The sequence below is a fragment of the Argentina anserina genome, chromosome 1, assembly GCF_933775445.1.
Source record: "Argentina anserina chromosome 1, drPotAnse1.1, whole genome shotgun sequence".
Lineage (NCBI taxonomy): Eukaryota > Viridiplantae > Streptophyta > Magnoliopsida > Rosales > Rosaceae > Argentina > Argentina anserina.
In genome coordinates this window covers 19,126,670-19,270,848 of record NC_065872.1, presented here as the reverse complement: position 1 = coordinate 19,270,848, position 144,179 = coordinate 19,126,670, and the positions used below count along the sequence as shown (strand labels likewise).

At 36.7% G+C, this 144,179-nt stretch overlaps 6 protein-coding genes, 1 long non-coding RNA gene, 1 other non-coding gene and 1 pseudogene across 14 annotated transcripts; 6 read left to right on the top strand and 3 right to left on the bottom strand.

The window, feature by feature from the left end:
- Positions 1-24,659: 24,659 nt before the first annotated feature.
- On the bottom strand, positions 24,660-26,206 carry LOC126786719 (protein ALTERED XYLOGLUCAN 9). Its single transcript, XM_050512637.1, has one exon. The coding sequence runs from the start codon at positions 26,141-26,143 to the stop codon at positions 25,064-25,066; it is 1,080 nt and encodes a 359-aa protein (XP_050368594.1). The 5' UTR covers positions 26,144-26,206; the 3' UTR covers positions 24,660-25,063.
- A 16,584-nt stretch (positions 26,207-42,790) lies between these two features.
- LOC126805336 (small nucleolar RNA R71) lies at positions 42,791-42,897 on the top strand. Its single transcript, XR_007674008.1, has one exon. It is a non-coding gene; the product is annotated as a small nucleolar RNA R71 (small nucleolar RNA).
- Positions 42,898-56,504: 13,607 nt separating this feature from the next.
- Positions 56,505-60,071, top strand: LOC126786594 (NAC domain-containing protein 54). Its single transcript, XM_050512454.1, has 6 exons — positions 56,505-56,661; positions 57,420-57,703; positions 57,834-58,193; positions 58,349-58,822; positions 59,009-59,090; positions 59,250-60,071. Exons 1-6 carry the CDS (start codon positions 56,505-56,507, stop codon positions 59,978-59,980), a joined length of 2,088 nt encoding a protein of 695 aa, XP_050368411.1. The 3' UTR covers positions 59,981-60,071.
- A 3,357-nt stretch (positions 60,072-63,428) lies between these two features.
- On the top strand, positions 63,429-67,151 carry LOC126786852 (uncharacterized). 4 transcript variants are annotated; one of them, XR_007671229.1, is made up of 6 exons: positions 63,429-63,913; positions 64,079-64,204; positions 64,892-65,069; positions 65,253-65,312; positions 65,384-65,497; positions 66,013-67,151. It is a non-coding gene; the product is annotated as an uncharacterized LOC126786852 (long non-coding RNA). The 4 variants fall into 4 exon arrangements; XR_007671230.1 differs by having other exon boundaries at positions 65,241-65,312; XR_007671228.1 differs by having other exon boundaries at positions 64,892-65,312; positions 66,013-66,573; positions 66,926-67,151.
- Positions 67,152-71,074: 3,923 nt separating this feature from the next.
- On the top strand, positions 71,075-71,527 carry LOC126797232 (uncharacterized oxidoreductase At4g09670-like; annotated as a pseudogene).
- A 17,657-nt stretch (positions 71,528-89,184) lies between these two features.
- LOC126791054 (uncharacterized) lies at positions 89,185-93,223 on the top strand. The gene is made up of 11 exons (XM_050517455.1): positions 89,185-89,674; positions 90,034-90,136; positions 90,233-90,246; positions 91,063-91,281; positions 91,546-91,617; positions 91,721-91,807; positions 91,899-91,937; positions 92,196-92,300; positions 92,412-92,577; positions 92,702-92,811; positions 92,897-93,223. The coding sequence occupies exons 1-11, from the start codon at positions 89,450-89,452 to the stop codon at positions 92,981-92,983; spliced, it is 1,227 nt and encodes a 408-aa protein (XP_050373412.1). The 5' UTR covers positions 89,185-89,449; the 3' UTR covers positions 92,984-93,223.
- A 49-nt stretch (positions 93,224-93,272) lies between these two features.
- LOC126785478 (ALA-interacting subunit 5-like) lies at positions 93,273-99,537 on the bottom strand. 4 transcript variants are annotated; one of them, XM_050511181.1, is made up of 9 exons: positions 99,290-99,415; positions 98,930-99,241; positions 95,978-96,036; positions 95,808-95,882; positions 95,581-95,700; positions 95,387-95,457; positions 94,196-94,490; positions 93,770-94,059; positions 93,273-93,554 (listed from the first exon to the last, which is right to left on the bottom strand). In XM_050511181.1, exons 2-9 carry the CDS (start codon positions 99,168-99,170, stop codon positions 93,488-93,490), a joined length of 1,218 nt encoding a protein of 405 aa, XP_050367138.1. In that variant the 5' UTR covers positions 99,171-99,241; positions 99,290-99,415; the 3' UTR covers positions 93,273-93,487. The 4 variants fall into 4 exon arrangements, with proteins under 4 accessions (XP_050367138.1, XP_050367147.1, XP_050367157.1 ...); XM_050511190.1 differs by having other exon boundaries at positions 98,930-99,238; positions 99,290-99,404; XM_050511200.1 differs by having other exon boundaries at positions 93,274-93,554; positions 98,930-99,036; positions 99,113-99,537.
- LOC126785468 (transcription termination factor MTERF4, chloroplastic) lies at positions 99,535-101,244 on the bottom strand. The gene has a single exon (XM_050511171.1). It carries the CDS (start codon positions 101,071-101,073, stop codon positions 99,535-99,537), a length of 1,539 nt encoding a protein of 512 aa, XP_050367128.1. The 5' UTR covers positions 101,074-101,244.
- Positions 101,245-125,352: 24,108 nt separating this feature from the next.
- On the top strand, positions 125,353-129,270 carry LOC126803465 (cyclic nucleotide-gated ion channel 1-like). The gene is made up of 7 exons (XM_050531273.1): positions 125,353-125,390; positions 125,769-126,192; positions 126,350-126,547; positions 127,318-127,634; positions 127,947-128,061; positions 128,315-128,587; positions 128,701-129,270. The coding sequence occupies exons 1-7, from the start codon at positions 125,353-125,355 to the stop codon at positions 129,268-129,270; spliced, it is 1,935 nt and encodes a 644-aa protein (XP_050387230.1).
- The last annotated feature ends 14,909 nt before the right edge of the window (positions 129,271-144,179 follow it).

Genomic DNA, 144,179 nt, shown 5'->3' with positions numbered 1-144,179 from the left:
TACATATACTCATATTTTGGATAAATATAAGTAAAAACAAATGAAACAAAGAAATTGTAAAAATCCTAGAAATATAATTTTATGGAGGAATTGAAAATGTGATTTCATCCCCATATTTCATAACCCTCTTAAGGCTGAATCGTGAAATGTTTGATGCACACGTATATGCACTAACATCATATTATGCTTCTTATATTCATTGTGATTACGTATGTAAAACTAATAATTCAAAGCTCATCAATCTCTTAAAGAAATCTGGATTGAGATCATCTTATGCAAAGAACATGTATTGTTACTATGTTCAAGGATTGAATCAAACGGAAATTATGTGAATTAATTCAACCAACTTGCAGATACTTTAAATAATTTATGATGTTGGTTGATGTGTCGACACGCTGGTCACGTGTCATTACACCATTCACTACTAAAACTAATGTTATTTATGCTAGTTACAAACCCACTTGGTCACACGGAAAATGACTAAAGTACTAGTCTTGATATTGGTAAATGGTAATACGCACCAATTTTTCCGTTTAGGGTAACGTAATTTTTGCATAAACAACTTATTACTCACTAGTCTTGGCTATCAAACTAATCATTGTCAAAGAAATTATAATCGATAACATCGAAGGATCGAAATACTTGAGCTCGCCAGGATTTACACGGATCTAGAATCCTTGAGCTCAACTAGATTACCCTACATGCCAAATTGCGACGCCACATCGCATAATGGTGAAGCCAACTAATGTGAATACATGTTGCAACTTTGACAAGTGATCTTTTTTTCCGCTAGATATGTGGAATATAACTTTGATGAGACATTCTTCCGGTCGTTAGGGGGAGATAAGAACAAAGAATGCTCAAGTGGAATGACAAGAATTGTCGTGCTTTGTCCCCACTATGTCTCATCTTGATCCCCACTAATGCACAAAGTGATGAGATCACAGATATTAGCTGCAAATAAGCTTGTAAGGTTCAATGTCCTAAGAAGAGGACATGACGCCACCCAAAAGGACTTGGGCATTACGTGCCACCATAGATGGTGGCATGTTGGCACTATAAAGTGGCATACATGGTGTCATAGGCCGTGGCTCTCCAAGGAAGAAGGGGAGACCACCTTATGTTTGATATATACTTGATTAAAAGAAGAAAGCGAGTTTGGCACAATTGGATCCATTGATCCATAATCTCAAATCCGCCTCATGAGAATTCTTGGATTTTGGTTATCACTGGGTGACGCCTCAGATATTAGAACAAATCCTTGAATATATAGAGATCTCTACCAAATAAAAATCACATTAGGATGTAGGATATTGAGTCTTCATATCGAACCATACTTCGTTGAGAAATAGCAACGTAGTAATTTTGGCTCAATGGAAAGAAGCGATCCAGCATAAACTAAAGTTCACTAACAAAGAGATAGGTATTTGGGTAGGTGAAGCCGACACCGCAAGTGTAAACCCTATCATATATCTTTGTTAGGATGCGTTTGAGAATTAACAATATAAACTCACCTGATGGCGCAAGGTCTCTCAGTAAACGCACTGGAATCGACTACGAGAAAATATTCATTTGTAATGGACCACAATGAGATATTCTCGTAATGGATGTCATTGCACTCCACTACCTTATCAGTTTGGTAGTTTCCGAAAAACTGATAAATGCAGCTTATGAACATTGTAACAAGATATCTCTATGTGGGATCGAAATTAATAGATATACATGAAAGTCATAGAATATACTTTATCCACCGAAGAAATGGTTCTAGATCACGTAGCGTTACAAAAGGAATTGAAACGTTCATGAAGTAAAATACTTGATTATGAATAGGGATCAGATGTGCTATGTCATTGCGTAATCAATATGGATTTTCATAGTCTTTTGATGAACTAAAAAGATGTCGCCATTACAAATCCTAAGTCGAGAATGAAAAAGATCATTGGGAAGACACAGTCTCAAAATAGATCTTGAGGACTGTAATATTGATGATTAAACCATCAATTGGCTTTTTAGCACTCTAAAGGTTAAAAGTGAGGCTTCCATAGCTCTCATGATCAGTCGAAGTCTTTAAAGATAGATCCGTTTTTCGTCTAATTAAAAGATGACGAATAAGTGTTGGGAAATGAAATTACCTATACAAGTGCAAAGACGCATTATTGCACTTAACACAATATACTTAACTCGACCTCTCATTCGCTGTATAGCTTAGCGCCCACGCAACAACAATACCTAAAGGCTTAGGTTTATAGTCCCTATAAAGAAAAGATAAAATGACATAATGAGAATGAATTCTATTCACGTTGTTACACATTTGGCGTAAAGAAATACGTACCAAATAAGATGCATCATTAAATATGCAAAAGTTATCAAAACTCACATGATTAATGTAAAGATCAGGGGGAGGTGCAGACGTCAAGGGGAGTCTAGCACATATATGTTAATCTTAAATGTAATAGGTGTGTTGTGCTCTTTTCTCCTTCGACCAATGTTTTATTTTCTCCCATTGGGTTTTGTTACTTGACAAGGTTTTTAATGAGGCAACACCTTATGCACCATAATATCTTTAACCTCGGCACAAGGGGCAGTGTTGAAGGAAAAACACCATTAGTGTGCCTTCGTTAAAGTAAATAAAGGAATAAGTTAATGACGTTTATGGTCAACGGATGTAACGGATCAATCACCATTATGTAGCCTTAATTGATATTGTAATTACCATTTATTTCTATTGTAATCTTGACCCCTATATAAAGGGGATTATCAATGAGATGAGTAGATCATTCCATTTTTCCTACAATATTTGGGCCTTTGTTGCAACTTTTCAGGTCACATATGTTAATTAGGTGTTGAAATTGTAAGATAGACATCTGGTTGCCTCTGCTTAGACATATGGTAGACATATGAAGTATAAAACTAAATCCTCATTAAATGATGGTTAAGGATTTAGTTTCTGTTAATCGTAGCTCAATAACTCGCAGCTCACCTTTCTTGTTTTTCCTTAAGTTAATTGTGGCTTGTATAGGGTGTTTAGGATTTAGGGTTCATCTTCGATTTTTGGAGATTTTCTGTTTTATGTTAATTAGTTCGCTCTTTATTTAGGGTTTGAGCGTATTCCTTGCAGCATTGGGATCTTTGATGTGGCTTCTGAAAACACGCCTAAGACACTAACAGCACGTTTGTTATCCTGGATTAGCTGGGATTAGACTATAGAGTGAAAGATGTTAGTCCGAAACCCTTGTTTGAGGAAACATGGGATTAGTTTTAATGAGATTAGCTAATCCGCACATTTCTAATTTTCGGGATTATGGAGAGGTGCCGAATTCGGACGGACTCTCTAACACATGGAGAAGCTTCTCTCTTTATGTTGTACTCGTCTTCTCTCTCAACCCTGCCACAAACCCACTTCCCAACTCGCCCTTTTGACTCGTCCCAGATTGAGCTTCTACATGACCGAGTCTCAGTCACGTGAACCAGAGGTTTTCATAGTAGCGAAGGTACTAACTTTTGTTGATAACTATAGATTCTGAGTTTCAATCATAAGCTTAGAAATCAACTTGAATTTGTTGGGTTATGATATTTAAGGTTTTCAGCTAAATCATTGTAATCTGTTTGGTTTTGATGAAGAGATTGAATCTGATTTCAATGAGTTGTATGGGAGTGATGAGAAGGCTGCTGATTTGAATAAGGCGGCAATGGATAAGTTGATGAAGGAAATGCCAATCACGAAGAGAGAAAATTGGTGATGGAGTAAGTGAGGGGGGCAAGCAAAGCTTGAATATCATCTACCTTTACAAATTACAACTTATGCGGTTCAGGATCCAATAGATTAAATTTCCGAATTAGCAAAATTATGTAACATTAGGTGTGTTGTATTTGCCATTTTTCTGATTGATAAGCTGTTTACAACTTTACTATATCAACATCAGCCGCCAGGTACTGCTGCATATTGCTTGTATTTGCATCAATGGGGGAGACAAAAGAATTATTGGAGGATAACTGGAAGGGAAGAAGGTGAAGTCAGATTTGAAAATTTTAGGGAAGTTTCTGCTCTATAAACAGGTACAAAACAAGCTATCCTCCTTTGGAATAAAGCGCTATTATCTCGCTGGTGGACTCCTTTGATATCGTCTTCTAGACATTTGCCTATTTCAACTTTCAAGAATGTGAGAAGGTTATTCCATTATAAGTCAATTGTTATAGGATTAATGCAAATCAAGATGTAAGATTGCTTATATGAACATGTGTTATTAATGAAATATTATGTATTATTGTATAAGACTTGTTATAATTTAAAAAATATTTTACTAACAAAACTTATTTAGTCTGGTGGTTGGTCAAACATGAGATTTGACTATTCCGCTAATTTTGTTCGTTAGTCCGAGACTACATCAAACATGGGTAAAAAATTATTGTATCATAATCCGAGTTAACACAGTCCGGGAATAAGTAGACTTAATCCGGAATTAAACAGTTCAGGGTAACAAACGTGTCATAATTCCTATAATATACATATGTGCTGGGATCGTAGCAACCATGCCATCTATCACAAGGTCTGCTACTTAACTTTACTAAATTCTACTATCATTTTACCAGAGAAAGAAAGAGAAAAACCTGATTAACTGGTTAGACATGTTTAAAATGCGTCGATCCTTACGCAGTAATCTTTCTCTTCTTCCCAACATCATGTTCTTAGCTTGTTTCCCTTCACTTTCTGATCAGTAGGGCTGGTCCTGGTTGTACTTGCCACATATAAGAAATACAGTGGCCCTATTTAATATTTCTCCTTTCCGGTCTAACATAGTGATTTTTTGTGTAGCTATCTAACACGTGGCCTAGGGTAGCATTTGTCACTACCTGAATTTTTTTTATGATAAAAATTCAAATTTGAAACGTAACTACTTAAAATAAATTTAAATAATTACATTTAAATCTTGTACAAAACCTGATCTACAAGGTAATGCAACAGTTACAAAGAACTGGATACAAGACAACGCTCAGAATACAATCGTTCTACCCCTGTAACTACTTTCCTAAACTCTCTCACTGCAACCATGAAGATCATCACCTACAGATATAACCCTACTATGGATTGATACACCAGGTTGTAAACAAACAAACCTGATAAGCTTAAAAGCTCGTATGAGTTAATAAACTCAAGAAACACATGCTTATAATTTTTCAATATAATCCACAACATTTAAAATGCATGATAAAGAACTAGTGTTTCCTGCATAAAAGTATAGTTCAAAAAATCACAGAAATGTGCACAAAATGAAGGAACAAGAAAACAAACAACTCAATCTGGAACTATATATAAAACCTTCATTTGGAAACTAAGATAATAACTCACACTCTGTTTTCTTTTAAAACACAATATCTCTACCTATAAACTTGATTGAAAGTGATAGTTATTCCACACAAACAAAAACAGGATCACATAAAAGGAGAGTGAACTGACTTGAAAGAATAATTGAAGCAAGTAAAGTGGTGAGAGAGTGGGAAGCTGTACATTTAGATTTTTTATTTATTTTTTCAGTAGAAATCCATTCACTGAAATAGCTTCCATATCTTATCGTACCAAATAAATCCTAGTGAGAATCCATGTCAGTAACTAAATCTTTGATACCAATGAACATACGACATTCATAAACACAAGCATCGGAGCCTGAGTTGAAGTTAAGGTAGTGTTAACACCTTCCCCTCTGCAAGGAGATTCCCGGCGGAATTTCCCCTTATTTCGATCGCCGGACTTGTCAGGGCCAGTCCAGTAGGGTCAGGTTCTCGTCTGACGGGTCGAACCACCATGCCTCAAGCGGAGGCACCTTCTCAAGCACCACCCAGGGAAGCTCACCGAAATGCAAGAAGCCTCATGTGCTGACATTCTCACCCACATCGAGAAAAAGGAAAGACTCTCCTCCCATAAAGTCAACCAAATACCTCCCAAATAAGATAACATCTTTCAAAGTTCTTCGCCTTCAAGCTTAAATTCTCATGTGGTAACTAACTTAAGTTTCGGAGAGTTAAAGACCGGTGCACCGTTGACCCTTGACTTTAACTACATTTTTGCGCAGGTTAATCGGACTAAGGGGACCAACTATAAGCTGCGTGGATTCGGACCTACCCCGGATTTATCCCGCAACAGGTAGCGAGAGAAACAAGAATCCAAGAGCGTAAAGCCTACCTTTGTCCATTAACAGAAAAAGCTTCTGACAAAAATAGATTCCCAATCAGGATTCCTTTTAGGAACCATAGAAATTCTGCTATGATCGAACATACCACAATCATGAACACAACATTAGAGCTTCGGTTGAAGTATCTGTAAATACTACCCGGCCTATTGTTTAAACGAGATTAACAGTTCAAATACACACACACTGAAGAAGGAAGCGAGCTGAGTGTTAAAGCACTTTCCTAGTTGAAGTAGGAAAGCATTACACCAATCCTTTCATCAAGAGCTTCCATGCTAAGAAGGTAATTATGAACATGGAAGAAGTATGACAAAGAATACAAAGACAACAAAGCTTAGTGACCAGCAGCATCAGCAGCGTAATTAGATTCAGGAGAAATTGAATACTGCTGCAATCAACTCCTGTGAGTCACTTCCAAAGATACATAAAACTTTGAAAATTTAACTGACAGGGCAGTTGAACTCCATCAACACCAGAATAAGCGTCTACCTTGCAAAGTTAGTCATCATTGAACTAGGCTTCTACCTCAAATGCGAATCAGCTTCATTTTCACCAACATTTCAGCCTACATAACAAGTAAACTATGTTGTGGAAATTAGTTTTAGAATTTTAAAAAAGCAAACAATTCTATATTTCCTGATAATGAATGTGCTTGGATTTTGAATTTAAATTAAAAGTCAAACTATGGCAGCATGATGATAGAAAAAGGCCCTTCTGGATATATTTAAATATATTAATGACTGATGAAAGCAGGTAGCAGAAACAATGTACGAGTGTACGAGTATGCATTATGCACTTACCTAAAATTCAACAAAAGAAATTTGCAGCTCCCCAAGAAGCATGTGTTAGAACTTAGTGTGGGATAGAATCTCACATTGAAGAAGAGCTACTTGCTTGGTTGTTTATAAACAAACACCCATGTGAGCAAGAGAATGAGTGTAATAGCCTAGAGTGGGCTTAATGGGCTTTCTATTGGATTTCTAATAGAAAATGATATATATTTCAATATATATTTATATAAAGCCATAGATGGGCTCTGGAAAATTAAATCTGATTATTGAATTAATAATTTTATTAATTTTTATTATTTTCGGATAAAACCAAAAGTAATAACTGTTACCAACAGTTACAACCTTTTGAACAGTTTTACTTGTTCGAATTTGACTTTATATAAAGACGACACTGTGTCGTTTTCCATCGGAAATTCATCTCTTCTTCTTCCTCCCCAAATCGATTTCTCTGAAACACAAAGTAAATTCGCCATGGACAAGTTCTGGTGCAAGAACTTGTACCAGATAGTTGTATCCTCAAGATAGACATCTGAAACTGCAACACAAGTGGGGACGAATTTCTGTCTTAGGTCACTGCAAAGTAGGTCTCTATCTGAATCAAGTTAGTGTTTTTCAATCTCGATTTCATTGTTGTTATTGTTATTATTGGTTTTGATTCAATTATACTGTTATATATATTTTGTTTGTAATCGTGATTTTGGTTGGTCTTAACAGGATGTCCGCAGAACCTCCATAATTTTTTTGTAATACTTTACTAACCATTGCATCTAAATCATATCAGTTCCTGCCAAAGCAGGAACAGATGGAAGAAAAATTAAAAGAATCGAGCGGAAATTATCAATGATATTACTATAAGGGGGGACCTTGTCAAGATTCAAAGAAGAAGCTGCTGCATATCCATTCTTTTGTGTCTGATAACATCTGGAATTGATGTGTAGCTGCATTCTCTAGCATTATACGTATCCACTGGATGTTGAGAACCTGCTACCCTTCAACTGAATGCTCTTCCTCGGTTCCTCCTTGGATGTTTTAGGATTGAATGTATGCAGAGTAGATTCAGAGGCTACAGCCTCCAATAGGTTCTATACAACCACAACTCATTTAAAATGTAAAGGTCGTCAGGATACATATCATGCACAATTGCACATTATTAAATCTAAAGAGGAATAGAAGAACTTGTTTGTACAATCATCACCAAAGTAGTTCATTACTCACCAGATAAAAGAAATCAAGCTGCAATAAATTTGAAAGTGTGGTGAAGACCAATCCACTGATAGGCCAAAAATCATAATAATAGTTGGAGGTTGTTAAAGGAAAAACACAATTAGTGTGCCTTCGTTAATGCAAATAAAGAAATAAGTTAATGACGTTTATGGTCAACGGATGTAACGGATCAATCACCATTATGTAGCTTTAATTGTCATTGTAATTACCATTTATTTCTATTGTAATCTTGACCCCCATGTGAAGGGGATTATCAATGAGATGAGGAGATCATTCCATTTTCCTTACAACACGTTATCAGCACGTTTGCTTTGGATTTGAATTTTAGCCAAAGAAAATAACACGAAAACCTAGATTGAAACCATAGCTTCTGCCGAAAAGAATTTTTGTAGAAGAAGACGAAGAAGGCAAAAAGCACCCAGATTTCTTATCAGGGCACCCACATTCTTCTTTGTTCTCACCGTCGGCACCCTTCCATCGCCGCTCCCCTCCATCGTCGCCTCGAATTCGACCCAAGAACATAAAGAAATATGTTTATCTCATTCTGGTATAATTGACAAGGTAATTTAAATTATTACATGAATCATATTTTCTATTCACTTAATTTACATGGAAATTATGATTAAATGGGACCTAATCATTTAATTTACTATTTAACTATTTACTACTCTATGTGGTGAATTAGTAAATTAGTATTCGTGATATGATTAAATGTGACCTAATCATATAATTCTAATTATTTTGTATGTAACGTATCACTTGCACTACGACGATTAATGCGAGAAATGTGATGCGTGAAAAGCAACCACAGTTACAGGCAGTTATTTGGTAAATTTACAAATCTGACGACGTTTGACTCAGATCTGCGGTTACAGACCTCGACCCGGCGACTTTTAAATCGGATTCTTCGACCCGACCCGACCCATGAAAAAAAAGGTTTTTACCTCTGGTTATTAAAAAAAATTAATTACCTCTTATGGTAGACATTTAAAGGTAATTATTTTATTACTTTTACCGCTGAGTGAATCATATTTACTATTCATTGTTACTGATCTCAATTTAATAACTACTGTGTAAATGGTAAATGTGCAATCCACTTTACTTTTTATATTTTATTTATTACCTTTATTGAATAAGGTAAATTAAAATCAAATGTAATTTCATTACATATGATTAAAGTGACTAATCATATAAGTGTTGTTGTTTTTTGCATGTGATTTATTTAAAACCATGTGACGAGCAACATGAAATCATGAGATCAATAATCGCTTAAATATGCAGTTTATTTGGCAAACTGACAAGTAAGATCTAAATTAGTATTGTCGGTTTTATTGCATTTCATTCATATAAATGAAATTATATATGTTATATGAGCAAAGTACTCTCTAAATATTATTCATGTTATATGCTATGCTTTTTATAAAAATTTAATTACTTAGCATGTCATTAAATCGTGATGCTATGATTTAAATTTTTAATCATTATATATTTATACATGGTCATTGTCAAGTATCATGAATACGATAATTGCCTAAGTTTTGTCAATTACTTAACCATGTTAAATGATATTCTCTATTTGTTGCATATGCTATGTTTATATAATTTTTATAAATATGTTATTTAGCATATGATATGAGCATTGTAATGATAACAAAATTTCATGATAATTTTACAATTCAAAAACAAAGAGAGGACAAACATATTCTTGTGATAAAGTATTTTCATGAAGCATCGAAAAATACGACCATTTCAATTCTTGGTCTTGCAATCCGATTTGTATTTATTGGAAATTAATTAAATTGTTTATCTTTACTGTGATAAAGCAACTTCATACAGCTCCAAAGTGGCGATAATGTATTTTGGTATGCTTAATTTTCGTGTAAGTCTATTTAGAATTTTAGACTGCGAAATTATTAAGTCTCGTACTCTATTTACAGTTGGTTGAACCAACACAACATATTTTTGACTCTAAAGAATTTGAGTACCGACCTACCCTACAAACCAACCAAGGCTCAACCATGATCAAATTATGCAAACATGTTTTCCTACACGTAACTTGGAAGCATATTTAAAATCTTGTATGATAAATAAATGTCTCTCAAGACAAAGAAATGTTTTTCGGAAAAAAAAAGAGAAAAAATTCTCAAAACAAACTCTAGATAATAATGAAGAAATAACCCTAAAGCAAAGGGCAAATATTATGAACGTGTAGGTTCATACAAACCGATCCATGACAATTGATAACAATGTACCGTTTAAAAAATGCATAGGGGATATGATATGAGCAATGTAATGCCCTCTTACAAAAAGAGTATAGAATAATGAGAGTATGACAATTTGAAAAAAAAATATTCAATATCAAACTACGAGGAGAAAGCTCTTTAATTTTAAGAGCGATACAAATCTATGTCAATTCAAATTGTTTTAGACTTCGATTACAGTTTATCACTGATATTTCAAGATATACTTATAATGGCTATTATATATGCCTAAAATTTTGGTATTGAAGTACCTTTGGATTGGATAAGACCTTGATGCAATCGTTGATATACAACCAAAGTTATGAATTTTTCTCAATGAATTGAGAATATTCGAATATTAATCGAGATATACACGGTTCGATTTTAGGTTTCGATTTTTAATATTTGACTTTGCGAAGTAACGCATAAAGTAAAGTAACTTCACAAAATATTAGTATGACATGAATAACTGAATGCAAAAAAATACATCATGCGATCCACACAGTAGTAGTACCGAAGAATAGTCGTACTATATCCGTAGATATAAATAATAATATTAATAATGATCGCTAATTATAAATTCTTCGGAATTTATAATGTACATACCTTATGGAATGGAAATATCGTTTTACGATACTATCAATTACTCTAAAGCATTTGAGTTAATATTCCATTTTTAACTATATATCTCATTGGCATCTTATGTAACAAGAGCTAACAAAAAAGAATCAGACCTTTAAATGTTTGGAGTATTTATGTCAACGACTATTCCATTTGAAAATAATAAGTGAGATTAAAATTTACTTCTTTTGCATTATCTCTAATGACTGCGGATGTAACCGAGTATTAGAGAAGTTCATATGTTCATTTAGCAAGTATATATGAAACTGCTTAATAAATCCAACAACGTCAAAAGAAATTGACCTTCAGGATTTTGGCATATTTGGGCTTTGACACGATTTACTAGGATACCCAGGTCGTGCTATATGTGTCTGTATATGAAAGGAGTTACACCAGGACACTCATATTTTTTTTTGGATAAAATAGAAATAAGAATTAAGGAAAAAAACTACTGTCAAAATCCTTAAATTTATTTTTATGGAGGAATTGAAGATGTAATTTCATCCCCAGATTCCGTCGCTCCCCTAAGAATCCTTAAATTTATTTTTATGAAGGAATTGAAGATGTAATTTCATCCCCAGATTTCGTCGCTCCCCTAAGACGGAACAGTGATATTTTTTTATGCATAGGTATATGCACTAACACCATATTATGCTTCTTCTATCCATTGTGATTAGGTATGTAAAGCTCATCATTCAAATCTTATCAATTTCTTAAAGAAATTTGGATTGAGATCATTCTATGCAAAAGACATGTATTCTCACTGTGTTCAAGGATTGAATCCAACGACAATTATGTAGATTAATCCAACCAACTTGCGAACACTTTAAAATAAATTATGGTTTTGGTTGATGTGTCGACACGCTGGTCACGTGTCATCACACCATTCACTACTAAAAGTAATGTTACTTATGCTAGTTACAAACCCACTTGGTCTCATGGAAAATGACTAAAGTACAAGTCTTGATATTGGTAAATGGTAATGCGCACCAATCTTTCCGTTTAGGGCAATGTAATTTTTGCATAAACAACTTATTACTCACTAGTTCTTGGCTATCACCTTAATCATTGTCAAAGGAATTACAATCGATAACATCGAAGGATCGAAATACTTGAGCTCGCCAGGATTGACACGGATCTAGAATCCTTGAGCTCAACTAGATTAACCTACGTGCCAAATTACGACGTCACATCGCATAATGGTGAAGCCAACTAATGTGAATAAATGTTCTTACTAGAGACGAGCATCCAGATAGTCCGCTATATTACAACTTTGACAAGCGATCTCTTTTTCCACTAGATATGTATCACTTTGATAAGACAGTCTTCCCGTCGTTAGGGGGAGATAAGAACAAAGAATGTTCAAGTGGAACGACATGAATTGTCGTGATTTGTCCCCACTGTGTCTCGTCTTGATCCCCACTATTGCACACCTGATGAGATCACAGATATTAGCTGCAAATAGGCTTGCAAAGTTCAAGGTCCTAAGAAGAGGACATGACGCCACCCAAAAGGAATTGAGCATTGTGTTGCCACCATAGACAGTGGCATGTTGGCACCATAAAGTGGCATAAATAGTGTCATAGGTCGTGGCTCTCCAAGGAAGAGGGAGAGACCACCTTATGTTCGATATATACTCGATTAAAGGAAGAAAGCGAGTTTGGCACAATTGGATCCATTGATCCATAATCTCAAATCCGCCTCATAAGAATTCCTGAATTTTGGTTATCACTCGGGGACGCCTCAGATGTTAGAACAAATCCTTGAATATATAGAGATCTCTACCAAATAAAAACCACATGAGGATGTAGGATATTTAGTCTTCATATCGAACCATACTTCGTTGAGAAATAACAACGTAGTAATTTTGGCCCAATGGAAAGAAACAATCCAGCATGACTAAAGTTCACTAACAAAGAGATAAGTATTTGGGCAGGTGAAGCCGACACCACAAGTGTAAACCCTGTCATATATCTTTGTTAGGATGTGTATGAGAATTAAAAGTATAAACTCACCTTATGGCGCAAGGTCTCTCACAAACGCACTGGAATCGACTACGAGGAAATATTTTTTTGTAATGGACCATAAAGAGATATTCTCGTAATGGAAGTTATTGGACTCCACTACCTTATCAGTTTGGTAGTTTCCAAAAAACTGACAAATGCAGCTTATGAATGGTGAAATCTCTATGTGGATCGAAATTAATAGATATACATGAAAGTCATAGAACAGACTTTATCCATCCAAGAAATGGTTCTAGATCACGTAGCGTTACAAAAGAAATTGAAACGTTCACGAAGTAAAATACTTGATTATGAATAGGGATCAGATGTGTTATGTCATTGCGTATTCAATATGGATTTGCAGAGTCTTTTGATGAACTAAAAAGATGTCACCATTACAAATCCTAAGTCGAGAATGAAAAAGATCATTGGGAAGACACAATCTCAAAATGGATTTTGATGACTGTAATATTGATGATTAAACCATAAATCGGCTTTTAAGCACTCTAAAGGTTAAAAGTGAGGCTTACATAGCTCCCATGATCAGTCAAAGTCTTTAAAGATAGAATTGTTTTCGTCTAATTGAAAGATGACGAATAAGTGTTGGGAAATGAAATTCCATATACAAGTGCAAGGACACATTATTGCACTTAACACAATATACTTGACTCGACCTCTCATTCGCTGTATAGCTTAGCGCCCACGCAACAACAATACCTAAAGGCTTAGGTTTATAGTCCCTATAAAGAAAAGAGAAAATGACATGATGAGAATGAATATTATCCACGTCGTTGCATTTTTGGCGTAAAGAAATACGTACCAAATAAAACACATAATTAAATATGCAAAAGTTGTCAAATCTCCCATGATTAATGTAAAGATCAGGGGGAGGTGCAAACATTAGGGGGAGTCTAGCACATATATGTTAATCTTAAATGTAATAGGTGCGTTGTGCTCTTTTCTCCTTCGACCAAGGTTTTATTTTCTCCCATTGGGTTTTGTTACTTAGCAAGGTTTTTAATGAGGCAACATCTTATGCACCATTATATTTTTAAAACTCGGCACAAGGGGGAGTGTTGAAGGAAAAACATAATTAGTGTGCCTTCGTTCATGCAAATAAAGGAATAAGTTCATGACGTTTATGGTCAACAGATGTAACAGATCAATCACCATTATGTAGCTTTAATTGTCATTGTAATTACCATTTATTTCTATTGTAATCTTGACCCCTATGTAAAGGGGATTATCATTGAGATGAGGATATCATTCCATTTTCCCTACAACAGAGGCATCTATTTTGTTTTTTTTATCAGAAACAATTCTATTAACTAAGAATGTAAGATTTAATCGGGCTCGTCAACGGGCCTTAGTACATTTAAATAAGTGACAGGCCGGGTCGGGCAGGGTATTTTCACAAATATGAAGATCCAAGTCCGCCCACCTAAAACGGGCATTGCGGGCTTTTACGGGACTGGCATTGCGGGCTTGTATTAGAAAAAAAAACATAATACTCTAATTTAAAGGTTTGAAACAATAAAAGAATTGTTATAAAACATTCTAAAAAAATGTCACAAATAAATTCTAGTTTCGAAATATTGTCAATCGACACCAATATATGTAATCGATATATATATTTAGGAACCCTGTAAAAATTTCATCCGTTTTGAATTTGGTTTGACCGTCTGTACCAATGGTCAACAAAAAAAAAAGGCGTTTTGATATAATAAAACCTCATTGACTGGGGTTTTGCCAAATGGGTTTCGTTGTTGCGACCACGCACGATAGGTAACAAAAATTAGGTGATTTTTCAAATATGTAAACAGTTGTCCGCATTCGCATCTTGGTAATGTTTCCCCCCTTAGGGTATATCAGTGTTGTTTTTAGTTTACATGAAATTCCGACAGTCAAACGAGATCGAAATTGAATGAAATTTTAAAATGATTACTAAATATATATACCGATAACATCGAATTGTATCGATCGATTTCGAAAAGTTTTTTTCATATAGTCGCTTTATAATGCGATAGTTTTATTCTAAACCTAATATAAAGGTTATGATACATTAGTGGACACTTAAACGATCGCCAACTCCAATTCGAAAATATGGTCGATTGACACCACCAGATGTGATCGGTATATATATTTAGGGACCCCATAAAAATTTCGTCCGTTTTGGACATAGTTTGACCGTTCGTACCAACGGTCAACTAAAAAATAGGCGTTTTGACATATTGAAACCTCATTGACTAGGGCTTTGCCAAATGATTTTCTTCAATGCGATCACGCACTATAAGTTACAAAAATTAGGTGATTTCAGATATGCAAATGACTTTCGGCGTTCGCATATTTGTAATAAGTCATCGCTTAGGGCATATTAGTGGTGTTTTCAATTTACCGAAATTTCCGACGGTTAAATAAGGTCTGAATTGGATGCAATTTTTACAGGAGCACTAAATATATGTACTGATTATATCGGTTGGGGTCGATCAATTCCGAGAAGTTTCCTTCATATAGTCGCTTCATAATGTGATAGTTTTATTATAAACCTAATATAAATGTTATGATACATTAGTAGACACTTCGGCAATTGATAATTCCAGTTCGAAATATGATCGATCGAGACTAGCAGATGTGATCAGTATATATACTTAGGGAACCCGTAAAAATTTCGTCCGTTTTAAACATTGTTTGACCGTCCATACCTACAATCAACAAAAAAAAGGCGTTTTGACATATTAAAATCTTCATTGACCGGGACTTTGCCAAATGGGTTTCCTTGGTGCGACTGCACACAATCGGTGACAAACATTAGGTGTTTCAGATATGCAAACGGCTTCGCTGTTCGCATTATGATATGGGTCTTCCTTCATGACATATTAGTGTTGTTTTCTGTTTACCGGAAATTTCGACGGTCAGACGAGGTCCGAATTGGATGAAATTTTTACAGGGTCATTAAATATATATAACAATCATATCGGCTGGTGTCGATTGATCCCGAGAATTTTCCTTCATATAGTTACTTTATAATGCAATAGTTTTATTCTAAACCTAATAAAATATGTATGTAATATTTTATTATTTAACAGGCTTTTACGGGCCGGGCCTTGCGGGATTTTGGCGGGCCGGGTCGGGTTTCACATCTCTAATCTAAGCCCAGCCCGCTACCCACGGAAGCGGGTTTGGTGGGCTTCCTCGTGGGTCGGGCCGGGTAAAAACCCATCGGGCTTGCGGGCCTTTGCAGACTTTTCGGATCCGTGGGTTAAATAATGAGGCTTTTGAACAAGCTTAAAAAAAAAAAAACAAAGACTGAACAATACATAGATTAATGGTAATTAATAGTCTGTTTAAGAGAACCACCAATACAGAGAAAAATCTATAGGGGAGCCTCTCAAAAATTTCCACATAACAAAGTCCACAAAGATGTCAAAAATAAAAACTCCACTCATTTATGTTAAAATATTATATGCTACCTTTCCATCAGACATAAGATCGGTATTTCAGTAACCACCAAAAATGCACATAGTGACAATACCAAGGATTGATGATAACATTACGAGTACGTATACTAACCACTAAACGGAATATTTCATGAGGGAGAGTTCCTTTCTCCCACAAATTGTGTGTTTACTAACGATGCAGGGGATGAAAGCAGTGTGGGCCCCACAGGGTATTCATTCCTCCCTAACCCTCAATTAAATTTTTATCCCAAACTGTCCTTATATTTTTTTTGATAATCCTAAAATGCCCATGGATATATAACTTGTTTAGATGACACTCATGACAGTAAAATGTATGGATATTTTGGTAATTTAGTTTATTTTGGTTCTCATTCCTACATGTTGGTAAATACATCAATGAGAATCAATCTCATTAACAACTCATCATCTCTTCCATTCCTCCTCTCTCTCATTCCTCTCTCTCTCTCTCTCTCTCTCTCTCTCTCTCTCTCTCTCTCTCTCTCTCTCTCTCTCTCTCTCTCACATTACGGTTTAGTAAACGAGCACTACAAGAAATAACTCTACGTGAACCTCTCAAAATCTAGGAGAGTAGGAGGTAAAAGGGAAAGTCCTAAACATATAGGAAAATTATTCAATGCACCAAAGTGCAAGTGGACCATAATAATCTATTGGAGATGCTCTTAACGAAGTATACAAATAGCCGTAAAAGATTCTCCGGTAAAAATTTGTCAATGAGTAACAAGCTTTTACAAAAGCGAACGGTATATCGCTATATCTTCTAGACCAAAAATAAATGCTATATACGTTACAACATTCGTACCAATTTAGCATGTATATTCCTCATAATGGTATAACAATTGTCAGTTTGTCACACAAACCCGTTAAAACCTTGCTAAAGTAAAACCAGAAATATTCCCACAATAATTAAGCACTGAAATGGAATGAATTTTGATCTAAAATTTCCGATCACCTATAATTTAGATTCGCATATTTAAAAAGTCAAACTTAAATCTTGAACTATTCCCCCAGTCTTTACGTATATGGCAAAATTTTAAATTGTTACCATACATAAATCGTAAACATAATCTTTTAATTCGTGTGCAATATTATATTTGTTCATGAATTCTATTAATAACCTTCAGTTTTTGTAACCTTTACTTATATATGTGCTTCACAATTTTACAGTATAAAAAGGCATGTAGATTCGACTTTCTCCACACACAAAAATTTTTGTATCATATTTCATAGCGTATTTCTTGAGTATAGACATGACTAATTCACGAGCAGTATCATTGGTGTTCTTTGTGCTCCTCATCTTGTGCACCGGTTCGTTTGTATAGAATTTCTTATTTTCATATGTGCCACATACGTAGCTTTTCTTTAAATTCGATTATTAATTTGTTTCTTAAGTGTTATACACAGACATATCGAGCAATCAAAAGTTTTTAACATAGTTATCGCAAAACTTTGCGGTGGCTTGATGTTTGGGAGTGTACAATGTCCATGAAATTAGATTTTTTATCTTTCCAATATAAAGAAAAATAAATAAATAGATTCTATATATAGGAAAGTATAATAGTAGTTTTTTGTACACGGCTATGTTTTTTTTTTTTTTGTATTTCACTTCTTTGGTTAAATATTAATACTTGGTTCATATTTTGTGATCCAGATTTGAAGGTGTCAACAGCTGATTCAAAATGTTGCAGAAATTTTCCTGATCTTGGTAAATGTGTACCGGGTTCAGATGACAAACCAGGCGGCAAATGTTACAAGTTTTGTGTTGATGATGGTACTTGTAAAGGGTCTCTTTGCAAGCTAATGGGCAATCATCACGAGTGTCATTGTATGTGTTGATTGACATTTTGGCAGTCATATTTTACCGGTTTCATTTTTTTTCGTTAAATTTTTATCTATTGTAACCAAATATCTATCTATCTGCAATTCTACTTCGAATATCAATAACATGTCAATAAATGACAACAAATTTTCTCTATTGATTCAAAGAACTGTTTCCTGCTTATATTCCAATGGGATTGAATACATAAGTTACTCTACAAGCCTTCCATCAAAATTAGATTTCCTTGTACAGATTTCTGATTTATCTGCCTGAAAGTTTGAATACAGAAATGCTTTTTTGCCCGAAACGGATCCTACTTTTATTTAGGAAAATTAGGCAGCGTGTGCCGTGTGGAATGCCCGAGAGCGGTGAATTAGTACCATCCACTTAAGGCATAATCCTCTCTTATATCGAATAGACATATGTTAATATGATTAATATCTCATTATTAAAAAGTAGGCAGAATTGGTTTCGTTCTCATATTTATGTGCTACATGTTTACGAATCGTTTTTTTCATTCATGGCCAAGTTGACACTCATATGTATTGGATTTACAAAAACACAAGACATACCTATCCGTCCCAACAGTGCTGTTTGGTATATGGCTACATAATCAAAAACAATTCCCATACTGGCTCATATTATAACACCGATACGTCTGTCAGATTCCCAACTCTCAACAATATCTCTCTTCCTGATTAGGCTTCGAGCACTGTAGTATAACTTGGCACCGAGGGGGAGAAACACCCTTGACCTCGAGCACAATCAGAAACATTACATTGATCCTCAAAGAGAACATAATGTCTCATCTAACCATAATGAAAAACAGTCTTTAGCAAGGTGAGCAAGTCTATTGGCTACACCATTTGCTTCTCGGGAGCGCATTGTAACTTGAAAGAAGGAAAAGCAGTGACATACTGTTGGGAAATAAGATGCCTATGCAGCAAACACAAACACAGAAACTATAAACCAGCAAAATCAGAACAGCTAGGAGAAATGTAAAGCAACAAAGAGCACCAGAAATTTTATGTGGAAACCCTTCAATGTGAAGATAAAACCACAGGACGATCTCCCAAAAACTTCCACTATAAAATGGGATTACAATCTCCAACCTGTTTTAAAGTCCAACTCAGTTTATAATTCCTATTAATTAGATGTCTAGCATGAGGAGGGAACTCCAACACATACTGCCAGTAGTCCTCAAGAATCCTGCCTTAATTGTCTGGGATACAACTATTGCTATATCACAAACTTGGACGGCAAAAGGAAATGTTACAAGGAAAGAAAAAGAAAAAAAAGACAGATTAACACAATCATGTTATCTTAATTCCTAAGAGAGTTGTTAGTTGTGATTTCTTGTTTCTTAGCTCTTGAGAACTCTTAGTAGGGGTCAGCAGATTCAGTCTTGAAACCGGAGATTGAAATTCTGAGACTCCGTGTATGGTGTGAAACTAGTCATTTTGCATCTATATTCTGCAGATGTGAATGAATCCTTCTGGAGTAAAAGTAAAGATGATAACATAGTGAACATAAATACAAACCTCTTCTTCTGGTATTTTGACTAGCCCTCATCTTGTTCAACCCATCTGCAAACGACTACCTGGTACGTGAGAATGCTCACATGCCTTGTTATCGTGGTTGGAAAATTTCAACATAAAAATTAAAAAAATGGAAACTGTCACTAACCTCAGTTGGCAAGTAATGAGTGAGAAATCCTTTCCTTCCCATCTCTTGATGAAACAACAACAAACCAAACATACGAGTAATTTGTACAGTTGGCAATAACATTTTGTACAGTGCAAATAATCCCAAATATGATAATTTGTACATTTGCCTACCCAGGACAAACCGGAGTTTGCCAGCTCCGACGATTTGCGAGTCACCTACCACTTTCGATACCGATATAAGTAGGCCCTCGCTGGCCAAGACCTCACCGGAAAGTCACATCTCCTGTATCAAGAAGTTGCTACCTTAGCATAGCAAGTTTTCTAATAGTCAAGAACCTTCAACAACCTTTTCACCTTGTCATGGCTCTCCTAGACTGACATTCATATTTCATCACTAGACTTTTCCACTCAATCATACAACATAAGAGGGAAGAAAAACAGCCAACCATCCTCTAACAACCATCAAAGAGTTCGGTAAAAACTCCGCAGCAACATAATACATTACGTAAGTAAACTAAGAAAAGAAACTCAGAGCTTTAATGAGATTCACTAAGCAATGCTTTTAGCATGATAAAAAGAGCAGCTTCATAGACTGGCATTCCATCCACTGCATGTCAGCACATCTCACCCCACAATTCCAAATTAAGGATTCAATATCCAACATTAAAAAGGGACCATGGACTTGCTCACAGAAATACTCTTTCAAAAGCTCCACCTAGGAACCCATCAAGGCATCAGTTCTCTTCACCATTTTCTCCTCCAAATTCAGCGTTGAGTTTATCGAAGTGAACACTCCCATCTAGAACTGATACAGCGGAGGTCTGTCCAGCAATGAACCTGTTGCTACTTCTTCATGCTCAGATAATCAGACCAAAGAAGCAGCATGACAACTTAGTGATTGCAATGAAGCACCATAATCCGATGTATTAGTGACATGTATCATGTGCCATGCATAGATCAGAGCACATGACCAACACATCTAGGAAGTTTCGATTTCGATTGAAACCCCCATCCACTAAACATCTCACCCAAAATTTCAACAGAGATTGGTCAGAGCCATATTGAGACAAGGAAAAAAGGTTCAAGCAAGAACTTAGAAACACTGAGGAGAAGGGTTGGTTCAAGAAACACTGAAAGAGAAGATATTGTGAAGTAATCATAATGAATAAAATTTAGTAATATTCATCTGGTGTTGTACAGATAAATCCTTAGAGAAATTAAAGAAATAACCTCGAACAACATAGCCTTACTATCTCATGATAGCTTACACTGTTGGAATGAGTTCAAGAAATGCTTAATTCTTAATCCTTCATCACTATTATTTCACAAGTTTCAGACCAGAACTAATGGGAATGTTAGGCAAAAGAAAAGGAAAGTTATTATGACAAGAGCTATTCATCAGATCAAGTGTTCTGTAAATGATCCATTACCCAGAAGTTTTAGATATTACACAACAGGTAGTGTAATATACGTTATTCTAATTATGTTTGTCTTATATGACTTTAGATGAGATAACACAATCATAATGGGGTAGAGTGAAAGCAAATTGATTGAGAAAGAAATAATTATTAATTTATTATACACATCTTTCTAAGAAGTTGCCTACTACTGAGGGAGAGAAGAAAATCACTGCACCAAACAAGATGAAGGTTTCACAACAAAAACTCTTAATGCCCTAATCTTCTCTTGATTTCAGTACATTTAATAAAAATAAAAGTGCACTCAGAATGCATCAATTCAAAGCAAATAATTTGTACTACTTTCAAAAGCATCGTACGTCATCCCAAAACAATGGAAATGAAAAGGATATCAATAAAGTATTAACGTCAATAAATCTACCATCTGATAGTAATTGAATTGTAATCGGGTTTTCCAACTAAATAATACATATTTAATCAGAAGGTAAGCAATTGATGTCAAATACACCCACCCAGCTCAGTTAGCCAGAGAATCATCTGCCAAAATCATCAGTGCTGCTTCACAAAGTAATTTGTCAAATACAATTATTCTGGAAAAAAAAAGCCAACAATTCTAACTGCCGTATGGTTATGACCCACAAAAGGGTATATAGAATAATATCATACATAATAGGTTGTCAAATATTAAGATATACTGATAAAAAAGAATGTATTTCAAAGAGAACCTAGCAACTAACAAATTGTCAGAAAATACTGGCATTTGATTTAATGTCACAATAACAGCTATATGTGTGAGAATACAGAATAGCAGCTAGTCACAATTTCAGAGTAAGGTAACAAGTTTAGGCAGCTACTAGATTACACTCATAACGCTAAGTGAAATTTTGCCAACTTGCAGTCTTTGGTTTTGTACAATAACACCAAGGTTCTAAAAAACGCTAGGCGTTAATCGGGCGGACAGCTAAAAACCAGCGCCCAGAGGATTAATCGGGGATTAATCGGCCCAAATCAAGGCGGCCAAGGATCTCCGAGCGCCTAGGCGCCGCCTAGGCGGTCCTAGGCGGGGATTTTTAGAACATTGAATAACACTAATGTTTTCACTTCATCAAAAACCTGTCTACAATGCAGCAAGAACTGCATCAGTGAAAGGGGCAAAAGAAATGTAAGTAGACCCCAAAAATTGAGTTGACTTAACCATTCAGACTTGCTGCAGACTCATCCACCAAAGAACTTAATAGCTGCTGACCCTTACAGAATAATAAAGCCTATTTTGTAACCAAAGTACCGAACCAAGCCTAAGAATCAGGATTTGGATTGCTTAGATGGAGGTGCTGTTTTTTTTTTTCATTAAACTTTGCAAGTTTGCATAAAACATTGTCTTGCAAAACTAAATTAAAGCTTTGGGAGCTTGCCTTGTTTCCATGACTGAGCTTGCTAATGCTTGGTACATCTCAATGGCATATAAACAAACACATAAACATGTGCAATTCATTCTGTAAATGGACCACCCTGAGGCTTAAAATAGAATTAACTGAATTAAGTTATCAAGCACAGGCTCTAGATTACTAAGCAAATTAGTATCACATCAGACTCACATGCAAATTTAATAACTAACATCAATCCCTAAACATTTACTTTGTAAGTTCTGATGACCTGACTATAATACAACTAAAAAGCTTTCTCATTAATCATTATAACCAGAATTTGATTCATTTTAAATTCTTTGATTCTGAAATGATACCCCTTTTATATCTAACATTTCACTAGACTCTTGCTTTGGAAAGGCTTCTTCTGTTCCATTAAAATGGACCTAATTATGACTACAAGCCTTCTCACAATAACAAGAAACTAAAATCCTAAAAGCTCTAACAAGCCATCAACATCAGAGAAGCTCCTTGCATTGTTTTAATTAGATGCATGATAAGAACAAAGCTTAAATAACAAAAACATTATTCGGAAGAAAAACCCTGTCCGTTTTCCAACAGAAAAATGTTCTGTGTTTACTTTAACTACAGGTAGATAGTTGACCAGTCTAACAAGACTTGCTTCCAAAATCTAACCAAAGCATGTTTGGCGCTAAAGAAGAAAGCCATTAAAACCCAAACTGTAGAAGTGATTTAGACACCAAAATTTATCCTTTCCTCACCACTGACATACTAAGGGTGGCGGATGCAGCTCATAGTGCAGTCAATGAAACAAAATGATTCTACCATTACTGATATTCCTTCTACTATTACTATTATCTTGAAAGCTATCCCAATGCTTCTGGTTAGAATATGTACAACATAGTATCATGGATGTTGATTAATGCATGAAAGGGTTGAACATACTGAAAAGAAAACAAAAAGAAAACACGCAGAATCTTTTGCACTTTTTCTCTTTTGTAAATGCATCCATGAACAATCCAATTTAACGTAGATTGATTATCTTAGATCACAAATCAACGTTCCTTAGAGATTACTGTTTGCATTTGCAACACCTATGGAAGCCATTTTCTACTCATTTAATCAAATCTTTTATACCATGACATCAGAGGGGAAAATATTTGTTATATGCAGATGCAGTTGGTACAAATATATCTCTCTCATATCATGTTATACAAAGACTAGGCTAAATGACAATAACATGGCTTACATATGCAGGTGGTACCGAGGGCAGAGAATAAGCAACCCTACGACCCTTGTGTTGCTTATTTCATCGATAAAAAAAACTACAAGAGTAAAATTAGCAGAATGAATAAAATTTGGCAACTGCATCAGACAAACAGTTCGCTAGTGGAATTTTTATATAAACAGATATCATGTTGCAAAAAGGGTCTGGCCAACTGCTTACGGAGAATTCCATATTTCAAAAAGTTTCCATAGTTAAGGCACTATGTGGCAGCTGATGGCAAGAGTATTAAGTGAGTGAACATAGTGCACTCATGAGACTATAGCTACTCAGCAGGAACCGATGATCTGTATCAAAGTAACCAGAATTTTCAGTTTTTCATATTTTATTTTATTTTTTACTTTGAAAAAGAACCTAGGGACTCTTCTTTGGAGTTACAATGACCTTACGTTTTATACTCTGGAGTCTTTGATACCAATATCGGACTTCCACAAATTTTCCCATAAATAAAACATTGAAGAGTATTAGCTACGAGTCCTAGCCACCCATAAAGAAAGACTGAAAAGTGAAAACAGAGCCAAATAGAGATTCAACAGCAAAGAGTGAAAGAGAAAGCAAGGATTCCTTTCCTATTCGGGTAAATTGTATTCTGAATTGTTTCACATCAAATTACATCAACATTCAATGTGAACTGTCTTCTGAGTATGCAGTGTAGGATACAAGTGGTTGCAAGTATATTCAATATTCAATGAAATGTAAGCGAGATACACATGAATTTCAACAACAGTTCCTATATCACAGAAATTCTATTCTAACACAATCCCCATGCCAGCAACCAAAAGACGCAAAACTTTTCTACTCAATGACACAAGATAAAAGAGAAGAAGCAAAAAGCCAACCAACCTCTCACAATAATCGAAGAGTTCCATACAATTTTTTCCACCTCCAATCGCGCAGCAGCAGGACACAATGCATGAGTAAGGACAACTCATAAACACAGCAAGACAACTCAAAGCTTCTGATGTGATTCGATAAGCAATGCATTGAGCATGATATGAAGCGCGGCCTCATAAACCGGCCTATCATAGTGCATACCATCCGCCGTACACCTCACCCCACAGTTCCAGCTCAACGACTCAACATCCAGCAGTAAAAACGGCCCATTGCGCACAAGACTACTCTCTCGAAGCTGCTCCTCATACGCGGCCCTCAACGCGTCAGTCATCCTCTCCCTCTTCTCCTCCGAATTCAGCATCGAATTTATCAACGTAGGCATCCCGATCCAGAACAGATGCGGCGGCGGCCTCGCCAGCACCGATCCTGTCGCTGCTTCATCGTGCTCGAACGACGAGACCAGAGAAGCAGCACGGCCCCTCAATACACGCAATGAAGCTCCATAATCGGATGCGTTAGTGAAATGCAGCATGTGCCAGAGGCCAGAGGCCACAATCAACACATCAGGATAGTTTCGATTTCGATTAAAACCTTCAAGCAGTCTAGTCAAATTGAGAGCATAAGGAGCCCAGAAGAAGTCTAACCTCATCCCAATCTCATCCGCCACAATCTGATAATCGCTGTGCCGCTTGAACAAGTCGCTCCGAATCTTCTCCATCCTCTCCGGCTCCAAAACCAGGTCCAGCAGCGCCACCGCCACCAGCCTCGCCTGGGAGTCGCCGGCGACGACGATCCAGGATCCGTTGAGCAAATCGGCGGCGTCGGACCGGCCGAGCTTCTGGAATCCGCAGGCGGAGACGGCGGCGGCGGAGGCGTCCCAGGCCCAGGACTTGTGGTAATAGAGGGACGTAGTGTTGTCGTCGACGTCGGGAGTGACGTCCCAGACGACGTCGTGGAGGTGGGAGAGGCAGGAGTCGCGGCGGCTTTGGAAGACGACGACGGAGGAGACGGTGTTGACGAAGTCGGTGACGGAAGGGAAGTAAGGGGTGAGGTGGACGCCGATGGCGAGAGTGATGAAGAGGGCGCCGCTGAAGAAGAGCATCTTGTTGCGGCTGAGATGATAACCTGCCATGCCCATCGGAACTAGAACCACCACGCAAGCCGCCACCGCTCCCAATCCAACAGCTCCGATCATCTCATTTTTTCGTTGCTTTTGGTTTTTGTGTCTGTTAAATATCCGGTGACTCAAATTTGACAAGTAAACAAATGAGGAAAGGGACGCCACACCCCTTCCAAAACATATATATATATATATATATTGAGTTTTCATACTTAAAAATTAAAAATATTATTTTTCATTCGTGGTTCTATATATTTTCACTGTCAAGGAATTGTTCTCGTACTGATTTTGGAGGTTAGTTTATGGTCTTTGGCATAGATATTGCTAGAACTTTAGGTTTCTAAAATTGTAGTATTTTTGCATATTTCGATTTTAATGTGGTTCATGAGGGTGTAATGTATTTGTATTGTTTCCTACTCATGATCAATAAAAACTTTACGTCTTTTATTAAAAAAAATCTTTTTTATCGTTCGTTTTGAATAAAGTACTAGTTACTCATTATGTTTTACCCTCTTTAAAAATTTAATTATGGTGCTTTCAATTTATAAAGCACATTAGCTTGAGGAGTGCTCAATCTCACACAAATTTAGGGTTAACTAAGTTAACTCAAATTATAGATTATCGTTAATGTCTCTAACTTATTTAAAAAAGAAGTTTCTGAAGGGGCTTTTGGGTAACCTATTAAATTTGAAACCATACCGGGTTTATATGTCTCCGAACATTGCAATCTTAGTTTTCCTCATCATTTACTGCAACGACTCTCAATTTTAATTTAATATTCTAATTTTTTTTAATTAATACATTGTTTTGATAATATTAATAAGAACCCATTTTCATAGATCTTAGAAAGTTTCCTCATTTGTTTGATGTTTCTGGCCCAGCAATCACAAGTGGATCCTACGAATTCCTTAAGTTCATAGCAATTAAGTATTGATTATCACCAATTAGAGATGTTTGAGCCTAATTTAAGATAAGGTTAAATTCCGAAGCAAGCCCATTAAGACAATACTTGCGGCCCAAAATACATATGATTCATTTTAGGTAGATTGTAGACCTTTTTTAAAATCAAAGCAACAAGCAAGTCGTCCAATGATGGACACTTGAAATAAGCTGGAGCACTTGTATCATACAACAAAAAAAGTTCCAACATACCCAATATCTCTAATTTTAAAAGAATCAACTCGTTATTTTTAGTTAGTCTCTCCAACAAAGGACACTGTCATACAGATACGTACCCAAGAGTCGGCACTCTCTTTAAGAAACTCGATACATCCCTTTAAGACATGACACTTTTTAAGTACAACTTAGTATAATCGACCCGGATGACCCAGTGATAACTCAACAACTCACACTGTCTCTAGGAGCATCAAAGTGATCAGACATGCCAAAGTCAACATTGCCAATTTCTATATTTATTTTTTCATTTTGTTGTGTTCATAGTCTCTTTTATGCAAACATCACAGTCATTAGCTCTTTCTACTATGAGAAATTTCACTTCACACATGCCTCTCAATATCGTATAAATAAGCATATTTGTATATATGCTTGCAAAAAGAAGTTAAGACACATTGTCAATTAAGAACCTACCTACAATGAGATGATTGTGCAATTCATCGAATGAGTATGATTGTGTATTTAACCAGTCACACAAATCTGACAAACCTACAATGTGTGTGTCGCCTAGTTCTAGAATAACAATCATCCAATGAGTATGAATGTTTTTCTTTTATCACTTTTTAGTTTTGGTCATGGTAAAACAAGTGCTATACCCTAACTCAATCTCCGGTGGGTCACTCTCTAAATCTTTATATCTTATGAGAACATAGAGTTTTCATTCAAGGGAGGAGTGTAACCCTTGTATACGCATGTTCTAAATAACATTGTTTGAACGGAGTAAAAATGTTTTTTTACGGAATGTTTCCTCTGGATTACAGGTTTCCATATGATTTGTGTAATAAGATTTGTTGAACATCGGTTAGTTGGGCAGCTTGCTCCGATTTGACACTCCTCACTATTTCATGGTAGTTGATGACAATAACAAATGCACTATTAGCCTTTATGGATTGTGAGTGTCGTCTCAGGTGGTATTCTTGAACCTGATATTAGGGCCTCTAGTCCATAAATTAGTGAGTGACTGGTCTAGTTTTACTCTTTTCAGCTTGATCGAGTTGAAAACTTGTACAGTTTTGTCATTACTTGTTTTTCAGGTCTCACGTGTCTGGATTTGTAATTCAGTTTGACCTTATTAATGAAATATTCATTTCTCTTGAAAAAAAACATGAAGTATCAATCAGTCACATAAAAGATTATATACTTTTTCTATTTTTCCCTAAAAAATCAACCAAAGTACAAAACCAAGACGTTTTGCAATGAAGCAAATATGAACCATTACTATATCATGCATATATATATATAATATGGTATGTTGGATGGGATGATTAAATAATGGGGCGTATATCATGCATATATTGTGCAAGCTGGAAACGCGATAGGGGAGAAGACATCTAAGGGAAGTGTTGAGGGTGGGGTGGCAGTAAATTGGTGGTCAAGACTCGGCGCGATGGAGGGGGTGATGCGGCTGCAAGGGATAGGGCTAAGACAAGAAAAATGAATCTCTTTCTCATTTTCACTTCAAGCAAGAGATGGAGTCGCGCATAGTGAAATGGAAGGCTGGGTATGTTTAAAAACTAATAGCGACTAGAGAGTGAGTATGAAAAATGACATGAAAGCTGGGGTCGTGTAAACAAACGACAACATAATCCATATCGTTTCTATTCTTATAAAGTTTAAATAACAAAATATTGGTCACTCTTTATATTTTTAGGGTCTCGATAGTTTAGTTCTTCAGTTTTCAATTTCAATCGATTACTCCTTAAACCAAATGGTCACTTCTGTCTCCTTCCATCCAAATTGGATGTCAACTATCTCTTAACTTCCTCAAATGCCCTTTATTATTTAATTAATCGTATTTTTTCATCTGTTCTTTCTCTTCTTCAAAATCCCTTCTTTATTAAGCTTCTTCGTTCTCTAGTAATTAGTTGTGGATAGATGGTATAATTTGATTTCGTCATGACTAATAATTAATGTTATTTGATTAGCAGTAGGTATAAAATTAAAATTGTAATTTTTTTCCAATTACAATCAATTAAATATAATTAAAATTCTTGTATTAAAGATTGACAATCATATACCCAAATCCTATTTTTGGTTATCCTGAGAAGAGGCTCACGAATTAACTTTTTTTTTTCTAGTTTCATAAAAGAGAGAGACTATATATATATATATATATATATATATATATATATCTCAATGACCTTTGAGGAAGTTAAGAGATAGTTGATATCCAATTTGGATGGAAGGAGACAAAAAGGACCATTTGGTTGAGATTTAAGACTTTAAGGAGTGATCGATTGAAACTAAAAGTTGAAAGACTAAACTGTCGAGACCCGAAAAATATAAGGAGTGAGCAGTATTTTGTTACTAAAGAACAACTCTCATCTTTTGAGACTTTAAATTGAGACTTTTAAACAACTCTCATCTCTCAAGAGCTTTGCCTATGTCATCTTTTGCTTTGCCCTCGACTGATCATCACAACTCAGTTTCTCAAGTTTCAGCTCATGTGAATTACTGATTTTTGTTTGAAATTTGATCCATTCTAAAAATTTGGGTAGAATTCAAGACACTTACGACATGAACATGATTAAGAATAGATTTCGTTACCTTTGTTCTTATGTTATTGTTTGGTGATTGCTTATGTGTTGGTTGGTTGATCACATGTATATATTAGTTTAGGATTTATTTTTATGTTCTTGATCCGATCCTATATCAAATCTTTAAACTCTTATGAATTCGTTGTTAAATGTTTGTGATTCTTTACCCTGGTTGGATCCCCGATTTGTGAACGATACCCTCTTTCTTTATACTACTAACGATGCTTACAGGGTTAATATTGATCTCGAGTAATCGAACCGATTACCCCCCACTAGAATGTGGCATGCCTTCCCATACACCAATCTGAATGGTGACATCCCAATAAGCGTCTTGTACGCAGTCATATAGGCCCATAATGCATCATCCAACCGATCACTCCAATCATTCCTTTTGGGACCTACAGTTTTCTCTAGAATTCCCTTGATATCTCTGTTGGACACTTTTGCCATGCCATTTGTCTGAGGGTGGTAAGGTGTCGAAACTTGGTGGGTCACTCCATACTTCTTGAGCAATCCCTCAATTGTCCGGTTGCAGAAATGAGAACCTCCATCACTTATCAAAACACATGGTACTCCAAACCTGCACAAAATGTTAGTTCTCAAGAAACTTGCAACCACTTTCGAATCATTAGTCCTGGTGGCCTTTGCTTCCACCCACTTTGACACATAATCAACATCCAAAAAGATATATAAGAAACTCCTAGATGAAGAAAATAGACCCATGAAATCAATGCCCCACACATCAAAAATTTTGACAATTATGATAGGGGAAAAGGACATTTGATCTCGCTTACCAATATTACAAGTTCATTGACACTTATCACAAGAAACACAAAACAAGTATGCATCTTTGAAAATAGTAGGCCAATAAAATCCACATTCCAACACCTTCAATGCTGTTCTACGAGGCCCAAAATGACCTCCACATGCATCATTATGATAGAAGTTAAGAATTATCGTATGCTCATTCTTTGGGACACATCTCCTAATGACTTGATCACTACATTGTTTCCATAAATACAGTTCATCTCACATATAGTATCTAGCCATTTTCTTCAATTTAGCTTTATTAACATGCGAAAGTGCACTAGAAAAGGTCCTAGTAGCTATATAATTTACAACATCTGCATATCAAGGCACACTTACCTCCATCCCAAAGAGTTGCTCATCTGGAAAAGTCTCACATAATGGCTCTCTTTCCTCATCTCGCACGATCCTACTCAAATGATCAGCCATCACATTCTCACTTCCCTTCTTATCTCGAATCTCAAGGTCAAATTCTTGAATCAACAGTATCCACCGGATAAGCCTGGGCTTAGCATCTTTTTTAGTCATCAAATATCTTAAGGCTTCATGGTCAGAATACACAATAACTTTAAAATGCAAAAGATATGATCGGAATTTTTCTAAAACAACAATTACAGCCAAAAGCTCATTTTCCGTAGTCGAATAATTCATCAGGGCCTTATTAAGAGTCCTAGACACATAATAGATCACTACGGGCTTCTTTTCTCTTCTTTGGCCCAACACTGCCCCAACTGCATAGTCCGAAGCATCACACATCAATTCGAAGAGTAGGTTCCAATCCGGAGGACAAATGATGGGTGCACTAGTCAACAACTCTTTCAACTTCACAAACGCTTTCTCACATGCATCATCCCATATGAACGACACATCCTTCTGCAATAGGGTACACATAGATCTCGCTACCATGGAAGAATCCTTGATGAATCTCCTATAAAATCTTATATGACCAAGGAAAGAACGAACCTCTCTCACAGTTGTGGGAGAGGGTAAGTGATGCACAATATCAACCTTAGCCTTGTCTACCTCAATACCCTTAGGAGATACAATATGTCCCAAAACTATCCCTTGATTCACCATGAAATGGTATTTTTCTCAATTAAGCATAAGGTTAGTTTCTACACACATCTTCAATATTAACTCTAAGTTCTCTAAACATGTATAAAAGTCACCCCACTCTTCTTAGGCACAACTTGCATTTGTGAAATCCACCGACTGTCCGAGATAGGATAGATCACTCCACAATCAAGCAGCTTGATCACCTCATCTTTTATAATTTTCATCATTGGTGGGTGCAATCTCCTCTGAGCATCACGTGTTGGCTTGGCGCCATCCTCCAAAAGTATCCTATGAACACAAGTAGTAGGGCTGATTCCCTTGATATCCGCCAAACTCCATCCAATAGTGGTCTCGTTCCTCTTAAGCACATCAATTAATCTTGCTTCTTGCTGCTTACTCAGTGGTGATGACACAACAACTGGTAAAGTATCATCCTTTCCAAGGTACACATACTTCAAATGATCTGGAAGCTCTTTCAACTCTAACTTTGGGGCATGTACCACAGATGGTAACAATTTATTAGTGGAAATGGGAATTGACAAGAAAGAGCGATACCTTTTGTACGGTTGAGCCTCAAGCTCACTAACAATCTCGAAAATCTTGGGCTCAATATTAGCCCACTCCTCTCTTGGGACACGGTCCCCATGCTTGTCAAATCCGGCCCCTTGCTCCATAGCTAATTGTTATGCTTCCAACGTCTCTGATATAACATGTGCAATAGAATCAACAACATCCACAGAAAAGCACGAGTTAAGGTTAGAAACTGGGTACTTCATTACCTCAAAAATGTTGAAGCTTATAACATCTCCATTGAATTCCATTGTCAAACTCCCATTTGCAATATCGATGCATGTCCTAGCAATCCTCATGAACGGTCTCCCCAAAAGCAGTGGAGTTGTCTCCAAGGATGATACCTCCATGTCTAGCACATAAAAATCTGCATGAAAAATCAAGTGACTGACCTGCCTTGTAGCATGATATTTAGGTTGTTGGATTTATGACTTATGCTATGAACATGTTTATCTTTTCTATGTGATTTTCAGAATTGCATGATTGGGGGTTAAGTAGGTGACATGCTTAATGAATTCAATATGCGTGGCTTTGAAGTTGCATGGTAGGATAAATATGTTAGATTTTGATTAAGACCGCTTGGAATGGATCGAATGTGTTAAGTGTCTATGTGTTTAGGTTACTGCTTAGGACCCTAATTGCATGATCCAACCTTAGTTATTCATGATAGTGTCTCGGCATGACTCTTAAAGGAGAACTAGAACTTGTTTTCGTTAGCTTTGTATGATTTGTTTTGGTGATTGTTTATGTGTTGGTTGGTTGATCACATGTATATATTAGTTTAGGTTTTATCTGCTGTTTTTATGTCTTAATCTAATCCTATATATCAAACTCTGTTATATCTTTATGAATTCGTGTTAATTGATGCGAACCTATATCAAACCTTAAACTCTTTATGAATTCGTTGTTAAATGTTTGTGATTCTAAGCCCTGGATGGATTCCCGGTTTGTGAACGATATCCTCTTGCTTTATACTACTAATGATGCTTACAGGGTTAAATATTGATGTCGAGTAATCGAGCAATCATCAAATGGCGCCGTTGCCGGGGATCCATAAGAGATGGATCCCAAATCTTTTAATGTCGAATTCATTGGTTATATTGTACATTTGTATATTCTTATCTTATTTTCTTGTAACATATAGTAAATATATCTTAGGTTGTTGTTTTGATGCTTGATTGAATGATTGTTGTAGGTTGTAAATCAAAAGGAATAGGTAAAGTCCCTTTTGTTAATATTAGCTTTAACCCTTCATGCTAGCTCTCGAGTTTGCATGAGGTCGAGGGCGGCTTTTATTAACACTTGGAGATTTGTCTAACACTCAAATTTGTTTCTAGCTGAGTAAGGGGCACGCTATTTCATTACCCTGGTGCATGGGACCAAAATTGGATCTCAGAGAACTATTGACTGACATACATCTCGGTGATGGAGTCGATAGAGGGCTTGCCCTCCGTAGTTCAACAAATGAGTCCTACCATGTTCACTATCTCTGAATTAGCTATCCGGCCTTCTGAAACAACGATTCAGACTTGTGTCTAGACATCTATACTTAGGCCGCACGTCCACCTTGGTTTACAACTTAGAATCAATCGATCATTTAATCGTTTGAATGACTTAGGAATGTAGAAGTATGTAATTGATTGAAAGACTTTTGTAAAAACTTTTTGAATGAAACCTTGTATGTTTCTTGTATGATTTTTGTATTCTTTCATGCGATGAAGAGTGGGAGAGTTCGACACTCTCGTTCCACCACGAAGAAGGCCGTGCCTTCCAATGCCAAGGATGCCGTGTCCTTGTCCCAAATTGATCATGATGTGCATGACAAAGGTAAGTTTTCTAACTCATGTGGTTTAGTTTCAACTAATGTTCTTGCTTGTGTACATTCCCCAATAGGTTGAAGCTACCACCGATGCTTAACGGATCCATGGAGTAAATTAAGTGATGACAAGATCAATTCCTAGTTGGATCAGGAGGGGAGTGGCCATGACACTCCTAGTCGAGCAAGGAAGGCGTGCGTGTGTCATCAAGAAGGAGATTTCCATCCGGATTGGAATTTCCAAAGTAGAGAGAGATGGATTCCTAGTTGAGTTAGGAGAAGGAAGTTGTTGTAAGAAGAAGTCAAGGCTATAGACTCTAAACTTAAGCCAATGAAGGAGCCATCAACGAGTGTTTGCATTTTCTTATCCCTTATCTCTTTCTAATTTTCATTGCTTATCATATTGTACATTGAGGGCAATGTAAGTTTTAAGTGTGGGGTGAGGTATACATCATTCGTTGAATTCTATTGTTTGATGTTTATGTGTTTTCAATTTTGTTGCTTTGATTTCCGATTTTTAGTTTGAAATTTTCGATTTTTCAGTTGTTTTGTTAAGTTGTTTTGGTTTTGAGTCCTAGGTATGCCTTTAACTGTCTAGGATGAGTTGATCTTTGAATTTATGGTTGATAGATGATCATGATATTGAATTGAACTTAATTGTTATTTGATGGTTAATCGATGTGTAGATTTTGTACGAACATGTAGTAGATGAGGATTTTGAAACTTAGGTACAGAATGAGCATGTTCTTTACTTGTTTGAATTCATGTAACCTAAGTGAGATTCGAGCCATATACTTGTGCCTTTCTTTGGAGAGTTTATTCTATCGTTGCTTGGCTTTATAACCTCATTACATCTATTTTGATCAATTCATATGCCATAGAATTGCAATGAACTATAGAATGCTAGAACTTACTTTGTGAAACTTTCGAAGCTTTATGTCATAACATACTCTGATTTTGAAAATGATTGTTGGATCTTTTTAGGATTTCCACCACTTTAAGCCAGAAAGTCGTATCCCTATTTTGAGCCCTGCTTGGAACACGTTAGTGTTAACCCCTTTGAGCCTACGTTAAGCCTTTTCTTTCATTACCAACATGTTATATCCTTGCTTAGTATAGTTATATCTCTACCTTGTCTTGAGGCTTGGCAGAGCCGACTCTTGGATATTAATATGGAGTGATGATTTGATTCAAGTGTGGGGTTATGCTATTGTATGTATGTTATGCCGTGAAAAGAGAATGAAAATAAAGAAAAATGTATTGATGCCGTGAGAAAAGAAAAGAAGAGATTCATGATGCACGGTTAAGAAAAGAAAAAGTTGAATGAAGAATGATGATCACGGCATACATATTGTATATGTGAATTTGGAGTTGTGATGTATTTGTTGAAGGCTCAATGATGTTATATTTTAGCCTTTGTTCGTTTTCACAATGTTTAAAGTGAAGAATGGGTCCAACATGATGAAAATTGGCCCTTGTTTTATGGAGTATGGCGACATAAGGTGGATGTTTTGCTCTGCTAAGTCTTGAGGATGACCTTTGTGATTCCTTTACCTTGAAAAATGATATTCATGCCGAGCCTAACCTATCCCTTTTCAAATATTTGATGAATGCTCGATTACTCGACAACAATATTTATCCCTGAACACATCATTAGTAGCATAAAGCAAGAGGGTATCGTTCACAAACCGGGGATCCAACCAGGGCTTAGGATCAAACTAGGAGTAGCTAGGCCGGCCTCCTCTTCTCTTTCTTCAACTCGGATATAATTTCCTTGTTCAACTAGGAATGCAACTAGGCAACTCTTCCTCCTTTCCAAATATGATTTGTCTTTCCTGAAAATAAATCGTCGATTAAAGAATAGGAAAGAATGAAAATAGGAAAGTAGAATCATAGTCGAGTAAGGAATCCTAGCTCAACAAGGAGTTCTAACACTTAGCACAATTTCATCATCAATTCATTTAAATTCGAAGTAGCTCTACTTAGCACATACATATGACAATTATGTACCTAAAACAACTAAATAAGAAATAACAAAACATAAGAATAGGGCATATAAACATTAAGAACGTCACACTTTGTGCTCCTATCAACAACCCCACACTTAGACTTTGCTAGTCCCTTAGCAAACACTAAAAAGGGAAATCAAAACATAAAACAAAATCAAAGCAACTATAACTAACGACACAACATTCTAATCCCTTCAACATTTTGTCTTAGAGATCTTCAAACTCATAGCATCAAGAATAACACTCAATCGAAATAGATAAGATGAATTCAATGGTTAATAAACATGAAATTTCGTTTAACAAGTAAGACATGGCAGAAACAAAGGTGAAATTAAGCTCGACATGTTCAAAACAAGTTCAAATTCAACTCACAAAGGATATGCACTCCAAATCTTTTCTCTCAAGAACACGGCATATGCTTAAAAGCTTTTCACACACAAGAGTTATAAACATAGTGAAATCGAAAACCTCATGAAAGATACCAATCATATGCACAAATGAACCCAAACCATATGCTTACTCATGAAACAAACTCCACAAATCAAGAGCTACTCATTTTAAGAATCATGCGGATCTTTAGAAAAGGGATAGGTTAGGCTCGGCATGAATATATTTTCGAAGTAAAGGAATCACAAGGGTCATCCTCAAGACTTAGCAGAGCAAAACATCCACCTTATGTCGCCATACTCCATAAAAGAAGGGCCAAATATCATCATGTTGGACCCATCCTTCACTTTAAACATTGTGAAAACGAACAAAGGCTAAAGTATAGCATTATTGAGCCTTCAACAAATACATCACAACTCCAAATTCACCAAAAACAGCATGTATGCCGAGATCATCATTCTTCATTCATCTTTTTCTTAACCGTGCATCATGAATCCTTTATTTTCTTTTCTCACGGCATCAATACATTTTTCTTTATTTTCATTCTCTTTTCACGGCATAACATACAATAGCATAACCCCACACTTGAATCAAATCATCACTCCATATTAACTCCAAGAATCGGCTCTGCCAAGCCTCAAGACAAGGTAGAGATATAACTATACTAAGCAAGGATATAACATGTTGGTAATGAAAGAAAAGGCTTAACGTAGGCTCAAAGGAGTTAACACTAAGGTGTCCCAAGCAGGGCTCAAATAGGGATATACGGCTCTTTGGCTTAAGTGGTGGAGATCCTAAAAAGATCCAACAATCATTTTCAAAATTAGAGTATATTATGACATAAAGCTTCGAAAGTTTCACAAAGTAAGTTCTAGCATTCTCTAGTTCATTGCAATTCTATGGCATATGAATTGATCAAAATGAATATAATGAGGTTATAAAGCCAAGAAACGATAGAATAAACTCTCCAAAGAAAGGCACAAGTATATGGCTCGAATCTCACTTAGGGTTACATGAATTCAAACAAGTGAGGAACATGCTCATTCTGTACCTAAGTTTCAAAATCCTCATCTATTACATATTCGTACAAAATCTACACATCGATTAACCATCAAATAACAATGAAGTTCATTTCAATATCATGATCATCTATCAACCACAAATTCAAAGATCAACTCATCCTAGACAGTTAAATGCATACCTAGGACTCAAAACAAAAACAAAACAACTAAACAACTTATAAATCGAAAAACAGAACCAAAATGACACTAAAATTCGAAAATCAAAACAACAAAATCGAAACACATAAACATCAAACAATAGAATACAACGAATGATGTATACCCCACCCCACACTTAAAACTTACATTGCCCTCAATGTACAATATGATAAGCAACGAAAATTAAAAAGAGATAAGGGATAAGAAAATGCAAACACTCGTTGATGGCTCCTTCATTGGCTTAAGTTTAGAGTCTATAGCCTAGACTATCTCCAAAGCATCACTTGCTTGCCGTAGGATCAAGGAGAGACGTCTCCTCTACATTATGTTCCACGAAATTGTCATAGTACGGCTTCAAGCGATGTCCATTGACCGTGAATTCCTTTCCATGCACCATACTTTTGATCTGAATAGCACCAGAAGGAAAAACATTAGTAACAACAAACGGTCCAAGCCACCTAGAATGGAGCTTGCCCGGAAATAATCTAAGTCGAGAATTAAACAAAAGAACTTTCTGCCCAATGACAAAGTGTTTCTTCCTAATCATGCGGTCATGGAATGTCTTAGTCTTCTCCTTGTAAACTATTGCCGAATCATAGGCCTCATTTCGAATCTCTTCAAGTTCATGCAATTGCAACTTCCTATGCAATCCGGCCTCATCAATGTCCATGTTAAAATTCTTCACAGCCCACCATGCACGATGTTCAACCTCCACAGGAAGATGGCACGCCTTGCCATAGACTAATCGAAATGGTGACATGCCAAGAGGATTCTTGTATGCCGTCCTATAGGCCCAAAGAGCATCATCCAATCGTTGAGACCAATCCTTGCGTGATGGTCCAACAGTTTTCTCCAAAATTTTCTTGATCTCACGATTAGATAGCTCCACTTGTCCACTTGTTTGAGGGTGATAAGGCGTAGCAACCTTATGCTTGATTCCATATTTCTTCAACAACGCCTCAATGGTTCGGTTGCAAAAGTGAGATCCTCCATCACTAATGATAACTCGTGGCATACCAAACCTAGAGAAAATCTTAGAACGAAGGAAATCTGCAACAACTCGAGAATCATTAGTCCGGGTGGCCTTTGCTTTCACCCATTTCAAAACATAGTCAACACAAACGAGTATGTACAAGAAACCATTAGAGCTAGGAAAAGGTCCCATGAAATCAATACCCCAACAATCAAAAATTTCAACATATATAATCGGTGTCATAGGCATTTGATCTCTAGATCCTAAGTTTCCCATGCGTTGGCACCTATCACAAGTCATACAAAAATGATATGCATCTTTAAAAATCGTAGGCCAAAAGAAACCACATTCTAGCACCTTAAGAGCAGTCCTATGTGAACCAAAATGTCCTCCACAAGATTCAGAATGGCAAAAAGTAAGTATAGAATGATGTTCATGTTCAGGGACACACCTCCTAATGATTTGATCAACACAATGTTTCCACAAGTATGGTTCATCCCAAACATAATACTTAACTAATGCCTTGAGTCTATTCTTTTGAGCATGCGATAAAGTATCCGGAAATTACTTAGAAACAAGATAATTGACAATATCTGCATACCATGGCTCACTTACCTCAACTCGAAAGAGTTGCTCATCCGGAAAACTCTCTTGGATGGCCAAGGGCTCGGCATCTCTCACCAAACGACTCAAGTGATCCGCCACAACATTGTCACTTCCCTTCTTGTCCTTGATCTCGAGATCAAACTCTTGGAGTAGAAGAATCCATCAAATCAATCTTGGTTTGGCATCCTTCTTTGTCATTAAATACTTCAAAGCTGCATGGTCAGTGTAAACAATAACTTTAGATTGAAGTAAGTAAGAACGAAACTTATCTAGAGCAAAGATCACGGCAATAAGTTCTTTTTCAGTTGTGGTGTAGTTTTGTTGAGCATCATTAAGTGTTCGTGAGGCATAGTAGATGGCGTAGGGCTGCTTGTCCTTCCTCTGCCCTAGCACGGCTCCAACTGCATAGTCGGAGGCATCACACATCAACTCAAATGGCAAGGACCAATCCGGCGGTGCCATGATCGGTGCTGAAGTTAGGAGCTTCTTCAAAGTCTCGAATGCAAGCTTGCAATCATCATCAAAGTGAAAGGGAACGTCCTTTTGAAGCAATGAACTCATTGGTCCCGCAATCTTGGAAAAGTCCTTGATAAACCTACGATAGAAACCTGCATGTCCAAGAAACGATCGAACATCCCTCACACTTGTGGGGAGGGGTAAGTGACGCACAAGATCTATTGTAGACTTATCAACCTCAATTCCTCTAGATGAAACAATATGGCCTAAGACAATGCCTTGCGTGACCATAAAATGACATTTTTCCCAATTCAAAACCAAGTTAGTTTCTTCACAACCTTTGAGCACAAGTTCAACATTTTCTAAACAAGTTTCGAAATCTTCACCATAGACAGAAAAATCATCCATGAAAACTTCAATTTTAGAACCAATATACTCAGAGAAAATGTGATACATACAACGTTGAAACGTACCTGGGGCGTTGCATAAACCAAAAGGCATGCGACGATAAGCAAACGTACCAAAAGGGCATGTGAACGTAGTCTTCTCTTGGTCTTCTTCCGCAACACTTATTTGGTTGTATCCACTATATCCATCAAGGAAACAATAGAAAGAGTGACCAGCTAACCTCTCGAGCATTTAATCAATGAATGGCAATGGCATATGGTCCTTCCTTGTTGTCGCATTGAGCTTCCTATAGTCAATACATACTCTATGACCGGTCACTGTCCTTTGAGGCACCAACTCATTATCTTTGTTCTTCACCACCGTGATGCCTCACTTCTTTGGCACAACTTGAATGGGAGAGATCCACCTACTATCCGAGATGGGGTAGATCACGCCACAATCGTGCAACTTAGTGATTTCATCCTTTACAACTTGCATCATTGGTGGGTGAAGGCGTCTCTGACCTTCCTTAGTTGGTTTGGCACCATCTTCTAGCAATATTCGATGCACACACATGGTAGGGCTGATTCCTTTGATGTTGGCTAGGGTCTATCCTATTGTCGTCTTGTGTCTCTTCAACACTTCAATCAATCTCTCTTCTTGCTCCTCATTTAGTGCAGATGAAATGATCACGGGCAATGTATCCTCTTCTCCTAAAAATGCATACTTAAAGTGGTCCGGAAGAACCTTAAGATCAAGCTTCGGAGCTTCCACCACAGAAGGAAGATTCTTGTTAGTAGTTAAGAGAATTGGACTAGGAGAGACAAAGCTTACCTCACGTGCAACCTCAAGAGAGGTCACGTTCTCAAGAATGAAGGATGGCACGGCATCATTAGCTTCTAACACCGAAATATTTGAGCCATCACTTGTAAATCCGGCCCTTTGGGCAATGGTGAGTGCCAACTCGTCATGTGCCAAGGTATCTAGATAGTTATCTGCAAGGGAATCAAGAATGTCAACTGAAAAACAATCACTTAACTCCGAAAGAGGAAACCTCATAGCTTCAAAGATGTTGAAGCTAATCACTTCACCATCGAACTCAAAGGTGAGTGATCCACTAAACACATCTATTTTTGTTCGTGCAGTCCTCATGAAGGGGTGGCCCAACAAGATGGGGACTTCCTTGTCATCTGCCTCCGTTGGTTCCATGTCTATGACATAGAAGTCGACAGGAAAGATCAAGCTCGAAACCTGCACAAGAACATCTTCAACATAGCCCAAAGGGACTTTGTTGGAACAATCAGCCAATCGAATCACAACATTGTCACGTTTCAAATCACCTAGACCTAGGTCCTCATAGATATAATACGGCATTATATTGATAGATGCACCTAAGTCTAGCATTTACTTTTCAAATGTCATATTTCCGATTGTACAAGGGATAGAAAAACTCCCTGGATCCTTAAGCTTTGGTGGAAGCTTCCTTTGGAGCACGGCAGAAACCGTCTCACTCATTGTGACAACCTCCTTCTCTCGAGTCATCCTCTTGTTGATGCACAATTCTTTCAAAAACTTAGCATACCTAGGATTCTGTTGTATGCATTCAATAAGAGGCATGTTCACTTCCACCTTCTTGAAAATGTCGAGCATGGCTTGATCAAAGCCATCCTTCTTTTGCTTTGCAAATCTACTAGGGAAGGGAAGACGAGGAAGATCATTAGTTGAAACCAAACCACTAGAGTTAGGATCCTTACCTATGTCATGCACGGTATGATCTCCTTGTGGTAGAGGCACGGCATCATTGGCCTTAGAGGAGGCAGGGTCCTTCTTCAAGTCTTTGACATTGAAATTCTCGGCCTCTTGTCCTTTAGAAGGCACGGCCTTCTTGTGTTGCTGCAATGGAGCATCCAAGATCCTCCCACTTCGTGTCATCATGGCCTTCACGTTAGGATTAGGCTCAGTTTGACTCGGCAACTTCCCTCCTTCATGGATCTTGCCCATGAAGTCGATCACTTGTCCCATCTGCTTCTTAAGCTCGGTTATGTCCTTAGAATGAGCTTGTTGACCTGTAACTAAAGCTTGAGTAGCAGAGTTTAGATTTTGTTGCCCTTGAGCAAGAGACTTCAAAAGTTCATCATAATTGGGTGAAGATGCATTATTCGAACCATGAACATTAGAGTTAAAGGGAGCAGAACCTTGAGGTACCTGAGGCCTCATAAACAAACCTGAAGGACGAGGTCCTTGACCTTGAGCATTGGATGGATGAGCATTGTTGCTCCAACGAAAATTTGGATGATCTCTAAGTCCAGGGTTGTATGTGTTCGAGTATGGATCGTACCTAGGCCTTTGTTGCCCCATAAAGTTCAACTCTTCTTCAGTCATTGCACCATTTGGACAATTGTCAGTCGTGTGATCTTTGAAAGAGCAAATACCACATGCTTGATTGTTGATGCTCGAACCATTGAATGTCTTGACTAGAACGTCAAGCTTCCTTTCTAAAGTAGCCATCTGATTCCTTGCATCAACATCATATACCCCACGGCTCTTGCTTCCTCTCTTCTCCTTGGAACTAAATTGGCGATTGTTGTCAGCCAAGTCATCAATCAAGGTGTAAGCTTCTTGACCGGTCTTGTTCATGAATGTGCAGCCACATGCCGAGTCCACCATGCTCTTATTGGTGGTGTCGAGTCCTTCATAGAAGAATTGCACCAAGTCATCCAACGATATACCATGGTGAGGGCACTTCCTTTGTAGTTCCTGAAATTCCTCCCAAGCCTCATAGAGTGAATCACCATCTTTTTGAGTGAAGTTCTGAATCTCCCTCCTAAGTCTTTTCGTGAGTTGAGCAGGGAAGAATTGCTTCAAGAACCTCCTAGTCATTTCGTCCCATGTAGTGATGATTCTTGCAGGCAAAGAATACAACCAACGTTTAGCATCATCCTTAAGGGTAAATGGAAACAAAAGCAACCTCAAGCCTTCTTGAGAAAGATGATGAATCGATTGGAGCTTGCAAATGTCCAAGAACTCCCTAAGGTGAACATTAGGGTCTTCCATTGAAGAACCAGAGTACTTAGGCAGCTGCCCAAGCAATTGAACCGGAATGGAGAAGTTAGCTTCATCAGGTGGAGTGAAAGCAATGCATGAAGGTGATTCAGGGGTGGTGGGAATGAATGCATTCTTGAGTGCCATTGGAGCACCAACAGGAATTATGTCACGGTCCGCAATTGTGTCTAAGTCTGAATTGAAGATGAAGGGGAAGGAAAGATCCTCCTCTTCTTCTAATCTAGGTGAAGAGTTTAAGATTGAATTGCTTGGAGATGTTTCGAAATTTAAAGGTCCACTTATGAAAGAGTTGTTTAAATCTCTGAGTGCTTGAATTCGATCCTTGAGCTCTTGTGTTTTCTTAGAAAATTCGGACATGCATAGTACCTGTTGTACGAAAGTTAAAGAGTTAGCATTGAAGAATACACAATGAACACATATAATTCATGCCTTCCCTTAGTCACACACACGCACATTTATGGGGAAGGGCACGGCAACTATGTCAAGTTTACAAAGAGTTAGTTCCTTACGTTTACAAAAGTTCATACAATTCACAAGTTCTTTTTGCCATTTCAATGTTTGAACGATCGATTGATTCTAAGTTGTAAACTAAGGTGGACGTGCGGCCTAAGTATGGATGCCTAGACACAAGATCAAGTCTTTGTTTCAGAAGGCCTTGTAGCTCAATCAGAGATAGTGAACATGATTTATGACCAACCGCAACGAACAGGAGTTTTTCCACGTACGGAGACTAAATAAAAAATTTGAATTTCTATGATATACCATCGAATGGTATAGAATCAAGGATCCTTCGGACCATGGCAATAAACAACTATTATATATTAAAAATAGTAAAGGACTTCTATTCTATTTCTATTATATTAAAGTATGAAATAAATATGAGACCCTGTAGGACTCATTTGTTGAACTACGGAGAGCGAACTCCCTATCGACTCCATCACCGAGATGTATGTCAGTCATTAGTTCTCTGAGATCCAATTTTGGTCCCATGCACCAGAGTAATAAGAGAGCGTGCCCCTTACTCAGCTGGACTTAACCTTGTGTGTTAGACAAATCTCCAAGTGTTAATAAAAGCTGCCCACGACCTCATGCAAACGCGAGAGCTAGCATGAAGGGTTAAGGCTAATATTAACAAAAGGGACTTTACCTATTCCGTTCGATTTACAACCTACAACAATCATTCACTCAAGCACCAAAACAACAACCTAAGATACATTACTATATGTACAACGAAACAAGATAAGAATATACAAATGTACAATATACACAATGAATTCGCATTAAAAGTTAGGGATCCATCTCTTATGGATCCCCGGAAACGGCGCCATTTGATGAATGCTCGATTACTCGACATCAATATTTAACCATGAACACATCATTAGTAGTATAAAGCAAGAGGGTATCGTTCACAAACCGGGGATCCAGCCAGGGCTTAGGATCACATCAATTAACACGAATTCATAAAGATATAGAAAGTTGAGATATAAGTTTCGGATTGAATCATTAAAACAGAAAATAAAACCTAAACTAATATGTACATGTGATCAACCAACCAACACATAAACAATCACCAAAACAATTCACATAAAGGAAATCGAACCAAGCTTCATGACTTCTTTTAGAATCATGCCGAGACTATATAATGAACAACCAAGGATGGATCATACATTTAGGGTTCTAAGCAGTAACCTAAACACATAGACACTTAACACATTCGATCAATACCAAGCAGCCATAATCGAAATCTAACATGTTCATCTTCATCATGTAATTCCAAAGCCATGCACATTGAATTCATCAAGTATGTCACCTACTTAACCAACAACCATGCAATTCGAAAATCACATATAAAAGAATAAACATGTTCTTAGCATAAGTCTTTAATCCAACAACCTAAATATCATGCTACAAGCATAGTCATAACACTTAGAAATCGAAATTGATCATACATGAAACTCGGCAGAAACCAAAACAGGAACTTCATAAAACCAAAATATAATTTCGAATCCTTTATATAAATTGAATCAAGTAGCTATTTCATAGACAAAATTGAAACAAGATTACACTACACAAATCGCAACTCATCCAAGAACAAGAACAAAACCAAAAACCGAATTTAAACAAGAGTGAATCATGGTTACACTTTATAAATCAAGCAATCCACAAGTGTAGCCGAGACTTCTATGGATGAAACCTTCTTCACAAACGTGCTTGAAGGCTATTGATTGGTGGGGAATGATGGAATCGGTTTTAGGATTTCTTGGAAAGGTGAAGAATGAATTCGACAGAGCTATGGCTTGTGTTTGTGTGTAAGGCTGATGATGATCTGAATGGAGAGGCCGAGCCTCTATATATAGGAGTTTAGGAAGCCTCTTGCCGTCCTATAAGGAAGTAGAATCCAATTGGGAAGCTGAAATCCTCTTTGTTATGGATTTGGTTTATGTACTCCATATCCAACTTGATGTAGGAAACCAAGTCCAATAGGGAGATCACTTAAGGGCTGCACGGCAACAATGTTGGTCCAACTAGGAGTAGCTAGGCCGGCCTCCTCTTCTCCTTCTTCAACTCGGATATGATTTCCTTGTTCAACTAGGAATGCAACTCGGCAACTCTTCCTCCTTTCCAAATATGATTTGTCTTTCCTGAAAAGAAATCGTCGATTAAAGAATATGAAAGAATGAAAATAGGAAAGTAGAATCATAGTCGAGTAAGGAATCCTAGCTCAACAAGGAGTTCTAACACTTAGCACAATTTCATCATCAATTCATCTAAATCGAAATAGCTCTACTTAGCACATACATATGACAATTATGTACCTAAAACAACTAAATAAGAAATAACAAAGCATAAGAATAGAGCATATAAACATTAAGAACGTCACACTTTGTGCTCCTATCAACAAGGACATCCTCAACATACCCCTTAAGGTACTTGTTAGATCGATCTGCTAATTGGATAATCACATTGTCATTCTCCAAAGGTCCTAATCCTAGTGATTGATAAACATTATATGGCATGACATTTATCGAAGCACCTAGATCAAGCATTACATTATCAAAGAACGTGTTACCGATTTTACATGGGATAGAGAAACTTTCCAGGTCTTTCATCTTAGGGGTAGCTGCCTTTGGATGACAGCTGAAACTGTCTCATTAATCTTCACTACCTTCTCCTCCCTAGTTCGTCTTCTTGAAGTTCTAAGCTCCTTAAGAAATTTCGCATACTTGGGAATATGCTTGATACACTCCAACAATGGAAGGTTAACTTGCACCTTTCTAAAGACCTTCAACACCTCCTCATCAAATTTATCCTTCTTGCTCTTTGCAAACCTAGAAGGAAAAGGTACACACGAAATATGATTAGTTTTAACTAAATCATTTGAGTTAGCATTTGTACCTTCATGTGCCTCATGGGATGGCACACTCTCCTTCTTGGAGGTAGCTGGATCTTTCTCCAAGTCTTTCATCATAGTTATCTCGTCACCCTCATTCTCAAAATCAACTTGGGTCGTTTGAGCCTTTTTAGCAACATTAGGCCGCTCCTTTAGCTCGAGCCCACTCCTTGTCATGATAGCTTGGGCTTGCTCATTCCTTGGGTTGGGTATGACACCACTTGGCAACTTCCCTTACTCAGAAAAACGGCCCATGAAGTCTACTACCTGACCCATATGCGTCTTTGGCTCCGCAATGGTTTTTCTATTCGCTTGTTGACCCACCACCAAAGTTTGAGTCACGGTATTCAACTGACTTTGCTTAGCAGCTAAAGATTTCAACATCTCATCATAGTTAGGGGTACTAGCCACGTTGGGAGGTGGAACATTGAGAAGTGGAGCTTGTGGTCTAAACAAACCAGCCAGACGAGGCCCAAATTGCATAGCATTTTGATGTGGCCTTATTACATTCTCATTATTGGACCACCGAAAATTAGGATGATCACGTATGCCAGAGTTGTAGGTATTCGAAAATAGATTGTACCTCTGACCTCCTTGATAACCAAGGGCATTAACTTCCTCATACCCTCCACTAGAAGCAACTTGAGGACACTGATCAGTAGGGTACCCCTCCGTACATATACCACAAACTTGAGCTCCACTAGTTCTCATGAAATGACTCATCATCTTGGACAACTTATCAATTTTGTCCTCTAGAGAAGAGTTCGAACTTGAGTTGGTCTCATGCACTTGCCGTGTAGAACTAGTAGATGTCCTAAATTGTTGGTTGTTCATAGCTCTCTTCTCCAAAAGATCTTTTGCTACTACATTGCTCCTGTCCAAAAACGAACCACGAGCAGCTGAATCAAGGAACTCTCTTTCCATTTGTAGCAACCATTCATAGAAATACTGAAGCAACAGACCTTTTCTAATTCCATGGGCTCGACATGATGCTACAAGAGATTTGAACCTCTCATAGTAGTTGTAAAAAGACTCATCTGACCCTTGCTTGTACCAGTGATCTGCTTCCTTATGTGAGTCACCCTTGAAGATGGGAAATACTTGGACAAGAATTCGTTCACCATAGTAGTCCAAGAAGTAATCCGACCAGCTGGCACCTCAAACAACCATTTCTGAGCACGATCCTCTAATGAGTAAGGAAATGCTCTCATCTTCACAATCTGAATGTCTACTCCTCTAGGACACATAGTCTCACAGTTGAACTGGAACAAAGTGAGATGTTGATTGTGGTCCTCTCCTGAAAGTCCATGGAACTTGGCTAAATGATGCGAAAACCCAATCTTTAACACAAAGTCACTAGTCTTACCCTCCTCTGGAACATGGTATGCTATGTTAGAGGGTGTTGTCCCACCAACTGCTCCTTCGACTGGGCCATTTTACTCTCGAATTGATGCCATTACTTACTCTTGAACTGGAACTTGAACTTGAGGCTCTGGATCAGGTAGGTCGAAATTCAATTGGGTTAATGAATACGGGCTTCTCAACAATTCTAACTCCAGATCCTCAAAGAACAATGGATTGATTTTCTCTTTTGTTCTTCTTTTGTTTCTTTTCTTGTTTCAAACTCTACAAGTGTAGGAGTATTACTAAATCTAATTGATTTTATTCACACACAATCCTAACATTTAAGGTACGTGGAGCAGAGGAGCTAACTGTACAATGGACTGAAACTGCCCCAGGTAAGGGTCTTGCTTTTGAAACTATATATATCTATTTATACAAAGTTATTTTCTAAGTTATAAAGTAAGGTGGACATGCGGCCTAAGTACGTCGTCTAGACACAAACTCATTCCTTTGTTTCAGAAGGCTGGATAGCTAGAATCAGATATAGTCACAAAGCATAACTCATTTTTTGGACACCACGGGGTCACATCCTCGAAATGATGCTTTCCCAATCGATTCCATCACTGAGATGTATGTCAGTTTATGGGCCTCTGAGATCTAATTTTGTAAACCTTGAACCAGGATAATGAAAATAGCATGCCTCTTACTTAGCTCAGAATGACTTTGTGTGTTAGACTGACCCCAAAGTGTTAATAAAAGTCGCCCTCAGCCCCAAGTGACCTTAGCAAGGTACAAATAGTGGGTTAAGGCTAATATTAAAAAAATGGATTTGACATATTCCGTTCATTTTATAACTTACAATAAACTAAGCATAAATATTTAGTTTCCTTAAAAATTTAACTAAGTGTAACAAGTATCCTATATGCATACTACTACAACAATGTAACAAATAACAACTTTTTAATACACACAAACACTATCACAAATGTCATTTACGATTTCACTTTTTTTTCCTTTTGAGTTACTGTGAACAAAAGAACTATTCACGATTACTGTTCACAGAAACAATTTAACCAATATACAATTCACAATATAGCACAAAATTAACACTTCAAAAAATTGAGAATTAATAAATTCCCTGGCAATGGCGCCAAAATAATAGACTGTTACTTAGAAAATCTATAATAAACCCTGTAAAACATCATCGTTAGTATAAAATAAGCAGGGATCGTTCAGTCCGGGAAATCAAAAGGGCATCAAAACTTATCATGTTATTGGGGGATTTTATTTGGATTATGAAACTAATACTTAAAATAAATCCTAAATTACTTATATACAATTGATCTACCACTCATCACATAACCAAAACACGAAATCTACTCATGAAACATGTATGGCATGCACAAAACAACTAATAGGCAACAAGCAATTTTGAATCAACTCAAGTTCATTTCAACTCCAATTCTAATTAGAGCCCAAAGTGGTTCATCTAATCGTTTAAGACTTCATATTTATTTAGAATCAACAAAACGTTTAATCCTAAACATATGCTAAAGAGAGTTCAACATAACGAAGCGTACTAGTTAAACACAAAGAAGCACATAAGCACATTAAGTCGAATTGGAGACATATAAAGCATGGCGTCACTCATCTTGATTAAGCATGAAAATTCCTAGAACTATCACAGCCTTATATAAGTACCAATAACTGAAACATGAAGCACATAACTCAATTAAAGATTACTTTGGTGAATGCAATCGCAACCTAAGGAGAACCATGACCGTGGCTTCCTCAAGCATTGATTTAGATATACAAGTTCAAGGAATTAATCAAAATAAAACCTAAAATAATTTGAAAATCATACTGCCCCTATTCAGTAAGCATGGCATACATACACAAACATGAGTTTATACATTCAAAACATAAAACCAAACCAGTCTGAAAATATGATCTTCATATATAAAACTGAAAAGTACATCTAGTAATCCATACAATGAAATCGCAATCTTCATAAAACCAAAAAGAAAAATACAACCCATAGATGAATCACACATTAGAAACCTTGAAGGATTCGGCAAGGATGAATTCGATTATGGAGGAGGGTAAAGGATGGCACGGTTTGTGGTGATGGATGAAGCTTGTGGCTTGAATTTTCTGGATGTATTTTGGCAGGGTTTGGCCTAGCTTTCTGAATGAGAGGTGATGCTGATTTGTGAGGTAAGGCCGTGTATATATAGAGGAATGAGGGAAGAAGAGTTTGCACGGCTGTGATCTTGCTTCAATGATGGAATCAGATGGCTCTCTTATTTCTTTGTAAATTCAATCAGTATCTCCATCTTTTCCTCAAGAAATACACGACATCTCTCCTTATCCAAGGCTGAATGGAAGGCACGGCATACATTCCTACAAACTCCCAAGCACTCCACACGGCTAGGACTCCTTCTTCCTTTTGGATTTGGACGGCATCCGTGAGTTTCCTTCTTCTTCAAGCTTTGCCATGGCTTATCTTCTTTTCTAACACGGAATAGGACTCCTCATTGTACTCCTCACGCACGACCTCATCCATGTAGGCACATGTCCTTTATTTTCTCAAACTGTGCGTCTCTAACTCCTTGTCACCTTGCACGGCTAAGACTCCTTTAATTCCTCAAATTATCTCTTCAATCCAAATTCTGAAAAGAACAAATTAAATTATAAGTCAGAGATAATGTATTTCGAAAATGATGTCTTAATCTAGACAATTGTTGTAATAGATAAGCTCAGCTAGATTAGGAAAGTTTCTATTTCGCAAAGAGGAAATTTAATAGATCAAGTAAGTTGCTAGAACATGAAAGTTCATTTAGGAAAGTTTCGTAAAAAGAGTTTCGGTTCAAGTAGGACTCTCCCAAATGATACGTTTCCTAGTCTAACAAGGATTCCTAGTGCAAGAAGGACTCTCACAATATCGCCAATGCGACCAAAACGTAGAAAGATGAAGACTCCTAATCCAACTAGGTTTCATAGTCCTATAAGGATTCCTACTCAAATTAGGACTCTTAGACCAATTCTGCATTTTTAATTCGTTTAAGCACAAAAATGCATCCCATACCACCAAAGACTCATCCTACAACTCAATGACTCGATAGTACAACAATAAGGGTCAAGAAAAGTATAAATGGAGGTAAAAACATGTTAAGAACGTCACACAAAGTGCTCTTATCAAAGCCTCCATGTGGTGTGGCTTGCACCAGTTCATGTTGAGCTGCGTGAATCGAAGGCTCCAAGACGACCCGGAAACCCGGCGGTGACTCGACTCCTAGTTCCAATTCGTGTTGTTGATTCCGGTGCTTTTCGGCGACATCACGAGCCCAGACTTTGTCGCTTCCTTCCTCTGGTCCTCCATGCAAGGGTCTCCAATCTTATTTCTTGCCCACAACTATGAATCAAAGCTTTGTAGTGGTGGCGGAAATCGTGTGTTCGTCAACTCTTTCCGACATCCCTCGGCGATGGTTGTGGCTAGTTATCTCTACATTCTTCTTCTGGTCAATCTTATAGTAATCTTCGACCTCCATGCTCACCCATGACTACAATCGAAATAGGAAAAGGTAAAGGCAGTGAAGCTTTTGATTTTTCCTAGTTTTTGACTATTGGGGGAACTCAGACTTTTTTGATGGGTTCTTCCCTCATCAATCCATTGACATTTTTTTGATCAATTCGAGTTGGAGTAGCAATTTCCAGTTTTGCCTATCTTTGAGCTTGCAGCAGCACTATGTGCCATTCCAGGTCAATCGAGTTGGCTCGAGTGGCAAGTATAAATATTGCCTATCTTTTATAAATTAAGTGCTGTGAATTCAGGTAGGAAATTGTGAAGTTTTGAAAGTTGAATTTTGGTGTTCTATGGAGCCCATGGGCATCGCTTGTAGTGGCTCGTGGCCCGTCCGGCCATGTTGGCTACCTCATGGTTAGGCACTCGCTGGTACGAGCGTGAATTATTGAACTTGGTTGTCATTTTCTCATGTTAGTTTTCGGACTTGTTCGGTCTTTAGTGATAGATAGACGTGTTGCTTTGACCTATCAACCTTTTTTGGGTAACTTAGAGACTTTAGATAGTCTCTCTTGAAGTTGTGCCTCGAGTGGCTTAACTTCGAGTTAGTTAGGTGAGGGAAGTAGGACCTTAATTGTTGTGTTTGTGTACCTCAAGTGATAATGAGTTACAACATTGTAATGTTTTGTCATGGAGTGGTTTTTTGGCGATTAGTGCTTTTATTTATGAGACAAGACGTAGCGGGATTTAAGGTGAGTAAACCTCACTTGTTCCAAATTTAATTTGATTTATTAACATAGTCTATGTATCATTTAACTTATAAAAATTGTTCTAAAAGTATGTTTTGTTTTAAATTAGATGAACATGATTGTCTATGGTTCATAGGTAAGTAAAATGATTTTAAAATGTTGGACTATTTAATGTTGAGAATGAAATCGGATTGTGCATGTTGTTATTGATATAGTATAGTATAGTCTATTTGTATATGTTTATTTAATGGTAATAACAATACACATGTACATGTTTCTATATTATATTATATATGGTTTTTGTTGCATAATTTGGTTAATTGAATGTGGTTATTTAATAATGTGGCAGAAGGGACCGGAAGAGAAGAAAATGTACCTTCTGGTAAATTAGATTATTTGATGTGTATTTTGTTTATTATGTGGAGGATGCGAACGGAAGGGAATAAAATGTATCTTCCGGTAAAAGTGTTGTTTTATTGTGAACTCTATTGAATTTGCCAAAGTGGCGTATTATGAATTTCTGTTAGTTTTGCCAAAGTGGCGTTAGACAAGTGTCAGAACCACACCTTGGCCGGATGTGGGGATGATTAGATAGAGTTCTAGTCTTTGTTGTCAATCTCTTTATGGGGGCTGATGGTCGTTGTAACCTCAGGAATAGAGTTTTGTGAGTTGAATGGATATTATTGTCATCTTGTTCTTGTTGGTTCTATTGTCCATGAGAGACTACAACCAATGATTGTGGTTTGTGTTTGGGTCTTGAAGTTGAGTTGATTTGATGTTGGTTATTTTGTGGAGTTATTAACTATTTTGGTTTACTCATACAAGCTTAAAAAGCTTACTGGTTCGTTGTTTACAACTCAATGCACTTATCCATAGTGTAGGGTTTTGTTAATCTCCATGTTTGCGGTGAGAGAGTTCATTGAAGAATTGACAAGGCTATGATAATTGTATTTTTAGAAATGTCTTCTATCAATTCATTGTAAACGTTGCTTTTATTATTTGATTAAGATTTGTAATAATTGTAAGTGTAATATAATGATTTTTTTTATTCAAGTTGTTATGTCTTTGAATTTGAATTTTTATTATTTAAAATTCGATGTGTGACAGATATGGAGTGGTGCATGATATTATGGTTTTCTTCTTCTTCTAATAATTAACAAAATCAAGTCTACTTCACCCTTCGATATTCTGTCCATTCTTTATTTCTTTCTTGTCCTCAGTATTTGGCTCTAATATTATTTTGGATTTAATTTCTTGTGGAGTCTCATTGATCAGGAATTTAGGATTGTATATACTCTTTATAGTCTGGAGTAATAGATTCAGTAAGTCATTTGATTGAATGTGATATTGTTCTTGAACTGTGTATGTATGAATAATGTCTCGTTTACTTGAAGTAGACATAAGTTCTTTCAAGACAACTTCCATATTGAATTTCTTCAGCAAATGGATATTTTAGTTAGCTGCATGCATGCTCCTCTGTCTATATATATATATATAGGCCCGTTCATAAGAGGACGTCCGCAAACCCAGAAAAATGCGGATTCGTCCCGAAATCCATCGTCTACCCTCGATTTAGCGCCAATATTGGTGTTGTTGTTGCTGTAAGGAGACCCGACTAGAATCTTGAGGTTCATCATCACCGGTGGACTCGTCAATCAAGAGTTTACAATGGATCTTCATGCTGCTTGAAGTTTGCAGACCAAACTTTCAACCTCGATTGAATTGGCTTTCATCTTTACCGATATGTCTTCTCGGATGCCCATGACCTCAATCCAATAAGAAACGTGCAGCTATTGGCGCCTGCTGCAACTGGGAGGAAAAACATCCGCACTTTTTCTAGTTTGCGGACGTCCGTCTCCGAACGGCTTCGTATATATATATATATTGGTTTCTTATGATTTCCACATGCACTGATCATAGTTAGACCACTAGGATGGTGCGATTCACCTTTTGGCATGATCTTTAGTGGATTCTGGTATGCATCATGGACATTAAATTGTGATTAGCTTGTAAGTTTGTCTAGCCCAACGGTTCTTTACTTACTAATTACATATCCGAGTTTGCAAATTAAGATCTAACATCAAATGACACTTGTCCGTCACAAATCAACGAACGTGTTCATCATTACAGTGATAGTTAATTGTATGATGTTTTTTTTAGGGAACGTTTCCTCTGGATACAGGTTTTCATATGATTTATGTAATAGGATTTGTTGAACCTCGGTTAGTTGGGTAGCTTGTTCCGATTTGACACTCCTCACTATTTTAGAGGTCATCATTTGGCCCATGAGCCCGAGCCAGCCCGAAAACCCGCTCTACCTGATAGGGCCGAAGTCCGGCCCGACCCTCCATTAGGGCTGGCCAACCCTAGCCTTTTCTGAATATCGTAGGGCAAAGATTGAGCAAATCAAACCCGGCCCAGCCCTATGGCCCAGCCAGGCCCTAGAAACCTGCCCTATTTAGCCCGTTTAGGCTCTAATAATAATTTACTTTTTTTCTATTTTTAAATATATATTTTTTATATTTTATATACAATACACATCACCTTTTTGCAATTGATTTTGTAAACTTTATGTGTTATATTTGTATTTGTTGTGAAAAATAATAATGGTTTTTGAATAATTTGATATAAGATATTAATATATAATCACTTAGATTTAAAGTTATAGATGTTTTAAGTTAAATCTAAGGCACATATATATATATATATGTATTTATAATATGATCATATACTTGTAAAAAAAAAAATTTGAAAAAAAAAATTAAACATAATATTTTTATTTTTGTAAATAAAAAAAGACCATATTCAGCCCGTTTCGATTCTATTTAGTCATATTTAGAGGGCTGGCCCAACCCGCCCTTTTAACCCTAAAAGAATGAGCTTTTAGGGCAAGTAAGAGTTTGAAAATCTGAGCCCTAGCCCGACCTTGTCCTATTACTTGTTGATTTAGTCAAAGCCCAAGCTCGGCCCGACCCCACCCTAAGCCCTAAAATTTAGAGTAGGGCTTGGCCCGGCCCGACCCATGACGAGGCCTGCACTATTTTCATGGTAGTTGATGGCAATAACATCTAAATGCACTATTAGCCTTTATGGATTGTGAGTGTTATCTTAGCTGGTATTCCTGAACCCTAATATTAGGGCCTCTAGTCCATAAATTAGTGAGTGGCTGGTCTTGTTTTACTTTTTCTAACTTTATCGAGTTGAAAACCTGTATGTTTTTTGTACTATTTATTTTCTAGATCTCGCGTTTATAAATTTGTAATTTGGTTTGATCTTAATGAAATATTCATTTCTCTCTTGAAAAAAATCATGAAGTATCAATTAGTCACATAAAAGATTATATATTTTTATATATTTCTATAAAAAATCAACCGAAGTACAAAACCAAGAAGTTTTTGCAATGAAGCAAATATGGAATGTGAATTACTATATGAAATGTTGGATAGGGTGATCAATTATAATGGGGACGTATATCATATGCACATATATCCTCAGAAATTGGGCAGCTTAGTTTGGAATTCGGATAAAAAAGGAAAGCTAAAAGAACAATGCTATTCATGAAGAGAATTTGATATGATCAGAGAAAGAAAAGATCTTCAAAGTAAGAAGATGAAGAAAAGAATGGTGGGGCGGGCGGGAGAAACATGTGAAAAGGACAGTCTTGAGTTAGAACGCCGCCGAAATTCGTTTCCGCAGTTTCTCGTCAACAAAGATACTTGTTTGCAGAAGATGCGGTAATGTCTCCGATAAGATACCACCACGTTGAGCAGAGGTTCCAAGAAAGGACAAGAATGAAGCATGGGATCATTGGATCATTAGAGAGAGAGAGAGAGAGAGAGAGAGAGAGAGAACGATGGAAAGAATCATGAAGATGTTGATTGGTTGAGGGAAAGAAGAACAAATGTGTAAAGTTAAAGTTAGAAATAAAATCAGGTGGTGGGGGTGGTGATCTTTATTGCCTTTTAATTTCTTTTGTTTAATTGTTGCGCGCCTTTTTGTTCTCTTCTTAACAAATCCCAAAGCAACCCCTACATTCCAAACCTCTCTTTGCTCCCTCTCTTTCTCCCCTTCAGTTCTCCAGCTGTGGGTCTTCTTCTTCTTCTTCTTCTCCTTCTCCTTCTCCATCAACTTCTTCTTGGCCTAGCTAAGGTGTGTTTCCTTTGTGTGCATCGATTACTCGTACGTATATGCATGCATGCAGGTGTTTGTTTATTAAGTCCCTGTTCTGAAATATGAGATTTGTGGTGCACTTGATCATCCCAGCCAGGTTATTTGTCGATCCCATTTTATTTTAGCAAGGACGAATAAGAAGAAGAGGAGGTGGTTCTTTTGACGAGGTTGATCGATCGATCAACTAGATACACACAAAATGGCTCCGGTTTCATTGCCTCCTGGTTTTCGGTTCCACCCCACAGACGAAGAACTTGTTGCTTATTACCTCAAGAGAAAGATCAACGGCAGAAAGATCGAATTGGAGGTCATCCCTGAAGTTGATCTCTATAAGTGTGAGCCTTGGGACTTACCAGGTACAATTATGCATTACCTTTTCTTAATATCCTCAGCTCGCTCTCGGGTGCTCCCTTATTCATATTTCATTAACTTCGTTTACTTAATTGTACGTTAATTAGGTAGTCATTTGCTCTAAGCTTTCCAAGTGTATGATTTTGCATACCTTTCAGCTTTTAATTGTTAATTTCATATATTATTCATAGTTTATATATGATAGAACAAATAAGAAGAGTAATTGAGAAACGCCGACAGATGGACCCTTCCTCTTTTAGGGTTTTTGTTGTGAACAACAAGTCTTATATGTAGTGAGAGAACGTGTAACGAAATGGAAGACCCAGGTCAAAAAGCTATAGTAGCTAGCATCCAAAAAGAAATTAAAGGATTGCTTTGTGTGTGCGGGAGGTATGAGTTCCAAGCTAGAAATGCTTTGCATGCACTTCACTTCGTCCATACCCTTTTGATTATATTACTATAACACATTATAATTATATATAACATACATAACAAGCTCCTGAAAAAGATTCTTTTATAGGGAGACTTGAAGAAAAGTAATCAGATTTTCTGTGTAAATATATATGAGTTTCATATCTTCACGTAGATGTTTTCATATTTCTTATCGGGTATGGGATTTCTCGAATGATCGTCCTTAACTTAAGTTAATTAATTATTGATAACTTCTGTTGTTATATTTGAATTCAATTACTGATGATTCAGCTGTTGCAAGCATGCGCGCTATTGTTTTCCATAGTTTAACCGAAATAAAATGTTTACATAGGGAAGTCACTACTACCTAGCAAAGATCTGGAGTGGTATTTCTTCAGTCCTCGAGATCGAAAGTATCCCAATGGATCGAGAACCAATCGAGCGACTAAGGCTGGATATTGGAAGGCAACCGGAAAAGACCGCAAAGTAAACTCACAGACAAGGCCTGTTGGCATGAAGAAAACCCTAGTTTATTACCGAGGAAGAGCACCCCATGGCATACGAACTGATTGGGTTATGCATGAATACCGTCTCGATGAGAGGGAGTGTGAAACTGCACAAGGCTTGCAGGTTCAGGTTTTTCTTCTAAATTTGTTCTCCTTTCAAAGTTCATATATAGATCAATTCTCAAATGTTAAAAATTGGTTGAAAATTAGGTAACGTTCCTGAATCCCTTACGTATATATACATATATATATATCTGCAGGATGCATATGCGCTTTGCCGTATTTTTAAGAAGACTGCGGTTGGGCCAAAGATAGGAGAGCATTATGGTAGCACAAGTAGTACTACTAATTATCAACTTACTAGTGACCATCACTCGTCTAGCGTTGAGCTGTACTCAGATTCAAGATGTGATCAAGATTTTGAGAGCTCCGGTTACAATAATCAGATGGCAATGAATACTCCATGCTCGTCAAACATGGTTCATACATCCTCATCATCTTCTCTTGATCATATGGGTAGAAGGAGAGATGGAAAATGGAGCCAGTTCTTGTCAAAGGATGCATTTAATAGCTATTCCTCATTTCCCAATCAGGGAGCCATTTCTTACCCTCCATCTAAGGTATTAGTCACCCTCAGTCTTCTGTTACCGTTTATCTTTGCGATATTCTCTAAACACTTGTAAATGAAACTTGTCTGGTAACACGGTGACATACTAGTCAAAATAATTTGCATATGGCCGGGAGAAACTCAATGCTTTATTGTTGGTCATGGCAGGTTGATATAGCATTGGAGTATGCAAGGCTGCAGCATCGGCTCACACTTCCTCCATTAGAGGTAGAGGATTTCCCTCACGTTGGGTTTACCGACTACAAAAACCTGCAATATTCAGGTCCTGGAGTTGAGGGCACAGGTGCCGAAACTGATGCGCTGCAAGAAATTCTCTCGGTTGCGCATGTTTCTCAAGAAATGATAAACCAGTCTAATAGTTTCGCGGATCAAACATGGGCTACTGCAAACTATGCTCCAGGAGCCAATGATTTCTGCTTTATGGTTGACAGAGATGCTCATGACTATAATCAGATCACAACTCATCATGACATGAATCCTATGAGATATGTGGATAAGCCATGGGATAATTCATATATGAGATCGATTGATATCGGAGATTTTGGGGATGATGCTTTCAAGACAGATAATACAACCGAAAATCTGAGGTGGATAGGAATGTCAGACAAAGATTTGGAGAAGGTAAGCGAGCATGCATTTGTAGTTCATTTGCATGCATGCATGATAAAGCCAGCTCAATAACAATTTGTAGTTAATTTGCATGCATGATAAACCAATTACTATCTTATGTGACTGCGTGCATGTATTTATACTACCTACTTTATTAGCTAGAAGGAATACTAAATACTTCTATTTGAATATTGATAGAGTTTTACAGAAGAACACAAGATAGTTCCGATAGAAAACATTGCAAGCTTTAGAAGGGAAGAGCAAGGGCATGAGGTTCAAGGTAACGACAAACATCCTGAGTTACGTACTTTTGTTGGAAAGTTCGTCCCAGTTATCACACCAAATAATTGTTTACATAATAATGTGGTTTTGTGGATTCAGAAAACTCATTTTATTTCCGATAATTGTTTCACTAATTAAGAATCCATAATATTTTCAGGTGTTCAAACGGAGAACCATAGTGGCATCATCAAGGAATTCAATGATGCTGAGACAAATGATTACTCACTTGGGTTCATCAATGATGACCCAGATGAGAACTTCCTCCATGATGGAAACATAGAGACAGATTATTCGTCTTCCCCGAGCTTTGAAGTCATTGAGGAAATCCAAGTTAATCATGGAATGTTTGTCTCAACCCGTCAGGTGGCAGAAACATTTTTCCACCAGATAATGCCTTCAGAAACAGTTCAGATCCATTTAAACCCAGTGTTGGTCCACTCGTTCTTGGTAGAGAAAGTTGATGATGCGCAAGAAAAATCTAAGAACATTAGAGGTCGTTCTTTCTTCGAAATGTTCAAGGAATTTGTGATGGAGAAATTTGTAGGAGTTATAAGATCATCCACGAATTGGAATAATCCATGGAGGAAAATGGCAAGTGCCATGGTTTGTGCTGTTACACTTCTGTTGATGCACACCATTTCTATTGGGGAACATATGGACGATGAAAAATTCATGGATGCCTTCACTACCACTACCGCAACCACTGCTATTGTGATGGAAGGACAAGATGCTTCTAACATCAGCAGCAAGAAGAAAAAAAAGGTTTGCTTGGTGAATATAAGAGGTGGGAGTACTTGTAGCTTGTTTCTGAAGAAAATAGGGATTTTCCTCACAATTTCTTTGGCTCTTTGTACCATGTGGGCAAACCACAATATCATTACATCTTGAAATACTTCTTTTATTTGGTTCTAACAATAGTTGTTTGGTTTGGGAGGGGGGATAATTCAGCCTAACCCTAACTTAAAGTTGTCTTAATACTTCTTGATATTTAAGTATATTTACTGTTGACATAAATTGTTGTAAACTTATTTGATTTGATGAAGATTATGTAGTAGTCGTACGTATTTAATGAAGTTTTTACCAGGTTTGTTAATGCCATCTATCATTTACGAATGGATTAGCTAGTTCTGAACTGATACATTTGCTATGAATTGCACTACTACAAAGTTCCCCAATAGAACCACTTTGAACAGTACATCAGTGTGAAACTCAACGATCTGGCTAGTGTATCACACTGATAAACCTATCAGTGGGTTTTTCTTCCCTCGCACTGATCATCAGTGTGGAATAGATACAATTGATAATAAAAAAATACTTGTTTAATCCGTATGTTACTGTTATTGGTGTTAAAAATATTAGCGGGGCCTTATCCTCTCGCTTATCACACTTGAAAAATGTAACGACCCCAAAATTTTGAGCTTAAAAACTCAAAATTTTGAAAGTCGTTAAATACAAAATAATCTCAATGAAATCGAAATCATTTAAAATGTCACAGCGGATCAATTCTGAGTTCTCAATACAACTCGGACAAACCAATTATTACAAACCAAATTTATAATCCATACATAAAATGGAAATGTAATAATCCTCACAATCACTCACAAATCTCACAAATAAAACCACACCAATTCTCACACACAAATCCACGCTAAAAACCTCACCACAAGTAGGATACGAACGACTTCGAGCCTCCGGAGTCACCACTCAATCTCCACTAATCAACACCTGCGGAATTATCCCCTACACCATCGGATTGGTGCACCGGGATTGTAAACACAAACCCGGTAAGTTTATAGCTCGTATGAGTAAAATGAAAATATAATCGCATATCAATATATACGAAAAATCACAAATCATCAAATATAAATGCACTCATGAGTCAATGGACGGCCCATCTGGTCGTCCCAAAGAAATATGAAGTAAAACGCTCATGAGAAATTAAGTAACCCTTCTGGTTACCCAAATGCATTTATATTACGGGTACCAAGAACGCTGGTACACATCTGTTACCCCTCTCGTAATACACCGCCGATATTGGATAGCCACCCGCTACCCAACATCCAAAACAATCTGAGTACCCATGAGCACATAACCACCCGTTACCTCACATGCAGTACTAAGGCAGACAGACTATAGCTCTAACTGTATCGTAACTTTCACCCGGCCAAAGGCTAGGTTTCGACTTGCCAAACACGTACAATAATCTCACATCATATTGTATCAAACATCAGGTCCGAAGACAAATCACATTTTAACAATCTCAATGTTAAAAATCACGTACAATAATCTCACATCATATTGTACAAATCAAAATCACATGCTCGATATATCTTGTCATCAAAATGACATCATCACAATAAAATCATAACAGTATATTATATAGCAAACTATATATATGTATTTATTTACCATTTATACGATATATATATAATCCATTATATCTTATACATGTCATAATTTATAAACACGTCCGAAGACAAAACGTTTAACAATCTCTATATTAAACTAACATGCTTGTCATCGAATTAACCTAATCCAGATGAATTCATAACAATATATAATATAGCAAATTATATATATATGTACTTATTACCATTTATACAATATATATAGAATCCATTATATTGTATACATGTCGTATTTCAATATTAAAAACTCTTGCAAATATCTTAGAATCACCGCAAGGGTAGATTCGTAAATATGTGAGATTTTACTCACCTTATCGACTCGAGCGTAATTCCACAATTTTCGAAGATAATTCATTTCCTCGATTTATCGATCACCTTGAAAATATAAAAAAAGAATTTACTGTTCACCGTCACCATTCAGTGTTACTGTTAACTGTTAGTATTCACGTTACTATTACTATTCACGATCACTATTCACAGTACTATTCACGATTACTATTCACAGTACTAATCACGTATTAATGTACAAATACATAACCAATACGTATCGTTGTACGAGTACATACTGTTTACGTATTTCTGTACGTATAACTACTATTCAAATGTACGTACTGTTTTAGTAAATAATAATTACCGTATTACCCTTCCAAAATTACTTTTTATCTTTACTGAAAGTAATTTAAATTTACATTTACCGAATGTAAATAAAATTTATATTTACCGAATGTAAATAAAATTTACATTTACCTAATGTAAATAAAATTTACATTTACCGAATGTAATTCACCTTTTTACATTTACCGTACGTAAAAATAAATTACAAAATTACCCTTCTTGGAATCACTGTTCACGCCGCCGCACGTGGCGGCGCGTGGGGTGCACGCGCCACCTCCGGCAGGCCGCGCGTGGGGCACACGCGCCGATGCCAAACACAGCGCGTGTCACGCCACCGCCGCCCCAAAACTCTCCCTCATCTCCTCCTCTTCCTTCCTACGGTCGCAGACCATCTCCTACACCTCTCACGCTCCCCCACGCGCCGCCTCTAGGCGGCGGTAACCCTCTCCTCCATTCTCTTCCGGTTTCTCCACAATCAATCCAGAAACCAACAAACAACATCACATCCATTCTAATCTATCATCTCTTACCTCAAAAGGATGCAGGACCGTCGTGAGGACCTGCGAGTATGGCTGACGTCGAAATGCGTGGAGGATCGGCGAGTCGAGCTCCCTTCTGTCGTTGATGGCTTCGGAGGCAAGGTGAGGCGAGGGCAAGCTATCCTCCGAGGACATGCATCGTCGGGGGTGGAACTGGTGGCGTCGAGTTGCAGGTGGGCTGCGGAGCGTCGGTGTGGCGAACGACGACGAGAGAGGACGTGATCTTCTCGGGGTTTAGCAAGGAGAACCGTGCGGAGCTTTTGCGAGGGGCGGTGTGTGACACGGACCACGGATCGGCGAGATCGCCGGCGTGGAAGGAAAGGGTCGGGGAGAGAGAGAGAACCGAGAGAGAGAGAGAGAGAGAGAGAGAGAGAGAGAGAGAGAGAGAGAGAGAGAGTTTTCCAATTATAGAAACCCTAATCTCATAAATACTCTATTTATACTAGTTTTCAAATCGGAAACTAACTTTCGACGTTAATAACTTTTACATAAATCATCCGATTAGAAAGCGTCACATACCCACGAACTCGTATTGACGAGCTCTACAACATTCGTGAAGGAAGTTTTTACAAACGAGCGACGGAATAAAAATCGACATATTCGTTCGGAAACATAACGTTTTTCGAATTAAACGTTCTGAGAACGTTCCCGTTTCTTGTTTCATAACGTCGCAACCACTCACACTCATTCTAATTAAATTTCAAAATTTTAAAGAATTCAAATCAAACTAATATCGTTTGAAAATTTAGGGTTATTACAAAAAAAATTGTCCCCAACCTTATCCTCTTCCTCTCTCTCTGAGATGGATTAGAATCTGGAACCGAATCAGCAACATCCATCAGATTTGAAATCACTGAAATCAAAAAATGAAGAGGGAAGAGACAGAGAGATTAGGATACCTTCGTCTTCTTTCAGATCTTGATGGAGTCTCAAGAGAGCTTTTGCTCCTTGGCCTGATGCTCCATCAGGACATTGGAGTCAATTAGGGCACAATTTTTGGTCAAAATTAGCCGGTTTGAGTGAGAAAAATGACCTTTCGCTTCCAGCGGATAGCGTCGGAATTCTGAGAAGGAGATCTTTGAAGACGCTTTCATCGGAGAAGTGAGATCGTCACCACCATTCTGAGCGAGTCGTCCGGCGGTGCTGATTTTGCGGCCGCTCGCTGCTTGACATTCTCCTCCATAGCTGTGTAACTAAGAAGTAACAGCAAAGGAACCTGTCATAGGAAGTGAGCAGAGAAGAAATCTTAAAGATATCAGGTGAGGCATCTCAATATGATCCTCTTTGATCTTACACTGTTGTTACTGTTTGAAGTTAGACTCCTGTAGTTCTGTATATGCAGGTTCACAATCTCGCTTATTTCCGGTTCCGATTTGGTTTTCTGGTTTCTTCTCCGCTCTGACATTAAGTTATGGTTTGCTCAGGAGAATTCGTAGGAGGAAGACGAAGAGAAATGAGGAGCTTTGCAGTGAGCTCCTGGTGTTTGTCGCCGCCGTTGGACTTCCACAAGGTTATGTGCCCTCCATGAAAGAGCTCTCGCAGCACTGAAGGTATTCTTTGATTTCTATTCTCATCAATTTGTGAGTTTTAACTCGGCTTTCGGAAATTAAGTGTTTTGCATACTTAGGGTTTATTTATTGAATTAATTTAGATTTGACTGCGTTAGTCTGCTCACATTTGCAATATGAGGTAGTGTGTATTAAAATTGAAGACTTAGAGACTGGTTTTGTGTTATGTAAAGTGAATGATAGGACTGACAGAAATTTTCATTAATTGAAAATGGGGGGCTTTCAGATGATGCTACCCTTCAAATATGAGACTTTGCTCACCTTCTCCATGCACAGACATTTCGTTCTGTTTTGTGCACTGAAACTTGCATAATTGTCCACAGAACCTTAAATGGAAATATCTGGTTGTTGATATAAGCTTTCTGACCATCTGTTAATTTGTTGCAGGGTTCAAGTGAGCCCTTTAAACTCAAATAATAAGACAATAAAACTCAGTAGTCATAGTCTAAAGCCTATGATCATGCTCCCTACTGTGGAGCCAATAAGAAACTCAACGATCATCATTGTCAGAGGGAATAAACTTTGTCCTGACAAACCTGTGGTTAAGAACTCTAATGTGTCAAATTGGAAAATGTTCAAGTATGATGTATCTGTCATTATTTCTCGTTTTAGTTGCTCTCTATAAATGTTCTGAACGTCATTTTGAATTTTACTGATATCTAAGTGTAGGAATATTGGTGGAAATAAAGTTTCTTTGAATGCTGTACCTCAAAAGGAAGTTAAATCCCATCGGAGTTTAGAGCAAAACAAGGAGCTGCAAGGCAATTTGAAAATAGAAACTAGGCTGATTGTTGATGGTAGTGTGAAGATGCCACAAAACCTTCCCTTGAAGCGAAAATCATTTGAGGTCATATATATACTTAAACCCGCAATTTAGTGTAGATCTTTTCCCATGTTTGAGAATGTATCATGCGTATAACATTCCAAATCGGAGCTTCTACTTATTCTGTTCAAATACTTTATGAAATTTTTAATTGCTATTTCCAAATTTCTTATAAATCCACGTTAACTTTGCAAGGATTAAATCCAGGTTCAAGATCCTTGAAGTTTCTAAAACGTCTCTCTAACTAAAGGAGCTTATGAAATAAAGGTTTGTATGCATACACAAAATTTTTTTTATATGGTAAATGTATTAAAGATGACACGTGGCTTGTCATTTAGGCACGCCCATGGTTTAAAGGGTTAGAATAGGATAAACTATATCAGATGGAAGCTGCTTTTACACCAGAGGTTAACAATGAGTTAGATACTCAAAACTTTGAGAAGTTTGAAGAGGTAAGGAAATGATTATGGTTATTTCTTTTCGATGTGGTTGCTCCAATGCTCTTTTCCATCCTTTTGTTATTACAGTTGGCATTAATCAGTCTTTTAAATTTGATTATGCTTGAAGGTAGCAAAGTATAAACTTTTTGTTTTTGTTTTTGAGAACTATGAGTAGCATGCTTGAAAGGCAATCCATAATTGTGTGTTTTAAAAGGGAACTGGAATACAGAAAATTTTTGCCTTCTTACCGAGCATATTTCTATTATTGATGAATTAAATCAGAGTAGGCTTACCACAGGAATGATACTAAGAATACTTGCTTGCTCATGTTTACCATTAATGACACGTCAATAAGATATTAGGTTTTGTGATCCCTGGATTTAATGATTATCATTGTCTCTTTCAAAAATTATGTTCCAATCTAGTGTAAAGCATTACTCCCATCCCCCCTCCCTTTCCATTTTTTTTTATGTTTACATGAGTTCATTATGCAAATTAAGCATATATTCTGCTTTCCATGCTTGCAGTTGGGGGCTTCAGTAGAAACTCCACCAAAATCTGGTCCATGGAGAAAGGCAAGTACTATATAATTTACTAAGCATCTTTTATTTTTCCCACTTAAGACAGCCTTTTCTTTTGTAGACTGTTGACTTGTGAATTATTACCTTATATTCATTTCGAATGCTGTCATCTATGGATACAAATTTTGTTGGTTATACGTATTGTCAATGAACATCACATGCTTGGGATTGGTAAGTATTGATGCATCTGAATCAATAGCATGATTATTCTTGAATATCCGTTGAAATCTCTAATGAAGATTCTTACCGATGAATGAAAACTTTTGATGCGGCTGAGTTGAAGAAAAAGACTAACAAGCCAAAGACACCTTCTGTTAAGGCATTATTTAGTATGTGCTCCTTGCATTCAGTGTTTTAGGAAAGTGAAGCAATTTTTTGAACTGCTCATTATTACTAGCTATGATAGGTCTTTTGTTTCAGATGAGTGGAGCCACTTTGTTCAATCTCTCTATTCTTACATCTGATATGTGGGTTTTGGTTGTTCGCATCTTGTTCTACCACCAGGAGGTACTTTATTGATCTGATAATTCTTTAGTGAGTCTCATTCTTTTCTTCTTTCAATTGTTTCCAATGGTATCATGGTCTTTTAGTACTTCAGATTTTCTTAATTTTCTTTATACAATTATACTATATCTAAATATTGAATTACTGAGTTTCCATTTGCTGCTCTCACTCAGTTTCATTCTTGTGAATTTTGCAAGATGAATATTAAGTTCTTGAATCATTTTTTGGGTTTAGTCATTGTTGATTTAGGTAATAGAAAAAATGGTAGGTGCTTATGAGGCGATCTCTGTTGCTATCTATCATTTTATAATATGCGGCTTCTCTTATGTTGTTGCTTGTCTATACATTGTTTCAGTCTTAGTGCTTTGTGACTTATGTGAGTATTGATGTCATCCATTTCAAAGAAGGCTTGCAGCTGTGGGGAGGAAGAGCCTTAGTACTGATGCTTAATTTTTGATGTGTAACTATCATATCTTTGTAATAGTTTTATTTGTTAGCTTAGTTTTAAAGTTTGCTACTTTGAATGGTGTATCTATAATGATATTGAACTCGTTTGAGGCATTGAATATAAATACAAGATTGTATAATGGCACCTCATATTTTTTTTTAATTTAACCTCACGACTTTGCCACTGATATCAGTGGGCACTAAATAGACACTAATAAAGGGGTTGATGCCTTGGGCTTTGGGATGCCACTGATGCTCTAATAGTATGTATTGCCCCATTAGCACCTGCTACATAGGACACTATAGAAAAATAGTGACTGCAAGGGTGCTAATGAGATTACACTGTTATCAGTGTGTATTATCCCAATAGACACCGTTTCTATTAGTATGCAATGGGGGATTTGTAGTAGTGTTGATGTTCAAAAGCTGCAATATTGGTGAAATCTCGAGAATGCTGAGATGCCAGTAACTTGAGCCTAAATTCACTGTTATTGTCACGATAAAGATTTTCGCATATTTAGAGGTGCCAGCTAGCCTACTAGGGTCAAAACTTCATCAAAATCGTTATGAACGTCATCACGTACTAGGGTACGCGCTTTACATATTTATACACAAATGAATGGAACTGTCGAAGTCACCACTCTTCAGGATATTGACAAATTGATATGACAAAATGCTAGTAAAATAGTTAATTTTAGAAATATAGGGTAGTAAATTGGCTAATTATGAAAACTTAGGATAACAATGGTTGTAGGAAAAAAAGTCCTAGTGGCTGATTTGCAATCCTAGATTTACCTTTGGTAAATTGTATAGAAAATACTCAAATCTAGGGGTGGACACGGGTCCATTCGGTTCGGTTTTGGACAAAACCCATAACCCAACCCAAATTTTAAATTCGGTTCGGTTCGGTTCGGTTTTTCTATTTTAGAGACTGTGACCCACAACCCAACCCAACCCGTACGGTTCGGTTCGGTTCGGTTTTTTTTTCGGTTTTACCCGTATGTAAAATACGTAATATTATATATTAATTTTAAAAGTACAAAATTTAACATAAAGATGAAAAACTAATAGTCTAATGATTATTTCATACCTAATTGACTTATGCCTCATCATTTAGCCCGTGGATCTGTAAAGCTCGTCGAGGCCCGCAAGCCCGATGGGTTTTTACCCGAAAACAACACTATTATGTCATAAGGGAAGACCCATTACCAATATGCGAACACTAAAAGTCGTTTGCATATATGAAATCACCTAATTTTTCTCACCGATTGTGTGCGGTCGCACCAAAAAATTCCATTTGGCAAAGCCCCGGTCAATGAGGATTTTAATGTCAAAACGCCTTTTTTCTTGACCATAAGTATGGACGATCAATCAATATCCAAATCGGACGAAATTTTTACGGGTTCCCTAAATATATATACTGATCACATCTGCTGGTGTCGATCGACCATATTTCGAACTGGAGTTATCGATTGCTGAAGTGTCCACTAATGTATCATACCTTTATATTAGATTTATAATAAAACTATCGCATTATGAAGCGACTTTATGAAGTAAACTTTTAGGGATCGATCGACACCATCCGATGTGATCAGTATATATATTTAGTGACCATGTAAAAATTTCATCCAATTCGGACCTAGTTTGACCGTCAGAATTTCCGGTAAACTGAAAACACCACTAATTTGTCCTAAAGGAGAATCCATTACAAAGATGCGAGCGCCGAAAGCCGTTTGCATATCTGAAGTCACCTAATTTATGTTACTTATCATGCGGGGTCGCACTGAAGAAATCTATTTGGCAAAGCCCCGGTCAATCAGGTTTTATTATGTGAAAACGCCTCTTTTTTGGTTGACCGTGGGTACGAACGGTCAAACCATGTCCAAAATGGACGAAATTTTTACGGGGTCCCTAAATATATATACCAATCACATCTGCTGGTGTCGATCGACCATATTTCGAATTAGAGTTGACGATCACCTAAGTGTCAACTAATGTATCATAACCTTTATATTAGGTTTAAAATAAAACTATCGCATTATGAAGCAACTATATGAAGGAAACTTCTAGGGATCGATCGACACCATCCGATGTGATCGTTATATATATTTAGTGACCCTACAAAAATTTCATCCAATTCGGACCTTATTTAACCGTCGGAATTTTTGGTAAATCGAAAACATCACTATTATGCCATAAGGGAGGACCTATTACAAATATACGAACGCCGAAAGCCGTTTGCATATTTGAAATCACCTAATTTTTGTTACTTATCATGCGAGGTCGCACTGAAGAAATCTATTTGGCAAAGCCCCGGTCAATGAGGTTTTATTATGTGAAAACGCCTCTTTTTTGGTTGACCATAGGTACGAATGGTCAAACCATGTCCAAAATGGATGAAATTTTTACGGGGTCCCTAAATATATATACCAATCACATCTGCTGGTGTCGATCGACCATATTTCGAATTAGAGTTGACGATCACCTAAGTGTCAACTAATGTATCATAACCTTTATATTAGGTTTAAAATAAAACTATCGCATTATGAAGCGACTATATGAAGGAAACTTCTAGGGATCGATCGATACCAGCCGATGTGATTGTTATATATATTTAGTGACCCTATAAAAATTTCATCCAATTCGGACCTCATTTAACCGTCGGAATTTTTGGTAAATCGAAAACATCACTATTATGCCATAAGGGAGGACCTATTACAAATATGCGAACGCCGAAAGCCATTTGCATATCTGAAATCACCTAATTTTTGTTACTTATCATGCGCGGTCGCACTAAATAAATATATTTGGCAAAGCCCCGGTCAATGGGGTTTCAATATGTGAAAACGCCTCTTTTTTAGTTAACCGTAGGTACGAACGGTCAAACCATGTCCAAAATGGACGAAAATTTTACGGGGTCCCTAAATATATATACCAATCAGATCTGCTGGTGCCGATCGACCATATTTCGAATTAGAGTTGACGATTACCTAAGTGTCAACTAATGTATCATAACTTTTATATTATGTTTAAAATAAAACTATCGCATTATGAAGCGACTATATGAAGGAAACTTCTAGGGATCGATCGACACCAGCCGATGTAATCGGTATATATATTTAGTGACCCTATAAAAATTTCATCCAATTCGGACCTCATTTAACCGTCAGAATTTTTGGTAAATCGAAAACACCACTATTATGCCATAAGGGAGGACCTATTACAAATATGCGAACGCCGAAAGCCGTTTGCATATCCGAAATCACCTAATTTTTGTTATCTATCATGCGCGCTCGCACTAAAGAAATATATTTGGCAAAGCCCCGGTCAATAGGGTTTCAATATGTGAAAACGCCTATTTTTTAGTTAACCGTAGGTACGAACGGTCAAACCATGTCCAAAACGGACGAAATTTTTACGGGGTCCCTAAATATATATACCAATCACATCTGCTGGTGTCGATCGATCATATTTCGAATTAGAGTTGGCGATTTCCTAAGTGTCAACTAATGTATCATAACATTTATATTAGGTTTAAAATAAAACTATCGCATTATGAAGGAAGCAAGACGGCTAAATAATGCGCCTCTTATACATTAGGTCAATTAGGTTAGAAATTATGTGCGGCTGTGAGGCCGACCACACTATTTTTTTTATTAAAAAAATAATAATAATGTAAAATTATAAATATGACAAAATGGTGTCGTTTTGTAACGTTGACCATTGACTTCGGGTTGTTCGGGTTGGTTCGGTTTCTAAGGGACTGAACCCAAAACCCAACCCAAATAGAATCGGTTCGGTTCGGTTTTTTTATTTTCGGTTCGGTTAGATTCGGGTTTCGGTTTGTTCGGATTCGGTTTGGGTTCGGGTCCGGTTTTTTTCGGTTTTCGGGTCAGTTTGTCCACCCCTACTCAAATCTGGGTCCATTTTGGAAAAGAAAGAAGCCACAAAATCAAAACCCAACATATGAAAATTGGTAGATAGTTAGATACCACTAGATTTGAGAATAGGGAGCCTTAGTGAAACCACACAAAGGCCAGGTAGCCAGAACACAGAAATGTCTGAGAATCCAAAAATACGTTTTGGCATATTTGGCATGTGCAAACATTAGCTAGAAAGGTAGCTCGCGCCATAAACTTGGCACCCAACAATGGGCTCGCTCCATTGACAAAGCTCACAGCTTCGCAGCCAACAATGGGCTCTCCTCTCAGACCCTCAAAATCTACGGCAGCTATGATCAACTACTCGATGACCCATGTGTCGACGCTGTGTACATGCCTCTACCCACTAGTCTTCATCTTCACTGGGCTGTCTTGGCTGCCCACAACAAGAACTCAAGAAGCACTTGCTCTTGGAGAAACCAGCAGCTCTTGATGTGTGTGAGCTTGATCAGATTCTCCAAGCTTGCCAATCCAACGGTGTGCAGTTCATGACTTGCAGTATGTGGCTGCATCAACCTAGGACTGCCAAGTTGAAGGAGTTTATCTCTGATTCCAAGCTCTTTGGCTGAATCAACTATGTGAGTTACCAACTCTCGTCTCCTTGTTGCTGTAATTGAAAATACAAGATAGAACAAGAACGAGTAATAACAGCGGAATATATAGAAGAATTTTACTTTTCTATTGAATAAACGATATTACAATAATTACACCTTAATCAATAATAATATTATTCTCAAAAGTAAAAATACTTCTTACTTGATAGTCACAATCAAGTATGAAACAACCTCACTAAAATCGTTGCTTCAAGTGTCGATACAACCTCACTAAGATCGTTGTAATCACACGTACTTCAACTTCACTAAGTTTGTCGATGTTGCCACTAAGGTCTTCAATGTAGTCACTAAGATATCCTAGCACAAAGCTCTTATTTGATGTGAATTTTCTCTCTCTTGTTCTCACCCTTTCTCTTTCTTGTCTATGTCTCCTTTTTCCACCAAAACCTACTGCCTATATATATATATATATATTATCCCATACAACAGCCCATCCCTTAACCGTAGAACGACTAGGCAATCAATCCAAATCCCTTCCTAATATAACGTTAAATAGAAAAGGAAAAAATCCATATGAATATGGAATACACCTTTTATTATAAATCATTTTTCTATAATAATTTCTAATCACTATTTAACTAAATATATTTGAAAAAAAATATTCCCAAATATATTTAACTATCCTTGAAGAAATAATCGGCAAAGACTTCTATGGTAGGAAAAACAAACCATAATCTTTTCCTAGTCCAATTAGGAAACAACTTCAATTCTCCTTTTGCATATCAAATCTTCATGACTTGTCCTCTACACCTTTGCGATATTATATATTGTTACATTTTTATTTCCCATTGAGTTTGTACTGTGACAACTATATTGATATTATTGAGCAAGAGTCGCTTGGTTGTAGTACACTAAACATGTGTTGATTGTTATATTGTACGCGGTTTTAACATTGAGTCTTGTTGAAATATTTTCCGGTCTTCGGACTTTGTTGGCAGTAATCAAAACTAAGCCTTGGTCGGGTGTCGGTTACGATTCAGTTAGAGCTCTAGTCTGTCTGCCGGTGTACTACATGAGGGGTAACAGTGGGTTGCCTGGATCTCATGAGTACCCATGTTTTTGTGTGATATTGGGTAACAGATGGGTTGCCCAGTATCTGTCGGCGTACTGCATGAGGGGTAATAGATGGGTACCTGGGTCTCCTGAGTACCCGTGTTTAAATGTTATTTGGGTAAACAGATGAGTTGCCCAATGTCTCATGAGTACACATACTTTCTAATATTATTGAACAACCAGATGGGTCGTCCAGTGTCTCATGAGTACATTTATTTTTAAATATTATCAGTTATTTTCTTTTATATGCGATGTGTGTTATACTGTTGGTTTACTCATATGAGTTGTAAAGGTTATTGGGTTGGTGTTTACAATCCCGGTGCACCTATTCGATGGTGTATGAGATAGTTCTGCATGTGTGGATTAGCTTAATTGGAGGTCTTACTCTGAAGATTGTCGAAGTTTATTTCTTCTATTTGTGGTGAGGATTGAGAGAATTTTACATTTCTATTTGTTATAATAGTTGAATTATAAACTGATTATGTATTAATCAAGTCGATTGAGTCGTACTATGAACTCAGTTTCGATACACTGTTACTATAAGATTATTTCAATATATTTGAAATTATTTTAGAGTTTTTATGGCTTTGATTTCAAGTTTTATCATTCGAAATTTCGGGGTTGTAACACATTAACATATTCAGCTACTGTTGTAGGCAATGAGTGCAAATTTGTTTCTAGCTATGTCATGCAACTAAATTCTTACCAACGAAGAAACAACCACCACTAGTACTTTTCGATCTTGCAGATTACCTCTCCAATCTGCATCAGAATAACCTGCAATTTCTCTTTAATTTTCTCTTTAATAAAATTTACTAGAACTTTGTTAATTTCCACATTTTCAGTGTCGGAGCTTTCTGCGTTTTCTCCTTTGTGTGACGCAATTTCCATTGTCCTTCCTCTGGTCCGAACGCATTCTTCAATGACATCTCTAGTTGAATGATCTTTCTGAACCTGTTTAAAAACTGTACGAAATTTTGTTACAGGTTGTAAACTTTTATCAACTTCTCTTGATTATCCATGTGACTGCACATTTGTATTATTAGTTCTTGGTAACCCATCATCAGATAATTCAGACAAATGTATATAATGATTAGCAGTTACATCTATAAAGTCAATTACAGTTCTAGTTTCTTTTATCATCAGATTCATAATCTATATCAATACAACACATATTACAATAAGCTTCTATGTGGCTCTCGTCTTCCTTTTTCCTCAAGGCTTTCTTACCTGGATTTCTCTGAGTCTTTTTCACATCCTGCTTAGTTTTTTTTTTTAAGATTTAGATAAACAAACAAAGTGAGAAATATCACATAAAAAATGACCATGTTATTCTAACTTATTTCGAATATCTTTAATATCTTTATCATATCTGTCATTCGATTTGATCACTTTTGAATTGAAGGAAGTCTGAATATTCTCAGTTTTTTCATGTTCTCCAACATATGTTTCACTTGCTTTCGAAGTTGTTTGTCCACTAATAAAATGAGTAGAGACATTAGAATTTCTATTTCAGTTAGACTTACCAGTATATCCAAGTCCGGTTCTATCATTGTAGCTCTTCCATTAACTCAAAATGTAAGATAAAGATTTCAAACTATTTTGAAATTTTCCAATCTTGTTATCTGTTCTATCAAGCAAAACCTGCAACTTGTCAAGTTTAGAGTTTAATAAATCAATTCGATTGTCTTTTTCGATCACCTCATCCTAGAGCATTTGAATCTTTGATAGAGGCCATTTTATTTTAAGCACATGATCACCATTGTCACTTTTATTTCTCAGGTTCAGTTTCTCCACTTCCCATTCCAATTTTGAACCTTTCAGGTTCTCCACTTGTTGCTTTAATAGAACATTCTTTTATGAAATTTTCTCAGCAGCCTTTATAACTTTTGCTTGATATTCAAACATCTCATTATCCTCATAACTGTTTCCTCCATCTTCTTCTTGATCCTCTTCATCCTCAGTTTTTGAACCTGCATAATCTAAAGAAAAAGAAGACACAAGAGCACAAGTTTTGTCCCTTTTTAGAGAACTATCATCATCATCACTCCAAGAGGATTTGTAAGCCATATTACCTGAATCAAATTTCTTATTTCCACAGTTAGTAGCAACGTGGCCAATGTCACCACAAGTATAACACTTCTTATTACAATTACTACTACTTCCATACTCATACTTGTTTTGTGAGTAATTGTCATTACGTTTCTCAAAACGCCTATTATTTCCATTAAAATTCCTCATAGAATTTTGATTATTTTGTTCATTTGAATTTGGCTTTCTTTGACTAAAAAATTTCTCAAATTCTAAAATCAACAATTCATTATTTTCAGCCTCCTCAGATCTTGATTTAGGATTTTTTGTAACTCTTACAACAATATTTTTAGAATTCTTACCTTTTGGTCTTTCATCATCTTCAAGCTCCATCTCCCAAGCCTTCAGGTGTCCAATCAACAAGTCCACAAAATATATGTTGAGATTATATTGTTCCTGAATCGTTGTCTTTTTCATCATGTATGACTTTGGAAGAAACCGTAATAGTTTTCTTACAATATCATATTCTTGTAAAAGTCTTCCAAGGCTTTCACACAAACTAGAGATATCAGTAAAATGACTATAAAAATCATCAATAGTTTCATCATCTCTCATTTTTAAAGTATCGATTTCAGAATAATATTGATGTAATCTTTGTTCTTTTACAGTATCATTACCTTCATTTAAAACACAAAGTTTATCCCAAACCTGTTTGGCTGTAACACAATTATGAACTCTTTTATTTTCTTCTCTACTCATTGATGCATATAGAGCATTAAGAGCCTTGTGATTTCCTTCACTGGCCTTAATCTCTTTTTCAGTCCACTCATTTTCGTCTTTTTAATTCACGAGTGGATGACCCCTCAGTAGCTTTTGAATCAACATCTTTCATTGGAGGTTTCCATCCACGTTCAACGATTCTCCATGCATGAAAATCAATACCATATATAAAGGATCTCATTTGAAGCTTCCAATGAGTGAAATCCATACTGTTGAGCATGGGTGGTTGATTCAATCCTTGACGTTCCATCTTTAATTCCATAGATTTCACTAAGTACGTCTAGTGACATGTTCTAGTACCAAATGAAAATACAAAATAGAACAAGAACGAGTAATAGGAGCGGAATATATAGAAGAATTTTACTTTTCTATTGAATAAACGATATTACAATGATTACATCTTAATCAATAATAATATTATTCTCAAAAGTAAAAATACTTCTTACTTGATAGTCACAATCAAGTATGAAACAACCTCATTGAAATCGTTGCTTCAAGTGTCGATACAACCTCACTAAGATCGTTGTAATCACACGTATTTCGACTTCACTAAGCTTGTCGATGTTGCCACTAAGGTCTTCAATGGAGTCACTAAGATATCCTAGCACAAAGCTCTTATTTGATGTGAATTTCTTATGGAAAACATATTCCCAAATTCATTGAACTATCCTTGAAGAAACAATCCGCAAAGAATTCTACGGTAGAAAAAACAAACCATAATCTTTTCCTTGTCCAATTAGGAAACAACTTCAATTCTCCTTTTGCATATCAAATTTTCATGACTTGTCCTCCACACTTTTGGATCTTCATCAACTATATGGAGACCAATATATGTACCTTCAGTAATGTATTAGCAAGTTCATTCTTATTTGGATTTTGGTCTCTAACTCAATCTTGCAGTTTAGACTTTAATTGGCTGTGCGTGTTTAGTTATTAGACTAGTGCCTTGTGACCAAAGAAAGATGAATTTTGAGAAAGTTGTCTTAATTTGATTGTTGCAGCAGTTATTTGTTGAATGTAGTTTGAATCAGTTGATTATACAATGGGAACCACTGGACCAAACTATTGCAACAATTCACAGTTCTTTCCTATCCCACACGTCCATGGACTTGTCTATATCTGTTTCTAATGGTAGCATCCGTTGCAATGACTATATAATTCCGTATGCAGAGAATATTCTAGTTTCTGACCATAATGGAAACGGAAATTGAAGTTTTCCGTCCCTAAATGCTTTATTGGAAAAATAGATGAATTATTTGGGACGAAGGTTGTGCCATTACCTAAATTTGCCACGAAATACACATATCCGTCTCCATAAATTAATAAGGCCACAAATAAACTGTCCATCCCCAATCAGTCTGTACCATTTGCCCCTTTCGCTAGTAGTGAATTATTCTACATTTGAATTCACATCAGGTGTAAAGTTTGCATAACTCCACATTGGGTGGATTGTAGTACCTAAAGAAGTTAGAGTGGTTTCTCGCAAGTATTGCCAAGGGCATCAGGGAATTTGGGTTTCCTCTGGACAAAAAATTGCCACAAATTAGCAAAAATACGCAACTAGTATTGGATGCAGTGAAGATATCCATTGATCTTGGCTCTGAACCTGTAAAGGTGTGATTCTGATGGCTTTTGATTTACTCATGTTCTGGTAACTACATACATTGAGCATGTAATATATCACATCATACATTAGATTTCTTGAAGATCATTAAATCTTGATGTTCCTCGAGTAAAATCAATAAGCAGATGTTCTTCTTTACTATAGTTTTATCTATTGATGATTTCTACACTGAGAAATAATAAATAAAGAACGAAAGAGCGACTATATGAGTAAATGTTGCACCTTCACTTAGATATCTTGGTCTTTGGAGCATTTTTCTTCTCCCATCATAATTTCTTCAAATATAGTAGCATCTCTTCACGGAAAATCCATACCAAGATTGCTAAAACCAAATTCAGATCAAATTTAATTTATCAGCGGAGCTTTTCGATTATGGCACCCTTTAAAACAATTCTTGAGATTTCGAACTTCATATGCATTAAACTATTGAATAAGTTGATCATTCAAGATCATATAAAGCGAACTAGTATAATCCAAAAGAAAAGTCTACAATCAGAAGTCATATGTTTTAGGGTTTGGACACACCTTCGTAATGCTATGAACATTGTATGAGGATTACGGCTCTTGGTTGCGCAACTTTAAGAAAAACTGATGATATTTCTTAGTTTCACAATGATAGATCATGAATAAATAAATAAAACTACCTAACTATGTTTCCTTTAAGTTTCTGATCAATTCCCCAATGTACAAGGAAAAAATCGATCAACTTTTATTTATTTCCATGATACTTCTACGTCTCTATTTAGAATCACATTCATACAAATTAATTTCTTTTCAGACAAAAAAACAATAATTTTTGTCAATGTCTGAGATTTGTAAGAACCATTGAGCTCCAGAAACCTACTACAATACTTTCAAAATTGGGTGATTTTAATTGCACCTCCCTAATTGCTTATTGTACGTACCTCTATTTAAATTTTTTCTCAAAATCAGATTTTACTACTTTTCATCTGCACCTGATTTCTATTTCAATATAATTCATTCTTTTAGGAAATTCACTCTATTTGTGCCTTTGTCTATTCCACTTAGGAATTAGAACATCAAGTTCAATGTAGTAATAGGTTTAGGTTTCCTAGTATGTATCATGCAATCCTCTATAAATAGAGGCTCCTATCAATGAATAAGGTGATCTCTCCATTCTCTCTTTATAGTTCTCCTTAAACACTTCATCATGCACTTTAGCTCTAAAAAAATTGAGTTGTTTTAGAAAATTTATATTGTTTTTGACAGGTTAATATTGCAAACTCAAAGATTTGAAGACTCAAAGCTTGAAAATCCATGATTGACGAAAGAATATGTGGGTTATATTCGGGTTGGGGTTTCCATGACTCTGTTCCCTCTCATATTTTTCATATCACCTTTCTTAGAACGCGATATCTTTTTGGCAAACAAGTAATGTGGTTTGGAATCATGCGGTAAATTCGCCGACATATAGTGTAGTTTGGAACTACAACAAACAGTCGAAACAAGAGGACAAACTATTTGTGATTTGGAATCACAAGACCGGCATCAAAACCTTATCATGAGAGGTTTTGACCTAAATGAAATTTCATCCTCCTTTACAACTATGCATGGGTGATCATCTAATCCACCTTAAGTTTGACATTGACATGTTAGACTCTCAAAGTTGAGAATTTTGGCACTAAATTGAAGTCACAGGCTCTCATGTTTCTGAGACGCCATTTTTGCTCTCATTCTACGTTGCTAAAGCATAGAAAAGAGTGATCCTAGAGTTTTCTATGTTGGCAATACATAGTAAATACTAAATATTTATCCTATAGGATTATGGGACGCACTGAGCGAGCATTATGGAAATGTTCATACAATCTTCCAATGGGAAGAGATTCTCTTACTTGACTACAAACAGTCACCGACTTCAAGATGATTAAGTGTTGGGATTAGAAATTCTCTATTTAAGTACACTAACACATTGTAGTACTTATCAAGATACGAGACTTGACTTCTCATTCATTGAGCTAAGTGTTGCTTGGCGTCCACGCAATGCCAATATAATAGCATAAAGACATCCTTTCAATATCTAAGGGTACACGCTTATTCATTCCTTACATTGAGAAGAAAGACACAATAAGAAAATCTACCCATATTCCTAGGTCAACTTTGACGTGACCTGACATCTTACTCAATACAAAGTCATGAAATTGGTACCTTATTTCCATGTGTTTACTTTCCAGGAACGCCAACCATTTGATAATATCTATTATATTGAGTGAGTTATGGCTATCTTGCCAACGTAGGACAGTTTGGTCCAAGAACTTGCAGGTCAGTCTACCTTGACGGAGCTTTGTGAACAGCTTCGATTAAACTAGGTTATGAATAATATAAATGACTTTGGATATCGTTTAACTTATAAGAAACCAATTTTGATTCTTATTAAGACATCATTATATATATGAAATTAGACATATGTTCCATAGATAAAACTGATGTTTGTGATCATTTGTAACACCAGTTTATTATTTTAAATTATTGTCTTCTTTTTTTCTTCAGTAAATAATTTTCTCTCTATTCATAAGCAAGTATAACAATAAGAATATAAGATTCCAACAAAAAAAATTCATTAATACTATTGATGAAAAAAAGTACAAAAAGTATGGAGAAGAGGACATATAGCCTAAATTTCTCCACAAACAATAAGAAAAGAACTTGTCATTATTGCAATCTCCCAGACAAACCATATCAAGACATGAATTGTTTATGGATGCAGTAAGAGGAAAAAATAAACAGCTTTTTATAAGATAAAAGTACTTGTAACTTGAGTTTTGGTCCTTGCCTCCTTGGTGCAGCAGCCAATGGACCTAGCAAAAACAGTGTACCAATGACATATCTTTCACATACCATGATTAGAAAAGTTTTATATACTCGAAGACATATGTTGTTTAGAAATATGCAAACTAAAGGCAAGTTCAACCGCAATTGCAGCATTAATTAGGATATGGAATGTAGACAAAGACCATTTTAATGTCAACATAATTTACACATAGATAAATGAGGGTAATTGGTGTTGTACATAAAGTGAAAGTGTTCCAATTAAGCAATGAGAGAAATCCATATATATTTATTACAAAAATAAGACTTTTTTTTAATTATGAGAGCAATGTCACCTATACCACGAAAGTGCAGTGTCACTAGCCCTCAGAATCAATTTACTGGTGTAATTTTACTGTTCATTTAGATGATATTCAAGAAAAACAAGTATGGTCATCTGAGCTTTTGTTTATGTGATTTGGACAGAAAAGAACACTAGTTGATGTTTTTTTCCTCTTCTATCTAAAAGGATCAAAGGGTGATTTGTTTAACCTATATATGGCCGTTTTTCAAAAAGATTTATATCGCTTAAGCTGCTTAAGCCAGGGATTTGTGATTATAAGATTGTCAATCATGAGCGGATTAGCTAATAGCTATGTTTTATATTTATCTTGGGTAGTTTGGATTTTATTTTATTTTATTGGTGCCTCTTTGCATCAACTTCTTTTTTGGAGGTTCAGATTTGTCTCTCTATGATGTTGTTCTTATTTTGCTTTGGTTTCTGCCTAGGTGTTTTAATAGTATCCATGTACCTAAAGTTTATGTGAGCTTTGCCTGCTATCGGTAATTATAGTAGAAATAAGATAGCTTTGGTTAAATCCCTAAAAAAACAAATGACAAGAAAGGGAGAGTGTGCGAGAGAAATCAAAACCCCTTTATTCAGATGATCTTTATCTCAGTAGGACATTCTATGCCTTTGTTGTGAGGCAGTTAGACAGGTGTTGAATGTATTAGCTCTCTGCATCTATTGAAGCTCGAAGCTTGATAGTTTTGATATGTGATTTTAAATTTTTTTTTGTGGTTTCATGTATTGAAGCCACACCAGGTGAAGGCATTGTTGCCGCACTTAAAGAGATTTGGAAAGAGGTCAAGAATGTCAAGAATTTATATATGCTTGTTGTCGATTTTGACAACTTATTTCAGAAGAATTTAGTCTCAACTGCGAAGGGTAAGGAAGTGGAGGGTGACACATATGTTTACAAACCTTTTTTCAAGTTCTTTATGTACTTCATATCTCTACTTGTGGTTCAACCAAGCTATGTGCCACAACTTTTGATATCCTAGTTGTACTAGGGCATCGGTTGGTTTGGCACAACAAAAGTGGCCTTCTCACTGCGGCGGTGAGAGCTATGGCGTCTTGGTGCATGAGAGTCTTGAAGAAAGTAGCCACAAATTACTAAATAAGGGTGTTTGAGGTGTGTAAGGTTTAAGGAGAGTTTAGAGAGATCAATTATGGTATTTTGTGATGATGATTATAGGATAGTGAATGGTGAATACTATCATTTTCTAACGAGCTTGATAATATTTCCTAACTGTCAGTTAATCAACCTGAAATGAACTTCTTTGTTCTTTTTGGAGTTATGAAATTTTTTTAGTTATAATGTTGATTCAAGGACTACAATGTAAAGCTATTTTTATGAACGTACATATATATTTTTGAAAAGGTTTTAGGTATAAGTGATTTAAAAATAACATATAAGAGATTTGAAAATAACTAAATTGTGATTGCATATAAGTGATTTATTTCCTCTGTAAAAAAAGGTAAATTATTTTCAATTTCATTCGGCTCAAATTAATATTAATATGGATGGAAGAAATTATATCTTATGGTAATTTAGTAATAATCATACTAATATTCTATTTTGATATATGCATAGTGCATGCTAAGTGGAGCACATATTTTGGGGATAAATGAGAGACAATTTGGTAATGGTAGGAAAATATGAAACAAAATATAAAATTAAAGAACTCATGACTAAAGTGACGAAAATAATCCTCAAAATACGATCACAATGACATAAGTACTAAAAGAGAATACAAATGAGAACTCTAAGTACCAGATCCTATATACATATGTGTATCCACTGATGTATACTTACTGAAATACTATCGCCAAATGATTAAAAATAATTAATGGCCACTCTCACCGGTTCTATAATTTTTTTATCTATATATATATATGATAAAAAAATAATTTAGTTAGAATCGATTCAAATTAAAAAGTGAAAAAAGAATGAAATATTCATTGATCAAAACATTCACTCCATAATAGTCCGATAACTTTTTTTAGAATTTTTTAATCAGATAAGAATAAAGATAGAGTTCCATTTTATATGTTAATATCGACTTATCCGTTTTTCATACATTAGGGACCAATTGTTCAAATAATCATACATCAGGTATTATATGAAGAATTTAAAATTTGTCCAAGTTATCGTCCTCTTCGGCCCTTCTTTTCACAATTGCAGCAGCCCAGTCTTCACATTGTCCAAATTCTCCTTAAAGAAATCATTCATTATTTCAGACGAGATTTTAGGAGAATATGGAGAGCCCAATCCCACGGGCTCTCAAAAGTCTTTAGAAAGGAAACTTCTGCTAGAACTAATCCTCTTCATGAATTGGAGGATTTGGTTTCCAATAAGTGATGAATTTAATTGAAGAGCGGCGTATTCTCCTAGCAATACAAAAGGGGTACTTGAGCAAATTTGGTGCTCCTCTTCTTTCAACCGAGAACTCTATTTTGTACTTCTCAAACATATGAATAATTTTCCGGTTTACATTATTTTTATGGAGAACTAATCTCTTAGCTAAGGTTATGGGTGAAGCTTTGGATTTCTTATGTAGTTTTTATTAATTCAATTTGACTGGAACTTCAATGCAAATTTAGTTTATAATTGTTCAATTCTTTTTTTTGTTTTTACCTTTGTTGAAGTTGATGAGTATTCAATAATCTATTTCATGGTTCAATCATGTTTTTCCTAGTGTAGTATAAATATCCATGCTTCTAAGATTAAGTGTTTGACAGGTTGATAAACAAATTCATTGTTTCTTGATAGGTTATTGTCGTAGGTACAAGTTATGCTTGAGATATCCTTTGATTATTGTTGGGTTCATTATTTGAACACTAATAATTGAATTCATCTTTAAAGTCAGTTTCTTGTATAAGTTTTAAGAAAAAAGAATCGAGTTAGTATATAATTGCATAGGTGATTTAAGGTGGAACCCAAAAATCTTAGTGTCTCGTATTATTGAATTTAGTTTCAATTAAACTCATAGAATTGTTCTCTTATCATATATTTCTTTACTTTGTGTACTTGCTCACCACTCTATGGATACGATACTCAAACTCCCAAATTTATACTGCTACGCGACTCCTGCACCTGGGATTTGCAGGCAAATATATATATGTATATATATATATATATATATATATATATATGACGGATCACAAGAGGATGTCCGCATGACCCTTAAAATGGTTGCAAACAAAATTACAACAAGTGATGGAACAAAATTAGCACATTAACAACAATTTCATTGAACTAAATTACAGCATTGACAACAAAATTATCACATTCATTTTACACATTTACATGTAATTGAACAGAATCACTATCATTACAACAATTTGTTTAAAAACTTGTAAAAGTTTGTAAGTGAAGTAATTACGTATAGTAAAATTATAATTACTTAAATAATATTTTATTTTACCACAATGACGATAGATATGTAGTCATACTTGGAAAATGTGGGTACCATATATTAGTGGGTACCTAAGATAATTTTGTAGTGTAGTGGTACGTTTTTAATGATTTACACGAATCACCAAGTTTGTTAATGTTATCTATTACGAATGGATTAGCAAGTTCTGGTTAACTCTATTGATCAATACGTTTGCTATGAATTAAGTTGGCCACAAATTTACAAATCAAGTTGCCTAATCATTCAAATTACGATCTGCTAATGAAAATGTGGAATCTTGATATCCCCCTAAAGCTATAGTGTTTGTTGGGCTTCTTGTTAGGGGGAGACTCAAAACTAGAAGTTCTTTGGCCAGATTTATGAACATGATTGATACATCCTGCCCTTTTTGCAATTCTGGGGTGGAAGACCAAATTCGTTTGTTTATTTCCTGCTCCTTTGCTAATGATGTGTGGAATCTAATTCCCCATGTTCCTAGACCAATTTCTTTGTCTAACCCACATGACTAACTTAATGAAATTCTTTTCAAGTGCCCTCCTAGGGTCGCTGAGGATGGTTGTTAGCGTGTTGGGATCTTTGGAAAACCCAAAACAATGTTATTTTCCAAGCTGCCAATGCATCTCCTCAAGCCATTGCTCTTGCTACGGCCTCGCTCGGTTTTGCTTACCTCAATGCCATCAAGAAGAAAATCGAAAGGGTGCTGAGCTTATCTTACATCAGATCAAGTGGGTTCGTCCTACCCCAAATTAGTGTAAAACAGTGTATTAAAAAGCGCGCCTGAGGCGAGCCTTAAGGCGTAAAAGGCATAAGGCGTAGGCTAAAAAGCCTTAGCCTTAGTTGCCTAGGCGCCGAGACGCAAAAGGCGCAGACTAAGGCGCGAAAGGCGTTTCAAGGCGCGTTTTGAAGCGCGAAAGGCGAAAGCCTCAAAAAAAAAATTTGTTCAAGATTTTGTTTTTTGAATAGTCAATTTTTTTATTTAAAAACTATTTTTTTACGGGTTCTTTTAGGTTTTGAGATTGAGACTTTAGAAAGACCACCTCTACCGATCCCCTCTACCAAACCTATGTTGGTGTTGGAGATGATGTTGTTGGAGGTGCTGGTAGGGCTCGTCAACGGGCCGGGCCTTAATAAATTTAAATAAGTGGCGGGTCGGGTATTTTCACGAATACGAAGATCCAAGCCCGCCAACATAAAGCCGGTCTTGCGGACTTTTGCGGGCCGTGCTGGGCCTTGTGGGCTTGTATTAGAAAAAAATATAATACTCTAATTTAAGGGTTTGAAACAATAAAAGAAACATTCTAAAAAAAGTCACAGATAAATTCTAGTTTCGAAATATTGTCGATCGACACCAATAGATGTGATCGATATATATATTTAGGGACCCTGTAAAAATTTCATCCAATTCGGACCTCGTTTGACCGTCGAAAGTTTCGGTCAACAAAAAAAAAGCGTTTTCACATAATAAAACCTCATTGACTGGAGATTTGGCAAATCGATTTTCTCGTTGCGACCACGCACGATCGGTGACAAAAATTAGGTGATTTCAAATATGTAAACATCTTTCCGCATTCGCATCTTGGTAATGGGTCCCCCCTTAGGGTATATTAGTTTTTTTTGTTTACCGGAAATTCTGACGGTCAAACGAGGTCCGAATTGGATGAAATTTTAAAATGATCATTAAATATATATATTGATCACATCGGATGGTGTTGATCAATTTTGAGAAGTTTCCTTCATATAGTCGATTTCATAATGTGATAGTTTTATTATAAACCTAATATAAAAGTTATAATACATTAGTGGACACTTCGGCAATCGACAACTCCAATTCAAAATATGGTCGATCGACACCAGTAGATGTAATCGGTATATATATTTAGGGAACCTGTAAAAATTTCGTTCGTTTTGAACATGATTTGACCGTGCGTACAAACGGTTAACTAAAAAATAGGAGTTTTGACATATTGAAACCCCATTGACCGGGGCTTTGCCAAATACATTTCTTTAGCGCGACCGCGTACGATAGTAAGAAAAATTAGGTAATTTCAGATATGCAAACAGCTTTCGGCATTCGCATATTTGTTATAGGTCCTCCCTTAGAGCATATTAGTGGTGTTTTCGATTTACCGAAAAGTCTGACGGCCAAACGAGGTCCGAATTGGATGAAATTTTTTAATGATCACTCAATATATATATTGATCACATCGGATGGTGTTGATCAATTTCGAGAAGTTTCTTTCATTTAATCGCATAATAATATGATAGTTTTATTATAAACCTAATATAAATGTTATAATACATTAGTTGACACTTCGGCGATTGACAACTCCAGTTCGAAATATGGTCGATCGACACCAGTAGATGTGATCGGTATATATATTTAGGGAACCCGTAAAATTTTCGTCCATTTTGGACATGGTTTGACCGTTCGTACCAACGGTCAACTAAAAAAATGCGTTTTAACATATTGAAACCCCATTGACCGGGACTTTGTCAAATAGATTTCTTCAGTTCGACCACGCACGATAGGTAATAAAAATTTGGTGATTTCAGATATGCAAACGGATTTCGGCATTCGCATATTTGTAATAGGTCATCCCTTAGGACATATTAGTGGTGTTTTCGATTTACCGAAAATTCCGAGGGTCAAACGAAGTCTGAATTGGATGAAATTTTTACAGGGTCACTAAATATATATACCAATCACATCGGCTGGTGTCGATCGATCATACGAAGTTTCGTTCATATAGTCGCCTCATAATGCAATAGTTTTATTATAAATCTAATATAAAGGTTATGATACATTAGTGGACGCTTCGGCGATCAATAACTACAGTTCGAAATATGGTCGAGCAACACCAGCATATGTGATCAGTATATATATGTAGGGAACCCGTCGGGCTTGCGGGCCTCCGCGGGCTTTTCGGATCCTCGGGCTAAATGATGAGGCCTAGGTGATGGTGATGATGACATTTGGATGATGATTTAAATGGTGATATTTTAATTAATGATGATGATGATGACGATTTTGAAGCTTGAAGCTAGTCTAAACATTATTCTTTATTTATTTATTTCAAGACTAGTTAGTACTTTAATATCAAGTTGATTTGATTAATTGCATAGTTTTGATATGTATTTGTTATGAAGGAATAACTATTTATTATGTTTATTTTAGTTACAAATCATGTTATATGTAAACTACATATAAGACTAATCAATGCACAAGTATATGAATTTATACATAAGACTTACGCCTTGGTGAGGCTCTTCCGAAAACGCCTCGGCTACGCCTTAGTCTTTTAAAACATGGGTGTAAAATGAACTTCGACGGGGCATCACTCCCTTAGCGGTTGTTGCGGGCTTTGTCATTCGAAATTCTGATGGTCTGGTCACTTGTTCTGGGGCAAAGAGAATCCAAAGAAATTTTGTCATTGTAGCTGAAGCTTCTGCTCTTTAGGATGGCCTAATTGCTGCCTAGGATCTCCATATTCCCTCTATCCATATTGAGGAGATTCAGGTTCACTAATGAGGTGGGTGAATGGGAATCAAAATCCCCCTTGGTTCGTCTACTCGCTGGTTAGAGATATAAAGTCTCTCCTAGCAAATTTCTCTCAAGTCTCCATCGAGCATATCCTTCGTGAAACTCACTTCTTGGCGGACTCTATTGCTGCGGTCAGTCGGACCTAAGCAACCTCTTGCAGATGGAATGATCGATCCCCCCTCAGGCTATCCGAGCCCTTAATCTGGATCGCTCAGGTGTAGGCCGCCCTAGGGGTGGTTCTTTGTAATTTTATTTTCTATTCAAAAAAAAAAAAATACGTTTGCTATGAATTGATGTTCAAAAGCCAAAAGATTTGTGAAATCTCGAGCCATGATCCTTCCTTTTGGTTCTTCTAAGGCCATCTCCAGTGGTAGTGTCACCAAATGACACCTGGAGACACTAACAGTAAGAAAAAACATTGTAGCCCAACTCCAGTAGATTAGTTAAATCCTACATGGCGACACGTGTTTTTGACATATAAACTCATAGACCAAAGTTATTCGTAACAATCTCCTGAATTCATTATTGTGGTCGATCTTCTCATCTCCAAATCCATCACAATCAGATTTGCTCTATTCTGAATCCCCAAGTAATCCGGCTGGCAGCCTGTTACGGGTTGGGTATAATTTTGGGGCTATAATTGGGGGTTCAATTTAAGACTACTTTTAAGGAATTTATGGTTTTAGGGTTCCAATTGGGAGTTCTGAGTCATCGGATTACATTGTCATTCTTATATATGCAAGGAAACATTTGGCATTTTACGGACCAGGTTTGAATGAAAAGTGGAGATCTAAAATGGGTGGGTTTAATTATCATGGAGATGGATCACCTAAACTGGATCAAACTTGCTTAGAAGATGGAAACTCCTTCGCTGCTTTAATTGTTATTTGCAGAAAATTGCAGCACCTTTAAGCAAGCTAGAAGTCTAACTACTATACTATTGGTGTCTAGTACATATCTGCATTTCTCATTGTTCTTTAATTAACAGAATATGATAAAGATCTCTCCTGTATGTGCAAGAACTTGAACACCAGAAGAATATGAATGAGAACTGTTACACCAGCTAAAATAAACAATGGTAAAAAAAAACATTCAAATTTGACAATTCTATTGGAGATAAGATTTGTCAAAATTTGCAAATGTTATTTTTTGCCAAGTCACATGTCAAATTCAAAATTTGATAAAACCAAAAGATGCTCTAAGGGCAACAGCTGAGATGCCAGTTACTTGAGCCTAAAATATTGTGTTGTCACGAACAATGACTCATCTTGATAATTAGAGCCCAACTTAAGACAGTTGTTTTTGCTCCGAGGGCAGGGATTGATGCCACTAATAACATGATGATTAATGTCAGATCCTCCTATGATATATGCGAACTTTTTGGAGGTGCCAGCCCACTAGGGTCAAAACTTTAAAACCTAAATCATCATCAAAAACGTTATGGAAGTCACCACTGGATTAATTCATAATCATACAAATGAATCGAAGTCATCACTCTTGTAGTTAGCTACGTATACTTGGCTCGATCTGTATTTCAATGGCATGGTACGTCGCTGGAACTCCTGTTGGCGCCGTCGACAAAGTGCTCACAAAATCTAACTCTACATTGCATATATCCACCCATTATGATTCATTGAACATGTTTATAACCATTAAAATTATATTTGCATAATATCAAAGAAAATTTGAATGACTTGCTCGACATATCGCATATGCTCACTACTTTTTCGAAGTGGTTGAAAGTAACAAATAAGTGATCGTGTATTCGTGTATGTTTGATGGTTATACATAAAAAAATTACTCCCTAGTGTTATTTTTGAACTTTAAAGTGCAGGAGGTGTAGCACCATCGTGGCCAAAATAGACTGATAGTGCGTCAGATTATCTAGGCGAATCCCAAACACGCCAAGATAGCGATTTTGAGAAATGGAAGTAGCGAGTCTCATGGTGGCATGGGTTGCTTAATTGCTGGATATAGATCGCATAAGGGAACTAGCACAATGATGAAGATAGTGAGATAGTGGAGGCGCCAGGAGCTAGCACATGGTAAAAGGATGAAGAACACTAAGCATATATATGCAGCATATATAGGTGATGATAAGAAGATGACAAAAATGTAGCAAAAGAAAAGGGAAATAATATTGCAGATCAAACTCACGGGCTCACTTACCCTGTTGTCCCCCCTATTAACAATTTGGTGTTTTCTAGCTGCACACCACCTCCCTCGATCCCTGCCGACGAATATTCATGACCACCATCATCATCAACCTCTGAAACAAACTCTGCATTTTTCATTGAGGGATTTGGTTCCTTGGGACGACATGAATTCATCTTTGTGTCTTAGAACAAAAACATGGGTGCAAAGCTTGGTTCTTCTCATCATTGTTCTCGGCCATGGAGTAGATGCGAAAAGTATCAAGTCTATGAAAGTGAGTAGCAGTAGCATTTCCAAGGTGGAAGACGCAGTTAATTTCCATATATATTATGGCCAGGCCTTCAAAGTCATCAAGAATGCCATTGACGGCAAGAGCTACCTCCTCGTCCAGGTACATTCCATTAATTTTATATCCTCTATATCTCTCTCTACGTATATACACGTATATACGTACAAAGTGACAGAGGACTCCATAGAATGCAATATGAGAATGAATCAGTTCTTGGGAGACTGTAGGAGCTCATCTAATTAGTCCGTTGATTATTGGTATTATATTTCCTAGATTCTAATTATCGATTTTCAAACGCAGTCTTGTATAATACAGATCATTTTATCACCATATATTCATGTCCAATTTCATAAGCACTCACTAAAAAGGGAAAGTTGATTACAATCTAATCCTTTAGAATAAATTAAATATCCTAGCTTTTCCTCATTTTCTTCTTTTATGGGATGTAACAAAAATGATAGAACAACTCAAGAATGGCATCAAGGACAAAATATTGCACTTCAAGGATCAAATCATTCGTCGTCCCCTTGTCAAATTACTCAATCGACGCTGATAATTTTCCAGGTACGTACGTACATATCGATGGCGATGCATTTGCTTTCTTTGATTTTAGGTACGTAACTTGTATTCCATAACCGACTTTATTTTGTACAATTGCAGTTTCGTTTTTTGAGGTGAGGATCGCCCTTAAACTCCCATGAACGTACAAGTCGAGTAATATTCTAATATCAATCTATCTCTGTCTGAGCTTGTGTCCTTTGATTTCTAGTTATATATAACAAATCGTAAGTACGTACGTACATGTATGGCACTAGTATATATACGCAGCAAAACAGCAGCACAGCATATAGGCCGGAAAACTGATTGGCTTCACCTGCATAATACAAGAGTTAACAAGTTGATTTCTATTTTACAACACATGATGTGATTACTATAAGCTCAATAGTAATCTTTGGGTTTCTTCTTCATGACTTCACACATCATCTTTTATAAAAGATAAAGCAATTTTAAAATCGTCCTACATCAAACAGTGATTAGAAAAGCATTGAAATGATTGTGATAGAAATATTCAAGCAGCTAATACGATTTCAGAATTGCCTTTTATAACCATCTGCCAAGGAGCTAGGAACTAGGAACCAATGCTAGATATATGTTTCCAATTCAAATACGTACGTAAAACCCAGTAGGCAGAGAGATTTGTATCATAAAGCTAATTCAGGTAGTTGTCACCTAACTCACCTTGTGTTTAGAGTAGTGAAGTAGATTGTTAACTTTGTATGTATCATGATTCATGAGCACAAAGAAGTTAATTAGATCGAGATCTGATGTTATATATATCTATCATCTGGACAGAATCTGTTAATTTCAAACACATGAACATAATGTAAGTATGTAACTAACTTCATTCAAACTGTGTACTTAAAAAGGCTTTTGGTAACTTTTCTATGTTTTTTTTTCTTGTCCAAATGTTGCCAATGGTGGTAATGCAGCTTCTGGGGTTACTACAAAGCCTAAAGGGTATAACATCAGACTCCGTGGCTTCTCAATGTGTAATGAAATTGTACGAAGCTGGGGAAATAGGTGTGATCAACAAAACTGCCACACAAGAGCTAGCACAGTTTGGAGCACATTTCATCACCCAAATTGATCAACCACAATCTTGCAATTTTGCCTCTTTTGTTCCATATGGAGAGGATACCCCTTTGCAGGTAAGCACCCTATGACAGTTAATAAAGAAGTGATCGATATTAACAAAATTGAGACTCCTAGTATTGTTGAGGATGTACTCCCCAGTGTTTGGCACGCAGTTCCGCCTGATGTGGTCTTCCTTCATTGATAATAACATGAGTGTATACTTTTTACTGGTAATCATAACTCATCTAGGAGCCATGCCCTCCTTTCAAAAAAATAATTGGTAAAATTAAGCCTAAAAAAGTAACTGGATAGAATATCTGATTTCTATGTTTTGGTAGAGAGCAGAATGGATCAAGTTCTTGGGAGTGTTTGCAAATGCTGAAAGCAGGGCTAATCAAGTATACAATGCTGTAAGTATGACAAATCTAATGGTCAGATTATTAAATGAATCAGCGTTGTTGTGTCATATTAAGTACCTCTCCAACCTTTTGAATTTCTTTCTTTTCTCTACAGGTTAGAGAGAATTATCAATGTTTGCTCAAACTCGCAAAAGGCAGAACATCATTCAAACCAACTGTAGCATGGATGCAGTATGATAATGTTCGTCATTTACAGATCGAGTCCTAAACCTACTTCAAGTTTCAAATTGAGTACTGAATAATCATTAATTGGGGAAATTCTCATTTTGCAGGGTATATGGTCTTTCACACAGGAAACATACAAGTTGAAGGTACATACTAAATAACAAATTTGGAAATTCTTTGTACTATCTGTTCATTTAAAACAATCACCTTATGCATACTCTGATAACAATAGATAATGAACAAGGCCGAGGTTTAATCTATTAATAGTCTCACTAGATGGAGTCAGTCTGCCGTTACATGAATGATTCAAAGTTAATTATCTGTTGTGCGTGAGATACAGTAAACTTTGTCTTTAATTTTGACATCACAATTTGGTCAAAATCTGAAAAATAAATTGAATGCAGTATGTGGAAGACGGAGGTGGTGAGAATGTTGATGCTTCTATCAACAAAATTACCTATAACGTCTCTAATCCGGAGGATTTGGATGAATTGCATGCCATCCTATGCGTGAGTACTTCATGATGATATTTGACAGTTTAATAAAAGGAGAAAAAAAAAAACAATTCTGAATGAAATTATTCTCTTTTTCCCTAACTTTCTTTGTTCTTGATACTGCAGACCACTGATGTGGTTATTGACGAAACATATACTTCAGATCCAGCTGTTTATAATATATCAAAATTTCTTCAAAATATAAGCGTGGAAGATCATTCTTGTTTCGTTTTTCTCTCTAACCAAAGCTTGTGGCGATACGATAAGAGAATTCAAAACTCAACTGCACTCGGTGAGTATTCATTGACCTTAATCTTACTGTCAGTTAGTTCTGTATTGGATTCTCAAACTTTTACATCATCCAAACATGTTATTTTAAGCCTAATTTGCATCTGTCTCTGTGTTTTCATGTGAAGACTGGTACAATGGAGCAGTCTCCCAGCCACAGTTGGTCTTAGCAGATTTTATTGAAGTTTTATTTCCTACTGGAAACTATACAACAACATATTTCAGAAATATAGCCAAGGTAGATCATCTACTAGTCTATTAACTGGAAGACTACAAAGAAATTATTCTATCTAGAGATAATTTTATGCATCTGAAACATGCAGGGTGAAGGAGTTGTGCAGATTACTTCTGAAATGTGCGATAGGGATGTCTCCTCAGCAATGGAGCCAACAATAACAGCTTGTTCATAACTTCAAATTATTGCACTGAAAGTTTCAAACCTTCTATGGCCTGACAATATATGTCATTCTTTACTATTAGTTCTTCGATATGAATTATTACTGAGGATGAAAAGTTTTTTTTTCAGTAGAATGAGATATTCTGTTAGAAAAGTCGACAGTGGCTATATTTTGATAAAGCTCACTGTGGCATCTTGTTAAATTCAAGTTTGCAAATACTAAATATAGATCTGACTTCCTCTAGTAAGTTCAGCCAGATTCCAATTAGTGATACATGAACACTGATAAATACAGAAACCGTCTTGCAAAAGACAACCCTAAATCCTAGCTCACAAGTGATGCAATGTCATTGTTTCTTGCACAATCCATGCCATCACAATGGTAAAGCATTATGTACACTCAACTACTCAAATTTAATCTGTTTGTTCGAAAATATACAAATATTATATTATCTATCAGATAAGAAGGCAGAAGAGTTATAGTACAAAAATTTCTTAGAGGAATACATACTACAGATTAAAAACGTAGGTTAACTCCTGATGCATTTCTATTCCAAGACAAGTATGAGGTATCCCCAAGAGGTCTGCACACAAGAACAGGCAAAAAATATGTCAAAATCATCTCACTGATAATGTTTCTAGCATATGAAAATATGAAAGAACTAAAGTGGGTTGCTTTCCATGATTGGAACTACGCTAGCCAACTAGTGCTAATTACGAGTTCCATTCCTTTTTCCAATGGTCTACAATTTGTAAAAATCCCTTTGTAAAACTAGGAACAGGAATGTAGTTTACATACCTTGGCTTGAGCACATACATAAGTATGAAGCAAATTGCCAAGAACAAAGACATTCCACCAATAGTGAGATATGCAATGCCCATTAGATCATTCTTTCCACCAATCCAACTTGCAGTAGAAATTATGATTGACTTGCTGCCTTTAAAGCTGTAGGTGTTATAGTTATTCTGTAGTTCTATTGTTATTTGATCATGGGCTTCCAGGTCCTCTTCTATCCGCCCATACAGTTTTCTAAAAGATGGCAGTGCTGCAGTCCTCATCCAAACAATAAGATCCTCTTGTTCGCTTAACTGTTGCATGCAGAAAAAAGGAAATTCTTTTATTCTTAGAACTAAATAAACCAACAAAAGAATACAAGGGGGCTAAAACAAAGAGAAGTAAACTGCTCAGAATCAAGAAATAAAGACTGGTGAGGAAATTATGTACAGGTATGCTAGAATTGAGCTTTGCTCCTCCAATCAAACCTCCCTCCTGAAAGTTCTTGGGATAAACTTTGCTTGAAAACTTTTTCTCACGGTCACTTTTCCATGTGATGTCCTTTTTGCTGACTGCTATTGATTTGTTTTGCACTGAAAACTTATATGTGTCATTAAACAAACTCCATGCAATAAGACCACAAGGAACAATTGGTTGACCATTTTTTGCATAGCGTTCAGGTGCACAGTCGGCTGTATTATTTTCATCTCCCCGCAACTGTTTGTCATTTCTACTTTTAACATATCTGCATTCAAAAAATTATCAACCCAAATAAGAAACAGGGTGGAAGCAGGTGTGTGGATGATGAAGATGGTATATAATGTCTTCATAATCTTAACAATCCAATGAGAAACAGGGAGAGAACAGGTTAACTGTGAAGACATATGGCAGAGAGCATTCATTAGTGAACCTTAGAATGGTGATGATTGGAAACATTACACGTAAATAAATGATTCTACTACATTATGATTGAGTGTCTTATCATAGTATCATACCATGAATGTTGTCTACATGGTCTGGCTCTACAGAGCTAACATTATTGGCATTCCAGAAGAAGAAAGTGAAGTGTTTTACAACTGTGCACCGACTGCACCCCTTAAAACTTCAATCATTTTGTTTCATATTGCTATGACACTGTCATAAAATCCACACCCTATTTATTCCAACCATAAGAAGGACATCTAAGAAATGAAGGTTGCTTTTAGGTACAAGATAGACATTTCATCCTCCTAAGTCAGTCATGAATCCTCATTTTCACAACATTATCGAATACTGGAACCAATTTAGCATATATCTTTTAGTTTACTTGATGACATCTATGATATAGGTCATGTGCTCGTTATTATATACTGTTTATACATATAAAATATATCAATTGGTAGCTTGGTGAAAGATAAACACTTCCAAGTTGAATTGTATCATGAGATTCACATCTCTGGAATCCCTAAAAATTCCCCACTCCCAGTTTGAGCTGAGAACAAGGTAAACCTTGTGACTACAGAGGTTATAAAGGTGGTTTTATTTTTAATTTCTCTCTATGGGCACAAGTAAAATGAAACCTAGGCTGCATTGATAAAGTGTAAAACCAAATATGTTTACACATATACGCTGTCAAAGAAAATTCTTGACAAGAAAAATTACCGACGATGATTCTGAAAGTAGTGATCAATCTGATAGTAGACATAGATGGGAGCTTTCATTTTACTCGAAACCTGAGAATTTTAGGGTAAATGCACACAATTTCAGATGTATGAATCACCAACTAGAAGACGATAAAAATATTATCCAAAGTGTAAACTTCATCGTATACAAAAGAGCCAAAAGATTGAACTAACAGCAGGCATTTTCCTCATACAGGTCTTGTCAGTCTTATTGCTTTGAATATATGCAACCATATCATTCTTATACTTTGGAGGAACACAATCTTGGTCATATTTGAATTGTAGTTCCACCACCTGTATGTGAAAAGAGAGCATAGTTTAGTTTTATGCCCAACATTAAACAGCAACCAGTACAGAAAACCCATAACAACCACCATATAAAAACTTGTTCAGAATATTACACGTTCTGAGGCGAATAATGCAGCAAAACCGATAGGGATGAAGACAATGCCAATGGTGATAAATATTGAAACCACCTGAAACCAAATACAAGAAAGTACTATGAAAAACAAAAGAAGAAGGGATTCATGGGAGAATGATTTAAGGGAAAACAAGATAGATAGTTAGATACCCATCCTGGTGACAAAATGGGTTTGCAAGCTGGAAGCTCTTGCTGTGAGAACCTGGAATCTGAAATATAAATATGTAATTGGAGAATGAGAATATTGTCCACAGCACAAGCCATTCATAATAAGGATCATCAATTCAAGAATATCAAACTCTCAACAAACGCAGACTTGGTTAAATCAAATTGTTTTTGAAACACCAACATTATCCGAGATTAGACATAAGAATTCACATAAGAATCAAATGGATATAACCCAACAAAGCATGCAAGCACAGTTATAGAAAGACCAATCAAATACGAAGAAAAACAGACAATGGGGCAGAAAAAGAAAGCAATTGGATGAACAAGAAAGATGGGAATGATTTACATTTGGGTCGTCTGGACTTCTTTTTCCCTTCTCCCCCATCTTTGCCCTTTTCAGATTTTGTACCCATCTCCACGATCACTTCCTCCAGAATGAAAATGCCAAAAAATCCCAGTAATATTCTCACATGAAAATCGACAATGCAAGTGAATGTATTGAAAAGTTGGCGACTTTGTACGGTTTCCTACGAATGTGGAATCATGGGAATAACAAAAGGATGAAGCAGAAGCAGAGGGGTGTCTGGTTTTTTATATAATCATAGCAAGTAAAGCTTGTAAAATATTTGGGATATTTTTTGGTTCGGTAGTTGGTAAAATTTGAATGAAGGTTATGATCTGCATGGAGCGGAACCACCGGTCGTGTCTCATGATCGCAACTCCTATCTACTCTGCCTCACCCACAAGTCTCCTAACTACTTTTTATATGTAAATATTGTTCACTAACGATTAATGGAATCTTAAAGTCAGGAGCATATGATTTCACGAATGGGAACTATATATGGAAATGAAGTGCCGTCTGATACTGCTAAAAATGTTGATGTGCTAAAAATGTACATACTTTATACACTGCTAGTCTGCTACTATATATCATTGGTTGGTTACATAACTTACATTTACTAAAACGCCGTATGAATTGGATCAAATGTGCGAATCCGCTCTTTATGAAGAATTATTGAATCAAACGAAATTAAAAAAAAAAAAACTCGGAGGAATACTTTAGTGCTGTTATGGAGTGTTTGTAGGAAACTAGATGATGTACTTGGGAGGAGTAAGAGGTAGAGTAGTGTGCAGTTGGTGTCTTCATCCATACAGTAGCTTGTCAAGGCCTGGAAACTCAGATAGTCAGATCCAGTTAGTCCGAAAAAATCCCGGGCGGCATCAAATGCAGGTACACACGAGCTGAATATTGCAGGTGGGATATTAAAGATGATCAAGGTCAGTTCATTGCTGGCTTTGCTCAGAGACTTAGATTCGGTCTATTCCGCACTTCATTCGGAGTTAGCATGTCAGAGGTATGGTTTGGATTTGTTGCGGACTGAGTGTTTCTAACGCTGTGATCGAGTGTGATTGTCACACTGCTGTGCAACTAGGTAACCCTCTTGCCTGCCACCTCTCTCCTATGAGTGCTCTAATTTATGACAGAACTTGGCATGCAATAGAGATATTATCATCAGTCTTTTCAGTTATCCTCCTAGACAAGCAAACATGGCAACTCAAATATAATAGCTATTTCATTTTGGATGGTTTGTGAACGCTCTGGAAATGACTGGATGTCCTCATGTGTTAATTGATAAAGGACTAAAGGTGTTCTTGTCAAAGAAAAAAAAGAAAATGAACCGAAACAAAAATGAATTGCAGAAACAAAATGCAATCCACACACTATCCTGTGAACTGAATGAAAAATGGACCTTTCTGTCTCCTGCACTGAAACAACATTTGTAGTAATCACCAATATTATCAGCATCAGAACTGCTTCTTGCACTAATTAAACTAGTGGGATGGCTGTCATTGATATGAATAAACATGCTCAAAATATTATCAAGGACATCATTAAAACACCAAAAGGCATATCCTGGGTAGCAAAGCAAAGTTTATATGACCAACGACATCAAACTGAACGGATGGCAGGGAACAGACAAGCCAATCTCCAACATAGGCCTTAGAAAAGAAGAGCTGCGGTTGAATTCACAAGAAAAATTGTGCTCATCTGATCATCAACAAAAAATTATCTCACAACTTTGAACCTATACTCGGCATTAAGCTGGATGAAACAGGACAGGACCTAACAACCTGGGTTTCTGAATATATCTAAACTAAGAGAAGCATGTTCCATAACCAAGCAAAAAACTCTAGAACATGACCACTTACTCTGACTTGAAAAGCTCATGAATGATACAAAATTAAAATTCAATAGTACAGTAACTATACTCCATATTAACATAAGTAGGACTAGCTCTATCCTCTAAGGCTATATACTGAAAATCTATTCTGTAACTTATTACTGGTGAACCTAAAGAACGAACAAAAGTCACAGATATATCACCATATACAGAAAAAGGACCTGAGAATCAGTAGAGCAAGATGATAATGATAGTAAACCATAACCAGCAGATACAGGTGCATTCTTGAAGAAGTGTGTAACTCAGTAACAAAAATGGTTTAACTCTAACAAATCAACGTTTAGCACCTCCATTCTTCCCAAAGACCTAGATGCCAGATCCTCCACAATGGGCTACATATGAGTAAAAGGTAAGAAAATAAACTCCTAGTCATATGGCTAAACAAAAGTAGAAGAGGTTGTGAAACACGAATCTCCACTTGATTTCTGAATCAATAGGACTTAGAAAAAGGTCATTAAGAAAAACAGCATACTTTAGGTCGGCTGACCTTTGATTGCAACTGTGGAAGTGTCCATGAATTGTTCAAAAGGTGAAAGCGAGAGGGTTTTATTGAATTATTAGTTTTAATTAATAACTAATGCATCTAAGAATGAACTAAAATTCACGGTGCATAATATATCATCATAAAAATAAACAGATTAGAGAAAAGTTGAGCAAATCTGATAATGAAGTAAAATAATTAAATAATTACCAGGAAATTTGATTGTGAAATATGTTCTATGTTCCATAGAAATATTTTCAGTTGAGCACTTGAGCTCATATAGACTCATTGCAGGAAAGCACTGTTGTATAGAAAATCTGAAAGGAAACAAAGAAACGGTTGAACCTACTAGCAAGTAGCAACTATTGTTATAGGCATTGATGGTAGCTGTACATTGAAGGAGTTCGGCAAGACGCAAAAGCTTTGTAACCTCATGCACTGCTGCTTCCATTGCTTCAATTCCAGTATCCCCATTGTCTTCTGCTTTCTACCATACCACTGATATTAAGCTAATTCAGACTGCTGGAGAAGAAATTGGATCAATTAATTGAAAACATGATTAATTGCAACCTTCACATCCAGCCAATTTCAAATCTTGCCACTCTACAATTCAGATCAAATAGAGATTTCACTGAGCTATGTCCCAACAACTACAACTCATAAAACAGAACTCGTCAGACTTAAACACAAGGCCTGAAGCAATACGAGATTTACTCTAAGGGGAAACTTAAACCATTCCAATAACTAAACATGCAGATAATGGGACATCAGTAATATGTCAAACTGATTCACTTTACTAAAATCAGCCAAATTCACTACAGGGAAACAGTGCGTCTGTAAAGTATTTCATCATCACTCTCATTTTCCTCATCTGACACCATTTCATTTCCAACTCCAGGAAGCTCTAACTTCCCTCCCATACAAAATGATGGACCACAAATCTCTGTTTCAATGTACTCCCCTTGCAATCTCTCCTCAAATCTCTGATCGCTACAGTTGAGGAACCATCTCAAAGAACACCTGATCCCCTTGCTTTTCAACTTCTGGTATCTAGGTTTGATCCTGGATTCTAAACTATAAGTAAAGTATTCTGGAAATTCCATGAGCTCTTTCACTGGTCTCCCCATTTCACTCTTGAAAAAGTAATAGCTGTTCTTCATGAGCTCAACACGCAGTGCCACCAATTGGGGACACTTAACAACCATCTTCGCTACATCTTCTGAAGGTATGCCCCGTCCAATAAGGAAATCAATAGGCTTCATTATCACATGCTGATTAAGGCTTACTGTCTGCGGCATCTTCTCTATCACCCTCGCAAAACCTTCAGGATCAATTTTAAGCTTCATACTGAAGAAAAACTGCTGCGACGACATTTTAGCTTTCAGAGGCTGCCCAATAATTTGGGGGTATTGAGCAACAATAGAAGCAAGCAGTTCCCTCCTGATCCCAAAAGCAACCAAACAATCCACATTCGGCTTAACAGTCTCCTTAAGATCATAACCAAGTAAATATGCGCGCTTCTCTAACATCCTAGCCAAAATCTTTTTCGGCAAACCTAAGGACACCAAAAAATCAACAAAAGGCTTAATCACAGTCCCAACTCTCATTCCCAAAAGATAAGGATACTGAGTCACCATAGGACCTATATCCCTAGGAGCAACACCAATGCTAACAAGATACGCAACAGAAGTACTCATAGTCCCCTCAAGCTTATACCCGAGAAGCTCCGGATACTTCTGCAACACATAGCCAATATCCATCTTCTCCACATCGAGCCCACGAAGGAACTTGATCACCGGAACAAGCTCAACCACCACACTAGCATGCAACACTTGAGGGTAGTTCTTAACAAACTCACCCAACTTGGACCTCTGAATCCCAATTTTCTCCAAGTAAGCCAACACAGGCACCATGTTTTTTCTAACACTACATCCAAGCATTAAAGGGTACTCATTAATGTCGTCGATCGATAATCCTATCTTCTGGAGGAACTCAACTCTTTCCCTCATGACCTCAACAGTAGAGGGCAGCTCCAAACTTTCCAACTCATCAGGAACTATGCCTAGACTCTTCAAATAGTCGCATATTATGACTCTAGAGACAAGCCGCTCTTTGCGGCCCTGAACAACGCCCCAAGTGACTGAGGGCATCTCGTACTCAGGAAACTTGGAGGACTGAGTTGAATAGTGAGTGATGTGTAAATCCCATGAAGGGTTTTGGGTAGGGGAGAAAAGGGCAGATGGGTTGTTGTTGTGGTGGGATTGGGTTGGTGGTGGTATGGGGTTTTGGAGCAAGAGTTTGGCGATTTGGGTGATGGGTTTTGTTCCTCTTTGTCTTAGCTGTGAGGCAATCATTTCAGAAAAAAGGGTAATGATATTGATCAAGCCCGTGTGTAAGTTGGAGAGGGAGAGAAGGGCTTACTTGATTCTGGTCTCAATCGTGAACCAGATGAGGCATGCTGCTTTCTCTCTCTTCAACCTCTGCAGGGTTCTTGCTCGGGAGCAACTAATATCATCAGGGCATCAACTTCGACTACACTGCGGGGTTTAGGGAAGCCCAGTACCCAAAACACCCTTATCGAACCATGCTACGGTCACGTGCTGCGGCAAATGCTGTTGTCCACTATCACCGCTCACCGGCTCTCGACAATATTGAGAACTTTTCGACTTAACCCGCTATTTTATTTTATATTTTCATCTTAACCGTTCAATTTACAAATATGTATGAGTATATCATTTATATAAATTTTTAACCAAATTGAGAATTATGAAGACAATGTTATTTACCAACTATGAACTTGAACGGTTCATATTTGAAAGATTTGGCTCATATATTAATTTAGCTAAATTACTAATTGTTAAGAGTATCAAACTGGTTCAAATCTTTAACCATAAACCAGAAAGTCTTCAACTAATCCTCATTGTACTGGTCCTCATTAGAAGGGATCCCATAAGGCCAGCACCCAAAGCTTCACCAAATTATCAACTGTCAAATCAACCCCTCTATAATTTTATCCTCACACATAGGATGAACGATTATGTAAAAATACAAATGTTTCACCAATGTGTTTTACCAAATTAGAAGGGATCCCATAAGGCCAGCACCCAAAGCTTCACCAAATTATCAACTGTCAAATCAACCCCTCTATAATTTTATCCTCACACATAGGATGAACGATTATGTAAAAATACAAATGTTTCACCAATGTGTTTTACCAAAACTACCCTTCGTTGGAAATAAAATTACATAAAATGATTGTCTTTCCAGAATACAATTCAAATAAAATTCTACAAACTCGCGCAATCAAAACACGTGCATCACACACCCAAATACGAGGCTAGTCAATATAAATAGGGAATTGTTAATTGTTAATAACACACCGCATTTTGTTAATAACACACTAATTTAGTTTTTTTTATTTTCGAAATACCAAAAATACACTTATAATTAGATACTTGGTGGTGTGTGAACATATATTAAGAGGGTAATTTTGGTAATTTGCAAATAAAAATGCACGTGGGGTGTGTTAATAACAAAATAGGGTGTGTTAATAACAATTCCTTATAAATAATATCAAGGAAAAATGACCATTTGATACTAATTTAGCCCCTTCATTGTCCATTTGAATAACAAAATTCAAAATGTGACTCATTCACTCTAAGAGTATATACCACTATTTGACCAAATAGTACAAAAAACTATGAATTTGTATATTTTTTAAACTATATTACCTTTATCTATCTAAACATACAATTTCGGTGAGAGTGAACACTTTTCCAGAACCTCACCGGATTCTGGTCATTGGTCACCGTTCGCGGACTCGGGTCAGTAAATTACACCTACGGTCACCGATCGCCCGACTCCTGTCATCGGTCGTTGGTGTAAATTACTGACCCCCTGTAACGTTAAATAATAAATTATTGACCCCTAATAACGCCAATAATAAATTACTGACCTAGTAAACATGTTATTAATTCCATATATAATGTATTATTGGTTTCCAGTAACTTTAATAATGAATTATTGACTCTAGTAACGTTTAACAATAAATTATTGACCCTCAGTAACTTTCAATAATAAAATACTGACTCCCAATAAACATGTTATTATTCCGGGAGAATTATTATTCTACCCTTCTGTGTGTCTTCGTCTTATTAGGTTTCATGTTAGAGATAGATTCGCATTGTGGTTTTGTAATGCCTATATATAGGCTCTCATATCATTTAAAAAAGATACAGTTATTTCATTATGCATTACGTTATCACACACTTTGTCCTAAAATCCTGAACTTTTAAAGCCCTAAAAGATCCTTTTTTTTCGCCGGCCACCCTTGTCTCCAGCCTCCGATATCTTTTTCCGTCGACGCTCCTCGTCGGCGACAGCCTTGCACAGCATCACATCTGCACGCATCCCTTTGCAGCCCCTGCACACAGCCCCTTGTAGACCCCCCACAGCCCCTGCACGCAGCCCAGCAGCTCCGCAGGGCCTCCTATGCATTCGCCCTGCAAAATCAACTTTTTTCCCCACAAAACCCCACATCAAAGCATTCAAGATTGCTCCTCTGACATATTCACGCAAGCAACGTGAACTTAACAAGCAACGTCTTCACTCAAGAGAAGCTACTCCCGTCTTCTCCACACCTTCCAAGGTAATTTTTAATTAACATTACCGCTTTTGAATGTATAGATTTATTATATCGGACAATATTTGCCTTACTTCAATCTCTTGTCGTTCTTATACAGTGGATGGGCCAAACGAGGGAACTTGCCACTCTTCTCTATGGTCGATGTTTTTCGTGTGATGGTCCTGGGGGAGTCACAATTGTTTTGAAAGGGAAGTTAATCGATTTCGTATGGTCGTCTGAGTGCACCGCTGTTTTGGGTGCAATCGTGAGTATCGTTATTTGCATCGATTTTTCTTGTGATCATACGTCACCCCTTCTAATTCTTGTTATACTTGAATCTAATTGATTCCGTATTCATTTTGTAGATATCGTCGCCATCGCAACGAGAATTTGGCCTTCTTGATCTAGAAGGCATGCAGTACCACCACCGGGTTTCCGACATGGAGCTCGCTTTTGAGAGCCGAGGGATCCAAGGCATGTTTGTTGACCCTCCTGCTAATTTCCCACCTATGACCAAGAGTCAAGCTCTCATCTTCATGAGACGTCACATCCATGCAACTCTCAAGAGGCAATACTTGAATGTAAAAGATCCTAAAGAATTATGAAACAAACTTCGCTTGCGGTATAACAATGTTCATGATAAGCTTCTCCTTGAATTGACCGTTAGATGGGATAACATCCGTCTATTGGACTATAAGAGAGTGGATGACTTCAATCAAGATATGTTATGCGTGCAATCCGACCTTGGCACCGTTGGTGTCATCAAGACCGATCTAGATCTTCTCAGACTTTGGATATGTTTCCAATCAACCATGAGGATCAAGCATATACATACCGCACTCATGTAGAGGAAGGGAAGATCCAGACTTTCGCCGACTTAATGGTGTTCTTGGAAAAGAAGGAGAGGCATTCTGATATCATCCTCAACAATAACAATAGACATGTTGGCACTAAATTGATTGCTACGCCACAGTCTAACTATGGGAAAAACTCCAAAGCAAAAGAATCAATTAAGGAATGCTCCACACCAGCAATAAAGCAACAATTCTCGTGGTGGGAGGCAACCAGGCCGTTCTTGACCCAAGTCCAACACTTGGACCCGTGATGGTGGCGGCGCCGCACCCCCAGTGGGAGGCCATCCCCGTCTGAAACGTCAAGGAGGCCGTGTGCCTCCTCATGCCTTCAATTCTGGTAATGGCAAGTCTACATGCTTCAAATGTGGCTCCATCAAGCACTTTAATTGTGATTGCCACGCTAGCAAGGAGATGATCAAGTCATACTCTACCTACAAGAAGTTTCTACAACTCGAATCGAACCATGTGGATGAGGACCCTGAGATCGAGACTCACCACATCTCCATGAACCCCGAGCCCCTTGCCTCAAAGGCTAAGCCTCATGTCCCTATAATAGATACTCCCGACTTTGATTAGTCGTTTTAAGCTTATTCTAGCTTTATGATTTCAAGTATTGTTATGGCCGACCGCCATTGTTATTTTCATTGAATTGTAATACTCTTTTTATTTTAGAATTAGAAGTTCGTGTGTGATGTATTAAAGATTGGAATTCAATAAAATTTCTCAGTTTCTTGTTTAGAAGTCGATCTCTTTGAGAATTTTATTTACCTTACACTTAGCATGATGGTTAACTCACATAGTTTTTAAATTGGATGTTTTTAGGGTTACATGAAACCCCAATAGCAATAGCACTACATTGTGAATTTGAAACTTAAAATTTAGAAAACGAACCTCGGAACGTCAAAAATTGACGTCGTTTTAGCCTCTTGGCCGTATTCGGTTACTATTCCGGCGTTTCCATCTAATTTTTTCCGTTTCCGGTGCCACCACCCAAAACGTGTCGGTGTCCCCTGTCAGACCTATAGCTCCGGCCTCCATACTGGCCAACTCTGGCTGCCGACGACTGGTTTTCCGGCAATCGGTGCAGTCGGTTTCCGGCGCGTTTTCCTGCAATTTTTCGTCGTTTCTCATCATTTGTCCGGCACTTTTCCAGGAGTTTTTGCTGCCACGTTTTTCTAGTTCAAATGTCACCCGGTTTTGAGTTCTTTTGACATGGTTTTCCGATTATTTTTCTGATTTTCTCCAAGTCCGTTATCTAGACTCACCGGCATTCTTTAAAGTGTGTTTTTACACCGATTTTGGATAGTTTTCTACCACCCTAGTTTACTGTTTGATAATTCACTGCTTTAATATCATGTTTACCAACTCTTTTATTTGAAGAATGTAGTACTATTACCATGTGATATATTCGATGGGATTGTAATTTGTTCCAATCCCCTTTCTTATAATATCCCACGGCGTATTGTATAATTGTTCATGTGTCACTGACTCTCTTAATTTTCATTTTGTAGATATCCCGCGGCAAAATTGAGTGTCTAGCTGATTGCCGAACCACCCACACTGTCCTACAGCACATGCAATTGTTCACGGATCTAGTGTTTTTGACTTCTTCGATGACTACAATGATTGGCTCAAAATCCATCATTCAAGGAAGAGGCACTGCTTCTTTTATGTTGCCTAATGGTACGACTCTTAACATTGTTGACGCTCTTTATGCGCTGAAGTCTGCCCGCACCTTGCTAAGTTTTAAGGACATACGTGCCAATGGATTTCACCTCAATACTTATGTTGAGAATGAAGAGGAATATCTTTGTGATACTTCTAAGAAAGTAGGCCAGCGCCACATCTTAGAGCAGATGAAGAGTCTCGGGAATGGTTTGTATCTCACTTCCATTAAAATCTTTGAATCATATGCAGTTGAAACTTTTGTGAATCCGACTCTTATATGCTTTGGCATGCCTATCTCGGGCACCCTGGACATTATATGATGAGAAGAATTCTTAAGAATTCACATGGTCATCCATTTTTCAAGTCCCGGAAGCGATTAGAGAACCACCTCACTCATGCTCCACATGGTGAGGCCGTGCCTGTGCCTTTCGGCAGCTCCACGGCATTCAGGTCGTCGGTGGCAGCATCCCCTCCTTCACATGAGCTTGGGATGCCTCCCGTGATTTCTAATGCCTCCATGGAAATCTCTGATGCCCATCGCTCGTTTTGCAAAGCTTGTTCTCTTACTAAATTTCAAGGAAGTCATTCCTTTGCTATGGCTTCAAACGAGAATACTTCATTCTTATAGCGTATTCAAGGTGACATTTGTGGACCTATTCAACCAAAATATGGACATTTTAGATATTTTATGGTATTGGTTGATGCATCGACGCGTTGGTCACACTTCGCTTTGCTGTCCACAAAGAATGTTGCGTTTGCTAGGTTATTATCTGAGATCATCAAACTTAGAGCTCACCACCCTGACTACCTATCAAGTCTATTCATTTGGATAATGCTCGAGAATTCACCTCCAAAACTTTTGATGATTACTGCATGTCTATTGGGATCGAAGTTGAACATCCCGTTCCTCATGTTCATTCACCACAGTATAGCAGAGGCTACCATCAAGCGTATTCAGCTTGTTGCTCGGGCTATGGTTATGTGTACTAACATATTGGTCTCTGCGTGGGGATATGCATTGTTGCATGCAACGACACTTATTCATTTCAGACCCGCGGCTAACCAAGTGTTTAGTGCATACCATATGATAACTGGTTACGAACCCAATATTTCACACTTGCGCATATTTGGTTACGCCGTCTATATGCCTATTATGCCTCCATTGCATACTAAAATGGGTCCTTAGAGACTATTAGGTATCTATGTTGACTATAATTCCCCAATAATTGTCCGCTACTTAGAACCAACCACCGGAGATCTCTTTACTGCAAGATTTGCAGATTGTCACTTTGATGAGACATGCTTCCCGTCGTTAGGTGGAGATGGGAATGTTATCATTCCAAATGAACGTCAGGAATTAACGTGGTGTGTCCTCACTATGTCTCATTATGATCTCCGCACTGCTCAAAGTGAGTTAGAAGTGCAACACATTATCGACCTCCAGAAAGTAGCGGATTCAATGCTCGACGGCTTTGTAGATATTGCTAAAGTGATGAGATCAAACATACCCACTGCAAATGTACCGGCACAGTTGGATGTCCCGAAATACGCGCGTGGAAGAAAATCTCTTGGACCTTGCAACGTTGGCACCGCCCCTGACAGTGGAACGGAGGCCGGCGGCGGCACCACTATACGTCGTGATGTTGCCGGCGTCCCTATGGACGGCGTCGCTAAGATGGACTAGCATGAAGCTGCTTCGACCTCAGTTCCTCAAAGAAAATGGGGAGACCGATAAACTCTAAGGATTCAAAGCCTAGAAAGAAGCGAATGACCAAGGCACAATGCGTCATCAACGATGAATTTCCATCGTATGAAGTTGTCTCTGATTAAAGCTATATCCATGAATCAATTCAAGTGTTACTGTGGGACGCTATGGAACCTTGTTTGATGCCAGAGAACAATGAAATCTCAGTGAACTACACAAGTGAGCAATCGGTCCGAAACCGAGCCACCACACGCATTGATGACATTTTCGCTTACTCTGTCGCACATGAGATCATATTTGAAGACGATATTGAACCTCGTCTGTAGCTCAATGCAAACGCATAGCAGATTGGCCGAAGTGGAAGGAAGAAATCTAAGCAGAACTTGACTCAGTAACGAAGAGAGAAGTCTTCGGAAATATTGAATTGACTCCAAGAGATGTTAAACTTGTTGAACATAAATGAGTCTTTGTTCGTAAGCGTAATGAGATGAATGAGATCGTGCGTTATAAAGCTCGTTTTCAAACCGGTTATGTGTTTACTATTGGGAATACGACGATATCTTGGAGATCCACTAAGCAATCTTTTGTTGCTACTTCTTCGAATCACGCGGAGATCATTTCTCTCCATGAAGCAGTTAAAGAATGTATTTGGCTACGGTCACTCATTCGTCATATTTGTGATTCTTGTGGATTAGTCTCTACAACTGATCAACCTACGTGCATTTATGAAAATAATGCTGCTTACATAAAGCAGACTAAGTTAGGTTTCATCAAAGGAGACAACACCAAACATATGTCGCCCAAGTTCTTCTACAATGTTCAATAGCAGAAGTTCTTGAATGTTCAGATCAATCAAGTGAATTCAGAATCCAATGTTGCGGATTTGTTCACTAAGTCTTTTCCTAAATCTACTTTTGTGAAACATGTGAAAAACATTGGCATGCGTCGCTTATCAGAACTTTAGAGTTTGGTAGACTTCAGGGGGAGTTTACATCACATGTTAAGATCGTTAAGTAGTTGGTGCGTTGTGCTCTCTTTTCCTTCGATCAAGCTTTTGTTTTACCCAAGATGTTTTTGTTTTGTTTGACAGGGTTTTTACTGAGGCAACGTTGTGTGCCATGCAACCTAGGCATGCGACACAAAGGAGAGTGTTTCAGGAAAATTACTATTCTACCCTTGTGTGTGTCTTAGCCTTATTAGGTTTGCTGTTAGAGATAAATTCGGATCTCTGTAATAAATTAGAACTCTGAATCCTACGAGATTGTGGTTTTGTAATTCCTACATATAGGCCCCCATATTATTCAATAAAGATACAATTATTTCATCTTGTATCAGTTATTAATTTTAAAAGAATGAATAATTTATGTTTGTAACTCTTTGGAGTGAATTTCCTATCAAAAACTCTGAGGAGTGAATTACAAGCTCTCAATTTACCCGACCATTTTTGGGATGCCGCAGGTCTCTTTCTCCTTGCCAGGACTGATATAGGGAGAGCTAGCAGCTCAACTAAACTCGCATATTTACCCAATCAGTGGCTTTCAAATTTCCTCACCTTGTTACTGGTACTCATAGTGTCACGACCCCGAAATTTCAAGTATGAAACTCGAAAATCGAAGCCATGAAAACTCAAAAATAATCTCAATAAATCGAAATCATCTTATCGTCACAGCGTATCGTTACTGAGTTCATAGTACAACTCAGTCGAATGGATTATTACAAAACCAATTTAAAATTCAGGCATTATATCAAATGGAAATGTAAAATCCCCTCAGTCCTCACCACAAAATAAAATAAAGAAACTTCGAAGTCTTCTGAGTAGTCCGTCAATTCTGCTAATCCACACCTGCGGAACTATCCCATACACCATCAAATAGGTGCACCGGGATTGCAAACACAAACCAGGTAAACTTTGCAGCTCGTATGAGTAAAACAACTATATAATCATGCATAGTAATACAAGAGTACATACTGAAAACATTCAATTATAAATGTACTGATGAGTCACAGGACGGCCCATCTGGTTGTCTAATAATATCCGAAAATATAAGTGCTCGTGAGAAATTAGGCAACCCATCTGTTTACCCAATTACATTTATAATACGGGTACTCATGAGACCCAGGTACTCATCTGTTACCCTTCATGCAGTACACCGCCGGGCATTAGGCAATAAGGGTGGACAAATTGACCCGAAAACCGAAAAAAACCGGATCCGAACCCAAACCGAAACCCGAATAAAACCGAACCGAAAATAAAAAAACCGAAGTGAACCGATTCTGTTTGGGTTGGGTTTTGGGTTCAGTCCCTTAGAAACCGAACCGACCCGAAAAACCCGAAGTCAATGGTCAACGTTACAAAACGACATCATTTTGTCATATTTATAATTTTACATTATTATTATTTTTAAAATAAAAAAAATAGTGTAGTCGGCCTCACAGCCGCACCTAATTTCTAACTTAATTGACCTAATGTATAAGAGGCGCATTATTTAGCCGTCTTTCTTCCTTCATATAGTCGCTTCATAATGCGATAGTTTTATTTTAAACCTAATATAAAGGTTATGATACATTAGTTGACACTTAGGCAATCGCCAACTCTAATTCAAAATATGGTCAATCGACACCAGCAGATGTGATCGGTATATATATCTAGGGACCACGTAAAAATTTCATCCATTTTGGACATGGTTTGACCGTTCGTACCTACAGTTAACTAAAAAAGAGGCGTTTTGACATATTGACCGGGGTTTTGCCAAATAGATTTCTTCAGTGCGACTGCACACGATAGGTAACAAAAATTAGTTGATTTCAGATATGCAAACGGCTTTCGGCGTTCGCATATTTGTAATAGGTCATCCCTTAGGGCATAATAGTGGTGTTTTCGATTTACCAAAAATTCCGACGGTCAAATGAGGTCTGAATTGGATCAAATTTTTATAGGGTCACTAAATATATATACCGATCACATCAGCTGGTGTCGATCGATCCCTAGAATTTTTTTTTCATATAGTCGCTTCATAATGCGATAGTTTTATTTTAAAACCTAATATAAAGGTTATGATACATTAGTTGACACTTAGGTGATCGTCAACTATAATTCGAAATATGGTCGATCGACACTAGCAGATGTCATCGGTATATATATTTAGGGACCCCGTAAATATGTCGTCCGTTTTGGACATGGTTTGACCGTTGGTACCTACGGTCAACCAAAAAATAGGCGTTTTCACATAATAAAACCTCATTGACCGGGGTTTTGCCAAAAAGATTTCTTCAGTGCGACCGTGCACGATAGGTAGCAAAAATTAGGTGACTTCAGATATGCAAACGGCTTTCGGCATTCGCATCTTTGTAATAGATCATCCCTTAGGGCATAATAGTGGTGTTTTCAATTTACCGAAAATTCCGACGGTCAAATGAGGTCTGAATTGGATGAAATTTTTATAGGGTCACTAAATATATATAACGATCACATCGGCTGGTGTCGATCAATTTCTAGAAGTTTTCTTCATTCAGTCGCTTCTAATGCAATAGTTTTATTTTAAATCTAATATAAAAGTTATGATACATTAGTAATTAGTTGACACTTAGGTGATCGTCAACTCTAATTCGAAATATGCTCTATCGACACCAGCAGATGTGATTGGTATATATATTTAGGGATCCCGTAAAAATTTCGTCCGTTTTGGACATGGTTTGACCGTTCGTACCTACGGTCAACCAAAAAAGAGGCGTTTTTCCATAATAAAACCTCATTGACCAGGGTTTTGCCAAATAGATTTCTTAAGTGCGACCACGCACGATAGGTAACAAAAATTAGGTGACTTCAGATATGCAAACGGCTTTCGGCGTTCGCATCTTTGTAATAGGTCCTCCCTTAGGGCATAATAGTGGTGTTTTCGATTTACCGAAAATTACAACGGTCAAATGAAGTCTCAATTGGATGAAATTTTTATAGGGTCACTAAATATATATACCGATGATATCGGATGGTATCGATTGATCCCGAGAAGTTTCCATCATATAGTCGCTTCATAATACGATAGTTTTATTATAAATCTAATATAAATGTATGATACATTAGTGGACACTTCGGCGATCGATAACTCCAGTTCGAAATATGGCCGATCAACACCAGCAGATGTGATCAGTATATATATTTAGGGAACCCGTAAAAAATTCGTTCGTTTTGGATATTGATTGACAGTCCGTACCTATGGTCAACAAAAAAAAAGGCGTTTTGACATATTAAAATCCTCATTGACCGGGGCTTTCCCAAATGGGTTTTTTTTGTGCAACTGCACACAATCGGTGACAAAAATTAGGTGATTTCATATATACAAACGGATTTTAGTGTTCGCATTTTGGTAATTGGTCTTCCCTTATGACATATTAGTGTTTTCGAGTAAAAGCCCATCGGGCTTGCGGGACTCGGCGAGCTTTTCGGATCCACGGGCTAAATGATGAGGCATAAGTCAATTAGGTATGGAATAATCATTAGACCATTAGTTTTTCATCTTTATGTTAAATTTTGTACTTTTAAAATTAATATATAATATTACGTATTTTACATACGGGTAAAATCGAAAAAAAAACCGAGCCGAACCGTACGGGTTGGGTTGGGTTGTGGGTCACAGTCTCTAAAATAGAAAAACCGAACCGAACCGAACCGAATTTAAAATTTGGGTTGGGTTATGGGTTTTGTCCAAAACCGAACCGAATAGACCCGTGTCCACCCCTATTAGGCAACCCATATGTTACCCAATATCCCAAAAATATGGGTACTCATAAGCTGGTAACCCATCTGTTACCCTCATGTAGTACACTGACATACAGACTAGAGCTCTAACTGTATCGTAACTGTCGCCCGACCAAGGCTAGGTTCCGACATGCCAACACGTCCAAAGAGAGGTCCGAAGACAAAAAAAACGTTTTAACATAACTTAAATTAAAACCACGTACAATACAACATCACATGTTATTGCACAAAAAGACAAGCGATTCATACTTAAATAAGGTAAGTATCAGTGCTATAATTAAACTCATTTGGAATATAGAAATATGACAGTATATAATATAGCAACCCATATATATGTATTGATTTTACCATTTATACACATACACAAACCACTATATCTTATACATATCAATGTTCGATCTTTTAAAATAAAGTGTAACCAAGAATCACCACAGGGGTAGACTCGTCATAGTGAGATTTACTCATCTTATTTTCGTGAGCGTAATTTCCACAATTCTGAAAGCTAATCCTTTACTTGTTTCATCGATCACCTGGATTGGATAAGATGTGATTAGAAACGTTACGTAAAACCTCAAATGTCAAAACAGTAATAATGTTTTACTGTTCAACAATTTTCGGTTTTTACGAAATTACTGTTCACGTAAATACTATTCACGTATTACTATACAAGTACATACTGTGTTTACGTATTTTTATACACCAACGTACTATTCATAGTAAATACTGTCAGTAAATACTAATCACCGATTTACCTTTCAGAAATTTATTTTTACAATTACTGTACGTAAATTACTTTTATAATTACTGTACAGAATTACTTTTTTACAAAAAGTTACTGTTCGGAAATTACTGTTCACGCGCCGCCGCATATGACGGCGCGTAGGGTTCACGCTCCACCTCCGGCCACGCGCCGCCCACAGTGGCAGCATGTGGGGCCCACGCACCGATTTCAAAACCGGTGCGTAGCTCGCCCACCGCCTCCGAAAACGCTTCTTTTTCTTCCCCTCTACCTTCCCACGGCCTAAGGCTGCCTCCTGCCCCCCTTACACTCCCTCACGCGCCGCCCTATGCGGCGGTACGACCTTCTCCTCCTCCTCCTCCTCCGAAACTCCTCCAAATCGCCACAATTTTCAACCACAAACAATCTCAACAATCAATTAAACAAACCCTTACCTAGATTGGACCTTGAAACCACCAAAAAAGTCGCAGGAGATGTCAGAACCTAGGCGGCGGTCGAAATCGAGCAGCGGCGAGGCGGCGGCGCAATTCGAGCTCTAATCTCCTCACAGGTGGCACCAGGGGTGAGAATCGGAGTGACAAGCTATCCCCCGTGCTTGGACGACAGAGGAAGACGCAGGGACCTCGGGTTGTCGCGCGAGCTTCCCGGCGGTGAGGGAGGTTGCGTCTTGCTCGGAGTTTGATATGGTCGAGCTTGCGGAGGTCGTGGATGCAGCGGTGAGAGCCACAGAGGCCGGCGTCGTGGAGATCGCCGGCGTAGGTGAGGGGGAGAGAGAGAGAATCGGGGAGAGAGAGAGGAGAGCTGCGGGGGAGAGGAGAGAGAATGAGGGTTTCTGAAATTGGAAACCCTAGCCCTTAATAATTCCTTTTTATACCCTTTTCCAAAATCAAAAACTAACTTCCGTCGCTAATAACGTTCACGTACAACGTCCGATTAGAACGCGTGATGTGTACACGAAATCGTATTGACGAGCTCTACAACTTTCCTGAAGGAAGTTTTCGGAAACGAGCGACTGATTAAAAGTCGACTCCTGCGTCATAGAAACGTAACGTTTTTCCAATTTAGATTTCCGAAGCTGGTTCCGTTTTCGGTTTGACATCATCGTGAAGAGAAAAATGCGACTTATTAAATTTGACAAGTTTATTCAATTCTAAGAATTCATACAGATTGAACCAAAAAAAAAATCGGGTTATTACACATGGAACCGGTGGTGCTACAATTGATCACAGGGCCAAAAAGAAACACCGTAGTAGAGCTTGATGGGTTTAGTAAGCGTGCTCGGCTTCTTGGTAATCAAGGGTAGGGAGCTTGTTCCTTTTGAAGTTCCTTTTAATTCTAATCTTTCGTTGCTATTGTGGTAGCTTGAAAGTGTCTCCGGCTAAAAAAAGGAAAGAGAGGAAGAAAGGAGGTCCCTTGGGCGTTCGAAGGGTTCCAAGATCAAACCAAAGGTGGCCGGTGAAGGAGGGGGAGGAGAAATTGGGTCTCGGCAAGCAAAGAAGAGGAAGTTTGGTGCCAAATGTGGTCTAGCATTGGTTGAGATTGGTGAGTGTAGCAATTGTGGACACATGGAGCAAGGGTGGTGATGGGCAATGGGACATGCTGCGATGGTGGAGGAGGGTGGGTGTCTAGCCCTCTTCTTCATCCAAGATGACCCTCTTCGCATATGGTGGTTCCGGTTGGCATAATAAGTGAGCGTAGTCTACAATTAAAAAGTTATTTTGGTTTCAGGTCATGGTTAGTAAGCATTGAGTCAGTTAGGGTTTAGTTTCTAACTTTAAGTGCTTCGCATGCACGGTTCAATTATTTCGAAGTTATAGAGGGCGTCTGTGTTTATGTTATCTTTCATACCTATCAATATATGACAATATTGTCGTTGTGTTTCAAAAACAAAAAACATAGCCACCTCACAAGTCAAGTTAGAATTTCACAAAGTCAATGACTAATTGGTTGGAGATACTCTAATGTATTTGTCTGTGAGTCTTAGCATACATGTACAATATTGTATTTTCGCTTATGTATGCCTAATTTTTAATTGGCTAATAATCTAGATTACAAAAAATTAAAGAAAACTGAGCATTTGGAATGGGGGAAAAGGAATGGATAGTGATGCACAAGTACGGATGGAGAAGAGGGTAGTTTGTATTTTGCACAGGTTGAGTGGCAAACAGAGAGAAAGAGGGATGTTTCTTTTTCGTGCCCAATTATATGTAGCTATGGGGACCAAATAAAAGACATTTACGTATCCAACTCCAATAATTTACTGGCTAACCTCCCCAATAAATGGGAGCAATGAAGTGCTCATCCCCTGTAAAGCAATACACAATATCATTCTCGACATTAAAACTCTTGTATATTTCTTGGAGCTACAAGAGATATTTTTTTAGTCAATGACTAAAATATCGATGAGAACAGAAATATCGAGGGTCCAAAAATTCGAAATTTCAGTCGATTTTAAAAAATAATTGAGTAAATTGATGGAAATTTAAATAAAAATATGGAAATTTTGAATGAAATTTTGAGAGATGTTTATTTGATCAATTATCTACTATATTTTATAAGAAATTATTATATAACTATTAGTCTATAGTGAGTTGTAGTAATTTAAGGTGAAACAATCGTCGAGAATTCTTAAAAATTTACTTCAATTATTTTTTTTAATGGCTAGGAACCGAAAGGGAGGCTAGGCCATCACGCCTTATATACATATGATACATTAAACATGAAATTACATGAGTGATTTAGAACCACATAGAGGATCTATGAGGTACAAAATTTTCACCATCTTCATCATCTCCTTGAGCATATACAATATATATTACACATACAATATATAGTATAAAGCGTCAAAATATAATACTAATTGACCTAGTAGAGTTGGCTAAGTGATTCATTTTCTAATGAGGTGAACATAGTTTGATTCCCCTCAACAACAAGTTGGGTTTTATTTAAATTTTATTTGAAACATATAATGAAATATAAATTAAAAATAGCTATATAGAACAATAACTTTGCTTGGTAAAGTTGGCTACACATCTTTACATGCAAAGGAATGACCAGGGTTCGATTCCCCTCAAATGCATATTTGATTTGAGTTTTAATTTCCGGTGGTGACCCGTGGCAGAATGATTGACTATATCGCGGATATATCTAAAATATTGATTGAAATTGCTATGGTATGTGAATGATATATCTTTACAAAAAGAAGAAATGAAATTGTCGCCGAAATATCGACGATAATTTCGATTTTTTAGTCATTGGCTAAAGTATGGCATACAACCAACTATTTCTATATCAGATATGAGCAACCTCTAGGAAAATTATTCAATGTACCAAAGTGTAAGTGGACCATCTACATCTCAACCATTGATATTTAATAAGTGCTCTCAACTTTATTCTCCTACAACTTCATCAAAACTGAAATCTAAAAAATTGTGTCCTAAAAGGCGGGTAACAATTAACAAAATAAGAAAGCAAGTAATATACACAATATAAGTAGGGTCTCTCCACAAAATCACAAGGCCTGAAGACCCAAATGGTATACCTTTCTGATCAGATAGATAGTGTGCACCCCGAAAAAAATTGTCTAAGGATATCTAAGTTCTAAAATCTTATAGGTTTACTCCAAAAATAAAAACCCAAACTAAAAACATGCGCCAAAATTTTGCAGGGAGGGTGCATGCATGGCATATCCGACCGGAAACACATTGGATCCGACCCGCTTACCAGCGTAGGCACTACCTCTCTCCGATTTTGCGGTCTACGCCTTAATGCTGAACCCACTGCCCGGCCAAATTATACCTCTAATCTCACAAGCTGGACAGGAAGTAGAGCCACCATTCCCACCAACCACCAATCTCAAAGTAGATCCTAACGCTGGGAAGTTGGTCCAAGCCGCCACACACACTCAATGCCGGACGAGGTCCTCCAACCAGCAAGGCACCACAGAGTAGCCGCGGCTCTATTGACTGCTTAAACCTTAGGATTTGGCCTTTAAATCTCTTGTATCTTCTTTTAGGATGATTTTCGTTCAAACATGTTTTTTTAAGAGACTAAACATTTTTATTCGTTGATGATCGATGCTTTAGCAAATTTAGACCCATGCTACTCTTGTTACGGTTCACACTCATGGACCATTAAGGTTTCTGTTGGAAAAATGGTTAATAAATCATTTTAAAACCAAAATTTAATTGATTAATTTAATTAAGTTAAACTTATAATTAATCAAAGATGAACATAGATTTGAGTTCTCCATAATGAGGGCTACAAGATCATATGTTTGTTTGTGTAATTTGGTTTGTGGGTGAATAAGAAATTGTCACTCAAAGATGGCTACTTAGAATGAGGGAAAGGTATTTGTCCCACATTGGAAAAGAGAAGTGTTAAAAAGACTTTATATAGAATCCATTGTGTATGGATTGTAAAGTGTGTAAGCCCCCTTATACCCTCTCGCGCACGCGCAGGGGGGGTGCAAATCTCAGGTCATAAGGGAAACCCGTGCGACCTGCGGACACGAATGCAATACCGAATTGAGGGTCGGAACACAGATTTTTTTTGCATTTCCGAAAATTCGGTTTTGACTTTTCAAATTCTTCTTTTGTAACAACTGTGTTATTGTGTGTTATGGAGAATTATAACATAATTGAAATCATTGCTTGTAACATATGTAACTCATATATGTTATGATCTTTTGATTTCTATAACATCCATCTTATTCATTGCTGATTACAAATCCTCACTGTATAAATAGCCACCATCCTTTCATTGGAAAATAATCCATTCGAAACACAATCATCTCCCACTCTCAAAGTTCTTAGCTTTTCTATGGTGATAGAAAGAGGTACCTTTCGAGTTCGTTGAAGGTTCTAGTTAGTAGTGCAACTTCCTAGAATCGTTTAGTTGTTATATCCCGGGAGACAAGACCCAAGCATCCTTGCACCGGTAGAGGAGGCGTAAACGTCTTAAGGACAGTGTGGTATCACACACGTCTCGACTAGTTCTTCCATCACCAATCGTTCGGTATTTTGGTTGAATTACTTTTCGTGTTCTTCGTTATTAGAGTTATATGTTTAGTTTCTGTTTTATAATTATTTATAATTCAGTTTATTAAATTATATATGCAATATATCACTGTTATTCTAACAATCTTAAGACGTTTATTTTGATATTGTTTATATAATTTGTATTTCGATATTTTTCTACAAATTTTCAAGGAAAACTTAGACCTTGTGTGTGTGTTTCAGTTTCCAAAAATGACTAACGGAGAAAATTCTGGAAATGGCAATGGACCTTTGGTGCCAACTGTGCTTGCTGCCCCCGCTGTACCTGTCTCAGTATCCCATGGGGAAAAACCTGAGAAGTTCAACGGTTTGCATTTCAAGAGGTGGCAACAAAAGATGATGTTTTATCTGACCATTCTGAATCTGGCAAGATTTCTTACGGAGAATGCTCCTGAGTTCAAGGAAGATAACCAAGGCAATCAAGCAAAGATTGCTGCTGTGAATGCATGGAATAATTATGACTACTTATGTAGGAATTATATCATGAATGGTATAGCCGACTAATTGTACAATGTGTACATTAGCATGGGAACGGCAAAGGAGCTATGGGAATCCTTGGAGAAAAAATATAAGACCGAGGATGCCGGCGTCAAGAAATTTATCGTGGGCCGCTTCCTTGATTATAAAATGGTGGATTCCAAAACCGTGATGAGTCAATTCTCTGAGATTCAGCTAATCCTGCATGAGATTCACATTGAAGGAATGCAGCTAGGTGAAAGCTTTCAAGTGGCATGTGCTATTGAAAAGTTACCACCTGCTTGAAAGGACTTCAAGAATTATTTGAAGCACAAGTGAAAGGAAATGACCATATAGGATCTAGAGGTTAGGCTTCATATTGAGGAAGACAACCGAGGATCCGAAAAGAAAGCATGGATCAATGATGCCTCTGCCAAGGCAAACATGATGGAACATGGTCAAGGTTCCAAAAACAAGAAAGTCAAGTATCAAGGGTCCAAGCTAGGGCCGAAAGGAGGCATCTGCAAGAAGCCAAGGTTTGAAGGCAAGTGCTACAACTGTGACAAGACTGGTCACAAGTCTGTCGACTGCAACAAACCGAAGAGGAACAAAAAGAAGGAGGCAAACCTGATTGAAGCTGTCACTCAGGAGGTTGCTGACATGAACCTCTGTTGTATGATATTAGATGATTGCATGGAAAAAGTCAGTGATTATGACTGGGGACTAAATGACTTAGAGCTTTGGTATGACCAAGCCATGTTTTTGGATTGATTTGTAGAACGGAACTGAAAGTATCGAATAAATTGATGTATGTTCTTAAGGTTTTTATGAGTATAAAGCTCAGTGTTGACAAATATGTTTTGTCTGAAATCGATATAGAGCCATGGGTGGTGGATTGTTTAAAATGACAATTATCAAAAACTAGTTTTTTCACCTATATGGATGAGTCTTCCTAATTTATGGTAGTGAAGACTATAATATATGTCAATTAACATGCACAAGTGTGAACTTGTGTAGAGACAAAACTGACTAGATCATCTTCCAAAGTATTGAAAGAAACAGTGAACCCCTTGATCTGATTCATACAGATGTGTGTGATTTAAAATCAATGTTATCTAGAGGGAATAATGAATATTTTATTACCTTCATAGATGATAGCACGAAATATTGCTATGTGTATTTGCTAAAATGCAAAAGTGAGGCCATAGAGAAGTTCATTCTCTATAAAAATGAGGTTGAGAACCAACTCAACAAGAAAATTAAGGCACTAAGAAGTGACCGAGGGGGTGAGTATGAATCGCCATTTGTTGAGATTTGTGCTCAGAATGGGATTATACATCAAATGACTGCTCCATACTCACCATAATCCAATGGTGTAGCAGAATGTAAAAATCGTACTCTAAATAATATGATGAATGCTATGCTACTCAGTTCCGGGATGCCACCTAACATGTGGGGAGACGCGATTCTCACGACAAATTACCTTTTAAATAAGGTGCCAAAAAAGAAAGAATAGAAAACTCCATATGAGTTATGGAAAGGGAGAAAACCATCCTACAAATACTTAAAAGTATGGGGATGTTTGGCAAAAGTGAAAATTCCTAAACCTAAAAATGTGAAGAATGGGCCTAAAACAGTTGATTGCATCTTTATTGGATATGCACATAACAGTTCGGCTTATCGATTCCTAGTCCACGATTCGAGTATTCCTGAAATCCATAAGGATACGATAATGGAATCGAGAAATGCATCCTTCTTTGAAAATGTATTTCCACGGAAGTCTAGAGAGGAATTTAATTCTTCTAAACGGACACGTGGAGACAACCGAGCCGAAACTGATGATGCTCAGGATCAAGAATCTGAGTCTGAGTTTTGACCTAGTCGAAGTAAAAGGGCAAGGACAGCAAAATCCTATGGACCTGACTTCCTGTCATATACGGTTGAAGGTGATCCCCGTACCTTCAAAGAGGCAGTAAGCTCTACTGATGGTCCTTTGTGAAAAGAAGCAATCAAAAGTGAGGTTGACTCTATCATGAAAAATCACACTTGGGAATTAGTAGATTTGCCACCTGGGTGTAAGCCATTGACTTCCAAGTGGATTTTCAAAAGGAAATTAAAAGCTGATGGGTCAATAGACAAATACAAGGCTAGACTTGTTATTAAAGGCTACAGGCAAAAGGAGGGTTTGAATTATTTTGACACTTATTCTCCTGTGATGAGAATAACCTCCATACGGATGGTACTTGCGATTGCAGCGTTGTGCAAACTTGAAGTACACCAAATGGATGTAAAGGCGGCTTTCCTAAATGGAGATGTAGAAGAAGAAATCTACATGGAACAGCCAAAAGGTTTCTCTGCTCCTTCTCAGAGTAAGAAGGTGTGCAGATTGGTTAAGTCATTATATGGCTTAAAACAAGCACCAGAACAATGGCATGAGAAATTTGATAATGCCATGATCACCAGTTGATTTATTATAAATGAAGGTGATAAGTGTGTATATGTCAAAGACACTGAAAATGGATATATTATACTATGTTTGTATGTGGATGATATGCTTATCGTTGGGAGCAACGATAAGATGATCAAGTCCACTAAAGACATGTTGAATTCTAAGTTTGACATTAAAGACTTGGGACTTGCTGATGTCATTTTAGGAATTAAAATTACGAGAACATCAAAAGGGCTTGTGTTGTATCAAACACACTGTGTAGACAATATTCTTGAGAAATTTGACAAGGAAGGTTCTGGAATTGTCAGAACTCCTGTAGATATGAATCTACATTTATCCAAGAATAAAGGTGTGTTTCTCAATTAGAGTATTCAAGAATAATTGGGAGTCTAATGTACATAACAAGTTGTACAAGACCTAATCTAGCTTATGCGATTCATAAGCTAAGTAGGTACACAAGTAATCCTGGAGCTATGCATTGGCAAGCGATTGGAAGAGTACTCAAATACGTAAGGTATACTTGTACCTATGAGTTGCACTACACATCATGCCTTGCTGTTATAGATGGGTTCACTGATGCGAACTGGATATCTGACATGAAAGACTCAAAGTCTACTAGCGAATATGTATTTACGCTAGGGGGTGCAGCCGTGTCCTGGAAGTCCTCAAAACAAACAGTTATAACTAGATCCACAATGGAGTCTGAGTTGGTAGCACTAGACAAATGTGGGAAGGAAGCAGAATGGTTACGCTAGTTCATAGAGGACATTCCTAGATGGACAAAACCTGTGCCTGTGATTGGTATACATTGTGATAGTCAATCTGCAATTAGCAGGGCACAAAGCAAGATGTATAATGGTAAGTCTAGACACATTCGTCGAAGACATAATACCATTAGAGAACTACTCTCAACTGGAGTTATCTTTATAGACTATGTTAAGTCTAAGTATAATATTGCTGATCCTTTAACCAAAGGGTTAAAGAGAGAGTTAGTTGAAAAATCATCGAAGAGAATGGGACTAAAGCCCATTGGAAATTAAAAATCACTACAGTGGATACCCAATCTAGCTGACTGGAGATCCCAAGATCTAGGTTCAAAAGGGAAAACCAAATTGTGGAGATTAGTTCGGATCACTGTGGGGAGTTCTCTAAGTCCATTCCTATGATGAAAAACAGTGATACCCGTAAGGATGAGGTTAAGCTAAAACTTTTAATGATTCTTATGCGTCGAGAAATCGAGTAGAGTAATGCGGGTTACTCTTAATTAAGACATCACCTATGCAAGAGAGAAGTGGGGCCGCTTCTAGGGGAGTTAATGAGGGCATAACTCTTATCAAACTACTTGCAGAACCAGGCGTGTGTTCCATGGCCAAAATGGGCACAAAAATGAGAACCGAAGTGTACCAGGGAGACTCCTGTGTGAAATATGTCATCATTTACACAAATGACGAATAGTTCAAAGATATCGCGTCTACTATTTAGTTAGTAAAGTAAGCATATTTTCATAAGGGAAGGTTCAAAGGGTCAAACCTACCTATCCTATGCAGGTTTCAACCGTAGAAATCTATCACCAAATTCTATCGAGTCTTTGGTGGCCAATTTCATTCATGTGGGAAATTGTTGGAAAAATGGTTAATAAACCATTTTAAAACCAAATTTTAATTGATTAATTTAATTAAGTTAAACTTATAATTAATCAAAGATGAACATAGATTTGAGTTCTCCATAATGAGGGCTACACGATCATATATTTATTTGTGTAATTTGGTTTGTGGGTGAATAAGAAATTGTCACTCAAAGATGGCTACTTAGAATGAGGGAAAAGTATTTGTCCCACATTAGAAAAGAGAAGTGTTGAAAAGACTTTATATAGAATCCATTGTGTATGGATTGTAAAGTGTGTAAGCCCCCTTATACCCTCACGCGCACGCGCAGGGGGGGGGTGCAAATCGCAGGTCATAAGGGAAACCCGTGCGACCTGCGGACACGAATGCAACACCGAATTGAGGGTCGGAACGCAGATTCTTTTTGCATTTCTGAAAATTCGGTTTTGACTTTTCAAATTCTCTTGACTGTTCAAATTATTCTTTTGTAACAACTGTGTTATTGTGTGTTATGGAGAATTATAACAGAATTGAAATCATTGCTTGTAACATATGTAACTCATACATGCTATGATCTTTTGATTTCTATAACAGCCATCTTATTCATTGCTGATTGCAAATCCTCACTGTATAAATAGCCACCATCCTTTCATTGTGAAATAATCCATTCGAAACACAATCCTCTCCCACTCTCAAAATTCTTAGCTTTTCTCTGGTGATAGAAAGAGGTACCTTTCGAGTTCGTTGAAGGTTCTAGTTAGTAGTGCAACTTCCTAGAATCGTTTAGTCGTTATATCCTGGGAGACAAGCGCCAAGCATCCTTTCACCGGTAGAGGAGACGTAAACGTCTTAAGGACAGTGTGGTATCACACACGTCTCGACTAGTTCTTCCATCACCAATCGTTCGGTATTTTGGTTGAATTACTTTTCGTGTTCTTCGTTATTAGAGTTACATGTTTAGTTTCTGTTTTATAATTATTTATAATTTAATTATGTAATATATCATTATTTATCTAACAGTTTCCCGGGGCTTCTTTACAATACTTAATCAAAAATGGTCTCTGAGACAAAACTTAGCGCATTCTGCGCTTAGTCCTGAGGCAAGCGAGTTGTACACAAGTGCCAAGTTGCAAAAGTGTGCACACTATTAAAAATGCTATGGTTTACTTATCAATCAATCGTGACTTGAGTAGCTAGAATTAATCAAACTAATCCTCAATTTTATACATGCATATAGTCTCGTCGCCCTGCTAATTAAGTAAGCTCATTAAATCAAAAAAGGCAAATGAAATAACATGCTGTATTGATGATCTGCTGCAAGTAATGCAAGTTACTCATCATTACCTCGGCAATGGTGTTTCCACGTAGATAAAAGGGCCCGGTGGAGAGGAAAATTTCTGATTGTTATAAGCTTGGTGTAGATGTTAGAATGAATAAAAGGTAAAGTATTTAAGGGCTAATCTAAGTTGAAGAAGACCACTAAATTGATTTACGTGGGAGTAAGAAAATATTAGCACCTAATAATACAAATGTAGTAAATACATCAATTAATGACAGATTAAGTATGAGTGATTATTGCGGCGAATTGATTGTGGCAATGAAGAAGATAGTTGAATGCGACTTGAATGACGATCATACTTGTTGATTATAATGACTAATGAATGCTTAAATTGAAACTTACGCAATAAGGAGGTATGAATGTTGTACCCTATTGTTAGAATGAATGAGTATTGGTGGAAAACACATACATAAGGGTACATGAATGTCGCAGTTAATCACGATCATAAGAGCACAAACGTCGTTCCTCAAGTCGGCTACTACTCACAATCGATTAAATTGGTGATACAAATGTTTAGCGGAATTAATTTCTCATCACCAACAATTTCTCATATATATGATTAGACATAATTGATTCTAGTATAAAGTGAAGCTGTCTCCTCTACAAATACTGTTCTAGATTATGATTGAGGTCAGTGCACAATGTGGTAAAATTACTGAAGGTTCTTCTAAAGACAAATGAGTGTACACTAACTTGGTTAGTTTCTGCACATAGCTGAATATTTACTCTTGGTCAACCACTCAACCATATGTTAACGTTTGAAAGAGGACGAGGAGCAAAGAGGCCGGAATTATGATACAGAAGGGGGTTACAAGACTGGTCTTCTTTCCTCCCGTGTCGGCCACCTCCGGTCACGTATGTGACGTCATGTCATTGGCAGTTGACCACGTCATCACATAATCTAGCTAGCGAATTACGCAGGAATCACTCCATTATGAGAAATTATATATTTCCATAAGGAGAGATGAATTTGCAACGATGCATGTGATGAGCTGAAAATCAGCTAATAAAACATTAGTTAACTACCTAGAGGCTAGGGAACCCATGATTAGAGTAACAAGTAAGTAACCTAATTGGAGATTTAAATTAAGATCACATTAACTAGGTGTATGTCAACTTCCTTTTTGGTCTTTTTTTTTTGTAAAAATAGAAGACCAAGAAGCTTAACTACTTTACAGTATACTCATGCAAAAAATTAAGAGGAAAATCTTTACACTTATAAAAGGAGGATGAGTGAGTTATCATGAATATCAAGCATTCAAGCATACATACTAGGAACTCAAGCTTGCTTCGTGCTCTCCCTTGCCTCTTTCTTTTTCTTTGAATAGTTTCTTCTAGTTACACAAATTTCATCACTTATCCCCACGACCTATCTCGTAGAAATGATCAATTCTGTGGATAGTGTGTCAATTGACTTGCGGTTAGTCAGATTAATTCCTGTCAACTCCATCTGTTATTAATTTAGAGCTTACTATGTATATTTTTGTGTCTGTGAGTGTAGGATTTGTATTTCCAACTATAAATTGTGCTACCTTAACTAGCTCTACCCATATGTTAAAAGACATGCATTTTCTCATTTAAAGTCTGCAGTACATGTTCTAAATTTGATTTCAAAGACTACAAAAAAGCATAATTGCATTACATTTATACTTAGCTAGCTGCGCAGTACATTAGATCTCGATATACATATCAATTATCAACTCAGCTATGTATTAAGATACGATCAGTGTACTGCATGTTTATGTTGAACTAGTAAGATGAGCATGTGTCTGAGTGCTCTTGTTCTATGCTCTTTCAGTGTTCTTGACCTAAAAGCAAAAGAAGAATCGGGAAAACATAGAGGTAAAAGGACATCGGTAGGAGAAAAGCTCAATGAACGTCGTAACAGGGTGAAGCATTGGTGGAATACATTCTTCTTCATATCGTGTGCATTTGCAGTCTTCAACGATCCCACTTTCTGTTACATGAATGCCATCGACAACAAAAATAAGTGCATCAATGAAGATTTAAAATTGGCGATAAACTATATTATCGCACGAACAATCACAGATATTATTTACCTGATCGACTTTCTCATTTCGAAATGCGGATGTTGTTGTAGCTGTCCTTGTTGTTGCTGTTGTCGTGACAGAAAGAAGAGATCAATCGGATCGTGTTTCTTATGCTTCCCTAACCTATTATCCACACTGTCTCGCCTCTTCGTATGTCTTCCCATTGCACAGGTACGTACATGCATGCAAGCACATCTCCTTCATCTTGTACCTTTTAATTTACAGAAATCAAAAGCTTTGCTAAATTTGGTAAATTGTATATTCCAGAGATAATTTTTCAAATTAATATATTATCCTAATAATTGATAAATTTTCTTATATGTAACAGATACTCGCCGGCAGCTTGCCACAAATTAAACAAGATTCTACATTTAGGGTTTTTTTCTTTGTCACTTCCATCCAATATACATTACGGATATATTATATCTATGGATCGTTAGAGCGGCGTCCTATGATAGACACAACCCGTTTTGAAAGATGGCTTAGACCTATATTGGGGTTTGTTCCATTCATCCTTGCCTCACATGTAAGTTCTATATATAATATATAGATATATAACCTTTATAAATTAATGTTTGATAAATTAATAACTTTGATTAAATAACAATGTTTTCCTGACCCAACTCAGAACAAGAATGTATTATTAGGAATCTCGCTAAATACATAAGATAATAATTATTTTGAACTATCTTTACGTCATATTGAATATATAAAGTAATAATTAATAAAATAAATATATAAAATATAACAACTAATAATTGACATTTTCTACAAATACATGTATCAGATAAGTTATATTTCTCTCATTTTTTTAGCAACTTACCATTTTGAAGTTACATAATTATATAAAAGTTATTACATTGTTCCAAAATTGATAATTAATCAAAATTAATAGGATTAGGAATCCATATATAGAAATAAAACTATATAACGATGTATAACTCAATTTGAAATGCCAACAAAACTAAATAATATATATTCATTTAATGATAATATATGATAATTCTATTAAAATAATTATTTTTGATGGTGCCGACATAATTCATTATATAAATTTACTATATATCCAGAGATGCTCCAATTGCAAAAAAAAAACTGAGCATAAAGGAAAGAAATAATACACAAATGTAAATGTTTCTAATTATTGTTAAATCAATCAAAGTGCATGTACATTTTGGTAAATGCTCCCAAATATCTCATACCCAATCTACGAGACACACACACTAACACACACATATATATATATATATGTTTTTTGCAATATGCTTATTACTAATATCTGATGGGATAATGTAGCTATTTGGAGCCTTTTGGTACTATCTTGCTACTCAAAAACAGATTGATTGTTGGCTATCGACGCCTCTCAATCAAACGATATCTAATACCTCATCTATCCTCTCAATTGTTGGAGATGTGAGCTGTGCAACTAACCTCACAGAATTGGGGTTTAATGTCTCGCAATGGGATGAGCTATGCCCAGTGAAAGATGCTGATCCAAAGATCTTCGATTTTGGTATATATTTGTATGCTCTTCAATCTGATGTGACTAGTTTATCACAACATCCCTTACAAAGGGCGTTCCAATCATTCTGGTGGGCGCTACGAAATTTGAGGTACGCATATAAACCACTGCGCATACTTGTGTAGAGTTTCATATAATTTTATGATCGCTAAGGAATTCAAAAAAATTATTTTATTTTTAATGAGTTTAAATGGCTGAGATTTGACAGAAAATGTTTTTTTTTACTTAATCTTTCTAACCATGTAATGTCAATAAAAACAAGATATAATGATGTGTATCCTTGAAATTGGATTTAAAAAAAAAAGCAATCATTTAGTGTAATGTGTCCATTAAATATATATACCTATAACGTTTTGAGTAAAGATATGGATTGACTGTTTTCTTTTGAATATCTTATTTTCAGTTCCTTTGGTTCAAACCTCAATAGCAGTATGGATACGTTAGAAATCTTCTTCTGCGTCTTGATATCCATAAGTGGCATGGCACTATTTTTAGTCTATCTCAATGCAAGGGTGCAGGTTTGTGTTGTACCATCTCTATAGATATATGTAGGGTGTTGTCACAGCTACAATCTTATTTTGCATACCATTTCGAATTTTTTATTCAATAAATGACGTGTGTATAGAGAAAATGATGTATTACAAACATCTTCATTGGAGAGGTACATGGATGTGCTAAGAGAAAAATAGTGTATTAATACTTTAATAGCACCAACCTATTCTTGAATAACCATAATATATTAATGTTCATGTTACGGAAACATATACACAGGAATCTCAAGAAAGATCAAATAAGGTTTTGCTGAAAGAGAGGACACAATTAAGGAAACCAGATGTTGATTTGTGGTTATCAAGAAACCTTTCTAATGATATGGAGATAGTAGTGACCAAAAAGACAAAGAAATATTTGAAGACACTGATAATGGAAAACATCCACAAACTCGAAGAAAACAGCGATCTTAATGTGCAAAGTATCCTCAATGTTCTTCCAGTAAAAGATAAACAAAGCATCATGTCGGTTCTCTTCTTAGCCACACTGAAAAAGGTACGTACTTGATTTTCTTCCTCTATATCAAGTTCTCAACTGAAAATGTGTATATAGGCATGTGAATTATTGTTTTCTTCATGTTATTCTTAATATATGATTAATATTTGTAGGTGCCAGCGTTACATACCATAGATGAAAGGGTGTTAGTAGCCATTTGTCAGCATCTAGTTCCAATGACCTACATTGAAGATAGCTACATCGTTCAAGAGGGAAAACCACTTGGGAAGATGCTCTTATTCACTCAAGGTAGCGCGGTTACCTACTCACATAGTGGAACTAGCAATGGTTCTAATTCAAGCAACAACTGGCTTCAAAGCGGAGATTTTTATGGTGATGAACTCATCAATTGGGCATTCAAATCTCCTTCATATCCTAATTTACCCATCTCAATTAGGAACGTTATTGCCCAAGAAAAAGTTGAAGCATTTGCTATTAGAGCCAACGACTTGAAGAGTATTTTCTTTAAATTCTGGTGGTTCTTTAGTAGAGATGTAAATGTTTCTCAGTTGCAGCAATGGGAGCATCTAGCAGCTTCTTCTATACAAGCAACTTGGCGCAATCGTCAAGCAAGGATCCGTCAGGCAGCCTCTTATGTCCAACCGACAAGCTGGCTTCGTCGTCGTGCAAAGATTACGAACAGTACAAACAGAACTCATTGGAACAGATTTGTTGTAAACTAGTGCAAACATGCATTACCTTGGTTGAAATAACATAAATACTTTCTTATGAATGAGCTAATTCTCTTGTTTAATAAATTTGTACCAAGTTTAACTATTTGTATAATTAAATCTGAATAATATTATTCACAACATTTTAGTTCTTTTAGATGTTTACATATCTAATCAGATTGTGCTGGTAGAGTTTCCTTAGTTAATGATGCACAAAATTATCAACTCGCTAGAAAGGACATCGATCATAAAAAGAGTGAATACTTGAACAATTATACATGCTTTTACTAAAAGAGCAGAGATTATTGGAACAATCTCGACAATTTTCATTTTGATCAAACATAAATTATAGACCCTAACCAAATCGAGGACTGAAAATCCAACAAATTCCTGACCTCTCAGATATCAGTGCTTAGAAATCTCAGACCCAATTCAGTTTATTTAAAGTTTAAACTCAACTTCAAATCCTTCAGGCCATCTCCAGTGGGTATGCTAATTTTGCCCTCTCAGCCCAACAGATATAATTTGACACATAAAGAGGCCTCCATGTTGAAGGAAAAACACTATTAGTATGTCTTCGTTAAAATAAATAACGGAAATGAGTTAATGACGTTTATGGTCAACAGAAGTAATGGACCAATCACCATTATGTAGCCTTAATTACCATTGTAATTACCATTTATTCCTATTGTAATCATGACCCTTATATAAAAAGGATTATCAATGAGATGAGTTGACCAATTCTATTTTCCCTACAACACGTTATCAGCACTTTAATTTACCTTTGAGTTTTTAGGCAAAGAAAAAAAGATGTAAACCCTAGGAAAGTTTTTGTGAAAAAAGCTTACACAAGAAGACAAAGAAATTGCAGAAGGAGATGTAAACCCCATCTCCTCTTCAATCTACCCAAATCGGTTTTTCTTCATCGCCGATCCGGACCTGGCCGTATGACGACGATCAGCGATGCTCCCTCCCTCCTTCTTGGAACCGCCGCCATGCTCCCAGCCAATAGGGCCGCCCAGATTAGACGACCGTAACAACCCCGAAATTTTGAATTATAAAAATTCGAATTCGAATCCATGAAAACTCTAAAACAATCTCAAATATATTGAAATCATCTTATAATAACAGTGTATCGAAACTGAGTCCACAACACAACTCAGTCGACTTGAATAATACATAACCAGTTTATACCTCAGTTATTATAACCAATGGAAATGTATATTCACTCAATCCTCATCATAAACAGAAGAAAGAAATCTTCAGAGTAAACCCTCCGAATATGCTAATCCCCACCTGCATAACTATCTCATACACCATCGAATTGGTGCACCGGGATTGTAAACACTAACCCGGTAAACTTTTCAGCCCGTATGAGTAAACCAACAGTATAACATACATCGCATACAAAGGAAATATGACAGATAAAATTTAAAGACAAACGTACTCATGTGACACTGGGCAACCCATCTGTTACCTAATATCATTTAAAAATATGTGTAATCATGAGACACTGGGCAACCCATCTGGTTACCCAAAATCATTTAAAACATGGGTACTCATGAGACCCAAGTACCCATCTGTTACCCCTCATGCAGTACACCGACAGACACTGGGCAACCCATCTGTTACCAAATATCACTAAAACATATGGGTACTCATGAGACCCAGGCAACCCATATGTTACCCCTCATGCAGTACATTGGCCGACAGACTAGAGGTCTAACTAAATTGTAACTGACACCCGGCCAAGGCTTGGTTCCGATTACTGCCAACACGTCCGAAGATAGAAAACGTTTTAACAAGACTCAATTTTAAAACCACGTACAATAACAATCCACACATGTTATTGTACTACAACCAAACGACTCTTGCACAACAATGTGAATATAGTCACAACATTATAATCTCACATTTGAAATAAAACCTAAAATATTATATAATATACCAACCCATATATATGTGTCGTATTTATCATTTTCATACACATACACAGCCCACTATATTATATAAATGTCACAGTTCACTATTTTTAATAATTCAAAAATATAAGTCACCACCAATGATAGACTTATCATAGTGAGATTTATTCACATTTACCATAGTCCATAATCACTAATAAAATTTAAATCATCTATTAAAATAGCGTTTCACTTACCTATGAACCGTAGACGATCAAGTTCACGTAATTTAAACCAAAACATATTTTACAAATAATTTTTATAACTAGCGATGCAACGACTATGAAAACGACTCAAACTAAATTCAATAATTATAACACTACTTTGATCATGATGATCATTGTGAGAATTACTCACCTTATTTCCTGCGTGCAACTTTCACGACACCGAAAGAAATTCCCTCACTCGTTTCGTCTGTCACTTAATAACATGATAAAATGCTTAGAAAACGATATGTAAAATATCATGTGACGATTTCATTACAGCTAAATGTTGTTCATAGAACACTGTTCACGATTACTGTTCATGCGCCGCCATAGTTTTCCGACCACCAATTTTCACCACCACAATCTAAATAATATTCCTAACAACTTTCTAGTTCACCACAAAGTCCAATTCCGAGCCTAAGAACTTCAATTTAACAAAAAACCGAAAATCTCCAATTTAAGATCTAGGATTTCTTTCCTTCGATTCTCCTAGTACAAAACGATTTTGGTTAAATCTTTTGGAGTATTTGTAGTATGGAATGAGACCTTCAAAATGGGACAAGAATCTCACCGATTGGTTACCGGAGGAGGGGATCCGGCGATGTGAAGTTCGGCAAAATATACATTTTCGGGAGAACTTCCGGGCTTCACCGCTCCCAAACGGCGGAGAGATAGCCGGTGGCGGTGCCACCAATCCACAGGGATGTATAAACCTTTCAAACGTGACCAGTGCGCCGCTCTATGGTGGCCGGACAACGGATATTCGGCGGCCCAAAGTCAGCCTCTCGGGGAGAGAAAAATCTGGGATTTACGAGGTGAACTGTACCGATCCAAATTGCTGATTTTTCTCCCCCTTTTTCTCTTTAATTCCCCTATTTATACTATTTTTCAAAAATGTCTCTTAACTTCTTCATACGAACTCCGATTTAGGCGTGTCGCATATCCACGAATTTGTATTGACGAACTCTACGACTTCCATTAATAAAGTTTTCTGAGATTTCTAACGGATAAAAAGTCAACTCTTGACCCGTCACGGTAACCTTTCTGTGTATAAATCGATCGAACACTTTCGTTTTCTCCCTCGTACTATAAAATCGGATCACCACTAATTTAAATATCTCCGAACAATAATTAATAAATAATTATAAATTTTCAGGATATTACAATGACGATCTGGCCGGCGTACAGACCAGCGCCGCTAGAAGCCTCGCTCGTTCCGGATCGTCAACGCCGTCCTAAAGCCTCTACCTTACAGCCCAGAACTATGTCGTCACAGATGATGTCATAACCCAGCTCGTTTCGAGACGACCCGATCGCGGACGCTGATCCTCTTCGGCCCAGGAGTAGCAGCGACGAACCCGATCGATGTGATCGGCAACCCAATCCTACTCTGCAACGAACCTCTCCAGTGCTCCATCATTCCAGATTGACGCGCATCGTTCTGATTTTTGGCGACGTCAACCCCTGCCAACCCGTCGACGACGCGTTCTCCCGATCGACGAAATTTCGACGAGGTGAGGTGCAGCAAACCCGACCCACGAAAATAGACTTTGCCCATGGTAAATCAGAATTTGCCTCTTTCGGTAAAAAAAATTGAAGGTAATTCTAGAAATTACCAGACCATTAATTTTATTTTATTATTTGTAATTTACTTTTCATGGTTAATTAATTCAATTTATAATGATTAAAGTGACTAATCATATAAATGTCGTTATTTTTGTATGTAATTTATTACCAAAAACGTGACGAGCAACATGGAATCATGAGATCAAGAATCGCTTAAATATGCAGTTTATTTGGCATACTGATAAGTAAGATCTAAATTAGTATTGCCGGTTTTATTGAATTTCATTCAAATAAATGAAATTATATATGTTACGTGAGTACAGTAGTCTCTGAATATCGTGACATGTTATATGCTATGCAGATTTAAATTTATTTTTAAATTTCATTTCTTAGCATATAATTGCATCGTAATTTTATGATTTATGTTTTACGCATTATATTTATACATGGTCTTTGGCACGAGTACAATAATTGCATTAGCCTTGTGTATTATGTACCATGTTACATGCTATGCTTATTATTAAAAATTAATTACTTAGCATGTCATTAAATCATGATGCTATGATTTAAATTTTTAAGCATTATATATTTATACATGGTTATTGGCATGTATCATAAATACGATAATTGCCTAAGTTTTTGTAAATTACTTAACCATGTTAAATGATATGCTTTATTTGTTGCATATGCTATGTTTATATAATTTTTATAATTATGTTATTTATCATATTATATGAGCATTGCCATGATAACGAAATTTCATGAGAATTTTATAATTTAAAAACAAAGAGAGGACAAATATATTCTTGTGATAAAGTATTTTCATGTAGCATCGGAAATACGACCATTTCAATTCTTAGTCTTGCAATCCGATTTGTATTTCTTGGAAATTCATTAAATTGTATATCTTTACTGTGATAAAGCAACTTCATAAAGCTCCAAAGTGGCCATAATGTATCTTGGTATGTTTAATTTTCGTGTAAGTCTATTTAGAATTTTAGACTGCAAAACTAATAAGTCTCGTACTCTATCTACTGTTGGTTAAACCAACACAACATATATTAGACTCTAAAGAATTTGAGTACCAACCTTCCCCACAAGCCAACCAAGGCTCGCCCATGATCAAATTATGCAAACATGTTTTCCTGCACGTCGCTTGGAAGCATAATTAAAATCTTGAATGACAAAGAAATTTCTCTCAGAACAAACAAATTTTCTCATAATGAACTATGGATAATAAAGAAGTAATAACCCTAAAGCAAAAGGAAAATATTATGAACATTGTAGGTTCATACAAACCGATCAATGGCAATTGATAACAATGTACCGTTTGAAGAATGTATAGGAGATATGATATGAGCAATGAAATGTCTTCTTACAAAAAGAGTATAGAATAATGAGAGTACGACAATTTGAAAAAGTATATTCAATATCAAATTATGAGGAGAAAGCTCCTCAATTTTAAGAGTGACATAAATCTATGTCAATTCAAAATGTTTCAGACTTTGATTACAATCTGCCACTACATTTTCAAGATATAATAATAATGGTTATTATATATGCCTACAATTTCATTAAACTTTGATATTGAAGTACCTTTGGATTGGACAAGACCTTGATGCAATCGTTGACATACAACCAAGGTTATGACTTTTTCTCAATGAAATAATGAGAATATTTGAATACTAATCGAGATATACGTGGTTCGATTTTTAATATTTTGATTTTGCGAAGTACTGCATAAAGTAAAGCAACTTCACAATATATTAGTATGACATGAATACCTGAATGCAAAAAAATGCATCATATGATTCCCAAAAGTACTAATACTGAAGAATAATAGTACTATATACGTGGTAAACCTAATAATATTAATAAGGATATGTAATTTTCTAATCTTTTGGGATTCACAAAGTACATACCTTATGGGATGAGCATATCGTTTTACGATTTTATCAAATCACTCTAAAGAATTTGAGTTTATATTCAATTTTTATGTCTCAACTATGTCCATTGCACTTTATGTAACAAAAGCTAACAAGAGACAATCGAACTGTTATACATTTTTAAATGTTTTTATATCAAGAACACTCATATTTTGGATAAATAGAAGTAAGAACAAAAGAAACAAAGAAGTGTGAAAATCGTTAAAATAAATTTTTATGGAGGAATTGAAGATGTGATTTCATTCCCATATTTCGTTGCTCCCCTAAGACGGAACCATGAAATGTTTGATGCACAAGTATATGCACTAATATCATATTGGGTTAATTCCTCCTATGGTATCTAAAGTATGACTACTTGGATAATTTGGTACCTGATGTATGAAAACGGACAATTTGGTACCTAAAGTTCCTATTTGTAAGCCATTTTGGTACCTCTATCAATTTTGATCATATTTTTAGGGTTATTTTCGTCATTCTAGCCTTAAACTCATTAAATTCACATTTTTCTTCATTCTTCCTATAATTGCCTCTCTTTGGAGATAATTAAATTGATATATCTACTCCACTTAGCATCTACTTCGCATATATCGAAAATAAATTTTTTTCTTAATATACTTATTGTATCCTAATTATTTTTTACAAAGGAAATAAATTGCCTTTATGCAATTATAAATTTTTATTAAAATATATTTTTTAAATTACTTATAATTAAAATTAATTTAGATTTGATAGCTACATTATGAAAAATTATATACATAAATCATCACAGATACTAAGTGGATGAGTTATTAAAGTAGAGATAGAATGACGGAAATAACCCTGAAAATATGGTCAAAATTGACATAAGTACCAAAATGACCTAAATTTTAGAACTTTAGGTACCAAATTGTCCGTTTTCATACATCAGGTACCAAATTGTCCAAGTAGCCAAACATCAGGTACCATAGGAGGAATTTACCCTATCATATTATGCTTCTTATACCATTGTGATTAGGTACATAAAGTTAATCATTCAAATCTTATCGATATCTGAAAGAAATTTGGATTGAGATCATCCTATGCAAAGGACATGTATTCTCACTATGTTCAAGGATTGAATCCAACAAAAATTATGTGGATTAATTCAACCAACTTGCGGACACTTTAAATAATTTGTGGTGTTGGTTAATGTGTCGACACTCGACACACTAGTCACGTGTCATCACACCATTCACTACTGAAACTAATGTTACTTATAATAGTTACAAACTCACTTGGTCTCACGAACAATGACTAAAGTACTAGTCTTGATATTGGTAAATGGTAATGCGCACCAATCATTCTGTTTAGGGTAATGTAATTTTTGCATACACATCTTATTACTAACTAGTTTTTGGCTATCACCTTAATCATTGTAAAAGGAATTACAATTAATAACATCGAATGATCGAAATACTTGAGCTCGCCAGGATTAACATGGATCTAAAATCCTTGAGCTCAACTAGATTAACATACGTGCCAGATTGTGAATAAATGTTCTTATTGAAGACGAGCATCCAGATAGTCCACTATATTGCAACTTTGACAGGCGATCTCTTTTTTCCGCTAGATATGTGGAATATCACGTTGATGAGACAGTCTTCCCGTCGTTAGGGGGAGATAAAAATAAAAAATGGTCAAGTGGAACGACAAGAATTGTCGTGGTTTGTCCCCACTGTGTCTCATCTTGATCCCCACTATTGTACAAAGTGATGAGATCATAGATATTAGCTGCAAATATGCTTTCAAGGTTCAATGTCCTAAGAATAAGACATGACGCCACCCAAAAGGAATTGGGCATTGTGTTGCCACCATAAATGGTGGCATATTGACACCATAAAGTGACATAAATAGTGTCATAGGCCGTGGCTCTCCAAGGAAGAGGTAGAGACCACCTTATGTTCGATATATACTCGATTAAAGGAAGAAAGCGAGTTTGGCACAATTGGATCCATTGATTCATAATCTCAAATCCCCCTCATAAGAATTCCTAGATTTTAATTATTACTTGGGGACGTCTCAGATGTTAGAACAAATCCTTGAATATATAGAGATCTCTACAAATATAAACCACATGAGGATGTACAATATTAAGTCTTGATATCGAACCATACTTTGTTGAAAAATAGCAACGTAGTAATTTTGGCCCAATGGAAAGAAGCGATCTAGCATAAACTAAAGTTCACTAACAAAGAGATAGGTATTTGGGCAGGTGAAGCCGACACCGCAAGTATAAACCATATCATATATCTTTGTTAGGATGCGTATGAGAATTAAGAGTATAGACTCACCTTATGGCGCAATGTCTCTCACTAACGCACTGGAATTGACTACAAGAAGATATTTTTTTATAATTGACCATAAAGAGATATTCTCGTAATGGATGTCATTGCACTCCACTACCTTATCAATTTGGTAGTTTCTGAAAAACTAATAAATGCAGCTTATGGTAAAATAAGGTATCTCTATGAGGATTGAAATTAAGAGATATACATGAAAGTCATAGAACAGACTTTATCCACCCAAGAAATGGTTCTAGATCACGTAGCGTTACAAAAGGAATTGAGACGTTCACGAAGTAAGATACTTGATTATGAATAGAGATCAGATGTGTTATATCATTGCGTATTCAATATAGATTTGCACAGTCTTTTTATGAACTAAAAAGATGTCGCCATTACAAATCCTAAGTCGAGAATGAAAAAGATCATTGGGAAGACACTGTCTCAAAATGGATCTTGAGGACTGTAAAATTGATGATTAACCATCAATCGGCTTTAAAGCACTCTAAAGGTTAAAAGTGAGGCTTCTATAGCTCCCATGATCAGTCAAAGTCTTTAAAGATATATCCGTTTTCGTCTAATTGAAAGATGACGAATAAGTATTAGAAAATGAGATTCCCTATACAAGTGCAAATACGCATCATTCCACTTAACACAATATGCAAAGACTTGACCTCTCATTCGTTGTATAGCTTTGCGCCCACACAACAACAATACCTAAAAGTTTAGGCTTATTGAGTACCTATACAGAAAAGAGAATACGACATGGTAAGGATGAACAATATCTACGTTGTCGCCAAATATGCTTAAAGTAAATATGCAAAAGTTATCAAAGCTCCCACGATTAATGTAAAAATCAGGGGGAGGTGCAGACATCAGGGGGAGTCTAGCACATATATTTTAATCTCAAATTGTTATAGGTGTGTTGTGCTCTTTTCCCCTTCGACCCCTTTTATTTTCTCCCATTGAGTTTTATTACTTGGCAAAGTTTTTAATGAGGCAACACCCTATGCACCATTATATCTTTAAACTCGGCACAATGAGGAGTGTTGAAGGAAAAACACCATTAGTGTGTCTTCGTTAAAATAAATAATAGAAGGAGTTAATGACGTTTATGGTCAACGGATGTAATAGACCAATCATCATTATGTAGCTTTAATTACTATTATAATTATCATTTATTCCTATTGTAATCCTGATTCTTATATAAAGGGGATTATCAATGAGATGAGTAGACCAATTCCATTTTCCCTACAACACTCCAAACTATTATCCAATTATAGGTGGATTTAGCATACAACCCGGCCCTGTCAAATTTGACATAGAGCAAAAAGGTATGCCAATTTATTTATTCGTTCTTTCTCATTCTCTGTTTCACTTTTGCTCTCTCCTCTCTATCTCTCTCATCTCTAAACAAGAACCTCCTGTCGGACCAGTGAGCCTTCCGGCAGCCGATTAGAGAATTCAGGCTTTGCTTACTACTACTCTTCCTCTTCATAATCTGTGTCGTAGAAGATCTTCTTTAGAAAAGTGATTCTATTTATATCAAAAGCAATCAGGTTTATGAGTTTATTGCTATATGGCTTAGGAGAACTCCGCCTAACTTTCTTCTCTTTTACTATAGATGGGAGTCCGCTTCTGGTATCACACTCTATACTATACAATTGTCAACTAAGTAAATAGATGGAGCAGATAAAGAAAGTGCTTTCAAAGTCCCAAGCTTCACCTTAGCTACTAAGAGGCAACAACTTTCCAAAGATGGAATTCTGACCGCTAGGAGCTCTCTAGCTAGGAGCTTTCTCGGTAGCAATCCTCTTTGGTTTCTTCCATGACAGCTTTCAAAGCTCGACTATAAAAGGAAAGATGAAAGAGCAAAGTACTGACCGAATGTATTTGGGTCATTGGTTTTGTCTTTTGGTTGTTTTTGATCATGGGTATGACTCAACAACGAATTGCGGGTTCTTTAGAGTTGTGGGTCTGGAGAATTTAGGCGTCCTCACCCTCTCTCTGTTTACATGTTTACTTTGGTTTTAAAGCTGAAATGGAAGAGCCTAATTTATCAGATTCATCATCAAATGCTGCTAGTGAGGAATTTTGGAAACTTGCTGATTCATCATCCGATGAAGAAATCAAACTTGGTTGAGCACTTGTGGGAATGCCATTTGGCTAGGAATCAGTAAGTAGTTGGATGTTTCATGTTGTATTTGTTTTTATTTATTTGTATCTTGTTTCAGTTGAATCAACAAGACTAATGTGATTTGTATTTTATGATGATGATGTTTGAATTGTAAAGTGATCATTTATCTCATTGTATTTTCAGTTCAATACTATATAATTTGTCATTATAATTTGAAGTATCTTGTTGGGTTATGATGAACATTATACTTGTTGCATCTTATAACCTGTAAACGGAACTGATACTCTTATAAGTTTAAAAGTTATTTTTCTTTGACATACCATTGCTAATGGAGTTGTATGAAAGACATGCTCATTTGCTACACCATCAACAAGTATCCTTTTGTAAGTCCTACTAACTATCCTAACCTCTCTTTTTACTGTAATGTTGAAATCATGACACATATAAGGTATAAATCAAATTTGCCTTCTCTTTCATTTGATTGCACTTACTAATATGGAATGCAATTCTGGTTTTAAATTTTAATTTTGAGATTAAGTCATATATGGTACAACCCAAATAGGTAATGACTGATATGGAATGCAATATATGGAGATAGAGAAAGAAAAAGGTTGGTACTTTAATTAGGGAGTCAAATTACTTCTAACGTGTTAAGGTTGGTACTACAAATAGTTATGGAATGCAGTTTGTTATGCAATGGTTTTTCATAATTAATTTTGAGCAACTCAACACGTTTATAGGTTGGTAGAAATCTTCCTTCAAATCTTCACCTTTTTTTCACTCCTACATTAACTCTATATAGCAACTTAACACATTAAAGGATAATAGAAATCATATTCCTTAAAATTTTCACCTTCTTTCATTTACTCCTGCAATAACTCTTCACTAGTTTCCTTATTTCACTCTATATAACTCACTATAGTTCTTCATGTTGCGGATCCATACCTCTCCCTCTTCCACTTTGTCTCTCCTCAATTGTAAGTGCATCTTCCGTAATTTTACATCTTTCTTCAGTTTTTGAGTGAGTAGGGCATATTATTCCAATTTACAGATGAAGATTTTGCATGGTGACATATGATGTTTATGTGTTCTGCAATTTTGCAGTTGGTCACTCTTTGGTTGTAATGTTTTCTTATAAATTGTTGTTGCAACTTATGAAGCTTTTGGTGAGGTATGAACAGTCTTTTGAACTAATGATTTCTATTCTTGCATGGTTGTTTAAAGGTTGTAATCACTTTGGAGATGGGATGTTGTCTTGTTCTATTCGGTTTTCTCCCTATGTAATGTATTGTTAAATTTATTGCACTATGTAATGTATTTACTCTATCTATTCCTATATGTTTTGTTTACTTCGAAGATGATGAACTTCATTCCAATTTGTAGTTTTATTAATGTATTTGGATTAAAAAAATTATAATGCTTGTTTAAGTTTGAAATTTGACATTTCTATTGGAGATGAGATTAGTCAAATATGTAAAATTCAAATATGCCATGTCATATGTCAAAATTTGAATTAGACACAAAAATTTAGATGGAGATGCTCTTAGAATGAGAATTGTACTTGCAGCATTCCAATGAGAAGAAAAGGAACAGTCTCATAATCCAAGCACTACGCTAAACGGCTAAAGGACACTACTTTGTAAGTATTCTCCTACACACCTGTGGAAAATTATATCCTACGTCATTGCAAATCCACTAAAATTTGAATTAGCTGAGGTCATTTATTTCTCTTTTTCTAAACCCATAATCGGCCAAAAAACTTTAGTATAGGGTTTCATTCGTTAGATTTAGATTTTACTTTTCACCCTCCTCACTACTTGTACTATGAAAAAAAAAAGAGTTTAAATTTGGAGCAGATCGAAAGAAATAAACTTCGAGCTCAGTTTTTGTCACTGCTTGGGGAGTTACTAAGTACACGAGTGAAAAGGAAAGACACATAAGAAGAAAATGAGCAGGTCAAAATGGGAAAAACAATGAAAAGAAAAGGCGAGCTTAGAGATGGTCGCCTTGAAGCGGACAAATTGTTTTGGTATTTCCCTTGGGTTAATGAAAATATTCCAGTCATTACAATGATCTCATGATAGAAGTGTATATCCTTAGATATAAATGTTGTGAAAGGCCGAGTTACGATCTACACTGGTACCATTATGTGCGCATTGGTAGTGGAACAACACAATTTCTAATTGGTCACATTTGCAAGCGAGTTCTTAGTCATTAGTTGGTTCAGGATCATAACACTCCTGTGTAAGAATAGTTAGTAATCTAGTAAGGAACTAAAAGTGTATTATTGAGTAAAATTCAGAATTGGGTGACGTTAGTTTATTCAGGTATGAATTAGTGTGTTGCAAGACCCACAGTTGTTCATCACTAATGAATGTTCGTTAATTGATGAATGCAAGACTCCTGTGTGTATTAATGAATGTTCGTTAATTAATGAATGCAAATTCCTAAATTTGCCATTAGCAAATTACTATTGGAAGGACATTGTGAAACATATATTAAAAAGTGTTACTGCAAGCACTGTTGTTGGAATTTCAGGGCAAAATTCTTTTAAGGTGGTGGGGATGTAACATCTTGGAAATTGGTAAGTCTGTTTTTGATAGGAAATATAATGTTGTGCTATTTTTATTTTTCTTTTTAAATTATAGCTTTTCAAAATTATTCAAATTTTCTTTTTAGTTCGTCGAACTCTAACTTTCGACTTGGTAGAATTAAATTGTACGTTATCATTACAGTCCGTAGGATTTTACAGAATATCATTTGGACATCGGAGCTGTTTTTAATGATTTTTGAAGTTGGTATTATCGAAAGATTATGAAGGTGCATATATTGGCCTCTATATAGTTGATGAAGATCCAAAGGTGTGGAGAACAAGTCATGAAGATTTGATATGCAAAAGGAGAATTGAAGTTGTTTCCTAATTGGACTAGGAAAAGATTATGGTTTGTTTTTCCTACCAAAGAAGTCTCCCGTTCGAGACCGGGACGGGACCGGGATCAAAACGGGACTATTCATCAATTTAAGCAAGAATTTCATACATAAAATTAAACTACTGCAATTCAAAAGCAAATATTTATAACATAACAAAGTCATATATTAAGTCTCATACTAAACTAATGACAAAGTCACATATTAAGTCTCATACATAACAAAGTCATATAGTGGATTACTCAATTACATATTTAGGAATTTAGAAGTTCAAACCAATAGTCCAACACAACAGCAAAACAACTTAATGTCCATCAACATTAGCTCCAGGTTACACAAAGATCTAATCAACAACATGCACCACAGCCTTGGCCTTCCCCTTTGATTTGGGAAACACTGGAACACTTGAGGCATTGTTCTCATGGTCTAACCAACAAACCAAACACAAGAAGTAAAAATAGTTAAAATACTTGGAAAAAGAACATAGAATAAGAAAGAAAGAGAAGCAAATTGATATTGTACCTAATTCAGCTTTTTCATAGAACTCTGTGTTCTCAATCGAAGGCAACTCATCTTCAACTTTAACTTTAGCAATGTCATCTCCCAACAACCAATTTTGCAGGCAAGCTAAAGCCTCCACTGATTTAGGAGTCAATGAACTCCTAAATGGAGAAATCACTCTACCTCTAGTGCTAAAACATGACTATGATGCAACTGTCGATGTTTGAATGGCAAGTACATCTCTTGCTATTGCTGCTATAACAGGATACTTAGGGCCATTTATCTTCCACCAACACAATATATCGAAACTATCATCATTATCATCAATAGGTTCAAGAGGAGCATTCAAATATTGATCCACTTCATGAGTTAACACTGTCTCATCAGTCTCTTGGACTATACTTCTCCAATTGTTCAACTACCTACCCCTGACACCTTTCTTAGGATTGGAGGTTGATGTAGTGATTGTGCTGCTTGAACTTGTGGGACTTCCTGATCTGCGGATATGTCTACCACCATCGACATGTGGTGCATACTGAAAATTAAGAAATAAAGAAAGACAAAGAAATCATATTATAAATCATGATATAAATGTGAATTTGTTGTCAAGTGTAGCACTACTAATCAGAGTGACTGTATATAGAATGCTAATCAAAGTGATTGTATAGAAAATGATTTATTTATATCCTAGGGGAACATAACTACATAAGACAAAGTGATTGTATATAGAATGCTATTTATGTATATAAAGTGCTAATCAAACTCAGCAGAAAATATGAAACACTGATTACAATTAATAACCATGGATCATATATGCTAAAGTTATTTAAATAAGCTTATATTAACTGATCACACTTCTTGTATGAAAGAATATCATATTAACATAAACAAACTCACACAAAAGAAGCATAATAGTACAAACTTAGCATATACAATCAATATATAGAGATCTAAGAGTTGTACCTCATTGTAGAGTGCCATAAATAGAGATTTGATTTCAGTGGTTCTGTATTCCACAATATCTTCATCCAGACCTTCCTCCCTCAAAGCATGTGTATAATTCCTAAGCTTGAATCTTGCATCAAGTACAAGCCTGACAATAATCAAGTGATTAATGTCAGTAAAGCTGCCAAAGTATTTCAAGACCCTAGAACTCATATTTGCAGCCATTTCAGTTAATGTCTTCTATGTTTCAGATCCAGTTGTCATTTCAGGTTCAATGAAGATGTTCTTGATGTTATTCTCCATTAAAACAACATCATGGAATGTTATATGGACAGTTGGAGTCAAGCTTGCACTAACTCGTAGAGTGATATCATAAAACACACCCAACAGCTCAACAAATACAGCAGCCTTTTCCCAATCTTCTTTTCTAG

Bases quoted from the DNA above. Each gene is read 5' to 3' on its own strand.
- LOC126786719 (XM_050512637.1), bottom strand. From the start codon at position 26,143: ATGATCGGAGCTGTTGGATTGGGAGCGGTGGCGGCTTGCGTGGTGGTT.
- LOC126786594 (XM_050512454.1), top strand. From the start codon at position 56,505: ATGGCTCCGGTTTCATTGCCTCCTGGTTTTCGGTTCCACCCCACAGAC. The intron at 58,823-59,008 runs GTAAGCGAGCAT...GAATATTGATAG, and splicing joins CAGACAAAGATTTGGAGAAG to AGTTTTACAGAAGAACACAA. The intron at 59,091-59,249 runs GTAACGACAAAC...TAATATTTTCAG, and splicing joins GCAAGGGCATGAGGTTCAAG to GTGTTCAAACGGAGAACCAT.
- LOC126791054 (XM_050517455.1), top strand. From the start codon at position 89,450: ATGAATTCATCTTTGTGTCTTAGAACAAAAACATGGGTGCAAAGCTTG. The intron at 91,282-91,545 runs GTAAGCACCCTA...ATGTTTTGGTAG, and splicing joins GAGAGGATACCCCTTTGCAG to AGAGCAGAATGGATCAAGTT. The intron at 91,938-92,195 runs GTACATACTAAA...AATTGAATGCAG, and splicing joins AGGAAACATACAAGTTGAAG to TATGTGGAAGACGGAGGTGG.
- LOC126785478 (XM_050511181.1), bottom strand. From the start codon at position 99,170: ATGGAAGCAGCAGTGCATGAGGTTACAAAGCTTTTGCGTCTTGCCGAA. The intron at 94,060-94,195 runs GTACATAATTTC...TGCATGCAACAG, and splicing joins AGCTCAATTCTAGCATACCT to TTAAGCGAACAAGAGGATCT. The intron at 93,555-93,769 runs GTATGTAAACTA...TCTTGTGTGCAG, and splicing joins ATGTATGTGCTCAAGCCAAG to ACCTCTTGGGGATACCTCAT.
- LOC126785468 (XM_050511171.1), bottom strand. From the start codon at position 101,073: ATGATTGCCTCACAGCTAAGACAAAGAGGAACAAAACCCATCACCCAA.
- LOC126803465 (XM_050531273.1), top strand. From the start codon at position 125,353: ATGATCAATTCTGTGGATAGTGTGTCAATTGACTTGCG. The intron at 126,193-126,349 runs GTACGTACATGC...TATATGTAACAG, and splicing joins TATGTCTTCCCATTGCACAG to ATACTCGCCGGCAGCTTGCC. The intron at 128,588-128,700 runs GTACGTACTTGA...TAATATTTGTAG, and splicing joins TCTTAGCCACACTGAAAAAG to GTGCCAGCGTTACATACCAT.